The sequence below is a fragment of the Armigeres subalbatus genome, chromosome 2, assembly GCF_024139115.2.
Source record: "Armigeres subalbatus isolate Guangzhou_Male chromosome 2, GZ_Asu_2, whole genome shotgun sequence".
NCBI classification, from domain to species: Eukaryota; Metazoa; Arthropoda; class Insecta; order Diptera; family Culicidae; genus Armigeres; species Armigeres subalbatus.
The window spans coordinates 274,716,602-274,850,918 of record NC_085140.1 but is presented as its reverse complement, the minus strand read 5'-3'; the positions used below and the strand labels follow the sequence as shown (position 1 = coordinate 274,850,918).

Below are 134,317 nucleotides of genomic sequence, written 5' to 3'. Positions count from 1 at the left end.
ATTGTTACGTGACGTTAGTAATGCTCACCAGAAATTCACGTAACTTTTACTAAAAATGTTGGTGAATATGACTGTATATCCACGTAAACAATTTAAGTGAGATTGTGTTAGTGTGATTGCAGCTTCGGCATTTGCGGAAGACCTGCATTGTAAACAAGAATGAATGGTACATAACCTAAACATAATGAGACTTCGCGGGCGGAGGTAAGTGATATTCCAGGTGCATCTAGGCGGATATTTTCCCTGCCTGCATTTCTCCTCTTTGGAAAAAAGCAACGGAGGTTGGATAAAATTTATTAGATTCGTTGAAAAATGATGTGAAAGAAAAGGAAGCTGCATGGAAGTCTAGAGCTACAGTTTTCCGGTCGCGTTAGTATAAAATTTATAGTCTAGGTTCCACTACTTTTTGGTTAATTAACAGCGGCAATATTAGCAGTTTTCGAGCAAGCAACTGGTTTCAAATTATCAGCGATTCTCATTGACACCATTTCTCAACAAATCTGATAGATTTCATTCAACATCCGCCGATAACATTGTTTTTTCTTCAACAGTGTTTCTGCGATAACTCCAAAGCGCAATAACAAAATGACGGCATTCCCTGTATCAATGCATCAACAACGCGAAAAAGAGTTCCCTTTTATGAGCAGTCCCTGTTCATTTTTTGCATTATTTCCCAAATCACTATATTGCAATACATTTCAAAACATATAGTGGTTACCGGCTGTCTTGTAGCTTTCACTAAAATTCCACGTAACCGGTACGTACAAATCACGTCAGGTTCACCTGATCAAACACGTAACTTCTTTCAAGCTTCACGTCATTTGTACTGGAAGATCCAGTCAGAGTCACCGGATAAATCACGTAACTCAAGGAAACTAAATTTTGTTCAGGTTACTTGTCATTCAGGTCATTCTTACGTGAAAAGTAGGGTGGATGAGAACCACATTTGTTTTCAGGTAAATATGACGTGAAGATTTTTCAGAGTGCACCATTTACATCTGGAAGATAAGCAGAACTTACTGTACTCGCTCATTCACACTCACACAGGCACTCAACTCATATGAGTCTTACTTGGGTGTAGGAAGTAAGTCACAGAAGGTTATCACTTCTGACATACCTTGCGAGGCTTAGGTACTTGGGTGCTCACCCTTAACATACCATGTGAGTCTAACTTGGACGCTCACTCTACACTCCTCTGCCATGCCTCGAGGTGTCGATTGTCGATAGCGATAGGTACCAACAGTTCTACCCTCTGACCCTCCTACCTCACGGTGTGTCTATGAAAAAACATTATTTTTCAAAAATCAGTATCTCTGAAACGCCCACCACGTGAAAGCATATGCTCTCCTCTTTCATGTAGTGGGTAAACTAAAATATTCTGTCGGGGGATCTAGAACAATTTTTATTTTTTTCACTATTTTCGGTGCAAATTCCATTGAAATCTCAAATGATAGCCGATTTAACCCCCGATAGAACATTTTAAAAATTCACCTACGTGAAAACCTATATTATGTCTACTGGCACACACCTTGGAAATGTTGAACATCATCCTCGAATGCCGCAATAGCAGTCGTCTATTATGACCCCAAAGAGCTTCAAACTCCGCTTAGATTCAATCGCGACTTAACCAACATGAATCACTGCATGTTGAACCGACTTGCGGTTGTTGACGGTAACCACCTCCGTCTTACGCTGAGCGAGCTCCAGGCCTCTAGCGCTCATCCAATCATCCAGCTGATCGCGTGTGTTGTGGTCAGTTCTACCTCACGAATTGACTCCCCGTAGAACTACAACGTTACGGCAACGACGAAGCCGACGATCTTGACTCCAGGAGGAAACTTTAGTTTCAGAGCCTCGCCGTACATAAGGTTCCATAATACTAGGAAGCAGTAGCAATAGGAACTTTTTTCTGATTGGCATCGGTCTCGTATCATAGTACTCGGTTCTGGAAATAGCTGTTCAAAATCCACTCGCGCTAAGCTAAGCTAAGCCGGTGTAACGAGAGCGCGATGGCATCTCAGCTCAGCTTGTGCTGTTGAATGCATTTTTTACATCCAGTGTCACTAACGCGCAGTGTCGAATACCTCGCCTTTTCCGTTGGATCGCTATCTCAGCAGTATTTACCACTGAGTTGATAGCGTCCAACGTACCCTTGCAAAAACCAAACTGATTGCTTGACATGTTGTTCGTACCCTCTGAGTACGGGGTCAGCCTGTTGAGGATGATCCTCTTCAGCAACTTGCCCGTCGTGCCAATTAGACAAATTGATCTATACGCCTTCCCGACCTTCGGTGACAGAACCAAATTCTCCTTTTTCCATCTATCGGGAAACTATACATAGCTAGCCAGAACATGTTCGGATTCGCTATGATTGCTTCCTTGAGAGCGGTGTTCGAAACTCCATCAGGCCCTGGAGCTTTGTTTGATGCCACCGCGAGTAACTCTTCGTTCATCACCGGAGCCACCGTTTCGGCCGCACCCAAAATGCCGTACGGTGCATTATGCAACGTACACACCAGTCAAGCAGTTTGACGAACATTGACTCCGCCCCAAGAAAACGCTTCGGTTGCTGCTTTGTTTGAACGTATGTGAAGTTGTTCGAACAACCATTTAACAGTTGGCGGCTCGGTTGGGAAAAATTAAAACGGTTTGATTTTGGTTTGAGTTGTCGGGGGCGGAGTCAAGGCTCGCCGAACATGTTTGAGCTTTTGCAGTGAAATTGCACAAACCCCCATATATTTTTTGATGGTTGGTGCTCAAGTTGTCGCTTCGGTCGTTCGTGTGTAATATTGTTGGTCGAATAAATTGATTGTTCGTGCCGCTGTTGGTAAAACTTGATGGATGTTTGAATAAACGAGAGGTGGAGTCAATGTTGGTCAAACTGCTTGACCGTGTGTACGTTCCATTAGGCCAGCGACGTGTGGGAAGGGACGGATAGAGTACCTCAATAATCTTCGTCAACCTATCCGGGGACCGCTCGGGAGGTGAAGAGCCATCTCTGGTCTTGGCAATCCTATGAGCGTTACCCCACAGATTCGCGATGGCTCTTAATGGCCTTGTTGAGGGCCGAATTCGCAGCACGAAACATTTCACGGCTGTTCGCTCTTGCCTCCTCGGTGCGGGCACGTTGCATTCTTCGTCTAGCCTTAAAGCAGGATGATCGAAGATTTGCAATCCCGGCACTCCACCATATACCCAGCGTCTGCCATTTCTCGGCAGGGCTTTCCTCGACATGGTGGCGTCGCACGCGCGTGGTAGGACAGCTACCAGCGCATCCCCGCTTAGAAAACGTGTGTTATAATTAGACAAATAGACAATTCGATGAAAATGTACCTTTAGGTATGTGTGTATGTGTACAAAATTTGTAGACACAGTTTTTAACCCTCTCTTTCCCATGACTTTTTTCAATGATTTCAATAGGAAGGAATCTAAAGGCATAGCTAAAATTAGTGGAAAACGAAAAAAAGTTTTTGATTGTAAATCAATAGTTACTTGATTGTTTTCAATAGTTTCACTATTTTTACTCAAAATTGATTATATTTGCAGTCTAATGAAACCATAAAGCTGTGCCAAATACTGCCTTTTGTTGTTGAAATAATTTGATGAATGTTGGAAGGTGCAAAATTTGATGGAGCTCTACAGCTACCATGGGAAGGAAAGGGTTAAAACTTAGCATTACCCGATTTACTCGCAACAAGTTGCATTCGACGGGGAATGCGGTCTCATTGTTTGTTATTGAACATTGACCCGATTGGACATTGCATTTAAGAATTATTGAAAAATCATTGTTTTCCCAAGGGCTTTAAGGTTTTGTAAAAAAACCCAGATTAATCCACCTAGCGGTGGTGGTGCCTTTCTCGCGCAAAAAAGTAATAAATGTAGCCTTACGCTTACACCTCGATGATGTACAAGAAAGGTTACACCGTTACAGCTACACCGTCTAATGTTATGATAGGAAATTTATACTAGTAGACGACAGATGGCGCTGCCAAAAGTTTTTCGAATTTCCTATGTTTGAATTTTGACTTTCGGACAATTTCATAGTACTATGAAACTGAACGAAGAGCATACTTACGCCTAAATACGTGCAACAAGAGCATCTTCATAGTACGATGAAACTCTTAATGGGAGCAAGCCACGGATAAACTTTAAAAATATTCATAGATGCAAGGCATTTTTATAACACATTATTGTTCTATGTGACTATGTCTCATCATAATTTTAATATTATCTAATTTTTGCACGTAGCAATTATCATGAAATTCAATAGTGATCAACAGCGTTTTAGTCTCTGTCGGATGCAACTTGTTGCAAGAAATTCGGTTAAGAGTTTCTATGTGAAAATTTGGCTAATGTTTTTATGGCATTTTGTGCACACACACACGGACAGACAGACATTTGGGCTTATTCTATGAGTGGAGTGACGTGAGATTGCTCGAATGACGTGAGAAGAGTCGTATAGCCCCATTTGAATAACATGGTCACCTTACGTGAGTATTGCGAAAATCGACTCACCTCACGTCACTCGACTCGTAGAATAAGCCCAATTTGTTCAGTTCATCGAGCTGAGTCGAATGGTATATAACACTATGGGTCTCCGGGACTTCTATCAAAAGTTCGAATTTGGAGTGAAATGATAGCCTTTCGGTACAACTTAGTTGTACGAGAAAGGCAAAAATAGAAAAAAATAATTTTTCAAGGGTGTTGGCAATGCATATTAATTAAGTAATGCAAAAACATGAAAAATTATAGAAAAAATGCGATCTAGAGTCTAGACCCCTAAAGTGGATTTCGACCTTTCTAATGTGATTTTTAAAATGCATTTTATGATGCACGAGAAGGCTGCGAACAACTGCGTGACTTTTAACAGTTCCAAAGGTATTTGGTATTTCTCTGTGGTAACAGCGTCTGTTATAATTATGTTACAGCTAGAGGGATTTTGGTTATAATTTTTGTTATTTTAACAACTAACCCGCCAATTTTATAACAAATTTAGTTACAATATTTTTTGAGAAATAAATAACTCCTCTTGTTATAATTTTGTTTTTCTTAAAAATGTTTCGAGCAACTTTTAAAACTTCTGGAGAAGGGCTTGGCATTTTCTGCAAGGGTGAAAGTGTTACATAACCGTGGGGAAGGATATTATTGTTTATTGATAAAGGCAAAGTACATAAGAGCCATCCCGGCTTATATTTATATAGGTATCGACCTCATAAAATCGAGTCTGCCTTCATGTATTTATTTTTCCCAAAGAGAAGCCGTAGAGTTCGGATCCAAACTGAAACAACAGCCCCTTTTTTCAATTTTAATTTTATTTATTTTTTCATTGTTTTGTCCTTGTTTGTCATCGTCTTCTTTCGCACACATGTGAAGTGTTTTGCTGCTAATGTGTCAGTTTCAAATTTAACCTCCGTATAATCTTGTCTTTCTCTGCTTTGTTTGGTTTCAGAATTTTCTTGCGTTTCTTTCTTTTCTTTTTGGTATCAATGAATATAGTGTCTAGTTGCTATTTTGTTAATATTATGATTTTGTTTCTGCAGTATTAAGTGTTCTTTATTTTCATACTTCCTTTTCATTTGTTTTTATTATTTCTAAGTATGTACAAGAAAATCCTAGTAAATTTCGCGCGTTTCTATATTTTAGTTATCGATAGTATCTCTCTTACAATTAATTCAAATTTTCTTTTTTTAGCGATTTTATATGTTTTTCTGTGATAACATTAATATACTTTTCATTTTCTGCCTGCTCAAATAATAATTATAAATTACTTTTATGCTTGTGGTTTTTATGTACATATTGTCGATTTTTCTTTCTCTTCGCGTGAATACATTCCCAAAGGTTATTTCCGGCGTCTTGCTCGTGTGCATAACAACTTTAACGGTCTTTTTTCGTAGATCATTGTTGCTTTCTACTTTATTATTAAATTAATAGTTAATATCGCTTGTTCCGTTTTTTTTTTCGTACCGAAAAAAAGTTTTTATTTTTTCTTTTTTTTATAGAAAGAGAAGAATTGAAAATGCTTATTCATATTCTAATTTCTTTGCTTTTTGTTATCAAAATTTTTCATTATTAAGTAAAGTTACAAAAGAGTTTTGATCTCCGAGTGTACAAAAATGGTTTTCATCAAGTCATTGAATGAAATAAACGCAAACGAAACCAAATTTACAATTATTTAGCAAACCAACTTAAGAACGTAGAAGAAATTCAGGATTTGTATCCTTACCCTTCGCTGAACTAAGGATCGATAATTTATCTTAGAAGGAAATTGTTAAAAGATGGCAGTGCGCATTTGTGTGTTTCTTTTTACGATTTATCTACTTTTTGTTCACCTCATAGATACGCGCTAGTGTAGCTTTTTTTCCCCGATTTGCATTCGTAAAATATGTGCCACATTCGAAATAGCTTCAAATGCATTCGCTCCGGAGACTCATTTTCTATGTTGTTTGGTTATTTTTCGTGTTGTTGCTGTCTTCTAGCAATGCTAAAAATGTTATGCCTTCCGTCACACAGTGGGCTTGTTCTTTGCGGTTGGTCAAAATTATAGGATTAAAATATGTCTTTTCTTCTGTTTACAATGATTTAGCTACTGGTTTTAATACGGTTGCATTCTACTGTGTACGTGTCTTTGTCTGGTATTTGTTTTCTTGTAATATCCGCAATGGAGTTTCGGTATTTTTGGTATCGGTTGTTTGCTGCTACTCTCAGTGGTGTATTTGCGCTGGTTCAATGACGGTACATTCTGTTTCAAAATCTGGAAATAACTTCCCGACTCCTGAACTTTAGATGATTATTGGTTCGCGATTGTAAATATGTCTAATGCTCTATTAACGGAAAAGCTATGGTACCCTACACGAAGCATTATTCGATACGTTACTGTCGCCTAGAATTCGCTGATGAATGGCATTTGCAATTAATTTTACCTATTTATGACGCATTGTAGATGAGCTATGGACGAGTGTAAATGTTACGTTACTTTGGAGGATTTCAAAACGTTATAAGTGTTGCCTTGAGTTCCACTCTGTTGCATGAAAAAATCAAGCCATTATTCAAGTGGACGACATTGGACGGATTGGAATGAGGATTGGTTGAGACATGAATAATAAAAATTCAATCAACAATAAACGACGGAAAAAGCAAATCCCGTTTTTCAAAGCCACGGAATGGCAATTCTGTAGGAGTACTGCTATCTACGTTCTCCTTGCAAAAGACATTCAACTAAAATAACCGATAACTGTGGGCTTCATGGCCGTGTGGTTAGATAGCGGCATCAGTCGTCTGGGCATATTTGCGTACTGTGGAGTGTGGATTTGATTCACACCCTAGTAAGAAGTAATTTAGCATTAGCATTGTTACGGTGTAATTCGTAGATTGGACACTAGTGATACTCATGTTTTACTTTTGAGATCCTTATCTAGAATGCTATCAGAAATCAAGAAAAGGAGTGGTCCTTGATTCCAGTCTTAAACAAAAATAACAAAAGCATGAGGATTACTACTCCTGGCCACGCCCATCTTCACCGTAACTAGGGAGAGGAAGGAAGTGTTGATGTAGTACTTACTTAACGAGAGGCCACCGACTTAGCGACACTCTCATAAGTACCACGGAGTTGGATAATGAGGAAGGTATTCGTTGGGTCAGGATTTGCCTGTAGCTGGCAATGTAACCGTGGTAGATCTTACACCGTAACACACTACGTAAAGGTTGATTCACACCCTAGTAAGAAGTAGTTTTTGTAAAACAGAAAACTCTGTATTGGTTCAAAACTGTAAATGTCGGGTCTGCGACGTTAGGCATAATGTCATGGGCTGTTCTTTGGGCCTAACGTCCATTATGCCTAACATACTTATGGCTATCGGCTGCAAAATGGTGGGTTGACATCAAGGAAGGAGCGCCCAACAGAGCTCTGGTCCCCAGACGTTTCTATCTCACGCTTCCACGGGTCGTCCGATGACAAAGCTAAGCCAGCTAAGGGTTGTGTACTTAGCTGGTATTGCAGCCAGGGCACTGCTGTCCTTCTGACATCAGCTAAAGTGAGAAGGTACGCCTCGAGCGTCTGTTCACCAGAATGTGCGGCTCAAACAGCGTCTGCCTGCTACCCAGCGGCTAATCAACGAAATGCTGTATCGCGTCAGCTATACCTATGGTGGCAGCCCCACCAGCGCGATGTAGGTAACGCGACCCCGGTAAGGTAGCTTACAGAAACCTCTCAAATATCACGAAAAATGGAGATAGAAGAAAAAGAGAACGTTATTTTCGGCAACCTACCCGGCAACGAAATAAGGACTATGATTGGAAACTCGATACCTAGAATGACGAGTGAGCCTTCTGGCTCGGGAACTGCAGAAGGTTGGAGGGAACGTGGCCGCTTTTCAAGAAGTCCGATGGCCCAGATCCGGAGAACGTGAATTCCGAGCGTTTTATGAATGTCTTGATAATGGAGAGTGCCCAAAGCATGATGTGAAAATTGTTATCATAGACGCTAACGATCAGGTCGGTAGAGAGGACTTTTTCCGTCCCATAATTGGTAGGGAGAGCCTTCACTCCGCTACCAATGACAACGGCCTACGGCTAGTGAATTTCGCTGCTGCCAGAGGGATGGCCATCAGTAGCACCTACTTTGCACGAAAGCACACCTGGAGACACCCAAATGGTGAAACTTGCAACCAGATAGACCATGTTCTGGTAGATGGGCGCCATTTCTCGGATGTGCGGACATTCAGAGGTCCGAACATTGACTCTGATCACTACCTCGATGTCAGTAAAATTCGATCACGGTTGTCAACTGTATCGAACGAAAGATCACAGCGAACGATGCGTTACAATATCCAGCGATTGTCGGCGGAAGGAGTATCGGCTGAGTACCGCCAGAAGCTCATCTATGGGAGTCGATCCAGCAGCACGAGAAGTGGTAGGCACTGCACAGAGGCGACCCAGGACGGGTTGGTTCGTTGTGGAGTGTCAGAGAGTGACAGACGAGAAGATCGTTGCCAGAAGCCGGATGTTGGTGTCGGGTACCCGATCGAATAGAGATCGGTACAAGGAAGCAAGAGCAGCCGAAAAACGAACCCACCGGAGGAAGAAGAAAAAATATGAAGAACAATTGATTAGCGAGGCGCAAGAAAAAATGGAGCAGAACGATATGCGGAGGTTTTATGAGTCTGTCAATGGCGTGCGGAGAAAGACAGCGCCATCTCCCGACATGTGCAACGACCAACAAGGGAATTTGCTTACAGATAAAACTGAAGTGGCTGCCAGATGGAAGCAACACTTCGAGACTTTGTTGAATAGTAGAAGTGACGGTGTATCGGTGCAACAAAATAAATATTAGCGACGATGGACAAGCTGTGGAGTCGCCTACACTAGATGAGGTTAGAAAAGTTATTAAAGAACTGAAAACAATAAGGCTGTGGGAAGAACCAGCTCCCGGCTGAACTTCTCAAACATGGCAGTGAGCAGCTTTATGAAGTTCTGCACCATATTATGTCGAAAATATGGGAAGACGAGGAATTACCTGCTTGCTGGTTGGACGGCCTTATTTGACCTCTCTTTAAGAAAGGGCACAGACTGGAGTGCGCCAATTACCGAGGAATAACCCTCCTTAATTCGGCGTACAAAATTATGTCCCGTATTCTGTTCAACAGATTGAGAACGCTTGAAGAGTCCTTCGTCGGCGAACACCAACGACGGATTTAATGTTTACCCTGAGACAAATCCTTGATAAATTCCGTGAGTACAACTTGCAGACACATCATCTGTTTATTGATTTCAAGGCGGCGTACGATTCAGTGAAACGGAATGAATTATGGCAAATTATGCTTGAACATTGTTTTCCAGCGAAACTGATTCGTATAACTTTGGACGGATCGCAATCAAGTGTAAGGGCTGCGGATGAAATATCGACATCATTTGCTACCTTAGATGGATTGAAGCAGGGTGATGCACTCTCGAATCTACTGTTCGATATAGCGCTCGAGGTAGCGATTAGGTGGTGTGCAAAGAAGCGGTACCATCATCACAAGATCGCATATGCTTCTGGGATTTGCGGACGATATCGATATTATCGGGATTGATCGCCGTGCCGTGGAAGAGGCTTTTGTGCCTTTTAAGAGGGAGACAGCAAGAATTGGACTCAAGATCAAGCAAAACGAAGTACATGGTCGCTGGCAATCAACGTGGGTTCATTAGTGGCGGTGGTAGCGAAATGATGCTGGATGGTGAAAAATTTGAAGTGGTGGAAGAATTTGTGTATCTTGGAACATTAGTAACGTGCGATAATGATTTTACCCGCGAGGTGAAAAGGCGCATTGCAGCTGCAAATAGGACTTATTACGGACTTCGTTAAACCAGCTTGAGTCCCGTAGTCTGCAAACGAAAACAAAACTCGCGCTGTATACTACTCTGATTCTTCCAGTGGCTTTATATGGTCATGCAACATGGACGTTAAAGGAGGCTGATCGGAGAGCTTTCGGAGTGTTTGAGCGTAAGGTGCTGCGGACAATACTCGGCGGTAAACAGGAGAACGGTATCTGGCGGCGTCGCATGAATCACGAATGGTACCAGGTGTATAGACATAGAAGATAATACGACTCGATACAAACGGCAACGCCCTAGGCGACGAATAAAGGATCACGATTGGAAGCTTGGAACATGGAACTGCAAGTCGCTAGGCTACGATGAATTATGTCCCCGCAACTTCGACGTCGTAGCGCTACAGGAAATCTGCTGGACAGGACAGAAAGTGAGGAAAAGCGGGCATCGAGCGGCTACCTTCTACCAAAGCTGTGGCACCACCAACGAGCTGGGAACCGGCTTCATAGTGCTGGGAAAGATGTGCCAACGCGTGATTGGGTGGAAGCCAATCAACGCAAGGATGTGCAAGCTGAGGATAAAAGGCCGATTCTTCAACTATAGCATCATCAACGTGCACATCCCCCACGGGAGACCCGACGACGATAGAGAAGCATTCTATGCACAGCTGGAGCAGACATACGATGGATGCCCACTGCGGGACGTCAAAATTGTCATCGGTGACATGTACGCTCAGGTAGGAAGGGAGAAAATGTATAGACCGGTCATCGGACCATACAGTCTGTATACCGTATCGGACAACGGCCAACGATGCATACACTTTGCAGCCTCCCGCGGAATGGTAGTCCGAAGCACTTTCTTCCTTCGCAAGAATATCCACAAGGCCACATGGAAATCGCCTAATTAAGTAACGGAAAACCAAATCGACCACGTTCTAAACGACGGTAAATTTTTCTCCAACATCACGAACGTACGCACTTACCGCATTGCGAATATTGAATCCGACCACTACCTCGTTGCAGTATGTCTGCGCTTAAAACTCTCGACGGTGTACAACACGCTACACACGGCTACAAGACGGTAGACTAGCCCAAGACTACGCGCAGCAGCTGGAAGTGGCAAGCATCTATTGAAGATGGCTGGAGAGATATTCGATCCGCTATTGGAAGCACCGCAACCGCTGCACTAGGCACGGTGGCCCCGGATCAGAAAAACGACTGGTATGACGGCGAATGTGAGCAGTTAGTTGAGGAGAAGAATGCAGCATGGGCGAGATTGCTGCAACACCGCACGAGGGCGAACGAGGCACGATACAAACGGGCGCGGAACAGACAAAACTCGATTTTCGGAGGAAAAACCGCCAGCAGGAAGATCGAGACCGTGAAGAGACGGAGGAACTGTACCGCGCTAATAACGCACAAAAGTTCTATGAGAAGTTAAACCGTTCACGTAAGTGGCACGTACCACAGCCCGATATGTGTAAGGACATAATCAGAAACCTTCTTACAAACGAGCGTGAGGTGATCCAAAGGTGGCGGCAGCACTACGAAGAGCACCTGAATGGCGATATGGCAGACAACAGTGGCAGTATGGTAATGAACCTAGGAGCATGCGCGCAGGACATGCGACTTCCGGCTCCGAATCTCCAGGAAATCCAGGAGGAGATCGGCCAGCTGAAAAATAAAAAAGCCCCTGGAGTTGATCAACTACCAGGAGAGCTGTTTAAACACGGTGGTGAGGCACTGACTAGAGCAATGCACTGGGTAATTACCAAGGTTTGGGAGTATGAGGTTCTGCCACAGAAGTGGATAGAAGGTGTCGTGTGTCCCATCTACAAAAAGGGCGATAAGCTGGATTGTAGCAACTACCGCGCAATCACATTTCTGAACGTCGCCTACAAGGTACTCTCCTAAATGTTATGCCGTCGACTAACACCAATTGCAAGAGAGTTCGTGGGGCAGTACCAGGCGGGATTTATGGGTGAACTCTCTACCACAGACCAGGTGTTCGCCGTACGTCAGGTATTGCAGAAATGTCGCGAATACAACGTGCCCACACATCATCTATTTATCAACTTCAATGCCGCATATGATACAATGGATCGGAACCAGCTATTGCAGCTAATGCACGAAAACGGATTTCCGGATAAACTGATACGGTTGATCAAGGCGACGATGGATCGGGTGATGTACGTAGTTCGAGTTTCAGGGGCATTCTCGAGTCCCTTCGAAACGCGTAGAGAGTTACGGCAAGGTGATGGTCTCTAATAAAACGCGACGCGAGACAAGACATAACACTTATCGTTTTTACACTCGTTAACTAAGATTTTTTTAAATTACCTTTTAAGTCGACCGGTTTCGGGCGCGATGTTGCCCATCATCAGGACTATGTCCAACTGACTACTTTTCGTACGTTTCTCGTACACGTTCGGTTGCAGTTGTTGTTAGGGAATGTTCTTTTCGGTCAGCCCGAAAAGGTTAGATACGATGGGTGGCTCGTCTTCATTCATCAGCGGTTCCTTGGAATTTGTGATGAACATCGACTCGTTGAGCTGGGAGTTTTTTCTTACTGCTCTCAACAATTTTGAATCCTCCCAGTTTATGTTGTGACCACAGTTTACTGCATGTGCGGCCACGCTCGATTCGTGTATTTTCAGTGTTTCCACAGCACTTTTGTGTTCCCTTAAACGAACCTTAATTTTGCGGCGGGTCTGACCGATGTAGACTGCAGAACAGTCATCACAGGAGATTCGGTAAACTCCTGACTGCTCTTCTGATGGAACCCTATCCTTCAGGTTACACAGTAAATCACGTAAAGTGTTTTCGCTTTTGTGTACTACCTGTAGTCTCTGTCGTCGAAGTGCGGTCTTAATTGGGTTGGTTATTCTGGGATAAAACGGTAGACTTATTCTTCTATTTTTCTCTGTTGCTGGTTCCAGTGTTGTGATTTCCTGGCGGTGCCTTTTTCGTTTGTGTTTTCGGAGAATTGTTTCCACAAACTTCCTGTCGTACCCGTTCATTTCAGCTGCGTTGTAGATTTTATTTTCTTCCTCTTCGAATTCTGGTTTATCCATGGGTACGTTGTACAGTCGATGTGCCATAGAGTGGAACGCTGCTTGTTTCTGAGCACCAAAATGATTGGAGTCAGATGTTATGTACCGATCAGTTGATGTGGGTTTTCGATATATTCCAAACTTTAGTGTGCCATCTTCTGTTTTCATGATCATAAGGTCAAGAAAGGGAAGTTTGCCATCCACCTCTTTTTAAACAGTGAATTTAATTGAGCTGTGTTGGGTGTTCAGAAACTCTAGTGTCTGCTCAAGGTAGCGTTCTTTCACGGGCGCAAAATATCGTCTACATAGCGCCGCCAAACTCTACACGGAAGAAAAAAAGTACCCAAAATTGAGTACTTTTAAACTTACTTTTGAGTTATTTTTTCTCTTCGCTTTCATCCACTCTTTCTTTTGTTGTCAAAAACAAAAGAGCCAAACAATCCAACGACGTCAGTTCAATGTGGGAGGGTGTTTTTGAGTTTTATTACCTGAGGTCGAAATTGAGTGAATTAAACTTAATTTTGGGTCAATAAATTTTCCGTTGGGTACTTTTTTAACATGGGAGTAAAGGCAAACTACTTCGACCCTACTTACTCAATTTTGGCTTCCCGTACGGATGTTCGAGGTTGGGTGAATTAAACTCACTATTGGGTAGTTTATTTCTTCCGTGTAGGAAAACGTTTATCTTTTTGAGCTTCAGCTTCAAAGTCGCTCATGAAAACATCAGCTAATAGAGGCGAAATTTTGCTTCCCATGCTAAGGCCGAATGTTTGCTTATAAAACTTCCCTCTGAAAGTAAAAAAGTTTTGGTCCATACACACCTGAGCCACGGAGATGTATGCCTCGACGTGATTGGGAGGTGCTCGGCTTCGTTCCAGGTGTCTGCGAAGGCTTTGCAGTGCTTCGCCAACTGGTACGCTCGGAAACAATGCTGCAACGTCAAATGATACTAGAATTTCACCTCTTCTGAGCTTAAACCCTTCTAACTGCCGTACTAAGTCTACCGAATTTTTCACACTGCTGCCATGCGATATCGGGTATCTCTTTAATTCATTCACAAGCCAAGCAGCCATGTTCTCGGTTAGTGTGCGAATGTTTGATGAAATAGGCCTCATGCCCACCGGGTTTTTGTGAATTTTCGGTAGACAGTATAGAGACGCCACCTTTGGATTAGGAATAAGGAACCTTTTTTCAAGCTTTTCTTCACCCATTAGGTGTGCTACCTTCTGTCGAGTCTGATTAGCCTTTTCTATCATTTTGCACAGTGGATCTTTCGGTTTTCCGTTTTTGAATTTGTACTCTTCATACGGACCAGTGTTGATCATGGTACGAACGCGACGATCATAGTCATCCCGGTCCATTATTACAACAGCGTTTCCCTTATCCGTACGTGAATATACCACATCCCGACTTTTTAAGAGCCTGATAGTGCACCAGCTGTCGAAATTGGCTTGATTTTTGCTGTTTTGCTTTCCCGCCGTTCGTTGTATGCACTGTTTCACACTGTGCCGAACAGCTGACCTATACGCCTGGTTGTCATATTGAATGGCACTTTCAATATTGTTGACAATGTCGGCAAGAGGGGCACAGCGGGGGGACATGGCAAAGTTTAACCCTTTGTTAAGCACGTCCAACTCTTTTTGGGTGAATTCTGTGGATGAGAGATTCACCACAAAGTTGTTGGTCTCTCGTGTCTGCTTTTCAACATCGCTTTGGAGGGAGTAATACGAAGGGCAGGGATTGACACGAGTGGTACGATTTTCACGAAGTCCGTCCAGTTATTTGGTTTCGTAGACGACATTGATATCATGGCACGTGAGAGGATGGGGGAAGCCTACATCAGACTGAAAGCGAAGATAAACGTATCGGACTACCCAGGTAACCATTAGCACTTTATTTCGCCTTTTCAGCTATATAGGGCTATTATAGGGCCAGTATAAAGTTTGTTAGCTCTGTGGTAGCCTTATGCTTAATGCTTATGGTTACCTGGGTAGTCATCAACACGTTGAAGACGAAGTACATGATAGGAAGAGGCTCAAGAGAGCGGTCAATGTAAGCCACCCACCATGAGTTTCTATCGGTGGTGACGAAATCGAGGTGGTAGAAGAATTCGTGTACTTGGGCTCACTGGTGACCGCCGATAACGATACCAGCAGAGAAATTCGGAGACGCATAGTGGCTGGAAATCGTACATACTTTCGCTCATTAGACCGGTAGTTCTCTACGGACACGAGACCTGGACTATGCTCGTGGAGGACCAACGCGCACTGGGAGTTTTCGAAAGGAAAGTGCTGCGTACATCTATGGTGGGGTACAGATGGCGGACGGTACGTGGAGTAGGCGAATGAACTACGAGTTGCATCAGCTGTTGGGAGAACCATCCATCGGTCACACCGCGAAAATCAGAAGACTGCGGTGGGCCGGGCACGTAGCCAGAATGTCGGACAGTAATCCGGTGAAAATGGTTCTCAACAACGATCCGACGGAAACAAGAAGGCGAGGTGCACAGCGGACAAGGTGGAGGACGATTTGCGTACCCTCCGCAGACTGCCAAGTGCAGCCATGGACCCAGCTGAATTGAGAAGACTTTTATGTATTGCACAGGCCACTCCGGCCTTAGTCTGGTAATAATTAAAAAAAAACAAGTGTATAAAGGGCTGGATATTATGAAGCTTATACAACACGGCAGACTACGGTGGGCTGGTCACGTTGTTCGTATGCCGGAAGAACGTCAAGCGAAGATAATATTTAGTAGAGAACCCGGAAGAGGCCACAGGCTTCGTGGAAGGCCGCGTACACGATGGCTTTTTGCAGTTGAAAAGGACCTGAGGGCGCTCAATGTTCAGGGCGGGGCGACTGGAAGCGATTGGCCCAGGATCAAGTCCAGTGGAGAAGGATACTCCATTTGGCGTAGGTTCATCGAAGAGCTGTAGCCCCTCAAGTATCAAGTAAGTAAGAAATTGATTAAATCTTACTGCGTAAAAAGCGACTCCAGTATTTTGGAATAATTTGTATGAACTAAATATATCGCGGGAAACCTAAATTCTGTAAATAGTAACACATGATAGTTATATATTATGCACATTGAGAAAGATATACAAATAAAAAACAGTAGGTACCTATTTTAACGAAACGTTGTTCAAAGCGTATCAGAGGCCATTTTTGCTTTTTGTAATTTGCTTACAAACCTATAATTTATCCAAATTCCTCATATCCAACGTCGCCAGCGTAGAAATAAATTTCATCCCGCAAGTATTAGTCAATACATGTCTACTCGTTCGGAAAATCTCTAAGCAATATGTTAGGGTTGTAACAATCGGTGTAGCAAAATGTGGACAAACGTTTTTTTGGACCTAGCTTTTCTTTGCTGTTTGCTCTAAGAAAATAACCCTAATCAGAAAAATATTCATCTGTGAAATATCAGTTTCCAAAAATGTACCTAAATGATGACATAAGTCCACTTTTTTTTCCTAATTGCATACGACGGCATCATTACGCATTTTTATTTAATCTTTTGGTTTTTCGAGCTCATTGGAATGTTTATGTGGATTTTATACGCGAGAGATTGTTAACATTTTCGATTTATACAGCTTCTAGCTACGTGAGGAAGAATAACCAATCGCGCTTATGCAGACCCAATATTATAGATGTCGACACTTGATGACACGCGTGAATAAAAAATCCGCTCATGGTTTTGGTGAAGTGCTCAAAGCATCGATAAAGTGTATTTATGGGAAAATCATTCCGGACTGGTGGATTTGTATTGGATGATTTCGTGTTTAGTGATACAAATGGGGCGGAGCGATTTTACAATGCTTTTTGTTTTAGTATACACAAGTCCTAAAAAGTATAAGAGTATAAAGTATAAGAAAATCTGCGTTAAACTAATTGTCTCTGAACCGCTTTTGATAACGAAGCAAACAATTTACCTGGCCTTTAGTGGCTATGATTGAACAATGATTCGGTAATGTTCTTTTTTGCGTAAAAAAATGTATGATTTGATTTTTTCCCTAATGTGAACTGGATAACATGATAAACAATAACTGTCGATCATTCAGACCCAGCAGGATTTTTTTAAACAAATATGCGAATATTTAGCAAATGAGTTTTGCTTTTGTAACAATCAGTAGTAAATTCGAAAATCGATTAATATGACATACCTATTTATTTGTTTAAATAAAGCATTTCCACAGGAAAATTCTGCCAAATCGATCAAGCAAACCACACAAATTATGTCAAATAATTGCACTTGGAGTCTTCAAAACGAGGGGGAAGAAACTCTCGTTGTGGAAGACTTAGATTGCAATATGTTGTATGACTTACACCCGTGGTCAAATCCTGCTGTGATCTCAATGGTTTACGAAGCACTCGAAACAATGAAGAACTCAAGGGATAATTTTCATAATTTCCTATTATGATTGCGTTCTACGTCTTACAAACTAATTAATTGCTCATATCATTTTTGCTTCATTTTTTTAACATCTGATGAAAACAATTTACGTGTGTAACTATGTTTTCATGGCCCACCATCGCACGACATTCTCGCTACTCATGCACACCAACAGTCAAAACTTTCGCTAGTCGAAAATTAACAAGCTTCATTTTTAGTAACTATTGCGTTGGTTCCAATCATCCTCCCACAAAAAATTACTGGTAGTAACAAAATATATCGTCTTTTTTGTTGTCATATTTTTAAACTTGTTTTTGTTTTATTTTTCTTGTAAAAAATACAAACGTTGTTACAATTTTTGATACATTGTAGAAAAAGATGGACGAGAAATGTTTGCTCAGTGTGGTTTCTCCTGTCTGCCCGCACATATCAATATCTTCCAAACTGTTGGATTGCGTGTTGAGATTTGTTAATAATTGTGATTATTTTTGGACTCTAATTTTTAAAGCAATTCTACAATGCACAAATGCACAGTTTTGATCCTAGAATTTAACAAAAAATTCAAACAACATAAGATTAAAGGAATTAATCAAACTAGTAAAAATAAAGAAACCAATGTTACACTTGAACAAATTCGGAACAAAACCATCGTCTCGAAATACTGTCCAATGTTTTTACAACCGTTAAATATGGACACTGGCACCTGACTGATTTTTTTCAAAAAATATTACTCTGAATGAAAAATGGTTTATTTCTCTATACTAACAAGTCTAATGAGCTGTGTATAGAGCGCATATATTGAAAAACAAATGTGTTTATTAAGTCAAAAACTATGGAAAGCATATGTCAGGTTGTTCGAGAAGGTTTACCTTGCGGATGTCCGTAGATAAATTCCGGGAGTAGGTACTACTTGCAGACCCACAGTCTTTCAATTTATATCAAGACAGTTTACAAAGAAAAAAGTGTATCACGAATATCTGAAGATGGTTTTCTGACGATACTGATTAGGTGGATACGTAAAACAGGTTGGAAAGGCAAAAGCAGGATGTGCGCTCTATCAAGACGAAGTATGTGGTTTAGGTCGAACAAGCAGCTATTGGCGTTGAAATAGTGCTTGATGGGGATGCGCATGAGGTTTTTGAAGTATTTGTTTACCTTGGAACGCTTGTGACGTGGTACAATGACGTTCCAAGTAACAATTGCAATGCTTCGAAAACTTATGCTAGTTTTATAGAGGTTTTATAATGGCATACTCTAAAGCTTATGGTTTTATATTGATTTTATACAGTTGTCATTTATTTGGTTAGATCCGCAAGAGTCTAAAGAACCGTGTTTTGACTTCCAATATAAAACCTCAGATCCTAGGTTCTATAATGCTCTTGCGTAACTGACATAAACCAGCAGGTAAGTTATATGTATGTTGGTTTTGGTCAAAATTTATACAAGCTACCATGCTTTGTAGAGTACAGTATAAAACCCACATATAACCTTTACTCTTGAAGTAGGTCTGCATAGGAATATGAACTATTACAATCGATAATATAAATAAATTACCAATCCAGCACAAATTGTTTGACCACTAAAATAATCTTTCTGTTTTGCCGCCCAAAAGAATAAATGATAGACAAATTACTCCAATTCAAGTCGACGAAAAAACTTTCTTAGTTTGGACAGCATTTGTTGAATGGAAGTAGCCATCGGGAAGTAAGTACAGTGCGTATGTTATTCGTCGCGAGTAGAAGAAAAAATATCTATTTGATATTCGGTAGATCATGCACTTGTATTGCACTTCGCTCCGATCGAAACAAGTGCGATCTTTCATAGCTTGCAATAGCCATCGGGAAGTAAGTACAGAGTGCTGCGCGTCAGTTCGTTCGTCCAAAACGCGATCCTCAATAGTTTGCATATGCAACTGGGCATGCATGGTGAGTAGTGTTCATGTTCCGTTCATATACACGTCGAACGATCTGATATCGTTGTGCTCTGTGCGGTCGTGAAGTAGACAAATTGATACGCGTTTGATTGTATTCCTGCTCGGTGTGCAGGTAGTTAGTTTGTTCTGCATTGTGCGGCCGAACCATTGTTAGTTAAAAATATTTTCTAAAAAGAATGCCACGGTCGTATCGCTTATCAGAGTGAATCCAGATCCAACGATGCCTACCGACTAACTGATAACCCTTCTTGTGTTTTTTTGTGGAGACGCAGAGGTAAACACGGTCTTCATAATATGAAGACTTTCATATTATGAAAGTTTTTTTCAAAGGATGCAGTTGCCCAGTAGCACACAAAACAGAATATTACTCCTTCATGCAACTCAGACATTTGCTCAGTTTAAGACAAGAGGAGATATGATTCCTTCATTGAGGAATGCACGTGCCTTGCAACAGACAAAAAAGGATATTACTCCTTTTTTCAATTCAGGCACATGCTTGGTTGAAGGAAAGGGCAGAAACGTTCCCTTTGATTGAGTCAGACATTTACTCAGTTTAAGGCAAGGGAAGATATGCTCCCTTCTTCCAAATGATGTATTTGCCCGGCAACAGTAAAGAGTAGATATGGTTCCTTTTTTAATTCTGGCATTTTTTTTATTTAAGGATACAGAAAAAAAATGATTTAAGGATGTAATACACGCCGGTGTATTTGCTATGCGTACGCCCGCGTGTATTTGGCGTGCACTACTGTATGACTTTTATTTGATTACTAGCAGACCCTACGAACTTTGTTTCGCCTAAAATTGATTTATTCTCTGATTAGATCTCGCGTTATGCAGAAATTTCTGTTTCATTTGTATGGGAGCCCCCCTTTCCAAAAGGGGGAGGGGTCTCGAACCATCTTAAGAATCTTCTCCGGCCCCAGAAACCTCTGCATACAAATTTTCACGCCGATCGGTTCAGTAGTTTCGGAGTCTATAAGGTTCAGACAGACAGAAATTCATTTTTATGTAGGGGAACGATTTGGCACTTCATTCCATAGATCCTATTTCCATCCCATCAAAAACAAAGCAATGAAAAGGAATATGGTTTGTTTCTTATTTTTGTAATTTTTTTCAGCAGTGAGCACGCGTGTTAGCAAAAAGAAGCCACGAGATTGGTGCTGTATTTCTTTGTTTTGCGATGAGATGAATATATGTTCAGTGAGATGGAAAACGGAACAGTTCCCCTATATAAAGAAGAAGAAGATTAAAAATTGTGAAAAATAAATGAGCAGATTTTTTGACAACTGTATAGAACATCTCTGATTCCTTCTTTAAATTTTGCAAAGAAAGATATGATCTCTTTCGAAGCATGGAATAGCCCTGCCAAACGGCCATTATGCCAAACGACTTTTTGCTAAATGGTCATTATGCCAAACGGCATTTTACAATCCACATTAGCCATCGGATTGATGGCTGTTTGGTAGACTTGAAAACTTAAGAGATTGTACGACAATTTGCAGTAGGGGAAAAGTGAGTAAAACCGACACCTTAAGCTACTTTACAGCTCCCCAATCTATACAAGTAATTTGGCCTTTTATGCATCAGTCCATGAGGTCTCACGATATTTATGCATGAAATTCATGTTTAGAGGTAATTTATAAACGATGGTTGAACAAAATTGTATATCTCGCTTAGCAATTGATTAGGGCCTACAATGAAAAGTAAACCTATACAATTTTAACACCCTTTGATAGCATCCTTTAATAGGTACTAATAGTATAAAAATGTTCCGCATCTTCAATTAAATTAGGGGAACAGACGGCTTTGGCAGGTTTTGTTCTATTATTGGCAGGGGGGTTTTTGTCCACCGAATTTTATGAAATTTGGCCACAATATTCTTTGATATGCAAAGAATGTTAAGGCCAAAATTGGGCAAAATCAGTCATAAAAAACCCCCCTGCCAATAATAGAACAAAACCTGCCAAAGCCGTCATTCCCCCTACCTAAAAAAAACTAATTTTTGATTGGGCCAGAATCGCACACAAAAAATTACATAAAACTTACAAGCTAGACAAGACGAATGAAAATTTGGAAAAATATTTAGACATCTGCGATCAATTAAAATTAGCAATTGATGTAGCATTTGAAGAACACAACACGAAAACAGAAAACAGAAATAAAGTCATGTCCAAAGAACTTGTTCAATTACGTAAAATCAAAAGATCAAAATTTAAATCAGACAATTTTCCGTCAACCATGTATTTAGACGAACGCGTCGGTAATTGCTCGGAAGATATATCTGTAATCATTTTGGAGATTTCTTCCAAGAAATATACACCACCTTTTCGGAACAAGATCGCGCCCCGTGCAGCGAAGTGTCCGTAGTGAAGTGTCCTGAACCGCCGGCCACGCCCACTCTCGAACAAAGAATCGACGCTCTAACCCGTCGTCTGGATGAAGCGTTGGCGGGAAATTTCAGAAGTCGTGATTCTAAACGAAATCGTTCGCGCAATCGTCCTTTTCATTCACGACAAAGAACGCCATCGCAATCGAGAGCTTACAATCGGTGGATATGTTGGTTCCACTACCGGCATGGCATTAGAGCTCAAAAGTGTGAGAAGCAAAAAGGTGACAATGCATTTTTTTCGACGGAAAACTACCCGTGTACTCCCGTCCACGAAACAATTAGCTAAGTGTTCTCCCATCATCGTGCCATCGCCAAACCCAACATCCAGTGTTAGTGTGTATCAGTCTTCGAAAATTCAACGAACTCACGTCCACGATCACAATCGCCGAAGTAAAATCTCCGATAATCGGTGCCGACTTTCTTAAACATTACGATTTACTTGTGGACCTTCGACGGAACAAACTCATCGACAACACCACACGCTTGGAAGTCAACAATGTCAACGCTGCAACCGAGCCCCTAATTTCAACGTACGACGTGAACATCCCTTTCGCCGACCTGATGAAAGAGTTCAATGATATCACCGTGCTCAACATGAACCATCTGCCAAGCCAAACTAAAACAGTGCATCAAATTATCACCACTGGACCCCCAGTATTCTGCAAGCCCCGTCGGCTTCCGATCGACAAGCTCAACGAAGCAAAAGCCGAGTTCAGATTCCTCGTAGAACAGGGGATCTGCCAGCCCTCGAAAAGCTGTTGGGAGGGTCTGCTTCATATGGTGCGAAAATCAAACGGCAAGTGGAGACCGTGCGGCGACTGTCGCAATTTGAATGCTATTACCGTCCCCGATCGCTACCCGGTCCCACACATACAAGATTTTTCTAATATCTTGCATGGCAAACACATTTTTTCGTGTATAGACCTTCAGCGTGCGTACCACCAAATCCTCGTCGCACCAGAAGATATTTCCAAAACTGCGATAACCACACCATTCGGCCTGTTCGAATTCAAATACATGACATTCGGACTTCGTAACGCCGGTCAGACCCTACAACGACATCTACACGAGATTCTCGGTGATTTGGATTTCGTCTTCCCCTACGTAGACGATCTTTGCATCGCTTCGGAAACCATGGCTGAGCACGAACAACACTTGAGAATCGTGTTCGAGCGACTACGCAAAAATGGTCTCATTATCAATCCAGGAAAACGTCAAATCGGGCTTCCCGAAGTCGATTTTCTGGGACATCAGATCATTGCCGATGGAATTAAACCAAAACTGGCAAAAGTGGCAGCAATCATGGAATTTCCAAAGCCCACTACTGCACGACAGCTGAAAAGGTTCCTGGGTGCAATCAATTTTTATCGTCGCTTCATACCTCGTGCCGCCGAAGTTCAACAAATACTGCAAGCGATGATAACTGGCAACATCTTCTTCTTCTTCATTGGCATTACATCCCCCACTGGGACATTGCCGCCTCGCAGTTTAGTGTTCAATTAGCACTTCCACAGTTATTATCTGCGAGGTTTCTAAGCCAAGTTACCATTTCTGCATTCGTATATCATGAGGCTAACACGATGATACTTTTATGCCCAAGGAAGTCGAGACAATTTCCAATCCGAAAATTGGCTAGACCGGCACCGGGAATCGAACCCAGCCACCCTCAGCATGGTCTTGCTTTGTAGCCGCGCATCTTACCGCACGGCTAAGGAGGGCCCCGCAACATAAAGAATGATAAAACTCCACTCGTGTGGAATACTATTACAACAAACGCGTTCGAGAAGTGTAAAAAAGATCTCTCCGATGCCGCACTACTCGCTCACCCGTCGGTGGTTGCCTCGCTCGCTCTTGCAGTCGATGCCTCCGGTACTGCTATAGGCGCCATTCTACATCAAATCAACGAAACTGGCCGCCAACCACTCGGATTTTTTTCCCCGAAAGCTCAACGGCAGTCTTCTCAAGGCAAGCACATATGATCGCGAACTATATGGTATGTATGCAGCAATCAAACACTTTCGAGATGTATTGGATGCCCGAGTCTTCTGTATATATACGGACCATAAGCCCCTCGTCTCTGCGTTTCTTCAACGACCCGAGAAAGCAAGCCCAACACAACTGCGAAGACTAGCCTACATAAGCGAGTTCCCAACTGATATTCGACATGTACCCGGATCAGACAACAAGGTTGCAGACATGCTGAGCAGATTGGAATCGATTACATCTACCAACGAAGCCATCGATTTCTCCGCCTTAGCTGAGCAACAGAAGAACGATCCAGAAGCCTATCTAGAAGATCCTCCTGCGAACACTACGTTGAAGTTGAAATCTGTTAGTTCTCCACTTTCAAATAACCCCGTGATGTGCGACACTTCCACCAACGCAATTCGTCCATTCGTACCTGCAGCTTTCCGAAAGCAAATTATCAAAACATTACACAGCGCATCCCATCCCGGTGTGCGCGCGACGACTCGTCTGGTAATCGATCGGTATGTGTGGCCCTCCGTTCGAAGAGATTGTGGAGACTTCGTGAAATATAGCATACCGTGTCAGAAGTCTAAGACACATAAACACAACAAGACACCGATTACCCCGATCGCCATCCCAAGCAGCAGATTTTCGCATGTGCACATGGACATCATCGGGCCGCTACCACCATCAGATGGGAACGCATATTGTCTCACTATGATAGATAAGTTCACCCGGTGGCCCGAAGTGATCCCTATCTCCAATATTACAGCCGCCACAGTCGCCAAAGCATTCGTCGGTGGATGGATATCTCGATTCGGCGTACCCGAGAACGTCACCACCGATTTGGGTAGACAATTCAAGTCGGATCTGTTTCGCACACTTGCGAAAACATTCGGCATCAAACATCTACGAACGACGCCCTACCACCCACAGGCCAATGGGCAGATAGAGCGTACTCATCGTCAGCTCAAAGCGGCAATCAAATGTTATGACACCATCAAGTGGACGGAAACTATTCCTCTCGTCCTGCTTGGTATGCGTACGGCAGTTAAAGAAGACCTCCAATCGTCTGTAGCTGAATTGGTTTACGGAGCAACTCTCCGGCTGCCGGGAGAATTCTTCGTCGAGTCCAAAAGTTCGAAACCATCACACGAATTCATCAGTGATCTGCGGAAAGTAATGGCTCAAATTCGTCCCACACCAACAAGCAACCACGCTAGTCCTTCTAAATTCGTGCAAAAAGACCTAGCTACGTGTACCCACGTCTTCGTGCGAATCGACGCAGTTAAACCACCACTTTGTGTGGGGGCAGCAGGGACAGCAGGGACAGCATGGACCATGTCCAAGGGCTTGACGACCCCTCCCCAGCTGTCTGCGAGTCAGGGAGAACTGCCTAGGGCGTGGTGGGATTTAGCAGTGGGCTCTGCTAAAATCCCTCCCAAAAACCACAAGAGCCCGTAAGCAGACTCTATCAAAGCGACTGTGTGCCTTCAAAAGCACAAGCCCAGGGAGTGCCAATTGGCATGTGGAGTGTCCCTACTTCGGTAGGGTAGCGCGTGAGCTGCTTCGGCAGGGAGTGAGTGATCTGTTTGTGCTGAGGCAGGAGTGTCATAGCGCGTCACCGCTATTGTCACCTCGAAGCGCAGCAGAAGTCTGAGTATGGACTGCACATGCTAAGGTAAGAGTGTCGTAGCGTAGTATCGTTGATTGGTCCCTACATACCGCTATCGACACCTCGAGGCATGGCAGTGGAGTGTTAGAGTGAGTTGTGGAGTGTACCTACTTCGGTAGGGTAGCGCGTGAGCTGCTTCGGCAGGGAGTGAGTGATCTGGTTGTGCTGAGGCAGGAGTGTCATAGCGTGTCGCCGCTATTGTCACCTCGAAGCGCAGCAGAAGTCTGAGTATGGACTGCACATGCTGAGGTAGGAGTCTAGGTATCCCATCGACACCTCGAGGCATTGCAGTGGAGTGTTAGAGTGAGCACCCGAAAAGGGTCACATGGAGCGACTGGTCTTTGGGGAAGCTGCTTCGGCGGCAGGGTAGCAGTGGGTTGTGCCCACACACCTACAGTTGTGCACATGTGGTGCATGGGGAGTGTCCCTGCTTCGGCAGGGTAGCGTGTGGTCTGCTTCGGCAGTGGTGTGATTGATCTGCTCGTGCTGAGGCAGGAGTGTCTTAGCGTAATATCTGTAGGCCCAGGCAGTTACCGCTATTGACACCTCGAGGCATGGCAGCGGAGCGCCCGGGAGAGCATCCAAGTAAGACTCAAATGGAGTGAATGGTGTGCGAGCACCCAAGTCAGTCTCGCGTGGGACGAGTGCCTGTGTGAGCGATAATGAGCGAGTACGCTTAGTACTGCCGTCCCCCAGAAGTAGTACTGCGAGGTAGTTCCTGGGGAAACGATGGTGGAGCCCAAGGAGTTTAGTCGGTATTACCGGTATGGTCGAGTCCGACACTCCAGTACACTTCCGTGTGGTAGTTTGGCAACTACAATGCACGTGTACTGGGTTAGTGTAAATGCATTCTCCCTTGTAAAAAAAAAAAAAAACCGCCACTTTCACACTTGTTCGATGGACCATACCGTGTATTGCGCCGTCGAAAAAAGGTTTTGTAGTGTACCGCAACGGCAAGCCATCACGGATACAAATTTCATTCATTTGCTTCAAAAATATACATGTTTACTTCCAAAATGGTAAAATGTTTGAATCAAACATATTTATTTTTAAAACCAAATTAAATCCCTGTTTGTTTTATACGTACACTAGTGGGCAGCCCCTCGCTCGCTCTTGCAAAAGTAAACAAAAACTCGAGTTCGGATCGGTTCCGATCGGAGGTCAACAGAGGAGCAGGAGCAAGCGTGGAATAATATGTTTTCTTGCTTCTAAATTGATGATAAGGATGTTTTTCAGGTACAGAAAGGTAAGTAAATGAAATATGAACGATTGGAATTGTGAAATCTGGTAGTCAAATGCTACCAGAATATGAAAATTGGTAGAGTTGATAAGAAAATATTATGAATGGCCGAACCAAAACAATAATATCCATGTTTGCTTCAAACATTTAGCTGGTTGAAACAAGTTGAAACGCACATTTGATTCAAAAGAAAGTTTTCGTTCGCATCAAATGCAACAATATGTTTGATCCAAACATATTTATTTTTGATGCCAGAACAAACTGAATTATTGTTTGGATTTACCTAGAATATGTTTGTTTTTAACATAGTTTTTTCTGCGTGCGTCACCTATATCCATCGATCGTCTCAAAGTCGCATTCGTACACTGCAACGAAGATGATAAAACCACACAATCAACCGATATCAGCAGAACTACTCCGACTGTTCCCGATTCCCCAGTGTATGCAATTAGATCGGGCCGTCGTGTTCATATTCCCCGCCAATATTGGAAAGTCTAAGGGGGAAGTACTGTGGTGGACTCGACCATCGGTCTACCACTACTGCAACCAACACTTCGTGTACTCACACTTTATAATGAACAGCATTACACTATACCTATCCACATTATCACAGCACCTATGCACATCCGAAATATTGTAAATATATTTAGTAATTAACTGACCATCAACCAGAGCGAATCTCTACCGTGTCCGAAAGTTACGAGTTATTTCCCTTTGGGTTGGAAATTGATATCTCCTCCCAAAGGACCTATTAATGTTACCAGTGGCGTAGCTAGAAAATTGGTCTTCTGTTTCTGAACATTTTTTTAATTCGAGAATGTTCGAAAAAAAAATTTCTTCTACAAATGTTGTCTCTGGGGGGGGTTTTATGTCCAAAACCACCCCCGTGGCTACGCCACTGAATGTTACAAATCTAACTTGATTTCGTGACGGTTCCCAACTTGGAAATTTTAATTTTACACCCTGTATCCGAGTCTTCCCCTTAGACGTAGTTTACGTCAAAAGTGGTGATATCACGCTGGCGGAAAAACGCCTCTTAGGTGGCAGCTCTTAGGGATTAGGCGAATCAGCATTCTGGTATGGACCGTGCGTGGAGACGCGTAGTACATTGTAGGTTAGTCCCCCCACACTGCTAAATAAGTTTACACATAAAAGACCTTAAAGTATGCTCTTTAGAATATAAACTATTCATAAAGTACGCTCTTTCGTGGGAGAATGGGACTACACACAAAAAGAAATGAATATTAGGTACAATTATTACTATGTTTTATTCACAAATGATTAACTTATATGCATAAAAATATGAAAAATGTGTAAAACTTATGTCCCATTCTCCCGCAAAAGAGCATATTTTTCCACAAAAGAGCATACTTTCAGTTTTGCGTGCAGGGCATTCTGCATCGCTAAAATGTTAGATGTTTCATCAAAATGTGAAATTTTTCGCCTAACCAACTTAATTTTAGGTCTAGTTTTGTTATGGCCATCTCAAACACGATAAATATGAGGGAATACCCAAAAGGCGTTTTGCCTCAGGGGGGCGTTTTGGGGCCTCTTCTCCTACATATTTGAGTGAACAGTAAAAACAATACAACTTTCCTGCTGAAGGAGAAAATCAAAGCCATTTTCGGAAAACCTGTAACTCATTATGCTTGCGGAGCACTTCGGGTGAATAACCATAAATAAACCTTGGTAAATTTTACACTTGCACGGCCATGGCGAGGTCGATTCTCGGTCCGGTCTAGGTCCGGGTTGAGAACTTTCTCGACACCCTGGGCATAGTGTATCCATTTTACTTGCCACACGAGATTCATACTCATGCAATGGCGGGTATAGAAAAGCTTTCAACTAATAACTGAGGAAATGTTAGTACTTTGAAAAACTGGGCAAGTTTCAGTTGAAATGTATAGCCATTGAAAAAGAAAAAGATTATAAGTAATTTGGGCGCCCGCTCCCCCTAATGTCATAGATTCTACCCTGTCTAGACAACATGTATTAATAACAGTGTAAAAATTATATTTTTTTTATCTATTCGTTTTTGGTATTTCTAACCCTTTCTGAATCAGGTCTGCGAAAGTACCCCCAAGAGTAAATGTATCCCAGATTAAGATCCGCTTTAAAAATCTGTTTGATAATATTGAGCAAAATTCTAAGAGCTGGGTTTATATTGCAACCATGAGTTAAAAGGTGGTTCAGCCATATGATTTGGATATTATCTGAAAGATGGAAAATGTTGCTTTCAAGAAAATTTTAAGAAAATCGAGAGAATCGATTATTGCTTCTGACTTTGTAAAAAAACATGTCGACAGAAAATAAAAACAAAATTATTTAAAGCATTGACATATAGGCAGCAGAATGTTTAACAATGTAACTTTTATAGGGATACTTACTAGTGGAATGTCTTCACCTGTCATAAGACGAATTTAATTCCACCCCGTTGTAATCCTTATAGATACGTATTTCAATCTCAACTGTAAGGCCGTCTTCAGTGTCTCGTACTTGACACGACATTAATTTTGATACAATTATTTTGATTTATAAGCCTCAAAAATTAGTTTTAGTACTATGACATGCTTTCAGCTGATATGCCACTGTGAAAAATCAGTGTTTTGGTCATTACTCTGGAACGCATGACTGATTAGGTCCATTTTCAGTAACTTGTAGACTGAATACCCCATTGAATAAAATACTTTGCGAGTTAAAAGAGAACAGAACGTATCTTGTGGTTACAACGGCCGAACCCAGAGAAGAAATCCAGGACACACTCTATACACAACGAAGCATTGAATTTGAATCTGAAAAAGTTCGAAGTAGTTAAACAAAATAAAAATCAATTCAAATAAAATAACAAAGAATTAAATTTGTAATGGCCTACCAGGTTTTTTTTTAATCTAATATATATGCGAGCATTAACCATCTCATTATTTTTCAATTTTTCAACAATACTATTATTAAGCAACAACGGAGTTTTGAAAACAGGGAGGTAATAAATAAAAATAAACCGTCTCATATCAACAAGTTTGTCTTATAAACAAAATTGCAATTGCATATTTATTCAACGTTCATATTCTTAACCAGTGCTATGTTTCCCGTTTAAACTTAAAATCTAATCTAGCATGATTGCATGATTCTAAAACAATGGGTATCACTCGCGGATATAACGCTATACTCTATAAAAGTGGGTTCCGACGATTATCTGCCAACAATTATTTCGCCCCGTCAAAACACTATTTAGAGAGATGGTTGAAAAGTGCACAAACAAAACAAGTAACTATACCGATGATTGGAGAAAACAGAATCGAACCCATGGTCAACGAAGCGAAGAAACTTAAAAAGCGAAAGCAATACTAAATAATAACAACGAGGAACATGGTACATATAATTGTAGGTACAAACGGATCTAGTGCTATTAGGTTATGTGTATGTCCCCCCTTGATGACTGTGTCATTTACCAGCTATGGCGAGCAATCGGTTACTAAAGTGATGAAGAACTTTTATTCGTCTATGGATGATGTGTCGTGAGGGGTTTGGTAGTTTGGTTTCTATTTTATCTACAGTACTATTCATTTTCCGTTTACGTTTGTGCATGTGTGTTCGCATTGGTTCAGCCTATTCGAATTATCCGTAATTTCAGCGGGCCGAAATTAACAGATTTTAGGAAAATAAACGTTTCGAAATATTGTGATAAACATAAATCTGACGTTCCTACATCTAACCTGGTTTGGTATTTCAGCTATTCATTTGTTTTACTAGTTGTCTGTGTGTTACGATTACTGCCTCCAATAAAACCCATAAAAATAAAAACCTAACATTCTCTGTTCCTATTACTTTCGGTAAAAACTATTCCTTCCTCGAAATTTATTCGGCAATTGCATAACCTTTCAAGTAGACACCTTAAATGCTATTATCATTGCGTTTTCATATGAAATTTGTTTAGCGATTTCTATTTTTTTTGTTATATCTAAGTGTCTATTATCTCATATAAATTGTAAATTAAATAATCTTTTTGATGTTTCTTTCGCTTCTTTTCTCGTGTATCTAAGTTACTCGTTAGATTTATGTATTAGTAAGTTTTCTGTCTTACCTAGACTTGCTCCGTATTCGTTTTGCTTCATTATTGATTTATTAAAATCTGCGTCCAATGGTACACCCTTGCATTAATAATTTCTGCTTTCGCCATCACTTTATAATTAACGTAATTAATGTATAGGTAATTATTCTCTCTAACCTTCCTCTTAGAGTTTACCCCGAATAGTGTTATGACCCTTATTAGTATGAAACTTACAGCAGAGCACCGCTCTAACCCACGATTACCGACTATCGCGAGCAGAGCGTGGCCGTCCCTAACTGGAGGTGGACGCAATTGGCGATACCGGCGAGAGTGGACTCCGGGCGGAGTCCCGGGGGCAGCCAGACAGCGTTATCACTAGCTTGCGCGACCCGGCGTGGTCACGGTGTTCGCACAGCCATACACCCTGCCACGTACCGAGCGACAGTTTACCGTCGGTGATCGGGATTGTCAGTGAGCTGCCGAGAAAGCATGCTTTCACATGGGCGGGCTAAAACAGAAGAAGACGATTTGAGGGTTGTGTTCCACGAACGCAAACGCAAATGCTTGGATGTTTATTCGGGTTAGATCACCTACCATGTCATCTGGACCTTCACAGGAATGCCGGTACGGTAGTCCTTCGGGCACAATCTTATTTAACATCATTTCCATGTCGTCCCTATAAAAATAACATTCTGTAAGTTGATAATAATAAAAAATGAAATGCTTATACTATTTTCTATATAAATATATAAATAGAGGCAAAAGCAACGAATTGATAGTTCCGTTGGAAACTGATCTATTTTCACTGACAGGTGATTTTTCTTATTTTTCAAACCGGTTTAGTAAATGCTGGATTAGTTAGTACTTCGCATACCTTCTTTAGCTCCTTACCCAACGACTTCCATCTCTACCTCCTCGTTGTGGCAGCTAGTGTACGAGCAACCGTACACACTTAAATTATTTTGCCGACTGAGCTCGGCGTACACAATTTTGTCGTGTTTTCTATTTAACAGACTGAGACCGCCTGAGGAGTCCTTCGTCGACGAATATCAGGCAGGTTTTCGTAAGGGCCGACAAACCATGAATCAGATATTTGGCCTGTGGATGATCCTTGATAAATTTTGGGATTGCAACTTGCAGACTCAGCGTACGATTCAGCAAAAAATTAAATGATCTGTGGCAGATAATGAGATTAGGTATTCGAATTACAGACAAAATGTCAACCTCGTTTGTGACCTTAGATGGAATGAAGCAGGGCGATACACTTTCGAATTTATTGTTCAACATTGCACTCGAGGGCCCATCGAGACATTTTGGGCAGTAATGAAGCGGAAGCTTAAGAAAAGTGGAAAAACAGCTCGGGACGCGACTCAGATGACCAAAATGTGGAACAAATATGCCACGGAAGTTGACTCCGGAGGAGTGCAACTTTTGATGAGAGGAATGAAGAAGGTGCGAATTTTCACTAGAAACAAGAAGAAATGATTTGTATCAATATTTTTTCCTGTACAGTGAATTACCCTTGTTTTGATGTATTAACCTTATTTGTACGTCAAAAGGCCCCTTTCAAAAGGCTCGGAAGCCTGCTTTCAATAGGCTTAAAGGCATCCTTCCAAACGACTCGGAAGCCTCCTTTCAGGAGGCTCGGAAGCCTAATTTCAAGAGGCTCGGAAGCCTCCTTTCAAGAGGTTTGGAAACCTCCTTTCAAGAGCTTTGGAAGCCTTCTTTCAAGAGGCTCAGGCCTCCCTTTCAAGAGGCCTCAAGCCTCCTTTCAAGAGGCTCAGAAGCCTCCTTTCAAGAGGCTCGGAAGCCTTCTTTCAAGAGGCTCGAAGCCTCCTTTCAAGAGGCCCAGCCTCCTTCAAGAGGCTCGGAAGCCTCCTTTCAAGAGGCTCAGGCCTCCTTTCAAGAGGCTCCAGAAGCCTCCTTTCAAGAGGCTCAGAAGCCTCCTTTCAAGAGGCTCAGAAGCCTCCTTTCAAGAGGCCTGGAAGCCTCCTTTCAAGAGGCCTGGAAGCCTCCTTTCAAGAGGCTCAGAAGCCTCCTTTCAAGAGGCCTCAAGCCTCCTTCAAGAGGCTCAAGCCTCCTTTCAAGAGGCCTGGAAGCCTCCTTTCAAGAGGCTCAAGCCTCCTTTCAAGAGGCTCAGGCCTCCTTTCAAGAGGCCTGGAAGCCTCCTTTCAAGAGGCCTGGAAGCCTCCTTTCAAGAGGCCTCAGCCTCCTTTCAAGAGGCTCAGGCCTCCTTCAAGAGGCTCAGAGCCTCCTTTCAAGAGGCTCAGAGGCCTCCTTTCAAGAGGCTCAGGCCTCCTTTCAAGAGGCTCAGAAGCCTCCTTTCAAGAGGCTCAGAGCCTCCTTTCAAGAGGCTCAGAAGCCTCCTTTCAAGAGGCTCAGGAAGCCTCCTTTCAAGAGGCTCAGAGCCTCCTTCAAGAGGCTCAGAAGCCTCCTTTCAAGAGGCTCAGAAGCCTCCTTTCAAGAGGCTCTGGAAGCCTCCTTTCAAGAGGCCCAGCCTCCTTTCAAGAGGCCTGGAAGCCTCCTTTCAAGAGGCCTCAGAGCCTCCTTTCAAGAGGCTCAGAAGCCTCCTTTCAAGAGGCTCAGAAGCCTCCTTTCAAGAGGCTCAAGCCTCCTTCAAGAGGCCTCGAGCCTCCTTTCAAGAGGCTCAGGAAGCCTCCTTTCAAGAGGCCTCAGAAGCCTCCTTTCAAGAGGCTCAGAAGCCTCCTTTCAAGAGGCTCAGGCCTCCTTTCAAGAGGCTCAGAAGCCTCCTTTCAAGAGGCCTGGAAGCCTCCTTTCAAGAGGCTCAGGCCTCCTTTCAAGAGGCTCAGAAGCCTCCTTTCAAGAGGCTCAGCCTCCTTTCAAGAGGCTCCAGCCTCCTTTCAAGAGGCCTCAGGCCTCCTTTCAAGAGGCTCCAGGCCTCCTTTCAAGAGGCTCAGGCCTCCTTTCAAGAGGCTCAGGCCTCCTTTCAAGAGGCTCCAGGCCTCCTTTCAAGAGGCTCAGAAGCCTCCTTTCAAGAGGCTCAGAAGCCTCCTTCAAGAGGCCTCAGAGCCTCCTTTCAAGAGGCTCAGAAGCCTCCTTCAAGAGGCTCAGAAGCCTCCTTTCAAGAGGCCTCAAGCCTCCTTTCAAGAGGCTCAGAAGCCTCCTTTCAAGAGGCCTCGGAAGCCTCCTTTCAAGAGGCCTCAGAAGCCTCCTTTCAAGAGGCCTCAGAGCCTCCTTTCAAGAGGCCTCAAGCCTCCTTTCAAGAGGCTCAGAAGCCTCCTTTCAAGAGGCTCAGAAGCCTCCTTTCAAGAGGCTCAGGAAGCCTCCTTTCAAGAGGCTCAAGCCTCCTTTCAAGAGGCTCAGAAGCCTCCTTTCAAGAGGCTCAAGCCTCCTTTCAAGAGGCCTCGTAAGCCTCCTTTCAAGCAGCTCGTAAGCCTCCTTTCAAGAGGCTCGTAAGCATCCTTCCAAGAGGCCTGGAAGCCTCCTTTCAAGAGGCCTCAGAAGCCTCCTTTCAAGAGGCTCAGAGCCTCCTTTCAAGAGGCTCTGGAAGCCTCCTTTCAAGAGGCTCGGAAGCCTCCTTTCAAGAGGCCTGGAAGCCTCCTTTCAAGAGGCTCAGAAGCCTCCTTTCAAGAGGCTCAGAAGCCTCCTTTCAAGAGGCTCGAAGCCTCCTTTCAAGAGGCTCAGAAGCCTCCTTTCAAGAGGCTCAAGCCTCCTTTCAAGAGGCTCAGGCCTCCTTTCAAGAGGCTCGGAAGCCTCCTTCAAGAGGCTCAGCCTCCTTTCAAGAGGCTCAGAAGCCTCCTTTCAAGAGGCTCAGAAGCCTCCTTTCAAGAGGCTCAAGCCTCCTTTCAAGAGGCTCAGAGCCTCCTTTCAAGAGGCCTCAAGCCTCCTTTCAAGAGGCCTCAGAGCCTCCTTTTAAGAGGCCTCAGAAGCCTCCTTTCAAGAGGCCTCAGAAGCCTCCTTTCAAGAGGCTCAGAAGCCTCCTTTCAAGAGACTCAGGCCTCCTTTCAAGAGGCTCAGAAGCCTCCTTTCAAGAGGCTCAGAAGCCTCCTTTCAAGAGGCTCAGAAGCCTCCTTCAAGAGGCCTCAGGCCTCCTTTCAAGAGGCTCAGGAAGCTTCCTTTCAAGAGGCTCAGAAGCCTCCTTTCAAGAGGCTCAGAAGCCTCCTTTCAAGAGGCCTCAGGCCTCCTTTCAAGAGGCTCAGAAGCCTCCTTCAAGAGGCCTCAGAAGCCTCCTTTCAAGAGGCCTCAAGCCTCCTTTCAAGAGGCTCAGAAGCCTCCTTTCAAGAGGCTCAGAAGCCTCCTTTCAAGAGGCCTCAGAAGCCTCCTTTCCAGCGGACTGTAAGCCTCCTTTCCAGCGGCTCGTAAGCCTCCTTTCAAGAGGCCTCAAGCCTCCTTTCAAGAGGCTCAGAAGCCTCCTTTCAAGAGGCTCAAGCCTCCTTTCAAGAGGCTCAGAAGCCTCCTTTCAAGAGGCTCGGAAGCCTCCTTTCAAGAGCCTCACCTCTTTACAAGAGGCTCGGAAGCCTCCTTTCAAGAGGCTCGGAAGCCTCCTTTCAAGAGGCTCGGAAGCCTCCTTTCAAGAGGCTCGGAAGCCTCCTTTCAAGAGGCTCGGAAGCCTCATTTGATGATGCTCGGAAGTCTATTTAAGAGGCTCGGAAGCCTCCTTTCAAGATGCTCGGAAGCCTTCTTTCTAGAGACTCGGAAACCTATTTCCAAGCCTCCTTTCAATAGGCCTCCTTCCAAATAACTCGGAAGCCTCCTTTCAAGAGGCTCGGAAGCCTCCTTTCAAGAGGCTCCGAAGCCTCATTTGATGATACTCGGAAGTCTATTTAAGAGGTTCGGAAGCCTCCTTTCAAGATGCTCGGAAACCTCCTTTCAAGAGGCTCGGAAGCCTTCTTTCGAGATGCTCGGAAGCCTCTTTTCAAGAGGCTCAGAATCCTTCTTTCAAGAGACTTGAAAGCCTACTTTTATTGCTCTTTTCTAGGAAGCTTGAAGATTCTTTTCAAAATGGTCGGAAGCCTCCTTTCAATAGGCTTAGAGGCCTCCTTCCAAATAACTCGGAAGCCTGCTTTTAAGAGGCTCGGAAGCCTTCTTTAGAGAGGCTCGGAAGCCTCCTTTTAAGAGGCTCGGAAGGCTTGAAAACCTAGTTTCATAGACTCGGAAGCATCCGTTCAAGATACTCGGAAGCCTTTCAAAATGTTCAAAGTCTTGTAGGAAACTTGAGGTATAAACTTAATTTGATTTGGAAACTTTCATGGAATAACAAAAATTTCAGAAAACTTTTAGGATAGGCACCATGCGAAAAATGGAGAGCCATATATCCCGTTAGTTAACAGGTCCGTTTTTCATATATCGTGTGAGCTACCCATATTTTTATTAACGGCGATAAAAATAGGGGGTCCTCAAAGAATGCAAAAGTTCGAAGGAGTACCTCTCAAGAAAAAGGTTAAGAAACGCTGTTTTAGACACATGTGCTTTGGAGTGTGGGTTCTATTGCCGCCCTGGTAAGGAGAAAGCTCTTCGTACAGCGAAGCATTCTCCGCTGGTCCACTGGGTGTTGTGTCATGTCTCTTGTCTCATGTTAAGATGTTAAGTGTTCAGTCTGTACGACCTCTGGTCGAAAACGATGATCCTGTCTCTTTTTTCTATGGAAAGATTTTCTACTTCTTCTTTTCTGCAATTTCTACTTTTAAAAATGCTAATCAGACAGCGAATCCATCTGAATTAACTTTTGCAAGGCGAAATGGTGTCGGAAATGAACATAGATTTCGTGAATGACAGTGACCGTAACGTAATCGTGTGTGGATCATGCGTCGTCGGGAAACAGAGTTCTCATTGTCAGCTTGTCGGGAATGCTATGTTTCGTCACGTTTACGGACGACTGGAGCCACTTCGTATTGATGCAGTCCAAGGACCAGGCAAAATTCGAACAGATGATTTTCCGGCTGCGGTATAAAAGTATAAAAATAAGCGATTCCTCAAATTCTACGAGAGTAAAGGGATTCAAGTCGAATCGTACCACACTCCTCAGCAAAATGGAAAAATGAAAACCCCAGAAAAAAAGTTTACGTTATTAGTGTACTTCTCTCTCTAGAGAGTAAGAGGTCGAGGGTTCGAGTCCCTCCAAGACACGTGGATTCTTTTTCGCAAATTTCATATCAATTTGTCCATTTCGAAACATGTGCTGTGCATATGCACAGTCAAGATATTTAATAAAAATCACTATTTAAAAAAAAATCGAAACCTCGACTCCCGCGCGGTGAGGCAGTTTCTGGACATGACGATCGAGCAAGCTGAAACTCAGTAAAGTGGATGAAAAGCTGAGGACCAAGAAGCTGTATCGAGAGCTTGTCAGCTATTTTATATACGCGTCGCTTACTACAAGACCGGACCTCTCGGCAGCTACAGTCAAATATTTCAGCCAATTCGTCGCCAGGACAGATCTCGCCCAATGGAGAGTGCATTATTTCCATTTAAGAGATAGTGATTAGTCCCAAATCAATATCGATAGAAAGCGATGCTACTCTCATATAATAGTCCAGGCTTGTACCACCTACAAATTTGTGCGAATTTCTCAATGCTGATGCTGATGCTAATGATAATCAGGACTTCAAGGATTATTGTCGAATCAAACACGTTGATATGGAGTTTCACATCAAACGTTACCTTATACAATGTAGATCAATCGCTATCCGATATGTGAGGTCATCGGATCAACATGAGGTCAACATGATGAAGGGCTTGTCAGTGACCGCCTTTAGAGATATCTGCGCCAAATTGGGATTAGAACATACTGTTATCAAGGACTCTAAATGTCGCTCAAGACAGACGATTATGAAGCTGTAGTCAACCAGGTATACCAGGAAATAGATAGGTTAATCGAGGCCAAGTTACTATGCACTGAGGATAACCTTATAAATAAGGCCTTAATATACATATCTTTCAAGATACTATTGAATGTTGCAGTGAATCATTGTTTTCCAGATGTTTAGACATTTTTTTTATAATATACTTACCGCACGTCCGGATCCCAGCTTTCATTCAACGCTAAACTGGCCGATGTGTGTAGAACTGCAAATAGAAAAAAGTTAGAGAATAGTTAAAACCAAAATATCAGTAAGTAGATCAACAATTGCACGAATTTATATTTATATAAACCGGCGGTTTTCAACCTTTTTGGTAAGTGTTTGGAAAAACATTCTTTTGCAGCGAGACGAGCCAGCCTTGGGCTGAAAGTCTCCCTAATAAAGATTTGTTTGTATCTTTATTAAGGAGACTTTCAGCCCTACCTAAGCTGAAAAAATTCTTTTGCATATAAACAATAAATAATGATCCATAAAAAATGAAAAACGATCCATAAATAACATCAGATTGTTTCATAAAACGCTACCAAAACTCCATAAATTAGCTAAAATTTTGCAATTAATTGGAAAATATGTACAGTTAATGGTGCCCTCCTTAGCCGTGCGGTAAGACGCGCGGCTACAAAGCAAGACCATGCTGAGGGTGGCTGGGTTCGGCTCCCGGTGCCGGTCTAGACAATTTTCGGATTGGAAATTGTCTCGACTTCCCTGGGCATAAAAGTATCATCGTGCTAGTCTGCAAAAATGGTAACCTGGCTTAGAAACCTCGCAGTTAATAACTGTGGAAGTGCTTAATGAACACTAAGCCGCCAGGCGGCTCTGTCCCAGTGTGGGGATGTAATGCCAATAAGAAGAAAAAGAAGATGTACCGTTAAACATGATCAAGAAAAACAATATCATTCCTGCTAATTTCCCATGAACCTATGACAAACGATCCATAACTCTTTGGAAAAAGATCCATAAAAAACTATATTTTGATCCATAAAACTTCATATTTGCGCATTTTTTATCGTGATTATGATCCATAGTTTTGGTCATTTGATCTATAATTGTGTTTATATGATCCATAATTTTGGTGAAATGATCCATGAATTTGATCAAAATCTATGGATCATGATTTTTGAAAAAATGTGGCTCAATAATTAATATAGAATTATTGGCCTTCTTTCCAAGCGTTGTGGGTCATATTAGCAAAATCATGGATCATTCAAACAAAACTATGGATCATATAACTGAAATTATGGATCATCATCACGATAAAAAATTGCGCAAATTTATATTTTTATGGATCAAAATATATAGTTTTTTATGGATCATTTTCCAAATATTTATGGATCATTTGTCATACATTCATGGAAAAATAGCAGGAATGATATGTTTTTTTGATCATGTTTAGCGTTACATATTTTTCAATTAATTGCTAAGATTTAGCTTAGTTATGGATCTTAAAATTATTCTTTATGGATACTCCTGAAATATTTTACGGATTTATGGTAGCGTTTTATGGAACATTCAAATGTTATTTACGGATCGTTTTTCATTTGTTTATGGATCGTTCTTGTGCAGTTAACGGTATTAAGTAAGGGCTTCCATTATCCCTTTCACCAAACGGAGAAAGGTACAACTGAAACCCTTTTCTTGAATCAAACACAATTAGTTTATTCAAGTGAAGTAAAATATCTAGGTGTCATACTCGACGCAAAAGCTTAATTGGAACTCTCATCTCCAATCAGTTGTGCAGAAAGGTCTCAATACACTTTGGGTTTGTTCAAAAACCCTTGGTAAAAGATGGGGCCTAAAACCAAGTATGATCATGTGGATATATAAAACCATTGTCCGTCCCAGGACAACTTACGCTTCCCTTGTCTGGTGGCCTAAAACTAATGAGGCTGCTGCAAGGGCTAAGCTCAACAAAATCCAACGCACCGCTTGCATAGCCATCACTGGTGCAGTTCGTAGTACACCCACTTTGGCCCTAGACGCAATGCTTCACCTGCCCCGGTTAGATCAATTCATAAAGCTGGAAGCGGAAAAAGTGCTCTAAGGTTAAAGAGAACAAAACACTGCTGTCGGGAGACCTTACGGGTCACCTCAGCATATTAAATGAATTTGCCATAAATCCCGCAATAGGAATTTGTAGTGACTGGATGGAAACGGTAGTCAATTATGACTTACCTTACGATGTGTTCATTCCTTCCCGCCAGGAGTGGGAAGGAGGTGGACCCAGCGTTCCAACAGGCTCTATAAATTTCTTCACAGATGGTTCGAAAATGAATAATCTGACAGGATCCGGAATCTATGGCCTACAACAAAAATTTCTGTCCACTTAGGACAGTGGCCCACAGTATTTCAGGCGGAAATATATGCAATATTAGAATGCGTGTTATTATGCCTGAGGAGAATGTATAGATTTGCAAAAATATGTATTTTCTCTGACAGCCAAGCGGCACTTAAGTCGCTTAATAACTACACTTGTAACTCAAAGCTAGTGTGGGAATGCATTCTGGCTTTGAAAAACTTATCCATACGCAATCGAGTCTACCTATATTGGATCCCAGGACATACGGGTCTAGAGGGAAACGAGATTGCTGATGAGCTAGCCAGGAATGGATCTAATGAAAGGTTCATTGGCCCTGAGCCCTTCTGCGGGATCTCAGACTGCTCTGTAAAAATGGAACTGAACAAATATATGGTCAGTCAAATCACATCAAACTGGAATGCACTTCCCCATACGAGCCAATCCAAAAGGCTCGTAACGATTAACCCCAAAAAAACCAACAACTATTAGGGTCTCAACAAAAGGGATCTCAACATCTACACCGGTCTAATAACTGGACACTGCCCCTGCAGATACCATCTACAAAAGATCGGAGCAATCCAAACCTCAAATTGCCGCTTCTGTGACGAGGAGAGAGAAACATCAGAACACATCCTCTGCTATTGCAGTGCACTCACCCAACGTAGGCTTTTTAGGGCCTGCTGACATATGGATCTTATCCCCCAAGGACGTGGTTGGCTTCATAAAGCTAGTCTCGCCAGAATGGGGGAGTCACATACTGTAACTCAGGATCTCTATTCATCAATAATAGATGGTCTTGAGATCAGTCGATACCAAGGTATCTCAGTGAAAACATGTTACTGAGATAACTTGCGTATTTCACAGCAAAAGGGTATATCACAATAGTCCTAAAATCTGGACGCAGTGATCTTCACCCGACAAACGAGGAAAAAAAAAAAGGGCTGCCGTGATGATCATTTCTACTCAATCATCAATATATTATGATACCCCCTGATTATGTGCACCAGGAGGGTGAAACGCCAGTCATTCACAATGGTACTCTACCCAACATCGTTTTTAGTACTTCGGTTTTTGGTAACCCATTTCTGGGTGGTATACCCTAATTTAGCTGCTCATGTTGGGTGATAGGCTCGTACGGAGTTAGTGATAATTATCGGCAATTAACTTTTCCTGACGAAAACTATTAATTGAGATTTTTCAAGCCTTCGAATCAACCGGTGGTCAACATGATGAATAGCTACCGATTTTATTTCAGCTACCAGTGCAATTCTCAACTATTGAATCAATAGTTTTAAGTTGCATCGGCATTAGTATAAAAGCATTCATAAATTGAATAGTAGTGGTACAGGCCGGACTCGATTATCCGGAGTGTTGAAAAAAATTTCACTCCGGATAATCGAGCCATTTTTTGTTGTTGCTGAAAATTTAACTTTTGCTCAAATAATTTAATCAAATATCCCGTTGGTCCGTTCATCGATTCTGACTACCGTTAGAGGTCAGAGCCGATCCGAAAATCGTCGGCGGCAACGTTTGTCTTAATTTTGGTCGGCGATGATTAGGCGATTTTTTATTACGTTCAAAACGTAAATTTTTTTTTCAGGATATTTTAAGACATTAACGGGAGAATCCTTTTAATTTCCCCAGAAAAATCTAATGAGCTGTCCCAGGAGATTCTCCAAGTTTTTCGAATTTTCAACAGGAATTGCACGAAAGTTTTCACGGGAATTTCTTTGAAATTTTCAAGGGAAATTGTTTAGGAGTTTGCCTATGCAGGGGCATGCATGCTTAGGATTTAACAGAATCTCCTTGTGATCTTTTTCAGTTTCACAAAAACTGTTTCCAACAGAATTTCAATTGGATTTTTTTTCGGAATTTCTTTGAATTTCTAGGTGAAATTCCTTATATTGTCTATTAGTACTTCTTCGGAAATTCTACGAGAAAATTTTCAAAAGACGAAGGGTCGTTTGGTTGAAAGTTATTTGACCGAATACCACATGACCGAATAATACGTTAAGCCGCAAGCTATTTAGCCGAATTCTATTTGTCCGATACGGTTATTATATGGAAAATGGTCATTTGGTCAGTCATTTGGCTGAAAAAGCCTTATGCCCTAACAGGTCGTTTGGTCGAATAAACCTTGTCATCGAAAATTCCATTTGATTGAAACGGTAGTTTAGCAGGAAGGGCAATTTGGCCGAAAATGTTATTTGGCTGATCGGATTATACGGCGTAAAACGTCGACCCGTTCAGCCAAACGCCATTTTTGAACCAATGAGCTGTCGGAGCAAATGTCTCTTTCGGCCAAATTATCAGTTCGGTCGTATGATCTTCACCCGTACGTCGCAAACCGTTTTCGACCTTATGTCACCTCGTCCGGCCAAGCCGCATTTTCGGTCAAACGAATTTTTTTTTCGGCAGCTCGGGCAAACAACATCATATTTCGGCAAAATGGCCCTTTTCTAGACCATCTGGGCCTTTTGGCTAAATGACCTATTCCTATAATGACCTGTTCGGCCGAACGACATTATCGGCCATATGTCTTTTTCGACCAAATGATTTTATGCCAGTCGAGTTTCGGATTAATGACATATTCGGCCAAACAACAAACGAAAAAAAAAATTGATTTCAACGTGAAATTCTGTGGATTTCAAAAGGAAATCCTTGGAAATTTACGCAGGTAATTCTTCGAGATTCCCAAGGGAATTTTGTCCACGTCAGATCTTTCATCCTGAACAGACTTTCTTCATCACTCTGCATGTTTTTTTCTATCTTGGTTTTTTTGAACCTTTATCTCTAGAACTGGTTTTGCTTTCCGATGATCGCCTTACACTGTGTAAGTGTAAGGCGATCATCGGAGAAGCCCGAGTAAAGACAGTAAACCCGGTTCTACCTAGGATTAAAGGACTACCAAAAATCGATAAACCCGGCAAGAAGATGCGAGTTTTATCAGTGGGTTCCCCTACCCAAAACATAGCCAAATGGTTAGTGAAAGAGTTCCAAAGTATGCCGAAACCATCCCCAGCAGGTCAGTCATCAACACTCAGGAAGTCGCCCAGAAGCTGTTTGAATCAGGACGTATCGAAGAAAAGGACATAATCGTATCATTCGACGTAGCGGCATTGTTTCCAAGCGTTCATGTGAAAGACGCTCTGAATCTTCTAGAGGATTGGCTGCTAACACAAAGAACGGAAACAACATGGCGAGGAAAGGTGAAGATGTACCTAAATCTGGCAAAAGCTATGCATGACGGAGAACTACTTCACATTTCGTGCCAACCACTACAAACCGACGAAAGGAGCATCGATGGGAAATCCGCTATCACTGTTTTTGTGCGAACTGTTCATGGCGAATCTGGAGAACAACCTACAAGAACAAGGAATACTACCCAAGAAGTGGTGGAGATACGTCGACGACATTTTCAGCACCATCAACCGAAAGGATGTACCCAGGATTTTGGAAGCGATAAACAACGTGCATAAAGACATCAAATTTACTTTCGAAGAGGAAAAAGAAGGTAAACTACCTTTCTTGGATCTATTAGTCATCAGGGAAGCAAAAACAGCATTGAGCCTCGAAATCTACAGGAAGCCCAACGAACACCATGAGAGTCATCCCATATACATCGAACCATTCGTACCAACATAAAATGGCAGCATTTCATCACATGATCCACAGGATGCAGACGATACCCCTGAGCGAAGAAGGAAAAACGAAGGAACTACAATACATCTTGGAAACAGCGAAGATCAACGGATACCAGGAGAGGACTATACGAGCGATCATCAACAAGAAGGAAAGGATCCTACGACGAAATGGACATACAACGCTGACACCGATAGAGGAGCCGCTGAAAAGAGTTTCGGTCCCATATGATAAACACATCACCAACCAGCTACGCCCTCGACTAAGGAAATTCGGCATCGATCTAGTATTCTCCAGTAGAAGCAACCAACTCAAGTCTCTATTGGGTTCAACGAAGGATAAAGTAGAAATGTTGAATAAGGCAGGCGTTTATAAGATAAGTTGTTCCCAATGTGAAAAAATCTATGTAGGCCAAACAAAAAGATCATTAGATATAAGGTTCAAGGAACATATGGCGAAAGTGAGTAAGGCGAAAAGAGAAAACGATAAGGGATTACATTACGAATTAAAATCTAAGGTAGCAAAGCATGTGTATAAGGAAAATCACCCAATTACGGCATCAAATATTAAAATCTTAAGAAATGTCTCTTCCCAATGGAAACTTGATGTAACTGAGAGTTTGGAACCACCGACAGGTACAAACAGCGCTGTTGAATAAGGATCAGGGAAATGGCAGCTCTTGGTTTCAAGTTTCTACCTAAACAATAAAGTAATTTACTGTATAGGTAAATAAAGTAGGCAAATAGGATTAGATTAGGTACCTAGCGTAGTATAAATAGTGTAAGTTGCGATTGTTTTCTTCAAGTCGAGTCAAGTACAAGATACTGAAGACGACCACACAGTTGTGGTCGAAATACGTATCTGCAAAGATAACGAAAATTAACTGGTGGAATTAAATGGACAGTACTTAATTCGTCTTAGACGGTTTAATACATTCCACTAAACGAGCTTAATATATTTTTCTGAATTCTTTATAATTTACTCGGGAAACTTCTGGAATTTGCATTGTTAGTAGCGTCAGTCGTCTAAGCGTATTTGCAAGCCATGGAGTGTGAGTTTGATTCCCGCCCTAATAAGGAGAAAACATTTCGTGAAGCGGAAAACGCTCCACTTGTTCACTAGGTGCTGTGTGAATGTCCTGTCCGTTGTCTAATGCTAAGTGTTAAGTATTCAGTCTGTGCGATCTCTGGTCAAAGATGGTGATCCTGTCTTTCTTTGTTTTAAATTCTACAATAAGATCTTCCTAATTTTTAAGGAAATTTACTCAGAATTTCTACGGTAGTGTTTTCGAGATTTCGAAGGATGTTCTTCAGAATTTTCATTAAAACTTCTTAGTTTTTACGAAAAGCTTTTTAGATTTTTGAACGAAAAAATGTAAGGAATTTTCAAGAAAAATAGCCTTTTCACAAGAAATCCTCTGAAGTTTCAACGGGATTGCCATAAACTGTCGGCGGCGACGGCGCACACCTCTAACCACCGTGTGGTCCTCCTGGAAATCTGGAAGATCCCAAAAAATTAAAACTTCTAAATTTTATCGTTAAGCACCTAGATTTTTCTGATGCATTTGTTGTTGTATTATGAGTATGCACTTGATGTTGTGGCTTATACATGTTGTGGCCTTCCGAAAATTCCGGAACATCCGTGAAATAAAACAAAAAATAATTAATTCCATTGCATAGCACCATTTGACATTCTTACAACGGAATTTATTTCATTTGATTTATTCAAACTGAGGCCTCTGTAGCACATAAAATTCGACGACATTCAGCTCGGTCAGTATTTGCACGTCGCCAACTTTGTAGTCCACGGAGGGACCTCAAATCGAACCACCTTGCTCTCTGCGCACCTCGCCTTCTTGTCCCCTGCGGATCCCTAACAGGAACCATTTTCACCATGACATTGTGTATGGATCACCTTGGCCACCGAGTGATTCTTTAGAAAATCAAAATATTCATTCCATAATTATGAACACAAGGATTTTTTGTTGTTACTAAGCGTACACCAGTTCCAGTGTTTGAATCTATACATGGACCGCCGTTGGCAAAATAACCATCTTTTCATATAAATATTGAGGCTGTTCACAAATTACGAAACGCTGGAAGGAGAGGCAGTCGGTCAGACCGTGCGTTACGACTCATACAAACCAAGAGAAAGGCACTATCATTACTATGTGTCTTGCAAATATTGGATACGTTACGGATACACACTGATAATACATATTTCTATTTTTGTAAGATGGGTAAAAATATTACTCCGGATAATCGAGCCTCCGGGTAATCGAGTCCGGCCTGTACTTATATTTCTTATGATATCCCAATCCAGAATGCTATAAGGAATCGAGGAGAAACGTAAAATTACGAACACTACCCCCAGCCACTTCGATATTAACCGTAACTAGGGAGTGGTAAAAATATTGCTGTATTTCAGTGATCCATAGTATTTTGGGCATTATCTTAAAGCTCTTATTGATCTAATAAGGCCACAACTTCATATCTTTAGTTGGTGGATGTATTTCCAAGCTTTATTTTATTTTATGAAGAGTAATTGAATGAAAAAGAAGAGGGTTGTTCAAACATACGACCGCAAATTGAACGTAGAATTACGTATAGTGCGATAGTGGATACAAAATTTGATCATCAACATTTTATGCATGTTCAAGCCGGATGGCTAATAGCCGAAATGAAGGCAATTTACTGTTAAATTGCAATTTCAACATTGGCTGGCGAAATTGATTTTTTCAATAGTTATATGCATTAAATCAATTGTTTACAATAGTGGTACAGAATCTTAGAGAGCTTACTGATAGATTCATACTAAAATCTTCGGAATCCGGCTGAGTTATTTTCTCGTACTTTCTGACCTGTTTTCGTGACGGTCCCAAATTTGAAACTTTGGAATGACCCCCCTTACCCCTCTTACCGAAGGACGTAATTCTACGTCAAAAAAATGTCCATAGCTCTGGAGATCACTGATGTAATTGATGTAGTGAATTGAATGTTGGCGTTATACATACTGAATGAGGGTCCCTTTCTCAGCTATACACACCGAAGTACTACGGTTACTAGCGGTAGGTCCACTGATATTTCACTCTATGGATATTGAATATTGTCAATACCGTAAAGAAGCGCAGAAGGAGCATATGTACTTGAAACTTAAAAAAATCAGTAAATAGGAAGCATTTTAAATTTATTCGAACAAAAACACAAGAAAGTTTGTATTTAAAAACAACAATGAAAAAGGTAAAAGGTTTCTTTCGATTTTACAAATGTGTTAATTCATAGAGCAAGATGAGTTTTATGTTAATATCCTACCCACAAAGCATGCGCTACATTACCCGACACCCTTAGCGCAGCAAGTGTGAAAATAAGTACAGATCAATCTACAACCAGTGTGATGTGAATTTTATTACCCCACTGATAAGTCTTGTGTTTAGTTTTCATTTTACATGTGCTTTAGTGATGTGATGATGCAAGGGGAGGAGTTCCTCACACAGCCGCGCCGTATGGCGCACAACGGTGATCATTGATGGCCAGTAAACTAATTGAAGCACATGTTAACCATGCCAGCAGTACAATACTCGTAAACGCAGTTATGTTCATTAGCTACTCCACCAACTGATTGTGGCCGGACAGAGCTTAGCGAACGCCTCAGAAAAGGCAAAAGATTGGCAATGAAATTAAATGAGATTCGAGACATTAGCATATTTTACTTGTTCCTACAAATGGCATTGAAAGGTTGTGATTTCGCTCTAAAAAGTTGTTTCGAATGTTTCGAGGATTAGGTTTGACATGTCTAATAATTTGTCTTGTACAACTTGTTCAATTTGCTTACAGTGCTTCAATATCAAAATCAGAGTAAAGTTTCAAAAGCTGATTTTTCCTAATCTGAGGTAACTTTTTTTTTTGTTTCTTTATTAAGGAGACTTTCAGCCCGAGGCTGGCTCGTCTCCGGATCTGAGGTAACTTTTATTTTGAAGATATGCGGTTACATTTCATTAATCGAAATGTTAATGCATACCTTATGTTATTTAAAGCATGTTGAATAGACGATATAAATTATGCAACCTATTGCAAAGCATAGTGGTATCATATGAAAAAAATCCAAGCATAACAAACTGTTATATCATTACAAAAATACTATTCGTTAAGTGAATGAGTCAGTTTTTTTGTGGGATTGTTTTTTTCTTTTGCATCTCGAATGCATCTCTTATTATTCTTATGAAACCAAACTGTATGATAATTCCCGAATGATATAAAGTGTTGATATCCAAGTGTTGCTTTGACATGCTATTGGCTTGAGATTGAGCAAATTAAAGGCAGTAAAATAGGAGTAAAAAGCACCATTTGACCATAAGCAATATTCATTAGCATGAGAAATACAGGATGATAATCCTGCATTAATTTATAAAAACCGGTTGGCTTCTCGCAGAGCAACCTTGATCATACCCATCTGGACTTGTTTCACATTCGATGCCGAATGTTTTGTTAGGGAAATTAATAATCGATACAATTATAACCAATATATTACATAATTTTGATAGTTTGTTAGATGATGAAAATTAGTTCTAATCCTATCCGAATAATCCTAACACCAAATTGATTGAACCTGAGCATATCTGAAAAAAAGCAAACAGAATAAATTAGAGTTTTTATCGCACTGTGATCCCAGGACACTGTATTGTTTACAGTTACAATAGACCTCTTGATAATTGCTAAAGATTATGGCATGGTGTTTGTGATATGTTGAATAATTCAAAAATAGAATTAAGATAAGGTTTACTACTCCTGAACTTTTATATGCAAGCACCTATGTTTATCCAATCGAAAACCAAGCAATGAAAAGGAATTTGATTTCGGGACCGATTTGAGTATAATTTATTTTGTAAACAAATATTGTTTTAAGAATTTCGTAGAATGCAGGCGATTTTCTCCAAGACTAATTCCCTTATCGAATAGAGAAAAGGTTATATTCCATCGGATACATTCCATCATTAGTCGTCTGAGTACACGCGACCGTACGTGTAGAGCAATCACACTCATCAAATGCTTTAGCCAAGCAAGCCTTTGGCACAGCAGAATGTGATTAATTCGCACTCTATACAAATCCGCCCAGCCCGTTGTTGTTAAAAAATGTGCACTCGCTTGACTGTGGATATACAACAGTAAAGCACATGTGAAGATTGGACAAATCAAGCATCCGAAAGATATTCAATTTGCAAAAAAGAACTAACCGCGGTGGAGGTTGGTACTCGGATTCTGATGGCTTTTCCGCAAACGTGATCTTTAAGTGGTCTTGTTGTGTGGGGGTTATCACGCCTATCTAGAGAGTATGTGGTTTAGGGTTCGAGTCCCTCCAAGACACGTGGATTCTTTTTCACAAATTTCATATCAATTTGTCCATTTCAAAACATGTGTTGTGCATATGCACAGCCAAGATGTTTAACAAAAAAATGGTTTTCGTACGGCCGAGCTGCCGAATAATATGCAATTAATTGCTTTATTTCTTGTTGATATGTTCAGGGGGATGGAAATTGGTACAGTTTCCATACTTACGTCTGTTTGTTTTAAAATTAAATATGATAAAGTTAAAATAAGATGAATCCACCTTGCGGAGATGATGCCTTTCTCGTTCGTTCAAAATAGTTGAGAAACATAATAAAAGTCTCAAATAACACTATTAGGTGGATAGGTCTTATTGTTCATACGCTGCCAAACGCACCTTGTTGTAAGCAAATCGGAAGATAATAAGTACCAAAAAAGTAATATTTGCTATACAGGTTTTGAAATTAGAATTTTGATTATAACTTTTTTTGATCCCATGGTTTGATCCCATTGGTTTGAAACAATCGGTCAATGACGAGATTGGTGCTATATTTCTTATAAGAAAATTATTTTGAGCTTTTTAGTGGAATGTTTTCACCTGTCATAAGACGAGTTTAAACAATCCCATTAAGTGGTGGAATTCAATGGGATTGTTTAAACTCGTCTTATGACAAGCTATATTTCTTTTTGAGTGACATTTTTTGTGCGATTTTTACGAAAAAAAAAAACAGATTGATCCACCTAGCGGTGATGATGCTCATCATTAAATGTATTGCGAAAAGTTCGAAAGTTCGAAACAGCAATTAATGGGGATAGATCCCATTATTTCCATCATATTTGTTTGCATGATTTTATTTCCCAAATAAATCAATTAATCGCTTGGCGCTGAAAAATTTATCTACAGTGCAATTTTTGATTATTATATTTGACAGACAAAATAAAGGGGTAGAGAGGGTGGTGTACTGGTTCTGGTGATGCATTTTAACTTGTTTTATACAGCTGTGCGAAAAAAATATGATCCCCCACACAAAATAAACGAGAACAATGCGTTTTATCATCATCGGTGGGGACTGCATATCTGGTTTTGTTTTTTCGCACTTGTATACAGTATCGGCTTGTTTTCATGGCTTGTAATGATTCAGCATATTATATTATCGTTTTATATTGTACAAACTATTAGCATCATTATTATCTCACCTCACCTTCTGGAAAACCAAGAATGTTTGAACGAAAAGAGACAAGAAAAGAACATAGCGTTGCATGTAAAAGAAACTTTTAAACAAACAAAATCTAATTCAAATATTATTTTGGTCCTTCAGAAAATTTGAGTTAATTCATTTGATGGTAATTTGAACTACGGACAAACTAGCTCATAACCATATGCACGGTTGCGCATTATGGAACGTACACACGATCAAGCAGTTTGACCAACATTGACTCCACCTCTCGTTTATTCAAACATCAATCAAGTTTTACCAACAGCGGCACGAACAATCAATTTATTCGACCAACAATATCACACACGAACGACCGAAGCGCCAACTTGAGCACCAACCATAAAAAATATATGTTTTTTTTTTTTTAACTTTAAATTCATTTATTTTAATCTTTTTGTTTTTCACAGTTATTTTTACATTGAAAGTGTTTAGCCTTCTGGCCCTTCATCTTAGGTTATGAGTATTTCTTTTTTTTAAATTTAATTTTTATATAATGAAACTTATTTTATATTTTTTACAGTTTAGCCTTTTGGAGGCATCGATTTGTTTGTGAAATTTGATAACCTAACCACTATGTACACTAATATTTACAATAAAAAATTGATAACCTAGATTGGAACTAGCACCCTAAACGCTTGTTGGTGAACGGTTGATCGACCGCGTCGGAAACCAAACTGTTCCTCGAGCAAGATGTTGAGATTACCGGCAGACTTGAGTAGCTGGCAGTGATGCGCTTTTTCTTCAATAGCTTGGATAACCCTAAGAGAAGGCTGATGGGACGTTAACTTTTGGAATATGAAGGATCCTTCCCAGGCTTCCGGATGGGGATGACTTTTGCTGACTTCCAGGACGATGGGAAGTAGCTGAGCCGGAGACACTGATTAAAGATCCGCGAGAGGTGCTCAAAGAACGGGGCACTCATGTGTTTGAGCTCGAGAAGCTGTCGAAGCCTGGGCCTTCATGTTCTTCGATGATTTGATATAGGCCGTCAATTCGCCAGCTGAGATCTTCAACTCCTCCGAGAAATCATTGGGAATCAAATGGATGTTGTTAGCATGTTCGTTGACGGCAGCTTCGTGTGGACTTACGATGTTCGATGTTCTGCCCAAAATTGTGTGAACTGACAAAGTGATGACCTATTTCAGTGACCTTCTCTGCAGGAGTTATCAAGCGATCCTTGGAGCCATTATTGTCTAGTGGGATCAAAGGTGGAATGGGCCGAGGCTTAGATTTTAGAATTTTGATCATTTTTCAGAAAGGCTTAGCATAATCTGGGAGAGTGCGGATCTTATTCGAGAAGTCGTTATTTTTGAGATCCACCATTCTGGCCTTGATAATGTTTGTGATTCGATTGCAGCGTGCCTTAAGCTCAGGCAGTCCTGTACGCTGGAACTGACTGCTAGTGACATTCCGCAATCGAATCAAATCTTTGGTGAGTGTATCGATGTTTAAGGAGTTGCTTACCTGCCGAGCCTTCGGGACATGCTGCTCCCGGGCCACCGAGATTGCCTCTTCGATGGCGCACAGCTGGCGGTCGATACTTTCTGGCGTCTCCGGACGCACCTCGTAATCGACGAAGTTGTCGACGCACTGCCAGTTCACTCGATGATAGTTTCGCCTTGTTAGCTCGTGCCGATTTACTGAAGTTCCAACTTCCGCCACCACCAGATAGTGGTCCGAGCTAAGTTCTTGGAAGACGACCGGCTGGGAGACGTGATCGTGATGTGATGTTCGTGATGTAGATGTCGAGCATAGCATGGGCCCCGGACTGTGTTAACCGGTTAGGGATGTCAGGGATCAGGATGGTGTGTTGGCCCTCTAGTTCGTCGTTGGACCAGACGACTCCGTTCCGGTTGGAGATGGTGTTTCCCCACGATTGGTGCTTTGCGTTCAGGTCTCCGGCGATGATGAACTGCCACTGTCGCCGAGTGAGCTTGACTATATCCCTTCGTAGCTCAGCCGACAGCCGACTTTGATTCGTGTGGGATAGTAAGCCACGATGAGGGTGACGACTCGGCCAGTAGTGGCGACTCCCACTCCAACGGTTTCGATGAGCTTGGGCTTGAAGTCCGGCAGCACGCGGCAGGCGATGGTGTTTCGCAAGGCGATTCCCACTCCTACTCCTCTGGAGCTTGTTCGATCGAACCTCACCAGCCTAAAACCTGGAATTGCACTTAATTCGGGCTTCAGGTGGGTTTCAGTAATTAAAGCAGCGTCAATCTCCCTTTCCTGAAGGAAATAGCTGAGCTCGATGATTTTGCTCTTGTTGGCAAGCGTTCCAATTGACCAGACCCACAGCAGCCATTTTCAATGACGAACATGCCCAGGGTGAAGATCTGGTCAAAGCGAGTTTTGCAACCGAGTAGTCGCCTTGCCAGTTGGGTGAAAATCGGAACTAGCTGCTCCCATGTGTAGAGCGGTGGGTCGCCCTCGGCCGGAAGGAATTCATTATCCTGACGGCGGAATCCATGGGGAAGAAGCGGGGGCCATTCGCTGGTGGATGGGGCGTATGGTGTTGGAGCTTGAACTGATGCGGCCGCCAGCCGTTTGTGTGGCTGCAAAGGTGGAAAAATTGGTATCACTCGTTGAGGAGCCGGGATGGTCGGAAAGTTCACCTCGTTGAGAGCAGGAACTCGCTTCTTTTTCGGCAGGGACCTGGTGGAGGCCTTCTTTCTGATTTCCAAAATCGCCGCCCGCTTTGGACAGTCCTTGGTTGTAACCCGATGTTTGTCGCAGCAGTTGGCACATTTGGGATCAGCCACCTATATCTTGTCGCACTCTCCGGTCGGATGGAGTTCGCCTCATTTGTCGCAGCGCGGCTTCATGCGGCAATTTCTGGTGCCGTGCCCGAAGTTGAAGCAGTTAGTGCACTGCGTGACGTCGCGGTGCACTGGCTGACATCGCTCCCAGTCAACGGCGGTGTAATTTCTAACTCCGACCAGCTTCAGGTCCTTCCACGTGGTGGAGCCGTATCCCAGATGGAGCAGGTAAAGCTGGTCGCGATATCTCCTCGTCTTGTCTTGACGAGCGATCTTGTGCACGGCCACCGGTTTCAGTCCGCAAATTTCGAGCTCATCTTTTAGCTCCTCTTCCTTCATGTCGTGGAGTCCTCGCAGCAAAGCCGTTAGCGGCTTCGTGGTCATGAGTGTAGTGCTCATACTTGTGGACCTCGAGGAACTCCACGACGGATTGATGATGGTCCTTATTTGCCGACATTACTTTCACGCCATCGCTGCAGAGCCGAAAAGTACATTTCAGCCCTTTAGCGATCAGCTGGCGAATTTTTGGGCGCAAATCCGGTGGATCGCCCTTGACAAACACGGGCACTTCTCCTTCCGCTCCGGTTGCACCTGCGGCAGCTGCGATTGCTGCTTCTTCCTCTTTTTCGGCGGATTGCCGGCGTCATCAAGTGGCAACGGAGAGAACACGTTGCTCTACAAAAGCTGCTTGGAGGGGTTACCCGCGCCTCCAAGAGCAGTGCGCTTAGGCACTTTTCCAGCGACCGAATCGGCCACCGAGTCTCCCATGACGGGCCCGGGAGAAAATAACGCCAACGCGACAAGCGAAAACGTAAACAGCGAAAGAACGAAAAAAAAAACACTTGGGAAAAATGCGCGAGCAAAAAAAACACGTCCGTACGTGTTGCTGTCTCGAACTGGATTGATATATGGGGGTTTGTGCAACTTCACTACAAATGCTCAAACATGTTCGGCGAACCTTGACTCTTTTTTTTCCAACCGAGCCGCCAAATGTCAAATGGTTGTTCGAACAACTTCACACACATTCAAACAAAGCAGCAACCGAAGCGTTTTCTTGGGGGCGGAGTCAATGTTCGTCAAACTGCTTGACTGGTGTGTACGCTGCATTATGCATATAGGGACTATGGGACCCAATATAGGTACACCCGATTCTGTTTTTACACGGATTTTATAAAATTTTTGCAAAGTTACTCCAATTTGCATAAAACTTTTTTTACACGGATTTTCAAATTTTGAACTGAAAACTTTTTTTACACGGAACGCATCCACCGTGTAAAAAAAGAATCGGGTGTATTTCCAATGAGTCTACTAGTTTATTGTTATTTGGCTAAAATCCATTTAGCCGAAAGAGTCGACTGACGAACGCTATTTGGCCTAAAAGTTGAAATTTGTTCCTTTCATGCGAAGTGAGTAGTGACTATGAAAAAGTGAAGTAAGATGTTCCATTTAATTCCACCACTTAGTTGAATCTTTGACAGACACGTATTTCAACCTCAATAGTCCTCAACGTCGAGTCAAGTCAGTCGAGTCAAGTACGAGACACTGAAGACGGCCTTACTGTCGAGATCGATATACGCACCTGTCAAAGGTACAATCAAGTGGCGGAATTAAATGGAATTGTACAAACTCGTCTTATGACAAATAAAGACATTCCACTAAAAGCTCAACATAATTTTCTATTAAAAACCCAAATTTATCCACCAGTGGTGATTATGCCTTTCTCGATTCAATGTGTTGAATTCGAATTAGTATGGTAAATGCAACGTAAATTGCCTACATTTTGGCGGTTAAAAGCTTTGATGCGATTATATCACGCTACTTAACAATTACTCAACTATGAGAGTAATGGATTGCGTCACGGCTAAATTGATTAATGACTTAAAGTGTGCATGTAAACAGCGTATTTGTTAAAAGAAAAATAGAAATATTATTCAAACCGAATGAGTTATTAACAAACAAAAACAATAGTGTCCAACTAGGAAAGTTTCTCCGTCGAATGAAACTACTTAGTTGCACTCCGATCGGTCAAGTATTTCTATATGAAAGGTGTTTAACAAAAAAAAATCCCAGGGCTACACACATCCACACACACACACACACACACACACACACACACACACAGACGGACATTTACTCAGTTTTTCGAGCTGAGTCGATTGGTATATAACACTATGGGTCTCCGAGCCTTCTATCAAAATTTGGCTTTTAGTGTGAAATTATAGCCTTCTGGTACAACTTTGTTGTACGAGAAAGGCAAAACATTATTTTCAGATAATTTCCATTGTTATCCTTTTACTCATATTTATACCACCCAGTTTTATTTCTGCTGCTTGGCAAAATCTGCACAGCCGTTTACTCAGTAAAATAAGAAATACAGTCGTTAGCTGATTTTCAGCAAATTATATGCTAAATTTCAGTAACGAAACGTAACTCCGACTGTAAATTCAACAAAATTATCTTTGATGTCAGCTCGGCTGGGTGAATCTTGGTGGAAGTTTCAAATGTTACTGATATGCCTGCAAAAATATCAAGCGTGAAGAAAAACATAATTTTAAGTAATAATAGCGATTCTTTAAGCCAATACGTTTATATTGCGATTGAATAAATCTACATTATTTCTGATTCGCAGTCGATCATATATCAAGTGGATTGGAGCAGCACAATAATACACCCCTGGAATAATTATAACACCATAGCTGATTTTCGTACCAAATAGACGAACTATTCCGATTTCCATCTCACTAAACATATATTCATCTCATAGCAAACAAAGAAATAGAGCACCAATATCGTAGGTTATTTTTGCTAAAATGCTGAAAAAAATCACAGTAATAAGAAACGAATCAAATTCCTTTTCATTGCTTTATTTTAATGGGATGAACATGGAAGCTATGAGATGAAGTGCCAAACAGTTTCCCTAGTCGTTGAGGATCAACATCTCTAACGATTTTTATTTATTTATCATCAGACTAAGGCCGGAGTGGCCTGTGCTGCACATAAAAGACTTCTCCATTCAGCTCGGTTCATGGCTGCACTTCGCCAACCACGCAGTCTGCGGAGGGTCCGCAAGTCGTCCTCCACCTGATCGATCCACCTTGCCCGCTGTGCACCTCGCCTTCTTGTTCCCATCGGATCGTTGTCGAGAACCATTTTCACCGGATTACTGTCCGACATTATGGCTACGTGCCCGGCCCACCGCAGTCTTCCGATTTTCGCGGTGTGAACGATGGATGGTTCTCCCAACAGCTGATGCAACTCGTGGTTCATTCGCCTCCTCCACGTACCGTCCGCCATCTGCAACCCACAACATCTCTAACGATAGGGATGATATTTAGGACACAATTTGCATCCCGGCACAAAATGGCCTTAATTTTCTATTCAAGATTTTCATTTGTATGCATGTCACTAAAAATGAAACGACTCGGAAACAATTATAATGCCACCACTTTTATGTGGGTCTCCAGTAGCCTTGCAAGCAAAGGCGTTGGATTACCAATCCGGAGATGACGAGTTCGATTCTCGGTTCGGTCTAGTATACGAATTTTCAACTCTAACATGAAATCTATGCTGTTATATGCTAGCGAAACATGGTGTGTATCAGTGGAGAACACTCAACGGCTGCACTGCCGCGATTCGCATAAGAGTCCCATGTCGATTTTTGACGATTTTGATTTTCTTTCAGAAATAAGCTTAAAATGAACTCATCTTTAAGAAAAACTAATAAAATAATAGGCTTTGTTCTAGAAATTTGAAAATCAAAACCCACTTGTGTTGTCCCATCTTGCTATTTATTCGCATAACAGTCACATTCCAGATTTTGATACACTCTCACACAAAACATCAATGTAATTATGGTCCATTTAATAGTTCCATAGCAATGTATACAGACAAAGCATATTATGCCAAATTTTCAGATAGATTGCTGATTTTATCGATTTATTAGATTTTTTTTTAATTTCTCCATGTAGAACGAGTTTGAAAAATTAAACGGCATGTTTCTCAAGTTGAAGAAAACTGACATGGGACGCTTATGCGAATAGGGGCAGTGCAGGTGTTCATTAACAGATGCTTGCGGTATATAATTCGAGCCTGGTGGCCTCACAACTGGATTTCAAACGACGAGCTCCATCGTCGTTGTCACCAGAGGCCGATAGCAACAGAAATTCGGGATCGGAAGTGGGTCTGGGTCGGCCACAATTCACGTAGGGGCGGAAACGAAATCTGTGCATTAGACTGGAACCCAGCGGGACATTGCGGCAGAGGCAGACCCAGAAGCCTCAATAAAGAAATAAAAGAAGTCGACCGAAATCTTACCTGGCAACAGGTTAAAGCGATAGCCGGGCAACGCTCAGGATGGAGATCTTTCAAGTCGGCCCTTTGCACCACCGGAGGTGTACAGGATCCATAAGTAAGTAAGTCTAGGATGTTTTCAGGTTGGAAACTTTCTCGACACCCTGGCATAGTGTATCCATTGTACTTGCCACACAAGATACATAAGGAAAACTGGGGAGACTTGATCCTATTATCTGATTTCCGATGTATAACAGCCAAAAATAATTAAACATACGCGATTTCCGCACAGACTCTCTAAGAAATATACACACTTAGAATCGATTTTGCTGTTCGGTAAAAAAATTGACGAAAAACTTCGGTAAACATAAAATATCACCGATTTTTCGGTAAAGATGATTAGTTTTACCGTAATTTTGTAAAACTTTACCGAACGATCCGTGAAGCTTAAAATAATTTAACGTATTCGGTAGAAAAAATACAATTCGTACGGTAAAAATAAACAATTACTGAATACGGTAAGCACATTACCGTACAAAATGTAAAATGACGGCTGAATTACCGAAATACGGTAAACTGAAATCAACTGTCAAACTGTCCGCCAAGTTCTGAATAAATAAAAAAGTTGTTGTGAAACGACCTCTCCGTGGAAACAAGGGGATTAGTCGGTCCGGCTAGCAACAATAAACGCCATAAAACATGATTCTGGTGGGCATACTTTATTTCCCGCTTCTCACATATTTTCTTCTCCTATTATCCCTCTCTACCCTACTCTTCACCTATCTGTACTTTAACACATCTTCTCTTCTTCACTGCCTTCGGCTTGCTTCCCGTGAGTACTCACGGTTACTGCTCTGGTCCACGCATGCTCGAACGTATCACTCGCCAGACGTCGAAAGCGCTTAATCCCATCGTCGCCCACTTCGTTCCTCACTGTCCGGACGATTGATTCCGCTCTCTCCCCTTCTCGCTGCGGGCGGAAGCAAAGCTAGACAGTCCTCGTCGCCAATACGGAGTCTTTGCCGTTGCTCCTATTTCGAGAGCCGAGAGCTGCTTGTGGTCGGAATCTTTTCACGAAGTGATTCTTCCCAATCTTCTCAGAGCAGTGCATTCACCGAGCGATCTTCGTCCTGTGCCAGTGTGGCCTGAATCTGTAATTATGTAAAAGAGCCCTGACATCGCCAGAGTTATTTCTCCGCCACTGTATTGAACGTACAAATGAGCTTACTTCGTTTAGAAGGCTCTCCTTTTGCTCCAGGAGCGATATGATGGACTTCCAGTAGTTATGCGATGCGCAGGTAGTTGGCTCGCGGTTAAGGTTTTTCTACCCCTTACCCTCTCGTCGGTGATTGTGGTGTGCTACTCTCCAGGCAACGTATTCGTTTGTCTTTTGTTTTCGGCCGGTTCCAGGCACCTCCGAGCGACGGCGTGATCTGCGTGATCGGTGTGTTGGGTCGTGTTAAGCGTTTTCATTGCTAAGGTCAAACAACTAACCTGAATATCTCGCTGTCGTTTTGCTCGTGCTATCGAACCATTCGTGTTCAACGAAGTATCTTGCCCTCTTCTCTATTCCTGTGCCGGGTATTTTCCTGTTAGAGATTGCAATCTGGTTAATTTGCGCATTTTCTTGCTGGACTGAACTAACCTTCAAATTTCGTTGCACTTCGTGTGTACTTCGCCAGGAGACTGACCGTACTTATCCGGAGTTTTTTTTTCAGGAAATCAAGGCCGATATGGAAATTTCCGGCACTCTTGAATTGCGGAATGAAGCAACCACTTCTATTTCTGTGCGATTCAACACCACATGCACACGATGGACCGACGATCGAGGAGTAGCACCTTTTGCACGATGTACACACTCAGTTTTTATTTCTGCAGCTCGGCAAAAATCCGCACAGCCGTGCGCCAGTAAAATAAATAACTGATATTCCGGCAAAAACAGCGTTTATTAGCTGATTTTCGGCAAATTATTTACTGATTATCAGCAATTTTGACAGAAATCTCGGCAAAAAACATGTTTGCTGGGGCACGGCTGTGCGATTCTCGGTAAAAGTTCAACATTTTGCTGAGATCCCGGTAAAAAAAATTAAGTGTGTATATGTCAACGTTTCATCGTTCTTTTTGAGCTTTGTTGTTGAGTTGACCTGTCATAAGACGAGTTTGAACAATCCCATTGAATTCCACCACTTAATTGTATCCTGACAGATACGTATTTCGACCTCAACAGTAAGGCCGTCTTCAGTGTCTTGTACTTGACTCGACTTGAAGAAAATGATCGCAGCTTACACTATTTATACTATGCGTAGGTATAATAATTTATCTAGGTACTTATCTTACTACGGTGCTTATTTCTACTCGCTTGATGCGCTTAATGCTTAGGTATAAACTTGAAGAGCCAGGAGCTACCATTTCCTTGATCTTTATTCAACAACCGCGTTTGTACCTGTCGGTAGATTTCCAAGCTCTCAGCAACATCAAGTTTCCACGGAGAAGAGACATTTCTTAAAATTTTAATGTTTGATGTCGTAATTGAATGATTTTCCTGATATACATGTTCAGCTACCTTAGACCTAAACTCATAATTTAATCCCTTATCAGTTTCCCTCTTAGCCTTACTTACTTCTGCAATATGTTCTTTGAACCTTACATCTAACGATCTTTTTGTTTGACCTACATATACTTTATCACACTGTGAACAATTAATTTGATAAACCCCGGCCTTATTTAACATTTCTACTCTATCCTTTGTGGAGCCCAACAGTGTCTTCAGTTGATTGCTTCTGCTGGAGAATACTAAATCGATGCCGAATTTCCTCAGTCGATCGACTGCGATCATTTTCTGCGTGTAAGCTGCGATCATTTTCTTCAAGTCGAGTCAAGTACAAGACACTGAAGACGGCCTTACTGTTGAGGTCGAAATACGTATCTGTCAGGATACAATTAAGTGGTGGAATTCAATGGGATTGTTCAAACTCGTCTTATGACAGGTGAAAACATTCCACTAAAAAGCTCAAAATAATTTTCTTATCATGTTGAGTTGAGTTGACAGCTCTGCTCGGCTCGTGGTTTCAAAACAATTATTCGTTTGTTTTTATTTTCAAGCGAACTGTGCCCTGCAGCATTTGATTACACTAAAGTTTGCACACTCAGAAAAAAAAATCTTGACTAACAGTGCTAATGTAACAAAGTGTAGTTCTTGTGATCGGCAGTGAAAAAGTGTTGTCTCGTGGCCTTGACCGCCAGAAGTGGATTTGAAAATAATTGCGAAGTAAGTAAATTGACATTAATCATATTGAATAAATATTTGAAGTACGTTTTTTTCCGTATTCCTGTGAACAGATTGAAGACGATTTCCCAAAATCACCCGCAGCCGGTACTCATCATTCGTGGTCGTTTTAAACGAGCTTAATGGATTGCGTCTAGTATTGCGAGATCCTTAATATATTCCCGGCGTTATTCTTTCAATGCTACCCCAGTTCCATCGGAAAAACATTTTTTCTATTGTTTGATCCTATTCTGGGTATAAAATGGACGAAAGTTTTGCGCTGCTGCCTCAATGCTTTTGCTATTTTTTATATACTGTAATTGTAATATCAATAAAAATTTTCGAACATGAAAAATAAAATAAAAACATTTGGTATTGTTTCCTCATACAAATTGCATTCCGAAAACAGTGATTATAAACGTTGAAAACAAGAAAAAAATACCGGCGTGATTCGTAACCTACGAACCTGCGATTCAGAAATTACCGAACAGTACGGTAATTTTTGACAGTTCATCAAAATATTCATGAACCGAACGTACAGTAATTGTTTTACATACATACATACGTTTACGTTTTACATACGTTTTACATACAAATAACAATCATTAATTGAAAATTTAGACCATTTTAGGCTGGGTTGCAAAATATGTACTCAATCTAATCGTTAGAAATCGAGATTTTGATCCACAAACATGACCATTTTGTATGAAAATCAGCGATGGTGTTATAATTATTCCCTGGAGTGTAAACAATATTACGACGCGACGTAATAATGTTCATCGGGAATTTTGTGCAAATGAAATTTTACTGAATGGTAAAGAATACTGCTAATAACTATTAGGAATGGATTCTGCAATAATCTCAATTTGCCCGCTAACTTCGATATCCGTGAAATACGTGACCTTTCTATTCAATATTCTAAAAGTGGTTCTATACGACAACCTCATTTCAGCTTACAATCCATAAATTCAAGCATAGTGGAGGAGAACTGTCTGGCAGCCGTACGATAGATTCTTACCAATGATGCAATTTATGCCGCGCCATGGGCTGCGGATTGCCCACCATATAATGTATCAGATGTAGCGAGTTCTCGGTGCCCCAAGCCCCAAGAGACGCCAAACGGAGATGCTTCGAATATACTACACCCAGTGTGCGCCATTTTTCCGTTTCCTCATCATTCCGAATTCACGTGAATTTCAGCACAGCACCTATAAGTATGAGCGTTGATTTTTCGCTATCCCAGTCGGTTTAGTTCCGTATACAACTTGGAACGTGTCCCACTCGATGAGTGCTTCTCCAGCCAGCAAGCTGAGCAACAACGAATGTGCATCGTCGGAATTTACGATGTTTGTCGATGAATATAATGGATCCGATGTCGTAGTTTCCCGTGGATGTCAACATGCTGACGGGAAAATGAGACGCTCCAGGTATGCTTTTAATTTCCCGTGTTAGTTTTTCATCGAAAAATGCTCAGCTCAGTAATAGGTACGAAACGAAGCAGGAAGATTTGCCAAAAAGAAATTTTATTGTAACAAATTGTGTAATCCTCATTTCATTCTGAGGATTACAAAATTCTTCTTCTTATTATTATTGGCATAACATTCCCCACTGGGACATTGCCGCCTCGCTACATAGTGTTCATTCAGCACTTCCTTTTGTCCTGAACGCGTTCGCGCACGCAAACGCGTGAGTGTGTCATCGGCCTAACACGATGATGATACTTTTATTCCCAGGGAAGTCGAGACATTTTCCAAACCGAAAATTTATTTGTCTGCTTTTTGTACATCTGAAGTCTTTATCTCTTCATGCGCCTCATTTCCTTTGTCCGAATTATTTGTATTATCACATATAAGAACTGGATGTCGAATTGAGGTTTTAACAACAAATAGTAACTCCCTTTCAAGCTTCACAATGGCCGGGCACTATTATAAACGCTATCAAGATTCCTTCCTAATTGGAAAATTGATATTTATTATCGTGTTTAAATTCACTATGACAAAGTGGACAACAAATTTTACCCCTCATGTTAGATCACGGCATATTGCCCGCCGTCACGGAGTAAACGATTATAGAAAAATGTACTCGCGTAAGCGATCCAACTTACTTTCCACAACGTCATTCATTGCATAGCTAACTGCATGATGCAAAGCTATATAAATTTGACCGTCGGACGACCGTCGGTTTATAGAAAGAGAGAAAGAGTTCATACATTCCGCAATATCGCCTCTGTACCACTGTGCTGCAAGAAACAACTTTGATTATCTCGTAGCCAAGCAGCTTTGGCGTGTCACATGCTGGAAGCACGAAACCCATTTGCGGTATGGAAATACACGCGATAATCTTTTTTCATGTTGAGGTTTTCTTCTTTATTCACAAGGAAATCACGAAAACTTACATTGATGTGACGTTGTTCAATAATTTTGAGTTAGTTTGCTACATTTTGAACCTCTGGAATTGAATGATGCCGTCTTATCGCAGCGAAAAATATAAACAATTCTGACATCCGTATTGATATGTATTGGAGCGTAAGGATGCTTCATTTATTAAAGTTTAGAACCATTTGTAATGTAAAAAATAATAATTGATAAAGGCGAACTGATTTTTTTTCCAATTATATAAAGAAAAAAAAAATTAGTTATTGAATTACCGTTGATTCATTTTATGAAAGCTTTAAATAGAAGAATAAATTGTTTCTTTGATAATTTTGTGTTTTAGATGCTTCGCGTGATTCTTTCTTAAACCTTTGCACTGCGAGAAAACCTCGTGTAAAAGGGACCTGAAAATAGCATCGCAAGATCAAAATAAATTTATTCATACGTCATTGTAGGGAAGAGCAGAACAACAAACAAATTATAACAAATTTTGTTATTCATTTATCATTTGGAACTTCAGCATATAAATAAAAACTGATTTTGATATTTTCCTTTTTGCAAATATTTTGCTATTGGTTATATTGCAAAATATTGCATATAAATAAAAATATATAAATCTCGGGTACTTATTCAAAAGGACGTATGTGATTTTGTAAACAAAGATTCAAACGTCGATTTGTTCAATCTGATAGCACTCCCACGCAAACAATCACCACAGACAGGAAATGGAAGCCTTCGGCTACCTGGTGGTGGTGTTGCATTGCGTGGGAGTGCCATCAGATTGGACAAACCGACGTTTGAATCTTTGTTTACAAAATCACAAACGTCTTTTTGAATAAGTACCCGAGAAATATTGCGTTATATCTCGATAATACGCACGCTATACTTGTTCAACGCATATGATACAATCGATCGGGACCAGCTATGGCAGCTAATGCACGAACACGGATTTCCGGTTAAACTGACACGGTTGATCAAAGCGACGATGGATCGGGTGATGTGCGTAGTTCGAGTTTCAGGGGCATTCTCGAGTCTCTTCGAAACCCGCAGAGGGTTACGGCAAGGTGATGGTCTTTCGTGTCTACTATTCAACATTGCTTTGGAAGGGGTAAGCAGGGACTATGTCCAAGGGCTTGACGATCCCTCCCCAGGCCATCTGCGAGTTGTGGGGCTTGCCTAGGATGTGGTGGGGTTTGACAGTGGGCCCTGTTAAACCTCTATAAAAAGCTGCATGTATCCGCAAGTAGGCCCCACCAAAGTGCCGCTCAAAGCGCACAAGCCCAAGTCCTGGTGTTAGGTGGGACGCTAAACAGTCCTGACACGACGGCCCTCCGACGAGACAGGAGGTTTGCGCAGGCCCAATAAGCCGCCTGGAAAACCAATCATTATGAACAATATAAGAGATAATGCGACTCGATATAATCGGCAAAGACCTAGGCGACGAATACAGGATCACGATTGGAAGCTTGGAACATGGAATTGCAAGTCGCTAGGTTTCGCAGGTTGCGACAGGATGATCTACGATGAATTACATCACCGCAACTTCGACGTCGTGGCGCTGCAGGAGATTTGCTGGACAGGACAGAAAGTGTGGAAAAGCGGGCATCGAGCGGCTACCTTCTACCAAAGCTGTGGCACCACCAACGAGCTGGGAACCGGCTTCATAGTGCTGGGTAAGATGCGCCAACGCGTGATTGGGTGGCAGCCAATCAACGCAAGGATGTGCAAGCTGAGGATTAAAGGCCGTTTCTTCAACTATAGAATCATCAACGTGCACTGCCCACACGAAGGGAGACCCGACGGCGAGAAAGAAGCGCACAGCTGGAGCAGATATACGATGGATGCCCACTGCGGGACGTCAAAATCGTCATCGGTGGCATGAACGCACAGGTAGGAGGGGAGGAAATGTATAGACCGGTCATCGGACCGGATAGTCTGCACACCGTATCGAATGACAACGGTCAACGATGCATAAACTTCGCAGCCTCCCGCGGAATGGTAGTCCGAAGCACCTTCTTTCCCCGCAAAAATATCCACAAGGCCACATGGAGATCACCTAACCAAGAAACGGAAAACCAAATCGACCACGTTCTAATCGACGGTAAATTCTTCTCCGACATCACGAACGTCCGCACTTACCGCAGTGCGAATATTGAATCCGACCACTACCTCGTTGCAGTATGCCTGCGCTCAAAACTCTCGACGGTGTACAACACGCGTCGTAGTCGGACGCCGCGGCTTAACATTGGGCGGCTACAAGACGGTAGACTAGCCCAAGAATACGCGCAGCAGCTGGAAGTGGCACTCCCAACGGAAGAGCAGCTAGGCGCAGCGTCTCTTGAAGATGGCTGGAGAGATATTCAATCCGCCATTGGTAGCACCGCAACCGCTGCACTTGGCACGGTGGCCCCGGATCCGATAAACGACTGGTATGACGGCGAATGTGAGCAGTTAGTGGAAGAGAAGAATGCAGCATGGGCGAGATTGCTGCAACACCGCACGAGGGCGAACGAGGCACGATATAAACAGGCGCGGAACAGACAAAACTCGATTTTCCGGAGGAAAAAGCGCCAGCAGGAAAAGCGAGACCGTGAAGAGACGGAGCAACTGTACCGCGCTAATAACACACGAAAGTTCTATGAGAAGTTAAACCGTTCACGTAAGGGCCACGTGCCACAGCCTGATATGTGTAAGGACATAAACGGGAACCTTCTTACGAACGAGCGTGAGGTGATCCAAAGGTGGCGGCAACACTACGAAGAACACCTGAATGGCGATGTGGCAGACGAAGATGGCGGTATAGTGATGGACCTGGGAGAACGCACGCAGGACATAATTCTACCGGCTCCGGATCTCCAGGAAATCCAGGAGGAGATTGGCCGGGTGAAGAACAACAAAGCCCCTGGGGTTGACCAACTACCAGGAGAGCTGTTTAAACACGGTGGTGAGGCACTGGCTAGAGCGCTGCACTGGGTCTTTACCAAGATTTGGGAGGAGGAAGTTTTGTCGCAGGAGTGGATGGAAGGTGTCGTGTGTCCCATCAAAAAAAAGGCGATAAGCTGGATTGTAGCAACTACCGCGCAATCACATTGCTGAACGCCGCCTACAAGGTACTCTCCCAAATTTTATGTCGTCGACTAGCACCAACTGCTAGGGAGATCGTGGGGCAGTACCAGGCGGGACCACCACGGACCATTCGCCATTCGCCAAGTACTGCAGAAATGCCGCGAATACAACGTGCCCACACATCATCTATTTATCGACTTCAAAGCCGCATATGATACAATCGATCGGGACCAGCTATGGCAGCTAATGCACGAACACGGTTTTCCGGATAAACTGACACGGTTGATCAAAGCGACGATGGATCGGGTGATGTGCGTAGTTCGAGTTTCAGGGGCATTCTCGAGTCCCTTCGAAACTCGCAGAGGGTTACGGCAAGGTGATGGTCTTTCGTGTCTGCTATTCAACATCGCGTTGGAAGGGGTAATACGAAGAGCAGGGATTAACACGAGTGGTACAATTTTCAATAAGTCCGTCCAGCTATTTGGCTTCGCCGACGACATAGATATTATGGCACGTAACTTAGAGAAGATGGAGGAAGCCTACATCAGACTGAAGAGGGAAGCTAAGCGGATCGGACTAGTCATCAACACGTCGAAGACGAAGTACATGATAGGAAGAGGTTCAAGAGAAGACAATGTGAGCCACCCACCGCGAGTTTGCATCGGTGGTGACGAAATCGAGGTGGTAGAAGAATTTGTGTACTTGGGCTCACTGGTGACTGCCGAAAATGACACCAGCAGAGAAATTCGGAGACGCATAATGGCTGGAAATCGTACGTACTTTGGACTCCGCAAGACGCTCCGAACTGACAATCTACAAAACGCTAATTAGACCGGTAGTCCTCTACGGACACGAGACCTGGACGATGCTCGTGGAGGACCAACGCGCACTTGGAGTTTTCGAAACGAAAGTGCTGCATACCATCTATGGTGATGTGCAGATGGCGGACGGTACGTGGAGGAGGCGAATGCACCACGAGTTGCATCAACTGTTAGGAGAACCATCCATCGTTCACACTGCGAAAATCGGACGACTGCGATGGGCCGAGCACGTAGCCAGAATGTCGGACAGTAACCCGGTGAAAATGGTTCTCGACAACGATCCGACAGGCACAAGAAGGCGAGGTGCGCAGCGGGCAAGGTGGATCGATCAGGTGGAAGATGACTTGCGGACCCTCCGTAGACTGCGTGGTTGGCGACGTGTAGCCATGAACCGAGCCGAATGGAGAAGACTCTTATATACCGCACAGGCCACTTCGGCCTTAGTCTGAATAAATAAATAATAAATTGGAAGGGGTAATACGAAGAGCAGGGATTAACACGAGTGGTACAATTTTTAATAAGCCCGTCCAGCTATTTGGCTTCGCCGACGACATAGATATTATGGCACGTAACTTTGAGAAGATGGAGGAAGCCTACATCAGACTGAAGAGGGAAGTTAAGCGGATCGGACTAGCCATCAACACGTCGAAGACGAAGTAAAGTACATGATAGGAAGAGGTTCAAGAGAAGACAATGTAAGCCACCCACCTCGAGTTTGCATCGGTGGTGACGAAATCGAGGTGGTAGAAGAATTTGTGTACTTGGGCTCACTGGTGACAACCGAAAATGATACCAGCAGAGAAATTCGGAGACGCATAGTAGCTGGAAATCGTACGTACTTTGGACTCCGCAAGACGCTCCGATCGAATAGAGTTCGCCGCCGTACCAAACTGACAATCTACAAAACGCTCATTGGACCGGTAGTCCTCTACGGACACGAGACCTGGACCTGCTCGTGGAGGACCAACGCGCACTTGGAGTTTTCGGAAGGAAAGTGCTGCGTACCATCTATGATGGGGTGCAGATGGCGTACGGTACGTGGAGGAGGTGAATGAACCACGAGTTGCATCAGCTGTTGGGAGAACCATCCATCGTTCACACCGCGAAAATCGGACGACTGCGGTGGGCCGCGTACGTAGCCAGAAAGTCGGACAATAACCTGGTGAAAATGGTTCTCGACAACGATCCGACGGGCACAAGAAGGCGAGGTGCGCAGCGGGCAAGGTTGATCGATCTGGTGGAAGATGACTTGCGAACCCTCCGAAGACTGCGTGGTTGGCGACGTGTAGCCATGGACCGAGCCGAATAGAGAAGACTTATATATACCGCACAGGCCACTTCGGCCTTAGTCTGAATAAATAAATAATAATACTTGTTCAACGCGTTTGATACTCGAGTAGAGGCGAAACACAAGCTAATAATTAACAACAAATTTTGCAGTGATATCAAGTTTTGTTATTTTTTATGCTATTTTAATAACTTAACATAATATCCCAACCATACATTTTTATATGATAGCAAAATTTGTTAGTTATATGTTATTGTAAAAACGAGTAGGAAAACTAATAATGAACAGATTTTGCAATCATAACATAATTTGTTATTCATTTATTATTTGGAACTTAATTAGCATATACATACGTAATTTGTGAAAGGCCATTCAGAAGAAATGAGTTTCACGGGGAAATTCTAACAAATTGCTACCTGAAAGTGGGCGTTTTTTTCGTTCATTCTAATTGTTTTCAAATGTTAATGCATTCTAGACATTTCAGAGCATTTGCATGATTTTTCCAATTTTGGTGCATGCTCAGTACAAACAGCAAAGAATCGAATATGTCGCATATACTGGTTCATCTCAGTTTCAAGCTGGAGCGACTGAGCGAGTTATAGTAAAATAAACATTGTCCACAATAAAAATCAATCATACGTTGTGGAATTTGTGTACGAAATTATCAATTGTGAGGCAGAAGATAGTCTAGGGAACGCTCTGATTGTCGTTGGCCGATGTCTGCTGCTTATGCCACCGCTTTTTTTTGTTGCTTTCTACAATGAATGGCATAAAAAGATCTACCATTCTTATGCTTGCATACTACAAAACAAAGTTTGCTTCATTATGCGATGTTTAAGAATAAAAATCCATAGAAACTATGTGAGAAGTTTTCGATCAAATCACGCTTCCACAGTCTGTTCCACCTATATCCCCGTACACTTTCTATTATTCAATAAATTAACAGAGAAATTTTCAGTCCTCATTTCCGCACTCCGATGACTTCTATCCGCTATATACATTCCATTCTGGAAATAAAATATTTTTCATTTGATGATTATGCGGCTTCTGTCTCTGCTATTTCAATATGTTTTGTTCTGGATATAGTTATTGATTCTGTTTTGCATTGCCAAAGCATGTCGCAAAATAGCGATATGTGATATGTGGTGAAGTATTTAATACTGCATCGAAGAAATAATTAATAATGCTGCCCCAAGTCAGCATGAATACAGATTTTGGGTGGGTATTTGAAAATAATTTATCTTTCGTTTAATAGAACTATGGAAGACTAGAAAAGATTTCCTCGCTTATCCTGATTTGGTTATACACCACAAAACATTATCATGATCTGCGACCAAAGTAACATATGAAGCTATATCCATTTAGAATCCGGAATAATAAAATCATCTGTATCTGGTTAACGGATTGACGTACAAATAAGGTAAATCAAAAAAAGGATAATTCACTGTACTTTAAGAAAAAAATATTGATACAAATCATTTCTTCTTGTTTCTAGTGAAAATTCTCACCTTCTTCTTTATTTCTCTCATCAAAAGCTGCCAGCCCCCGGGATCAACTTCCTTGGCACATTTGTTCCACATTTTGGTCATCTGAATCGCGTCCCGAGCTGTTTTTCCACTTTTCTTTCGGAATAACATCTTATTATCTTAGTCGATAAGTAGATTAGGTTTTACGTGTAAGTTACCCTTCTAAATATATAGTGAAGAGCTGAAATTTCCAACAATATTTTTTAAATAATAGGGCTGTACCACAAGCAAAATGTTAAAGTCCGAATGAATAACACTCCAGAAAAGGAATTGAAAACCTCTGTAAAAGAATAACATTTTAAAAATAAGTTAAAATATGCATGTTATTTGTAACGCTTAGTGTGAATGTTTAACATATTTCACACTTGTTTCACTTATTAGCATGAACGTCCAATAATTACATCCTGGCACACGACAATGTATGGAGCAGGGTCCTAATTTGTGACCGATTCGAGCTGAAGGAGGAAACCTCAAAAACAATGTAGTGAACGCAAAGTGAAGGGAAAGTATAGCACAAATGCATGCAACATCAAGGTTGCATGTTTAAATAAATTAATAGGCATTTAAACCGTTCGCCGGGTTGACATGGGGAGTCACTTTTATATGTTCTGTGTTAAATTTATCATGGTAGGAACTCGACTTTCAGTTCCAGATTAGCCAGCCATGCTTTAAAACCGACCAGACAAAAGAAGGTCGGAAGTTACCTGTCTTCTCATTGCCACCATATCGGATTTTCTGTTGTCGTTCGTCATTGCGGTTCTGGGTCGGCCGATGCACAGCCAAGCTATTAAGGAGAATGGCGACACGCTATGTTGATTTCCGTTGGGTGACAATTGTTTGATATGTTTTAATTTGTATCGCTTGGACTATTTATATACTTTATACGAAAATATATTTTCAATGCGAAGGGTCTGATGAAAAAAGATCATGTAATACTTGCAATCGTTTAATAAACCACGGCTTCGGATATTTTCTTATTATCGAAAATTTCACAAAATATCCTGTTGTTTCTCTACATAGATGCTCAGTTTAAGATTATTGTTCTATTTTATTGTACTTTGGGACAAACGTTAGTTGCGAGTTGAGATTATCGATTATATTTACAACAGCGGTCCAACGAGTTGTCATTAGCAATATATTCGATTTACTTTCGCTGATCAACATCAATAAAAAATTCTCCTTGATATCATTAGATAAAAATAATGCCGATGAGGAAAAAATATTAAACCCATTTTTACAAAAGAAAATTAATTTAATGCTAACGGATAGAATCGTAAATTGTCATGTCAAGATAGCAATTGTGTGGATCAGATTTAATTCATTCTTCACATCAATCTGACCGCAAAAAAAATCTATTCTGTAGCTGCTAATAAATTATCTTCCATGTTCAAAACGCCGAGCACTTTATTTAATATCGTCCACTCGAAATCTGCCTACCCCGTTTTAGCTACCAGTGCGAGAAAACTAATTGTTATCCAATGAGCGATGTTGATTCAATTATGGCATATAACCGCTAAGCGATAGGAAGCATTAGAGAATTAGAGAAATAGTCGCCGGCAGTAGTGTAGTACGGCACAATCTGACCGTCAGTGCCACACATCCAACAATAATCCGAGCACTAATGAAGATACTCCGCGGCAAGTCCAGTGTGACCCGTTCCATGCCGGTACCCATCTCGGAACTAACAAACAGCCGAGTCGAGAATGATAACATCTGAAGCTGGGGTTAAGGACGACAGTAGAATCATCTGATGGCGGGGTGTAGCTTTCTGGTTCGAGTATGCCAACTGTATGAATTTTTAGTACTAGATCGGCAGAGTGACACGAACCGATTATCCACGATGGTAATAAAAATGACAAAATTTAAACTATCTGGAACTATGTATAGCACTGTGGACGTACGCATCATGCTAGGGGAGGTGTACGAGTAATCCAGTATTGTTCTAAACAAATCACGTACAAAACATACTACCATGAATAGATCTTATTTCCAGATGATGGAGTCTTTTTTGATTGGAGCCCTGAATGATATAGTAGACAATCCGATAACAAGTTTGTTTATCTAACAAAAATTAAAACTTTTCATTGGCTTAAACGTTTTCCAATATTTAAGGTCTGTCTCATTTGGAGAATTCAAACATTTCAATAATTATCGAATAACCCTGCTCGCAGATCAAAATTACTTTTGACAAATATCGAATCATTTTTTGTCGATGTCCTATTGGGATTGCTGGATAGCATTAGCCATTCTTATGACAGGGTGATTTTTTAATTTTCGAACTGTCATTTTTTATGTTTAATTCTCCAAATGAGACAGATCCTTATGGGCTAAACACAATTGATACGTTTGCGTGCGTTTTGACACTTTCTCCATGGGAAAACGCACGCAAACGTACCCATTGTGTTTGGCCCATTAGAGTAGCAGAGATTGACGATCCTTCTCATGCCACGGGCTTGCCTGGGATGTGGTGGGCATTAACGAGGCTGGACTAATAACAAAGAGTCGCAGTGTCAAAATAGATACAGAGCGTTCTGTCAAATCGGTTGGTCCAATCGAGCACAAGGTAAGAGGTAGGGAGTATTGCGCCACTGGTTTAATGCAGGCAATTTAGTGGGTTTCATTAATCTTCCATCAAAAGCTGCATGTACCTGCAAGCCAATATGGTACCATATTGCCTGCAAGCAAGTCCCACAAAGGCACTATAAGGTTACTCCTAACGGAATCCAATTTTCAAAGTGCTCGCGTTTTCGGGGGCACATTACTCTAAACAAAAGCAACGCACAATTGTAATTTTTATTATTTTACGCATGCTGCGACGCAACAAAAGCTAAATCAACAAAAATGACAGTTGTGCGCCGCCTCCGTATCGAGTGGTGTGCCCCCGAAAACGCGAGCACTTTTAAACTTGGATTCCGTGAAGAGTGTCCATTTAGAGTGGCCCAGCCTTGTACGGGAAGAAAAAAAAAGTTGTCGAATTCTACAGGGCACTACAGGATTGTTCCTTTGGATAAGACAATCAATCTTTGAAAATTCCAGCTCAATCGCTTGTTGCATAAGCTGGCGCATTTGATTTGAAGTTTGTATGGTGGTTCCAGCAAAATGCATAGGAAAATACACCTCCGTCACTATTTTGTTCATGAAATTTGTTCGGTATGCCCGATAGAGCTCAGAATTGCAACAAAGGCAGTCAGATTGGACAAACCGATGTTTGAATCTTTGTTTACAAAATCACATACGTCCTTTTGAATTAGTTAGACTCTTATACATAAAACCCGCCCTGAGTTGGGTTTCTTGCCGGGCAAATAAACCTCAACAGACGGTCCTCTTCGGAGGTGGCGCTTAAGCCGGCAGCGCTGGAATGAGTTTTTGACAAACTACTAAATGATCGAACGCAAATTACTAAATGGTCGATAGCATCCTTGGTTTTCTCGGGACTTGAAAGCTATTCTTACTGTACATGCTTCGGAGTTTCAGGAGTTAATTCAAGACCAATAGCGATGCCGGCCACGACCTCGCCGTCAATTAAATTAGGACAATGGAAGGAAAATTAGATCGACACTCATTGCTACAAGAGACCGAGGAATCCTCTACATCTACATGAGCGCACTGGAAAGGGATAGTATGTTAGTTGGGAAGGAAATATATTGGAAATCGGCTTGGTAAGCGACTAATTATTTCTTTTGAACGACGCCATATTCATGATGATACAAAAATGGAAAAGCAACGCATGTCTTACGTATTTTCCTGAAGACTGATTCGATATCTTAACTACTTCGCGAGGATAAAAAACACGCACTGCACAACGCTTGCTCGATGGCTACTCTCTTACTGGAGAAACACGACTGGACAAGAAACAAATTTTCATTTCTGATTAATTTACTCACCCGCGCAAAGCAGAACAAAATTACGGTGACGGGCCGATCGTTTTGCTTTCCGCACAAAGCAAAACTAAATTTCGACGACCGGCCGATTCGCTTACTGGAGAAACACGACTGGACAAGAAACAAATTTTTACTTTCTGATAAATTTATTGTACTTCCAGATGAAAACCGAAGTGAGCTATCGCGACAATCGAGTTTTCTCTGATTTCCTGATGACGCAACTGCATCGCGACTAGGCCGCATCTATACCACCACCTTGCACCATCTAGCGCACTAGTCGCGACGCAGTTGCGACATAAGGAAGTGAGATAAAACTCGATTGTCGCGAGAGCTCACTTCGATTTTCAACTGGAAGCACAATACTCACCTGCACAAAGCAAAACTAAATTTCGACGACCGGTAGATCCGCTTACTGGAGAATCACGACTGGACAAGAAACAAATTTACACTTTCTGATTAATTTACTCACCCGCGAAAGGCAGAACCTATAGGACCGAACTGATAATTTAACCGAAAAATCAGCTTGCCCTAGCAGGTCCAACCAACTTTTTCGACCAAAGGACCAGTCTGGCCGAGCGACATTTTCGACCGTCCATTTCGACCAAACGTTTTACCAAAAGTTATTCCGCGAAAAGTCATTTGCTCTAATGCCACTTGACAAAAAAAACACTTTGAGTCGAAAGTTATTTAGCTGAATTGAACGTTTGGTCGAAACGATTGAATATTAGGTCGAAAATGTCATTTGAACGAAAGCGACGAACGGCGAAAGGAACATACGGGCGAAAGCGACAAATGGCAGCATCAACGGTCAACTGGTAATTTTGTTAAAAAAAAACAGATTAATCCACCTAGCGGTGATGATGCCTTTCTCGTGCCGTAAAATGTATTGAAAAAATCACATAAGAAAGGTCAAAAAAGCACTTTAGGAAAATAGATCACATTTTTTTCACCATTTTGCATGTTTTTGCATTAATTACTATGCATCGCCACCATTTTAAGAAAAAAAATGTTTTTTTCTATTTTGATTTTTTTTTCAAATGAAAAAACAATGATTTTCCAATAATTCCGAATTCTCGATTCGTCGAGCTCAGTCGATCACTATGTCGAACACTATGGGTCTCCGGGCCTTCTATCGAAAGTTCATTCTTGGAGTAATCCTATAGCCTTTCGGTAAAACTTTGTTGTACGAGAAAGGCAAAAATCATTTGCCCTAACAGGTCACCAGTAGCCTTGCAAGCAAAGGCATCCCTGGACATAGTGAACCCATTGTAATTGCCGCACAAGTTACATACTCATGCAAATGCAATGGTGGTTATAGAAAGCTTTCAATTGATAACTGAGGAAATGCCAATGGAATACTAAGCTGAAAAGCAGACCAAGTTCAAGTTGGAACGTTTTTTTTTGTTGAAAATTTCGTTTGGCCGAAATGGTCGATTTGGCGGAAATGGCCATTTGGCTGAAAATATCATTTTTCCGAATGAGTCATACAGCCGAAAATGGCATATGCGACCGTGTGATGATAGTGCCGTTCTTATGCACGCCAGATGATCATATCACGCCCTCGAGGGCAATGTTGAACAATAAATTCTAAAGTGCAGTCTGCAAGTTTTACTCCCGGAATTCATCGAGGATCATCCGCAGGCTAAACATCTGGTCCGTCGTTGATCGGCCCTCACGAAAAACTGCCTGGTATTCGGCGTCGAAGAACTCCCCAAGCGGTGTCAGTCGAAGGACTCCTTAAGCGAGCTAAGAATATGCGACAGTATTTTGTACGCCGAGTTCAGAAGGGTGATCCTTCTGTAATTGGCACACTCTATTCTGTGTCCTTTCTTATAGATTGGGCATTAGAGTAGTAAGGTCAGTCATTGCGGAATAAAAGTATACAGAAAACCGTATATTCAAGTCCATGGATCTTGTAGTTAATAATTGTTCATCTGTACTGTACATATTATTCACTATTTTAAAGAAATAAAGAATTTTTGGCGACCATTTCTATTTGTCTGAATTTTTTGTGGAAACCCAAGAACCAGCTGATGAAACCCACTAAATAATAGTCACAACAGCCATAGCTGGTACTTCTTCCCTATTAGTATGGAATACAGTCTGTCGTACCCAACTGGAGGCGTCTGTAGGCCGCCGTGAGGAATCCGCTCCACTATTATTGCTGTTTGTTGGCGATGCATATGGGAAAATTTCACATTTATAGCAATGTCGTTGCCAATATACACCAAGCCGGGAGGAGACAGACTGGAGTGCATCATACTCTGACTTTTTTGGCATTTGTTGGCGTATGGCTCCGTATCGAACTGAACCGGATCGGTGATGATGGGTCCGTCGTCTACGACGAGGTTGGCAAGCGGGTTGGATGAAAAGCAATAATATGAACGACCAAGTCGATATTATCAAAATGAACACTTGCACTGGTATTGGCAGGTCGAGCTGGTCGTGACTGCACAAATTTCAACACGTTAGCTCAGAGTACTCGGTCTGTGGCCATTGGACTGAACAGGCATTAAGCCGAACAGCCTCAGGCTGAAAGACCAACATGCAGATTATTTTTCTTAACTGGTGTCATATCCTCCTCGTATTTATATTCTTTGAGTACAGTTATTCATGTCTCCATTGATGCATTTGCAAATGAAGTAACTAGCATGACATAATATATGAATGAATCTGTTAATGAACTGAAGGGAAAAAAAAAATAGTGAAATAATTCAATAATTTGGTAAACGATGAAAGAAATTCGTTTCGTAGCTCTGATTTGCAATTTTTGAAAAATATGTTGAGTGAACAATGTTTCCTCACAAATATGTTTAAAGTGCTTTATATTGTCTTATGAATACAAAAAATTAGAATATGTTCTCTCAACATTCGTGAAAAAAAAATCTATGTATGAAAATACATTCAAAACAAATAGAGCCTAACTTTTTTTTTTCAAATATCATATTTAAAGTGCATACAGCTAATGTGCTCAATGAAGTAGTGCAACTGTTTTCTTGTAGTTCGTCATAGCTTTGATGGTTATATAAATTTATGATTATTTTCCTCAAATAAAAAATAAAGAGCATGACTAGCTTGAGCTTATATGTTTATTAATTACAATTCGAACAGTAACATTTTACACATCGCGTACAAACATCCATCCTACTCGAACAAGGCCAAAGCATACCTACCTACTAACAAAATAAACAAAATCAGTGCTCTAATAAGCTGGAACATTATCGGGAGGAAAACAGGCATCAGTGCACGATGTTCATACGATTATTACAGCTGTTAGAGCATATAGTTTAGGCTTTCTCGTATGTTGCGATGAACGTAGCCGCCGCTTCTGTCTGAGGCATCGATACCAGCAGCAACAACAACAATATAAATATTGCCAATACTTGAAATCAGTTACACAACTCCGCTAGGGCTACGACTAGGCACCGAGTACAATCGTTTTGTTACACGTCAAAATATCAATTCCGGCATTCGTTCTCCTGGTGGCCCACATTTTCAATTCATAAATAAACTATACACCGTCGGCTGCCTGTCTTGGTATCACTCATTCCGCTTACCTATTGTGTATGGGTAGACATGTTTGTGCACTAGTAGCCACTACTAGTACTAGGCTGGAGCTTCCAAACAGGAAACAGCCCCTCTGAGTGGATAACAACGAAGCGGCACCGACACCAAGTAAGTACACAATCATTCCATTTCACGACCGTTGGTTGGTTGTAATAAAAAGGCTGGCTACTGCAACTGTCTCCATGTTGTCATGATAGGAGAGCACTAGAAAGATGTGCCCATTCTTTTCTCGATATGTCATAAACATCCAGGCGAAATACAGACTGTTGCCGCCGCCGTCGGCGACAATTTTTGTGTGAAAGAACCTACTTTCTGTGGTCCAGATATATTTGTGGGTTCACCATTGCGGTAATAATATGTTTCGATGCGATTGTACATTTAGATCAGTGGTCTGAATAAGCATGTGATGGCACTAAGGGCGTGCGAAACTGGCATAACTGTTTCAAATGGGATTCCGAGTTATGGATATGCATTTTAAAATCTGTGAATCGCTGTAGACTTGAATAATGTTTACGACTAATTGTAAATATTTTTTGAAGCATCTCTTTATGCAGTTCCACTCAGAAAATTGGTATTTCTCAGAATAGCGAAACGTTTTGCCTTCTTCTTGCAAAAAAGATGTACCGAAAGGCTATATGATCACTCCAAAAACGAACTTTTGATAAGAGCCCCGGAGACCCATAGTGTTATAAACCAATCGACTCAGTTCGACGAACTGAGGTGATGTCTGTATGTGTGTATGTGTACAAATTTTGTAGACACACTTTTTGGAACTTAGCAATATCAGAATTACTACAAGTTCCATTCAACGGGGAATCTTTCCCATTGTTTGCTATTGAAAATTAGCCAGCTCGGACTATGAGATCAGAAGTTTTGGCCAAAATACTATTTTTTATGCCCAAAAAACGCTTAAAATAGCTCATTTAATATTTTTCAAGTATTTTTTGCTAGAGAAAGGGATTAACACCGCTAGTTGGATTAATCAGGGTTTTTTATATTTCATTTTACAAATCTCATCAAATAACTTTTAACGCGGGATCGCGAGTTCTGCCTTCGCCTCACATTTTTAAGACGGATCAGTAGCTAAAGATCGTCGTCAATAATAATGATTTAATTTCACATTAGGAATTGCAATACCTCTGGATTCGACAATTAAATTTGTCAATGATACGAGAGCATTACCCATATCACTTTTGGTATTGGTAACTTCAAAATTCCAATCGATGTACGTTTTATATAAATCCAAATCTATTTATATAAATCCAAAAAAGTAGAGCTGATTGGATTATTAATGGCTTCTTGTGAGATTTCAAACGTCACAGGAAGGTGATCAGAGTCAAAGTCAGCATGAGTTTCCAATTGGCCACCCAGCTGACTTGAATCTGTTGCAACTAAATCAATTGTCGAAGGATTTCGACTGGAAGAAAAACAAGTTGATCCATTGGGATATTGGATAGTATAATATCCCGCAGAACAATCTTTAAATAAAATTTTACCATTGAAATTGGTTTGAGCAACTTGCTGGAAAGGCAAGTAGACAGCAATAAAAAAGAATTGTCCAAAATTTGTTTCAACAGAAACTCCCAAGATTTCAATACCTTTGGTTTCAAATGAAGTATATAATTTATGTTTGATATGTCTATTAAAGACAATGCACTATGGTCCAGGATACAGATTTACGCGGAAAGATGCATTTTACGCCAAAACTAGATTTTTTTGAAAAAACTGTTGTTCTACAAAATTGTTCGAAATAGGGTGGCCCATCATATAAAAAAAAATTAGAATTTTTTTTTATTTCTCAGAATATTGACATGTTTTGTTCTACAAAGTTGTAGCGTAGCTTATTCCAATCAATTTTGCTTAAAACACTTTTTCTGTAGCTCTTAAGTTGGCTGATTTAGAGCAATTTTACCTAATTGGACTAGGGTGTACCTAAAAAAAACAGTATTTTTGATCCACTTTTTTTGTTTTAGATTTCTAGAAAAAGACGTCTTCAGGTGACTTTTAGAGCTCAAAAAATGCAACTTTTGATGGGTAAATATGCTCAATATCTTTTTCCGATCAAAAGTTATAATCGTTTTTCTGTCAAAATTACATTTTTTCATAAGTTGATATCTCCGGTTAGGGCAGACCAAAAACATACACGGCATTTGAAAGAGAAATTAATATTCTTTATTATGTCAAAAAATTGGGGATATGCTATTTTTTTATCTCAAGTTTTATCAATTTTACTAAAATCATGTTTTTTCATATAAATTAATATAACTCGACAACGGAAGAAGATACAGACGATATTCTTATAGCAAAACACGCGTTTTGAGCCCCAAAGCCCCAAAAGTCTTCAGAAGATGACATTTGTGAGAAACGAAAAATAAAAAATCTACAGCTTAAACACTTTTTATAAATTTTATCATTATCATCGTATTGCAAGATTTACGAGAAAAGATGCATTTTCGGTCTGAAGCATACTTTTAGAAAACAAAATTTGTTCTACAAAGTTGTTCTGAATACTTGGGCGCTTATTATAGAGTTACCGAAAAATAGGGTGGGCCATTTTATAAAAATGTGAATTTTTTTTTTGTGCGGAATATTGACATAAAATGTTTTACAAAGTTGTAGCGCAGCTTTTTCCAATCAACTTTGCTGTATAAACTTTTTATGTAGCTCTTAAGCTCACTTTTTAGAGTAATTTTACTTACCAGGATTAGGGTGTCCCTCAAAAAAGAATATTTATGATCTGCTCATTTCATTTTTTATTTTTCACGGATGTTACCTTTTGAAGACTTTTGGGGCTTTTTAAAACGCGTGTTTTGCTATAGGAATATCGTCTGTATCTTCTTCCGTTGTCGAGTTATATTAATTTATTTGTAAAAACATGATTTTAATAAAATTGATAAAAATTGATAAAAAAATAACATATCCCCAATTTTTTGACATAATAAGGAATATTAATTTCTCTTTCAAATGCCGTGTGAATACATTTTTTTTGGTCTGCCCTAAACGGAGATATCAACTTATGAAAAAAAAATGTAATTTTGACAGAAAAACGATTATAACTTATGATCGGAAAAAGATATTGAGCATATTTACCCATCAAAAGTTGCATTTTTTTGAGCTCTAAGTCACCTGAAGACGACTTTTTCTAGAAATCTAAAACAAAAAAAGTAGATCAAAAATACTGTTTTTTTGAGGTACACCCTAATCTAATTAGGTAAAATTGCTCTAAATCAGCCAACTTAAGAGCTACAGAAAAAGTTTTTTCGGAAAAATTGATTGGAATAAGCTGCGCTACAACTTTGTAGAACAAAACATGTCAATATTCTGAGAAATAAAAAAAATCTAATTTTTTTATATGATGGGCCACCCTATTTTTTGGTAAAACCATAATGATGGCCTTACTATTTCGAACAATTTTGTAGAACAACAGTTTTTTTTTCTAAAAAATATAGTTTTGGCGTAAAATTCATCTTTCCGCGTAAATCTGTATCCTGGACCATAGTGCAATGGCGACCCCACCACAGGCGATGCCAAGATTATCATTTCTGTAAATAAAATAATTTGAATAGCTTTTGATGAAGACGTTAAATAAGCTTCAGTTATTTTTGTAATGAGGCAATGTGCACATTACCCAAGCAGCACGCGCAACATCTTTCAAATAGGTGTATGTTCCTAATAAATTGCATTGAAGACACTGGCAATACATCGAGTCACATTAAAGCCACTTCCCAGTTTCAGAAAATCGCAATGTTTCATTTCCGTTTAAGTGGCGTCGCAATATTCTACCCATCTGACTTCTTGGGTGGTTTAAAATTCTATGAGTTTCATATCAGAAACTAAACAGATAAGTTGCAGAATTAATAACACTTCGGTTCATTGCTGTTACGACAATGTTTCTGATATGTTGCAAAACACTTTGAGCTCAGCTGAGCAGTATTTTTTTTAAGTCCTCTGCATGTTCCGTATAAGGTACAATGAAGTTACAAATGACTTTGTTGTTTATGTAGTGCACTTGTAGCAGAATCTCCAAATAGAATTGTTGGTGTGATGGTTATAGTAGAAGGTTGGAAATCTCAAGGTCCATGGTTCGATTCCCGGTTGGTTTTTGTGTTTTTATTTTCATTGTAGCCGCAAGATGTTGCAAATAGGCTCCACCTCTTGCGCTTTTTGTGTCACAAAGGAGTTCCAAATACGACGCGTTGTGCATAAATCAGACCTTTTAGTAAGTCACACCACAGTTGTTGTTACTCACTGAGAAACAAAAGGTGTTGCTTGGGTATGAACTGTTAGGAAGTTTAATAATTGATCTTTATTACACTTTAAAGAGTGAACATTCCAATTTAAAATTTAAAAAAAAAAATTGGATCCACAATTTGTGATAGCCCCCACAATTGGCACATTTAAATTTATTGGAATCTTCTCTCACAGGACAGGCGTCCTTGGCGTAAGAGGTGGCTGGGTTCAATTCCAGGTCCGGTCCATGAAATTTTCTCGACTTCCATGGGCATGAAAGTATCATCGTGTTAGCCTCATGATATACGAATGCAAAAAAGCAAAAACTTAGCTCAGAAACCTCGCAGTTAACAAATGTGGAAGTGCTGAATGAATACTAAGCTGCGAGGCGGCAATGTCCCAGTGTGGGATGGGATCCCAGTAATGCCAAGAAGAAGAAGAAGTGTAACGACAACAAGCAATTGATATAATATAAGAACAATAGAGTTTAATGTTCAGCAAATAAATTCATTCTATTTTTATAATATGTCTTGTGAACCTTTTCTATTTCTTAGACAATATTTCAAAATGTTTTGAATTACAATAAAAATATAAACTGAAATGTGATTCCAAACAATGGGGATATATTTACATAAATCTATATGTTTGATACTTATCTGAATTTAGTATTTTGAATAATTCACGTACCTGAAAAAGGAGAAAAAAAAATTAAATTAGACATTATTTTAAAAAAAAATTTTGAGCATCAGTTCCGTTCGATGGAAAATAAATATTTTAAATAACATGAGCGATTCACACAAATTTGTAGGTGGTACAAGTCCTGACCAAGGTATGAGTGCAGTTTCACTTCTATCCGGTAACACAGACCTTGATTTGATACTAACACATTACATATCTCTTAGATTGAGATTAGATTAGAAAGGATTATTAGTTGTACCCTTACATAAAAAAGATGCAGAGATTTCTACAACCTCTCACAAGTGCCACGGAGGATTTTTAGATTTCTATGGAAGAACAATATAAAACGTTTTATTAATAGAACGTGAAACTCGTTATTACCCATCCGCCGTCATTACCCTCCGGGGCTTCTTAAAAAAAAAAAACATTTCGTTTATTCATAAGGCTCAGTCGTTTTTAACACTTTACGGAGCCATTGAGCAGTATACAAAAATTACGTTTTATCGACATAAAATTCAATATTATCTAAACTAATATTCAGAGCATTTGTTATCCTAATTTTATTTTCAGCAATTATTTCTTGCCGTTCCTTTTCATCTTCGATCCACGCTGATGGAATTCTACACTTTTCCTTCCTGTTCGAATGAGTTGAATTCGAAACGACTGGAGAGCTTTCGTTTGTTGGTAAGCTGGGGAATTCGTTTTTTTCCTGAGAGTTGCTTACGGCAAGTGTTTGTTGTCGCTTTGGTTCTTTTTTCCTACTTTTGGTAGTTATTTTTTCAACGGTCTGTTGGTTAGCTCCGGAATCCGCTTCTTCAATGCCGGCGACGATTGCAAATCCTTTCTTGGCATCTTCATGAGGATTATTTTCAAGCAGTGTTGGGAAATGTACATTAAAACACTCTGATTATGCAAATATTTACATTTTATCCAGTCAAAATTCATGCACCTAACAAGCCGAAACTGTTTACCAAAAAAATGTACGCGACATCGTGACATTTTTTTTGCCGATGAGGAAAACTGTTTGTTTGTTGCTACGTTAGAGTCGTGCCGGTGAGCATTTGCATGAGATTTTTTGTTTCGGCTCGTGCGCAGCGCAAACACAACAGAATCGAGTTTAATTACATGTGGCGCAAAGCCTAGAAGGTGTGCTATCCGTAGATAATTATTTATTCGTTCTTACCTCTAAAATGAGCAAGGAGTAATGAAATGAATATTTCCCACTAAAAACGGTTATACGTTGTGAAATTATTGTACGAAAACATTAATTGTGGAGAGAGAAAATTGAAAAAAACCATGAGCTGACTATCATCTGCTTGGCGTGGCTGCAACCATGGCCTGACAAGAATTGTGTCAGATGAATGGGAGCTTACTCATGGAGTCTTTTCACCCAGCTTGATGTGTTACATATCAGCCGATGTGTCCACCTACCTTTCGAGGAGGTATCTCACTCGCGCTGCCCTCTGAAAACCGACGTTACCCTAATGTATTCGCGGGATCCTCTGGTACCACGTTGCTCAAAACACTTCTCGTCTTCCTGGATGATTATCACGCTATCACGCAGGATGCATCGTGTGATACTGTGCGGTAGACAGATATCACTCTGATACATATAAAGCGGTACGTGCTCTCTAGCTTCCGCAAGTAACTGATTACCCCCAGCGCACATGCCCAGAACGGGCCGCCGTAACTAAAGATAGATACGGCAACGCCTGCCAGTAGCCTATGTCTACTGGAGCACACCTTGGAGCTGTCGGACATCATCCTCCTTCTTGTAAGCCGTGCCGCTCAATTGTGTCACACGTTTCTTCACCAAGATCAGTTCTCCGGTATTGGTGCGTTTAACGCTTCGCACGTCCTGTCCTAGAACTAAAAGTCTTCGGTCGCCCGCATCGACTTCAGTGATTCAGCGTATTTTTCCTTGTCGGTTTTAACCAACAAGGCCTCACCTCTGAGCTCTGGCCTTAGGCTGATGCCATACTGGGAGAGAAGAGAAGCGATTAGAAGAGTTGAGAGGGAAGCGAAGCGTCCGCGTGAAAGCTACCTCAATGAGCGATGTATGGAAATCGCTTATACCTGTCATAGTGGGAGCGATGAGAAGAGGCGAGAAGCGGTAGCCAAAGAGGTGAAGCAGTTCGTAGAGTGCTTTGCCGCGCGAGATCGCAAAGGATCACTTCTATATGTTTGTTGATTTGAGTTTACCCTCGTTCGCAGTTGTGTAAAATGGCTGTGGGTGAAAAGTATTGCGGGAGAGGAAAGCAACATTGTTTATTTTGTTAATTTGGTTATTGAAAACATTAAAATATGTATGGTTTTAGCTACATGTATGGAGCCATCAGATTTGCAGTAGCGGTAGTAGCAGATTTCATAGTAGCGGTACTATGGTAGCGGTATATTCTGGTGCAGTCCATACATTTAGAAACACTTTGAAACAAAAAGCACGTATTTTGATGTTACCACAGACAAATGGATGTGAACTTGTTATTTCAATATCGTTCTCGTATTTAGGATTAGTTTTAAGGCTTCGGTCCGATTCGCGAATTAAATTAAATTAAACTCAAAAGTGACAGTTCGGAAATTATGAAATCCCCCGCTCATAAGAATGGCTGGTGCTACCCAGCAAGACCAACAAAACATCTATCAAAAATGATTCAATATCTGTCAAATCTTGCTCTGTGAGCAGGGTTATTTGGAAATTTTTGAACTGTCACTTTTAAATTTAATTCGATTTTGATTCACGAATCGGACCAAAGCCTAAATGATAGATTTTTCACGCATCTGTAATGCGCGTTTGTAACGAAAGAAATTATTGTGCTCAATCGCTTTGATATTTGATTTTACACTGGAGTCGGTTTTTACGCGGGAGATACGTACCGTGTACCTTGATAAGCCCGTTAAATTGCGTAAATCTAGATAACCGCAGAAAAAACAACTTCAACGAAAAACGAGTTTGCGCAATTTTTGCTTATGTCCGCATATTAAAACTTCGGGAACAATCCGATAGATAAGGAAATTGTTGTCCCAATTTTTTGCCGGCCATTGGTGGGAAATGGTTTCCCTTTTTTCTGCGGATTTTTGGGATTTGCGTTTGTTTACGCCGTTTTTCAAAAAGGTTGCCGAGACAAAACGATTTTTGTGGAAGTTGTTTTCATGATGTACGTATCTCCCGAGTACAAATCAACTTCAGTGTATAGAAATGTTGTAAGAGGAACATCCATAAATTACGTAACGCTTGAAGGGGGAGGGGTGTTGTCGGCGAAGTGTGACGATCCATACAAATTTTCAGATATTTCATACAAAACGTGTGACGTAGGGTGGGGGGGGGGGGTTAAAATTTCCCGTTACGTAATTAATGGATCTTCCATAGGAGCAAACGTAAAATAAGAATAAAACATGGCCCAAAAATTTGTTACCATAGCTACGCCCTACGTCTGTTCGTATGTGGTGATAATCTATCGCTCACATCATTAAATCGGTTTTCTATTGCGACATTCTATAAATCTCCCCAACACTCTTCTCTTTGTGCTTGGAGAAGCAAAATATTCATCATCTGAGGAAATCCATTTTTTCACACTTGTATTTGTTGCGAGATCAACACTCTGAAAAACGCTTTCAGTATGTCATGGCTCGCTTTGATCGCCGCTTCACTTGGCTTTGCTTATCTCCAACCTCTTCGCTTCGCTTCTCTTCGCTCCCAGTATGTCATCAGCCTTAAGCTACTTAGCGGGACGAGATGCGTTTGAATTCCGCTGCACCCTTCTAACCAGCTGTCAGTGATTTTCGATTCGTTGTGCCGGCTGATACTCTCCTGAGGCCCGGCGACTGGCGTCTTATTGGTACCTTTCCCCTTGGAATAGCCTGGATGTAAATCAATGACCTCTTGCTTATGAGGCACAAGCGATAGGCACTAGATCATCATACCCATTTATGTTTGGAAAAAACATCTCACTAGCATTTATTACATTTTCTTACACGAAAAATTAACAATCCGGCAGCACTGGTCTAATCTCAATATTGTAACATCCCGAGTGATACTCCAGAAATACGATTCAAATGACACACATGCTTTCGTATTTCTCTTTCTTGCGCTTCATTCATATGGAAAACCACACAGCCATAGTGCGAATTGTCGCGAGGAAGCATACAGAAATAACCGCGAAAAAAGACGAATATCGTGGCATCCTTCTGGCGGTGAATACTCTTTCAGGGATATTATTGAGGCTTGATGAGAACAGAGAGCGCAATGCAATGCACACATTCATCATGTCTCTTCTATGTCCGGCGATAATCAGGTTGCTAAAAGGATTGCTACTATACCAAACTGACAGCCGCATCGCACCATCGATAGAACACTCTCGGGAGGTCACACTCCCGCTCGCCGTACGAACATCCTTCTGCGAGAATGCAATCTCCGCGTACACACGACAGTTATTAGGATCAACATCAATACGGCAGCAAAATACGAAGAGATCTTCGAATCTCTCAACATTCTGCACCGTGTGTAACGCATATCCTTACTCTCATCAGGTGTTCTCGCTCTTTGTAGTATGGGAATCAGAATTCTAAATGCTATTTGAAATAATAAAGCTTCTCATAAAAATATACATATGAGAAAGTCTTGTACAATTAACCAAACTTTATTAAACATGTGATACAAGTTTCAAAGTTTTTTTTAAACAAAATGTGTATGATGATGACAATAACAAAACGCTTCGCTTTCTTCAAGTAAGACGAATACTGCATTTCTCATCAACTCAAACAACCAAAAGTGCGAGTTGAGGGCGTTCAACACATGTGGTTGAAAATTTTGGAGCACAAGTTTCGTTCACACAAAGATGTTTGCTCTGGCATCTCTCCCGCTCCACGACGACGCACTTGTGTATGTTTCATTGAAAAGAAAAATTCTCCTCCCGCAACAAAAGGACCAACCAGCCAGCCACCAGTCAACCAGTACTGTTGCGGGCGGAAAGCCGGCGTTCATGTTCTTGTTTTCCATTTTTCCTTCGTTCGGTTCTGACACGAACCTTGCCACCCCTCCCGAATAGCCCCAACTTCGCGTCACCTGTTTCGCTCTACTCTCAGGCCCGACCTTTGGAATGCTACTGCTGGAAATGGTTAGCATGTTCTTCCATGCTTGGGGTCGTATCAATCACCGTAATTACAATAGTCGGTCATGGCCACTCCGGTTCTTCAATCTCTCGTCAGCCGTTGACGTGCGTGAGAAAACATTGGAAAAAGTAGGTTTGTTGGATCATCGTCGTCGTCGTGGAATCATGTGTGTTGGGAACGTCTCACAATGCCCGGCGGCAGACAGTGGAGTTTCGAGTACTGTTCATTGTGTAAATTTTAGTGGCGTCCTGATCGTTGTGTTTGCAACAGATATAAAGGAATATGCGGGGAAACGAACGGAGGATCTGAATCTATGCTCGAGTACGGGGAGGGTGGAACCAATTATGTTATGTTGAATGCACGGTACATGGATCGGCGAACGAACAACAGCAAGAATTCAAGTGTATGGTTTTACAGGAGTTTAGCTGAATGCATTCGGATTACGTAAGGGATAAACGAAATGCACTGAATAGTGTTTCCACAGCTACCATAGTGGCAACATTATTGATTTCTGGCTATTAGGAAGATTGCTATTCGTGAATATGATATTATCGAATTAAATTCATAAATTGGCTACGGCTACCTTAGAGTGGCCAACTAAACTTTGTGTGAATTATTAATTCTTATCAACATCCATATTCTTACTATATACATTATGTTCGAAAACGCCTTCTGTGTAAATAAACACAAATAAAAACTAAATTAATGATTTCGTGTGTGTTACTTCTACGCCAGTGAAGATATATCAGCTTCCACACTGATATTCTTCCCTCCCCCTTCATACGGGAGCTTGGCAGAAGGAAGGTCGTGTGATATGTGCCATCACAAATATTGCCCTCCGCTCGCTTTCAAATCGACTTCTATAAAAACATTCTTCATGCCTGCCGTATCCTAACGGAACTATCAATTCTATACTTTCGCCTCTAATGCTATCATGAACATGTACGTCCAAGTTTGGAAGATGATATTAGCATTTCCATATCATTACAAATAAAAAACTGGAATTGAACCCAACCCCCTTAAGCATGGTTTTGCTTTGTAGCGGCGCATATTTCCACTATGCTTACGATGGCCCCAGTTGTACGCAGTACAAAAAAGCAAATGTTCTTAGTTTTAGCATGGTAACTGTGTTAGATACAATATTGGTATGTATTCTTTACAAAAAGACCTGATAGACTACTTCTACCGTAATATGAAAAAGTGAAGTATACGCCAAATTAAAACATGCATGTTTTCCATTTTTCTGTCAAAGAGTTCGATGAGTACTACTCGTTAATACATTTTTCGGCAAATGGAGAATACATTTTTCAGATTACGGCAGACCAAGTATAGAACAGGACAGTTTGAGTACAGAAACTAGTCTGTCATGTAGTCCAAATGCCAGTCCAATTGAGAGGTTGTTCGCACTCTATCTTCATCATTACTTATGTCAGTTATTAACTTAACCCTTAATGTTTTTTGGCCGCATAGCTCATCTTAGGTTGACACTACACTGCTAAGGCGTCCTCTGTAACTTCTGATTTCTCCGTGAAGCAGGATGTTCTTGAAATACCAGACGCCCAAAATGATGAAAATACTTTACCAACTCTAGTGTATCATACTGTTAAGCATAGAATGTATCTACAACTATTTTTTATAAGAAATTACTATGAAACTGATTTGACCAAGTTCATATATCCAAAAATTTAATATGGATAGATGTGTGGACCCTCCTTAGCCGTGCGGTGAGACGCGCGGCTACAAAGCAAGACCATGCTGAGGGTGGCTGGGTTCGATTCCCGGTGCCGGTCTAGACCATTTTCGGATTGGAAATTGTCTCGACTTCCCTGGGCATAAAAGTATCATCGTATTAGCCTCATGATATACGAATGCAAAAGTGGTAACTTGGCTTAGAAACCTCGCAGTTAATAACTGTGGAAGTGCTTAATGAGCACTAAGCTGCGAGGCGGCTCTGTCCCATTGTGGGGGTGTAATGCCAATAAGAAGAAGAAGAAGATATTGAAGAAGAAGTGCGAATATTGAATCCGACCACTACCTCGTTGCAGTATGCCTGCGCTCAAAACTCTCAACGGTGTACAGCACGCGTCGAAGTCGGACGCCGCGGATAAACATTGGCCGGCTACAAGACGGTATACTAGCCCAAGACTACGCGCAGCAGCTGGTGACACTCCCAACGGAAGAGCAGGTAGACGCAGCGTCTCTTGAAGATGGCTGGAGAGATATTCGATCCGCCATTGGTAGCACCGCAACCGCTGCACTTGGCATGATGGCCCGGATCAGAGAAACGACTGGTATGACGGCGAATGTAAGCAGTTAGTGGAAGAGAAGAATGCAGCATGGGCGAGATTGCTACAACACCGCACGAGGGCGAACGAGGCACGATATAAACAGGCGCGGAACAGACAAAACTCGATTTTCCGGAGGAAAAAGCGCCAGCAGGAAGATCGAGACCGTGAAGAAACGGAGCAACTGTACCGCGCTAATAACACACGAAAGTTCTATGAGAAGTTAAACCGTTCACGTAAGGGCCACGTGCCACAGCCTGATATGTGTAAGGACATAAACGGGAACCTTCTTACGAACGAGCGTGAGGTGATCCAAAGGTGGCGGCAGCACTACGAAGAGCACCTGAATGGCGATGTGGCAGACGAAGATGGCGGTATGGTGATGGACCTGGGAGAACGCGCGCAGGACACAATTCTACCGGCTCCGGATCTCCAGGAAATCCAGGAGGAGATTGGCCGGCTGAAGAACAACAAAGCCCCTGGGGTTGACCAACTACCAGGAGAGCTATTTAAACACGGTGGTGAGGCACTGACTAGAGCGTTGCACTGGGTCATTACCAAGATTTGGGAGGAGGAAGTTTTGCCGCAGGAGTGGATGGAAGGTGTCGTGTGTCCCATCTACAAAAAGGGCGATAAGCTGGATTGTACCAACTACCGCGCAATCACATTGCTGAACGCCGCCTACAAGGTACTCTCCCAAATTTTATGCCGTCGACTAGCACCAACTGCAAGGGAGTTCGTGGGGCAGTACCAGGCGGGTTTTATGGGCGAACGCTCCACCACGGACCAGGTGTTCGCCATTCGCCAAGTACTGCAGAAATGCCGCGAAAACAACGTGCCCACACATCATCTATTCATCGACTTCAAAGCCGCATATGATACAATCGATCGGGACCAGCTATGGCAGCTAATGCACGAACACGGTTTTCCGGATAAACTGACACGGTTGATCAAAGCGACGATGGATCGGGTGATGTGCGTAGTTCGAGTTTCAGGGGCATTCTCGAGTCCCTTCGAAACCCGCAAAGGGCACGTAGCTTTGAGAAGATGCAGGAAGCCTACATCAGACTGAAGAGGGAAGCCAAGTGGATCGGACTAGTCATCAACACGTCGAAGACGAAGTACATGATAGGAAGAGGTTCAAGAGAAGACAATGTGAGCCACCCACCGCGAGTTTGCATCGGTGGTGACGAAATCGAGGTGGTAGAAGAATTTGTGTACTTGGGCTCACTGGTGACTGCCGAAAATGACACCAGCAGAGAAATTCGGAGACGCATAGTGGCTGGAAATCGTACGTACTTTGGACTCCGCAAGACGCTCCGATCGAATAGAGTTCGCCGCCGTACCAAACTGACAATCTACAAAACGCTAATTAGACCGGTAGTCCTCTACGGACACGAGACCTGGACGATGCTCGTGGAGGACCAACGCGCACTTGGAGTTTTCGAAAGGAAAGTGCTGCGTACCATCTATGGTGGGGTGCAGATAGCGGACGGTACGTGGAGAAGGCGAATGAACCACGAATTGCATCAGCTGTTGAGAGAACCATCCATCGTTCACACCGCGAAAATCGGACGACTGCGATGGGCCGGGCACGTAGCCAGAATGTCGGACAGTAACCCGGTGAAAATGGTTCTCGACAACGATCCGACGGGCACAAGAAGGCGAGGTGCGCAGCGGGCAAGGTGGATCGATCAGGTGGAAGATGACTTGCGACGTGTAGCCATGGACCGAGCCGAATGGAGAAGACTCTTATATACCGCACAGGCCACTTCGGCCTTAGTCTGATTAAATAAATAAATAATAAGAAGAAGAAGATATGTTTTAACCTATCCTTGTTAGCCAGATCATACAATTATAACAAAACATAAAATTTGAAAATTTGATCAGATTCTGCAGGGTTTTATCATTTCCCATGCAAGGTTTGGTTCAGAGCGAGATGGAGGTCCGAACTCATTGACAGACAAAAGAAAAAAAAGGTCTGGTACATATGTCTGGTACATATGCCAATGATTCTCAAATGACTGTCGATCCGCAATGTATTTGTTTGCCTTCAAAGCGTAGACCAACTAGAAGATTGAATAATAGCGGCCAAAAGATATGACAGAGCATTTGCGCAATTGTTTTATCATTTGATTGATGCGGTTGCAGTCATGCTGCAATCAGTTGTGCAATGCAATTGTTATTGCAAAAAAAAAAAATGCATCTAGGGGTTGCTTTAGGGAGTAATAAAATTCCAAGTCGTCGGTATACGAATATATGATAGCTTTTATCATTTGAGAACAAAATTGACGTCATTCATATACAAACACCGGCAAAGACGGTCATTTCACCATCCGGTTTTCACTGCATCTATAAGCACCTTTTGACGTTAAAAGAAACGGACCGGAATGCTTTCGTGGTTTCCGAGCGAAAAGTGCTGCGTACAGTACTCGGAGGGAAACTAGACAATGGTGTGTGGTTCAGACGCATGAATCACGAGTAATGAAGTGTACAAAGAAGGAAATATTTTGAATCGTATAAAATACGGCAGACTTCAGTGGGCTTATCACTTAGTACGAATGTCGAAAAAAAACGAAAGGGTACTAAATGCACGAAGAGTCTCCTTTCCAAAGAAGTAACGATAGGTAGTTGCGGGAGGACCTAGGTTGAAGCCCAAGGTGCTTCGTTAGTGGGTATCTCCTGTCAGGACAAGTCCCACACTCCAGTGTCTAAAAGGTAACCTTCTAAAAACCACAGGTACAGGGGTCAGTGCCTGAAGGCAACTGAGCCCTTTGGTATAAAGTCACTCCCAATGTTTTGAATGGAAATTTATGTTTCCAAGCATGCTGCTCACTTTTTTCCTTAGATCAAGGCTTTCAACTATTTTTAAACTATTATTGATCTTTGTTGAATTTGAATTTGGCTGTGCGAGAGCCACATCACCGAATTAACTATATATTCTTACCTTTATAAGTAGAAATATTGATACATCAGATGTAAAATGTGACAATCGAGTGTTTTTCAGCTTCACCAACTCAAAAGCTAGGTCGATACCCCGAAGATCGCTTTATTGACTATACAAAACATCAAGATCTGAGCTCAAGAAAAGTTTGGAGTACATGTCCTTGGAATACTGTGACAAATTCGTAATGGAGAAGAGATATTTAATTGACCTAGGGTTTGAGACCCAAACCCAGGGTTTGAGAGATAAATAAATATAAAATTTCCATAAAAAATGCAAAATTTTCATACGAATCTTCACAACTTAAAAAGGCTTGTGCTCAGTCAATTTGCAATTAAAATGCAAGCGATTTCAATTGTAATTAAGGGGAATTAGGGGATTAGTTCCAGGAAGTAGATGGGTAAAATGCTCAGGATGCCCTTCCTATTTTAGAGGAGTGAGTTTTGAAGTGTTGCATAAATCATTTTTTGAGCAAATTTTCAGTATTTTGAAATTGAAAAAGCGTCATAACAGGTGTTTTAGTATAAGTAATTAATGGCCAATGTCAAAGGTTGACAACAATAGCTAAATATACAAAAAACTGGCCTCCGGGTGACCAATAAACAAGTTCCGGAATCCCGGAATATTCGGTAAAAAAAGGCCAATATAAAACTACAGAACAAATCAGGCTTCCGACACCTCAAACTTCTCAGAATCTCATGAGTAATCAAGCAAACTGCTTAGTTTCTTGGAAGGGTAAAACTGGTACGGTCAGTTTTAGCCCAACAAGAAACTAAGACGTTTTCTAGATTACTCGTGAGATTCTGAGAGGATTGAAGTGTCGGAAGCCTAATTTGTTATGTAGTTTTATGTTGGCCTTTTGTATCGGAAATTCCGGGTTTCTGAAACCTGTTCCGTGGCCATCGTATGTCCAGTTTTACCTTACCAAAAAACTATGGCGTTTTCTAAGTTACTTGTGAGATTCTGAAAAGTTTGATGTGCGATATATTCCGTGATTCTATGTTGGCCTTTTATACCGAAACCTGTTCGGTAATCATCCGGAGGCCAATTTGTATCTATTTGGCTATTATTGTCAACCATTCACATTGCCCATTAATTGCTCATACTAAAACACCTGCTATGATGCTAAAAAATCAAAATACTGAATATTTGCTCAAAAACTGACTCATGCCACACTTTAATACTTTCCCTCTTGAAGAGGGAGGATCACCCTGAGCATTTTCCTGGAACTACTGGAACATTTTCCTGGAATTTATTTCCTGGAACTACTATTTCCCTTGAACACAGTTGAAACCGCTTGCATTTTAGTTGAAAATTGATCGAGAACGAGCTGTTTTAAGTTGTCAAGATTCGTCACAGCAGTTTGAGGGTTAAAAGCAAAAATTGCAATTATACAAGAAGAATTTTCCATATAGAAATCAAAATCTTCCACGAAAAAAAAATACAAAATTTCCGTCAATCAATCAATATTTACAATGTTGTGAAAACTCATACGTGAATATGTACGTTATGTGGAAGATATTGATTTGGACTCGAACCCATGACCCTACGCTAGTCTGGTGCTTTAACCAACTAAGATACGAAGGACCTCAGTCGGCCTTCGCAACCTAGCGGCTACTGAACGTATACAAAAAGTTGGTGAATTTAACGGGGAAATGTAAAACAATCATTAGAATACAATTTTGGGTCAGCTGTTGAGAAAAACAAAACAAACGCACAGACATTGATCTAGAGTGCGGTGCTGCAAATAAGTTCATTGTGACATTTGCAACACCCGGGCAAAGCTGGGTATTTTCTGCTAGTTAATCAGAAAAATAATGTTCGTTGGTCAGATGGGCCGTAAAAAATAATTTGGTATATCGCACAAAACTTATGTTAGAAAAAATATTCACAAAAATGAACACAAAGCACAAGCTTGCCAAGAAAGTATTAAGGGAGCATCCATAAATTACGTAGCGCTTATAGGGGGAGGGGGGTTGACCGAAGTGTGACAATCCAGGGCTGGTAGCGATGAATGCCGTTCAAAATAGTGACTTTAGTGACCAACGATGACGAAAAAGTGACCAAATAGTGACATTCAATTGCAGAAAAAGTGACTAAATAGTGACTTTTGTAGAAAGTTTTGAACCGGTATAGAGCTACAAGTTGCATTAGCATTGTTAGGCATAATTCGTAGATTGAAAACTAGTGTTTTATTTATTATATTCGTTGGATTAGCCAGAAACTAGCAATGTGACCATGATACCTCATATTAAGTAACACACCACGAGAAGGAAACTACCCGGTGTTAAGGGAACTGGTAGTGAGTAACAAGTTGCGTCTCGATTATAATTATTTACAACAACTTTTGTTGTTAAATATGACCTCAAAGTTTTCTTTTTAACAGCCAAAGAATGATAGAAAATGATCTAATTAATACCTAGACGGTGAACAATTTGGACTCAGAAAGCTTATAAATTTTTGGTAGGACCATTTGTTTGAAAAAATATAAAGTAATTAAAATAATGAAATACGATATTACCTGTTATTAAACTATGGTTCAATAACAAATTGAAATGAAGTTTTTAAAATTTTGAGCTCGTCGTGACATTCTGAGGAAAATTTTGAAAATCCAATAAAACGATAGTCTCTTATTACATAGATCCAATCCAGAAATACTAATAAACTTGAATTTCTAAATGGCAGACTTAAGTATTATAGTTATTTTAAAATGGGTGGCCAAATAATTTCGAGTTAATTTTTTTTTTTTAATCTAAACAACCATTTAACAATTATAATGTACTTTCTGTCATCGACGCCCCTATCGTTCATTATTTTCCCTGACGATGAGAAACATCAAACACCATTGCATTGTCATGTGATGAAACTGAGGCTGTTCTCTATCTTTGTCACCGAAGGGTATTAACGCTCACCAACATACGTGGTTCTGGTTCCAATACTCCTCAATGCTGTACTGTTTACTTTTAGGTTAGCCAAATTTCATTCGTGAAGAAAAAGATCATAGTTGACATGAATCGAAAATAACCTCACGATTTTCACAACACACTTGGAACTTCTTTGGTGCATATTTCCCAAATTTAATATATTGCTATCAGATTCACATTTGATTTGGTTGATAATAATAGGTACAAATGATTTTTATTTTGAACTTTTTTACAACAGGCAATGCAAAAATAGTGACTTTATTGACCGTTCTCCGAAAAATAGTGACTTGAGTGACTTTCGGATGCAAATAGTGACTTTTTAGTGACTAGACTCAAAATAGTGACCAAGTCACTAAAAAATGACTCGCTACCATGCCTGCAATCCATACAAAAATTTTGAATGATTCATACAAAAAGTGTGGCAGGGGGGGGGGGGCTAAAAATTGCCTAAAAATTTCCTAATATGAATATCGGTGGTTGCAAACCTAGTGAAAAAATAATTTATAAAAATAAATTCAAGATGGTGACCAAATTCAGTATGGCTGCCTCCTTCTTCATGATTGCAAATTGAGACCACATTATTCCTCTTTCCAACGATATGTTGACCTCTAAGATTGGTTAAGAAATGTTGGAGTTATGACAGTTTTAGCGAGTCGAGAATTGACGAAAATCAAGGGGTCTATAAAAGTGATTCCGTGTATAACTAACGAGGGGTCCATCTGTTAGAGTCAGTGGCGTAGCCAGAAAATTGGTCTGGGGGGGGGGTTCTGTTTCTGAACATTTTTTTTTAAGAAAAAAAAATTTCTTTTAAAAATTTTAATTTTGGGGGGGATTTATGTCCAAAACCACCCCCGTGGCTACGCCACTGGTTAGAGTAATTCAATTCGAACCCCTTATTTCCTCGCCGAAATTTTTCGTTAAACATAAATTTAGGCATTTTTATTACCTCGTGCAAACAATTGCCCGGTCCCAGCGAGAATTACTAAAAACACCTTTCATAGATACTTAAGAACAGAGGTTGTTAATATTCCTTCAAATTATCTAGATTTAAAAATGGCTCAAGCAATATCTTCCCATTTGAATTTCCATATGTACGATAATTGTCTACTCTAAAACGCCACCCAAGTTTGGTAGGACTCCTAAATTGTCAAAAAAATTCATTACCGAGGCTTCTGAAAAAAGAAATCAAATATTCTAAAGATATTATTTCTATTTGGGAGAATATTGGAAACTTAATATAGTCTCATTTATCAATGATTATTATTTAACAAAGTGACAAATTTACAAAAAGTATTATCGCAAAGTAGTCGTCATAAAACAATTAGATTCAATTGCTTTATACTACACTCAATTGAATGGATGCGCTGCCAATACGTAGTAATACTTTGATTACAATCAAGCAAATCGAGTCGTCCTCCACTGCAAAGTGCATGTAATATTGATACAACAAAACTGCCAAAACCACCATTACAATTACCGGTTCAAAACAGCAATCTGACTCGATCGGGACTGTCCCCAATCCTCATCAATCTAACATGCAAATGGTCTTCCACTAATTTGCATCGCATTTCGTGGCAGCGTGCTGCACCCTTCGAACCCAGCCAGCCAGGACAGGCTGGCAAATTGATGCACACCGGAGAGACAGGTTGACGGAAGTGGAGCACTGTGCTGCTGACTATGGCCTCAACTGAAACCTTCTCGGTTGGGTCGGTCGGTAGCTCGTCGTCGTTGTCGCCGGTATACTCGTGGTGATCATTTGCTGCATTGATACCTCGCAGTGAACTCAAAATAATGCTGAGAAGTACATCCATTTGGAAGAACACCTGGCACTGGCCGTGACGAAGTGGGTAGAGTGCGGCTTGAGTTACCGAACATGGCCTGTTATCATTTATTTGAAGCTTTAAAATCGATCCATGCAGATGGTAAAGGACTTCAATATAAATTTTCCGATACGAATAATTGTCATAAATTAAAAATCAATGCGTTTTTATTGTCATAAGCTAATAGCGTTTGAAATATAGAAAAAATATATAGAAATTATAGAAGGATATCTGAACCCAACCGCGTAGAATCATTTGATAGACAAGTACAAGGGGCCCTCCTTAGCCGTACGGTAAGACGCGCGGCTACAAAGCAAGACCATGCTGAGGGTGGCTGGGTTCGATTCCCGGTGTCGGTCTAGGCAATTTTCGGATTGGAAATTATTTCGACTTCCCTGGGCATAAAAGTATCATCGTGTTAGCCTCATGATATACGAATGCAAAAAATGGTAAACTGGCTTAGAAACCTCGCAGTTAATAACTGTGGAAGTGCTTAATGAACACTAAGCTGCGAGGCGGCTCTGTCCCAGTGTGGGGATGTAATGCCAATAAGAAGAAGAAGAAGAAGACAAGTACAAGTAAAAAATTAATCCGAAAAGCATACAAATTTAAAATTACAAAACCGTTGAAAAAATAATAGGCACCCTACTGTACGGAGGTCCTACAAAAGGCTTCCCAGTTTCAATTGGAGGTGCACACTGCACACACACTTGACTTCTTCCGTTGGGGGTTAGCTGCTACTTTGCTTTGTGGCACCACTGTAACGGTAGCGCACAGTAAAAGTATAAAATGTAAAACAAGCTAAAGTCCCGCAAACGTCGGTCGTGCCCTAGCCGTGTCATGCGGGTAGTTTGGCTGCTCGGTCGAGTGGAAGCGGAAAAAAATGTACGTTACTGTGCGGTGTGCAGCAACAGCAGCAGAATAAGCTCCTTCATTGGATGTGAAAAATGGGCCAAACTAAAGGTAAGTTAGCTTTTTCCTGTGAGCATTGACTTTCCGCACCTCCGTCCCGTGAACCGCCACAAGCCGGCACCGTTGATCCTTTTTCTAGCGTCGCCGTCGTCCTGGCCCTAGCGGATGTGCATGCGGTTGATGGCCTTCATTTAGACACGAGCGAACTTGCTTGTCCCATGTGCTCTGCGGTGTAGCAGCACTTCTGCCCCGTTGTCTCTCTTTACGACTATGACGACGACGACGTCGGCTTGGAGTAGGTTCTGCAGGTCCGTGTGCATGCCGTGCGGTACTTAGACCTACTGCATGTACCGACACATCCACACACACACTGTTGACTGTCGTTAGTCAACTGTTAGGCTACGTAGGGCTTTTGCAATGATATTAAAATACATAAATCAAGCTTTTAAATTATTTCACTGGTACATGATTACGAATCGGGCACATTCAGTGTGTTTACGCCAAAATAGAAGAAGGGATATCTTTAAAACTTCATTAGGATCACCCTCATTGAAATTTTTATACGTTTTTGCCTTTCGCGTATACTCAGTATACGTAAAGGGTTTAGGATCACTCCAAAACCGAACTTTTGATAGAAGGCTCGCAAGCCCATAGTGTTATATCAATCGATTCAGCTCGATGAAATGAGGTGATATCTCTGTGTGTGTGTATGTGGCTTTGTTCGATTGCCGTTCTTTATAGACAATTTTCGGGTTGAAAATTTTCTAGACTTCCCTGTCGAGTAGGTATTATCGTTACATGATATACATACTGAAACATACGAATGTAAAAATGGTAACTTAACTGAGAATTAACTGTGAACCTGCTGAATGGACACTATATGAACTGCAAGGCGGCAATGCCCCAGTAGGGGGCTCTGTTCTCAATTTACTGGTTTCTCCTTGAAAAATATGTTTTCTTTAAAAAAAAACTGCCGATGAATGCATTTTTTTTAAGAAAACATATTTTCCAAGGATAAACCAATAAATTGATTACACAATTTCCCAAAAATAACAAGTTCATTCTAACATCAAAAAGAAACCCAGTAGTTTTGCACCTCAAATTTGTTCCGGTTGATTTTAAACAACAAAAAATACACCGCAAGGCACATCAACAAGCCGCAGAGAGAAAAGAGACAACAAGGGATTCAAATTGGCGAGAAAAAAAGCCTAAAGGTCCCATTTGCTTTGCTTTCCGGAACAGCCGTCATAGCGGTAACGATGGCCACCTATCAATATTGCTTCCAATTCACAGTATTTATATAACCGAACTCAAAGTTCATTTTATTGCTGTTTCTCACTCGGTTCTTGTACTCTTGCTCATAATTTAGATTTATGTCTGCAGATTTTTTTTTATTCATAGTGTGTGATGCGTCGGACCCGGACTGGCGTAGTAGGGTTTTTTGGTTTTGGTGTCTTCCTTGCCTGGTGTTACCCATTTTGGAATCCCGTTCTGCCTGCTATGAAGAGAATGGCCAAGGAAAAAGTATTCCATACGAAATGAGCCAAAATGCAACCTTTCGACGAGCGAAGTTGGAATGGTAAAAAATTGGGGAACGGTCGGAATGAGGAACTAATTTCATATTGAACATTTTCACGATGAAATATGCTAAACTTTTGATCAACCCCTGAACACTTCAATGAAACGTGAACCAATGAACGTAAACTACTTCTGGTAATCTCTTTTGCCGAGAAGCAGGTGCAAACCTACTCAGGCATATGTTCACCAAAAACGTGTAGCCTTCACAGCGTCTATTCTGGCATCCAGAGGTGGACTAATAAATGCTCGTTCAGAAAGATATTGAGGCAAACAACCGCAGCAATTACAGCAGGGAATTTGAACAGGCTGCTCCGACCCTCTATGACCTAGTCGCGATAGTGAAGTAAGAATGGAAACCCTTGCTGAAGTCCAGTAAGTGGGCTGAACGGAGGATTCGTCTCCTTACTGAGAAACTAGAGCTGACAGTGAACCAGACTACGGAGCTTCCACAATCGACGGCTGTCACAAGAATAACTCTTAAATTAGGCCGATTATACCTCTCCACATCCACGATTGTCTTGGGAAAGGGTATTACGCTACTCTGGTGTCGCTGAAAGATTTTATCTATTTCTCGGTCTGCTACAATTTTCACAGATTATTAAAAACTTCTCGATTTTCTTCGATTTTTTGTGATTTTTTTCGTGGGGTCAATTCAATGTTCTAATCACGGTTTGCAGAAATCGATCTCTATAGATAACGAACAACGATAAAAGAGAGGCAAAAACCACTTCGAATCATAACAAACCAGTCCAGGGTTAATCTGTTTTCGTTGTTTATCCTGTGCTCCTGAGATTGAGGGAGCATTACGAAGATTACGAACCCTGGTGATGTATATTACTTTTAGGCCAATATTTGAAAAGGATGATTCAAATAAAATTTTCAAATAATCGAGGATGAACAACACTCTCAAGCGTTCACATATCCAAATTATCAATTGATGAAAACTCGCTAGAGAGTAAGAATGGTTCAATAATTGTATCTCGATTCGAACATTGGTAAATGCTATTTATTGTACCACGAAAATCCCGAAATTCGAGTGAAAAAAATCGCATAAAGGGCGATTCGTGTATATGAAGCGTTGACTCCTGCTTGATCGAATGGTAAAAGAAAATTGAAAATCTATCGAGACACGGTTGAGATATTAACGATCAAAGTCCTTGACGTTTTTCGATTTTCTTACAATCGCAAAATCGTACCCCAATATAGAAAAGACAGACGTAGTTCTACCCACTTTCCTTCCTATCAAACTGGCGTGCAAAACGAAACCACGACTAATTAATTTATTAATTTAAAAATATTTCGCGCGATTGTTCTGCGTGCTGTTCAAACCACGTTTAATCGCGCACTAGAGAATTTACTTTCCGCCGCACAAGCAGAATACAATATTTTGGATGATCACGCGTTTGTTCTGTGATCTGTTCATTACAACATCGATGGAGGGTAGTGCAGCGGGTCGTGACCAGGGAATCAATATTCGAACAACGCCTAACAATATACCCTTTGTCGTTCACAGAGTTTGTTACCGACAAACGCACCTCGCAACAAGCCTTTGTCAGAACCCAAACACAGTATGACAAGAATCATTTGGCTTGCATGTTCTGATATTTCCGAGAATACGATGCTAATTTTGTAATCATAGTTAGATTTTCGAATATTTCCATAAAAGCAGAAACTATGATCGGACTATAGGTCTTAGTGGTGATGATTTATCTGATGTCCTAACACTATGCCAACCGGCAACCGCAAACCGGTGCACAGTGGCGGACCCCCATACAAATGCCGGAGAAAACCTAATATGTTGCTCGAATCTTTCACCAAAGAGTAATTTTGGGACGCTAAATTCATTTTGAGGTTAGAATTGCTATCCAACATATACTATGCTACTCGAGTACTTCTGGAGGTGCAAGACTTAAGGTCTAAAGCATTAACAGCATCCTCATTTTAACATTGAAGCAGTCAATTTCCAGCTTTGGTGCAACTAGGAGCAAATCACCATACTTACCACCGGAAAGTAGACCAAAAATAGGTTTCAATATATGATCCCAGATCGTTCCGAATCGTTCCCGAAAAAACTTTAGTCAAATTTTTTTTTCCCATACAAATTTGTTCGGGAGATGCTTTACAGCATTAACTTCGACAAGCCACCAAAAATTAAATTTACAAGCTTCAATCATCAAATTTTGGAATCAGTTAGTTAAATATATGTGTGAAATTTAAAAAAAATACAAGTTTCGCGAAACGAACGAAAAAAATTGAGGTTTTATCCGGGTTTCCGCCATTGTGCGGTGCACTGGTGGACGAGCACGATAGCTGATCTTCGCAGAAACTTTCTTAGAGCTAAAAGAAGGTTGCGACGTGCTAGAACCGAAGCGAACTGGCTAGAAAGACGACGGGTGTTCCAAGCAGCGAGCAGAGCTCTGAACTACGAAATCAAATGTAGTAAGAGAGCCTGCTTTGAAGAGCTGTGTGTAGGCTGTGTAGGATGGCCAATAATACTCCCCGGGGGATGCATACAGGATAGTGATGGCTAGGACCAACATCAAACCACCTGAGAAATCCCCGGAGATGTTAGCCAGGTTCGTTGAGGGTTTGTTCCCGCAGCATGACTCATCGGACTGGCCCGCCACACCGTACGAGTCAATGAACGTGGTACCGCTAGTGACTAACGATGAGCTTATCGCCGTTGCAAGAAAACTTAAGCTAAACAAGGCACCAGGACAATCCCGGACAATTTCATTGAGAGGATGTGGTTATATTGGTTATATGGAATGCGGTGAACACAGCGTCTCAACAGATTATGTCGAAACTACAGCGCTAGTGGCGTCTTGAACAAAACCAGCAGCTGCAGTAGAGAATACTGTGATGCAGTGAACACCATGCTCACCCCAACAACAAAAAAGGCCCGGTTGGGCCGCGGGGACCTCCGTAAAGAAATATGGTGATCATTGCGGTTCACGTGTGGCGTTTGTTGTCGAGGTGCTTGTCTCCTACGAAAATTTATAATACAGACCGATAGGTTACTATCATAGGTTGCAATCGACGGGTGGTGAGGTTACCACCCTTGAAGTCGATATTGCGTTATAACGTCGAGTGCGTTAGCATAGGCGTGAACGTTCTCAATAGTCCTCCCCTGATATATTGCTTAATTGCAGGCTGGGGAATACGGACTAGCGAAAGGGTTTTGGTTTTAATGGGTCGGGTGATCCCATCCCCACACTACCTGAGTTAACCTCCTCAGGTGTCTGTTTGCAGATTTCCGTTTACCCTTGCTCAAGGAGAAAAATGTATGAAGATACAGGCATACCTCGATAGTACGTACCCTCGATAGTGCGTACCCTCGATAGTACGTACCCTCGATTGTACGTACATTTTACCTCGATAGTACGTACACAAAAAAAAGTTTTTTTTTCGTTCTATTTTCTGTACGATTTTAGTTAAAATTTTGATACGTTTTGATCATGGCCAGGGAATCAATTATTTTGGAATGCGCCTGCGAAACAAGCGACAAAAGAGAACCAACGACAAAGCTTTGTTTTTATTGGAGATAATAATGACAAAGATCCGAAAATTTTTGTCAGCAACAAAAAAGAAGACAATCTTGTTGCTAACTTTTCATCCCGTTATTTTGCATTATTTCTAGTGAAAATGTCGGTTTTATGATATCATAGTTTCTGCTTTTATGGAAATATTCGAGAATCGAACAATGATTACTAAATTAGCAGCGTATTTTCGGAAATATCAGAGCAGGCAAGGCAAATGATTCTTGTCATATTGTGTTCGGGTTCTGATAAAGATTTGTCGCTAGGTGCGTTTGTCAGTAACAAACTTTGTTGATGACAAAGAGTATATTGTTAGGCGTTGCTCGAATATTGTTTCCCTGATCATGGCACATGCGTGGGGTCCTTTATATGCTACGTAATCATTTTAGATCTGATTTAAACACCATCGTGAACTAATATTAGTTATCGTTATTTAACGAATTTAGTTGCAGTACTTTAAAGAAGCAGCGTTTCATAAATGTTTGACAGTCTCACGTAGCACACATCATTCTATTATTTTAAACAATTCAAGGAACATCTGCAACAGCTGATTACATTCTCTAAAAATATTATCATAATTGTTTGGGTATGGATGTATAGATGATTTTCTTAGAAAGCTATCCACTTAATTGAACGATTATTATGTTTATGAATTATTTTATCTATCAAGGAAGTTAGTTCCAGTTCTAGAACCCTTCCCACTGTATTAATTCACCTTATAGACCAGAGAACATTTCCCCGAGGAGCAAATAAAATTCATCATGGGAATAGTGTTTCTCAAAAATGAATTTGCGGCGAGATGTTTAATTGTTTAATTTAGTTCACAGTAAGTTTAGTTCCAATCTATTCACTTGTTGGTGGCAATATTTTTCTTGAGAAACAAGTTAGCAGCGTTACTAAAATGAAGATATTTTTTGGTTGAATAGTTATTTTTATTTTGTTTTGTTTTTCAGTTATTTATTTGATATAATAATTCAGTTATTTCCCAGGAGTTTCGTAAAAAAATCATCCCTGGATTCCACTAAAAATTCAATCAGGAGTTCCTTCTAAGATTCCTCTAAGACGTCTCACTGGATTCCCAGAAGAAGTTTATCCTGGAACCGCAGTTTCTCCCAAGGGTTCTTCCATACAATTCCATACAGGATTTCACTTGGTATTCAATCAAGACCTGTGCGCTGATTGAAATTATATTGGCGTGCCAGATCATTTTCAGCCAGAGCCAGTGGCGATAGAGTGGCGGCGTCATACCGCTGGTGATTTGCGGCGACGTGAATAAATTTCGTGCATTTATGTTTCTCCAGGATTTCCTTCGGAAGTATCTCCAAGAATTTCTCCGCAAGTTCCCCCCGAAATCTCTCCAGAAGCTCCTTCAGGAATTTATTCGCAAGTTCCTCCAGGAATCCCCCCGCAAGTTCCCCAAGGAACTCCTCTGCAAGTTCATTCAGGTCTTCCTCCACAATTTCCTCCAGGCCTTCCTCCGCAAGTTCCTATAAGTATTCCTCCAAAAGTTCCTCCAGGAATCTCTCAGAAAGATCCTTCAGAAATTTATCGGTAAGTTCCTCCAGGAATTTCTTTGAAAGTTCCCCGGAAGTTCCTTCAGAAGTTTCTCCGGAAGTTATTGCAGAAGTTCCTCCATGAATTCCTCCGGAAGGTCCTCCAGAAATTTCTCCGGAAGTTTCTCCAAGAATTCAACTACGACGCATAGGAATTACTTCAGAAATTTCTCCGTGAATCCTTTCAAAAATCTTTCAAAATTCCATCTTAAATTGTTGCCTTAGAAATTTCCACGTCTCCTTTCTCAGAACTTTCACCAGAAAATCATTCAGAAATTTCCATGTAAATTCCTCCTGGCATTCGCTCTGAAGTTACTCCAGAAATTCCACCAAGATCACTTATTAATTACTTCGATGTCTGCCAGAAAATCCTTATGAATTTCTTCATAAACTCACGTAGAAGCCCTTGAAAGACTCACGCCCTGGGAATTCCTCCAAAAATTGCTACAAGAACTGTCCCGAAAAATTGTTCATAATTTTTTTTTTCCGGAATTCTGTCTCAAGGAATTTTGAGAAATCCGTCTGGCTTTCAGAAAAAATCTGGCAATTTCTCCTACCTCCCAAAATTCCCCTTGAAATTCCTCTGGAAATTATTGAAGTAATTCTCCCGCAAAAAAACACCCGGAATTCTCAAAATTTCTGCGGGTACCTCCTCTAAAATGTCTACAAACATCATCTAAAAAATCCTTCTTGATTTTCCGAGAATTTTTACCAGGAGTAAGCAGCAATAACCTTGGAAATTCTTCTAGAAACTCTCCCAAATTTTCTTTCAGAAACTCCTCCATGAAGTCTGCCAACAATATCATCAAGAATTTCCCCGGAAATTACTTCAAGAATTTCTCTAGAAATCCCTTTTCCCCAGAAAATTTCTTCATTAATTCCCCGGGAATTCGTTTCGGAATCCACACAGAAATTTCTCAAGCTATTCTGTATGGAATTCCTTCAAGAATTACTCCGGGAAGTTTCTTTTTAGGAAGAATTTTAGAAGGAATTCTTGTGGGAGTATTCGAAGGAGTTCCCAACGGATTTCCTGCTGGATTTCCTATTGTAAGTGCTGGAGGAGAGGAGGAATTTCAGAGGAATTCCTAGAAAAGTTTCGGAAACAAATCTAGGAGAAATTCTAAAAAAAGAAGTTTTATTTAAATGAAGTTCATAAGGAATTTTCAGAGAAAAATATTTTTAAATTTCCAAACAAATTTCAAATATAGTTATGCAATAATTTCAGACTTTTAGTAGAGTTTTTAGATCGCCATCCAATAATTTAGTTTTTTGACCCCCCTTCACCCTTTGAAAGATTTTTTCATACAAATGATTTTTTATTTATATGGTGCCTAAGAAAATGGACCCCCCCATAAGTGCTAACGTTATATGTATACGGCCCCTTATACTCATCTCAGTGTTAATACTCATATAATTACGAATCATAATGAAGGTTCCTCCAAACCAACGCGATTCGTCAGCTGCTATTGTTGGCAGTTTGGTGCTTTGGTAAGACATTCCAAATTCATTCATTCCCATAAAATCTATAGGGGAAATCCATAAAGTGCGTTAAGTAAAAATTAAGCAATCTATCCAACAACCCCAATCGTAGTTTTTTGTCTTAACATGTATAATCATGTACGATGTGTAACATATATTTAAAACATTACTCCTGCAAATGTCACGTAATTTATGGATGTTCTAAAGCATTAAAAACAGTACATATTTTCATACTCACATGTACAAAGACGATGATTTAGCTCCATACTATATGTAGGCACCATTTCAAAAAAAATATGGGTCCTGTTGGTTCATTGTGTACTATACTAAATACAAATATGCTTAGAGCACAGAGCCTTCTATCGAAATTTTGACTTCCGGATGGTTTTATGAACATTCTGCTATTCCTAAATAAACAAAAAGGCAAAAAAAAATTTTGATCGAATTTTTTTTTTGCTTCGATAGTACGTACACTAAAATTACGCAGGTGTACGTACTATCGAGGTATGCCTGTATATACACTTTGAGCTAAGTTTCAAATTGTTCCGAGCATTTATTTTGCAGATGAATATGAATAATCCATTTTCCAGCAACTGTTCTAGAGTAATGTTTTATAGCAGTTGAGTTTCAAAAGATCAGTTCTATTTAGTGTAAACCACGAATGATACACGAGATTCAAAGGTTTTGCAATTGTTTTGGCTTATGAATGCGTTATTTCATCTATGGATCAATCCACTTGCAATTACAGAGCCTTCCTTAGAATACATTTCAGTTCATTGGAAATTGTCCAAACATAAATAGAACGTTGTGGAGGAAACCAACAACAAGGAATATTGATGTCAATAAGACCTTTTCCTGAATGTGCAACACTACAATAACTTTTGACCTGAATGCAGGGAATAAGTGCAGCCATGGCAACTTTTAGAAAAAGAAAATCATCGAAAGCATACAGTCATTGAACGATAACTTCCCACATGGCAATACATCCATTACGTGAGGTCAACTGTGGAAGCGATTACCGGTCATTGCCTATGAGTTACAACGGCATATGACACCCCGTGTGCGGACGCATGAGTTATATACAACACAATGGATGGAATTATAGACTGAGTGGTGATAGACCCCTTTGCCAGTACCTCTTGGCACGTTAGAAACATACGTGTTGTTATACATTCCGCCGCAGTCCGGCACGAGTGCGAACACCAACGGCATCGACTAAATACGAGGACGACGGTTGGCGACGTGTAAAACATGCTCGATGATCGCGCGAGTTCTCATTTCATGCTAAGGGCTCTTCCGCTTTTTCTCCTATCTCTTGGTAGCTATGTGTATTGGTCCTAGCCTGCTAGCCCATGAGCAGCTCACGCGAACTAGGTCCTTCCTTCCTATGTCCGTGCCGTGGAAAGCTCGCTCCGTGGCGGGGGAGCAAGAAAGAAAATACGACACCGAACAGGGCACACGACAGTTTATTATTTCTTCTATTTCTGTGGTTGCTTTTATGTGAGAATTATTTAAATTCAGAGACAAACGATGATTAGCACGGAATTACACATGCACGAGGGCGAAGATGGATAGTGCACCGTGTGGACTGGAAGATAGATGCTAATTGGAACGAATGACAGGCGTTGTTTGTCGTGGGACAGTGTTTTCGTTTGGTTGTCCTGGGCAGACCATTATGTAGCAGTATCGAAGGGAAAATTACAGTCGAACGTTCTGTGGGCTATATTTTATTCATGATTTTGCTGGCAAACATTATTAGAAAACGATAAAATGTACGAAGTTAGCACTATAACTAACCGTGCAATGGAAAATAAAACATATCTTAGACATTAACTTTACAACTTATTTAACGAACAATAAAATACCCCATAAGATAAAAAGAATTCATTTATGATCAATTTCGTTATTGTTGTAAACAAACATATTGATTTTTGATGGCTATCCAATGTAAAGTCGAACTTTCTTTGGGCAATATTTTATTCATGATTTTGCTGGCAAATATTATTAGAAAACGATAAAATGTACGAAGTTAGCACTATAACTAACCGTGCAATGGAAAATAAAACATATCTTAGACATTAACTTTACAACTTATTTAACGAACAATAAAATACCTCATAAGATAAAACGAATTCAGTTATGATCGATTTCGTTATTGTTGTAAACAACCATATACATTTTTGATGAATGTTCAATGTAAAAGTGAACTGTGACCTACGGCAAACTTAGCCATTATCCGCGCTTATGTGTTCGTAACTAACTGTTGTATTAGTTCGAGCACATTCGGACCATGAATGATAGTTATCCAAAGAGACGACAATTTTGTTTTCAATGCGTTGTTTTGGTGTAATCAGGCGTATATAAAGCTATCAGTACACTCTTCGCCGTAATCTATCTTCTATCTATATACATAAAAATGAATTTCTGTCTGTCTGAACCTTATAGACTCGGAAACTACTGAACCGATCGGCGTGAAAATTTGTATGCAGAAATTTTTGGGGCCAGGAAAGGTTCTTAAGATGGTTCGAGGCCCCTCCCCGCTTTGGAACGGAGGGCTTCCATACAAATGGAACACTAATTTGTGCATAACTTGAGAATAAATCAATTCTAGGCGAAACGAAGTTCGTCGGGTCTGCTAGTGACAAATATTTGTCAAGTCTGCCTGATATCTAACCAGTTTGATAGATGTCTGGATGAACTTGACAAATATTTGTCATTAAGACAAAGCGAAAACTTGTCGTAGCTTTGGTTTTGGAAAGTCTACTTACAATACACATCATCTTATTTGCCAATAGTCAGCGAGACATAGTCCCACTTACTCGTGGTAACGCGATGTTAAAAGTTTAACTTAATTGTAGAACGGACAGAATGAAGATCAGGGTTTCAGCTGCTCATCCGGGTCTTACCATCATATGACGTCGCGGCGTGCTCTAGTTGTCCGTTCTGGACTTTCGTTGAAAGGGTATAGTTTAACTAGGTCTAACTAATCATAATAACAGTTGGGATATACGAAGGCTCGAGAACATTATCAAATAGAAATATTTCTAGCATGCTGAGAGCGAAATCTAGCTCGAGCTTAAGATTGATTGACCGCCCGTAGTTGCTACTCCATTATGACCAGATCAGCCGTTCTTTCACAGGGAACCAACAATGTACAAGTACTGATGATTATCATTTTGTTAGTCGTACTGGCGCGGCGCCTGCCACATCAGAATGAGTGAATGTTGGGAAGGGAAAGGAAATGACGATGCAATCACTCTCGCCTACTGCAAGCCGAATATAACTCTGCACTTGCCACGGCTTCATGCTGAACTTATTGGACTTTTTGGGTTAGATTTGAGAGGCAGAGGTTTGTATTGAAATAATTGAATGCAAGAGCTTTTCATTTCCAATTCTAACAGTTAGTTGACTCAACTCTAACTAACTCGTCTAATGGCAAGAAATATTGTGGAATAGCAAGAAAACATCTCTTAAACTGAGATTAAAACGAGTACACACTGCGGAAAACATACTCAGACGACGTCTTAAACATTGCAAGTTAAGTGGAATTGAGCTAACTGCTACCTGTTACTGCAGGAAAATTACCTAGGAGAGGTGAAATTCCATCTGAACATTGAAAAAAATCTTAATAATGACGAGAACAAGAGTGCCAAAGAAGCAGTTGAGTTGTGGCATCGAAAGTCATTTTAGAGTTTCTCATGGAAAGGAAACCATTTAAACCCATAGGAACCATTCCATACGAATATGTGGTAACAAAGGTTTACGGAACACAAGCAACATTACTCACAAAACGTTCCCGGTAATATTTACGAAGATATAAAAAATGTATCCGAGCAGGAGCGACGGCCTAGTTAACAGATTTTGGTATGAACTTGGTTGCAGGTAAAATAGCAAAAAATAATATCAAAAATTGACACATGCAAAATCACGTATTTTGTTACTGAAGTATTTAGCTTTGCAAACTTTTGTATTATTTGTTTGGTATTCTACCTCTTATGCACACCAAGTTTATAACAATGTAAGGTATCGATAATGGAATTAGATATTATTTAGTTATTTTTACCTGCTCGGGTATGATCAAACAAAAGTAAATGTTGTAACTAACATTCCTATCTCGCCATCATCAGTTGCAAAGACGTGGCCTCAGGGCCATACCTAAGAATCCCAATCTATTACCTATCCAAAAACGGGCGGAGCGTTTGCTTCTCTCTCAACAATGATCTTGATAGTATCTACCCCGGGCAGAAGCCATGAACAGAATAAAAAAACATGATATGGACTTGATTGATATAAGAGATACAAAAACAGGCAACAATATCAAAAATATGCACCGAAATATAATTTAAATATCAATATATGCTATGGATAAGAACAAACATGGCAAATGATATTGATCACTTCTCACAAATAGCATAACTTGATCTCCTCATCAGGGTTTGCAGAAATCGCCCTCAATAGACAACGAACGACGATAAAAGAGAGGGAAAAACTGTTCCGAATCATAACAAGCCATGATAACAAAATTATCAAACAAAATTATCATACAAGTGCGAAAAAACAGAATCGGATAGGCATCCCGCACAGAAAAATGGTGATTCTTGCTTTGTTTTCGCTCCTTTCGTGTTGGTTACTGCACAGCTGTGTAGAACAAGTTGAAATGCATCATCAGAGCCAGTGCTCCCCGCTAGGAGCTTTCTAAAAGAAATTTATCGTGGGGTATAATATCCCGAATCAGTTCGCTATCATGACAGCTTGCGGAAAAATTTCTCGCGGTATGCTACATATCGTATATGTATACAGAGATGATAAGTGAGAGACTTGCTCTTTCTCTTTAGGATTCAATCCCTGCTCCTCATGATATTTTAATGCAAAATATTTATATTGTCATCTGATCTTTTATCTCTTATATCAATCATGTTCATATCTCATTTAGCTATCTGATCAACATTTGATATTATTGAGCTTTTTTCGCCTACTTGGGACGATATTGTGCAAGTTTGGCCATTTTAATTCTTATGCTAATTCGGATTGAATTCGCATATGATACTGATTTGAATTAGTTTTAGATGTTGGGTGGACTTGCACTGCATTTAGATTTTGGATTTTTTATTGGATTTTGATTTGGTTTGGATTTGGAATGGATTTGAATTAAATTTGGTTTGAATCAGGATTGAATGATTGGTATTGGTACTGAGGGTCGTGGGTTCGAGTCCCAACGAAGGAAAGTAGTTACCTCCAATACATTTTTCAAATCATCTTCCACATAGTGTACATATTCACATCTGAGTTTTCAGAACATTGTAAATTAATGTCCAAGTCGGGTGGTCTAATACCCGGAAAATAGGCAATTAGCTTTGATTGAATTGATTTTGATTTTATTTGGAGTGCATTTGGATTCAATTTGAATTTGAAAAATATTTGGATTGAATTAAGACATATGGATTGGATTTGGACTGTATTCGAAGTTGATTTTGGACTGAATTTGGTTTGGACTTGCAATGGATTTGAATTTAATTTGGATTGGATTTGAACTGAATTTAGATTGGATTTGAATCGCATTCGATTTGTATTGAATTTTCACTGAATTTTGATTGAACTTTGATTGGCTGTTGACTGAATTTGGGTTGGATTTAAATTGAACTTGGAATAGATTTAAATTTGCATTAGATTTGAACTGCATCTGGATTGAACATAAATAAAAAACGATTTTGGATTGGATTGAGTTCGCATTTGATTTGGATTAGATTCGGAGTGGATTTAAATATGAAATGGATCTGGACTCCATTTGGATTGCATTTGGAATGAATTTGAATTAAATTCGAGTTCAATTTAGGGTTGAATTGATTTTGACTAAATTTTAATTCGATTTAAAACGAATTTGAGTTGGATTTGGAGTGGATTCGATTTAAATTTGGATTGGAATAGAATTAAATTTGGATTGGGTTTTGTATTAGATTTGGATTGAATTTAAATGGAATTTGTATTGGCTTCACATTGGTTGCTTCGAATTGGTTTTGGATTGCACTAAGATTTGAGGATTTGAGTTGAATTTGGGGGTCTCCAGTTAGCCTTGCGAGCAAAAACGTAGGATTGCCAATCCGGAGATGGCGAGTTCGATTCTCGGTCCAGCCTAGGATGTTTTCGGGTGGGAAACATTCTCGGCACCCTGGGCATAGTGTATCCATTATACTTGCCACACAAGATACATACTCATGCAATGGTGGGCATAGAAAAGCTTTCAATTAATAACTGAGGAAATGCTAAACGAACACTAATTTGAAAAGCAAGCAAAATTCCAGTTAGAATGTAGAGCCATCGAAGAACAAGAAGAAGAAGTTGAATTTGTAATTAGACTGCATTTAGATTGAGATTGGATTTTATTTGAATTTGTATTGGATTTTGATTGAAATGGATTGAATTTTGGATTGGATTCGAATCATGTTCGGATTTAATTAGGATTGAATTTTGATATGATTTGCAATGGATTTGAATTTGTCTTGGATTGTATTTGAATCATATTCGGATTTGATTTGGATTGGAATAGGATTGAATTCGAATTGAATTTAAATTGATTTTGGATTGGAATTATGTTTGATTTTTCCAAAGAATGAATTGCAATCGTTATTTGTTTTGTATTTTAACTTTGTGTTTTGACTATTGCATCAGAGGACATATTTGTTCGATTGGAGAGACATATCTCTAATCTAACAATATTTGAAACGATCAACTGTTTCCGGAGCTACAGGTTTCCTTTGTTTGATTTACTCGTTCATGCCGAAGTGATAATTCTTCGAGGATGAATGCTAGAGCAACAGGACTTTGATTAACAGATATCAGATACAAGGAATATTGTATTTGGTTTAGGATTGAATTTGCAATTGATTTAAATTTGAATTGGTTTTGGATTTTGAGGTGGATTTGGACTGGATTTGGATTGAATTGGTGGTGGCGGGAACATCATCATCATCATCATTTTATTTAGATATGTATTGAATTTTAATTTGGTTTGGATTTGAATTGAATTTTAATTGCTTTGAATCTGAATTGGATTTGAATTGAATGATTAAATTTTGATTCGCATTTGGTTTGGAGTGGATTTGTATTGGATTGAATTTAAATTGGATTTGAATTAGATTTTGAATGGATCTGGATTGTGATTGAATTAGGATTAGAATTAGATTTGGGTTGGATTGCATTTATGTTGGATTTGGATTGCATATGGACTGCATTTTGATTGAATTTGTAATGAATTAGCAGTTGATGTGGATTGGATTCGGACTGCATTTGGATTGTATTTGTAATGAATTCGGATTTGAATAAATTTGGATTGAATACGCATTCGATTTATATATGGATTGTATTGAATTTGTATTGAATTTCGATTTGATTTGGATTTGAAAAAGATTAGGATTTGATTGGGACTGGATGTGAATTAAATAAAGATTGAATTTGGACTGTATTCGTAGTTAATTCTAATTGAGTTGAGTTGAGATTTGAATTGAATTTGGATTGGGTTTTGATTTGAGTCGCATTTGACATGAAATGAATTTTGATTGAACTTTAATTTGATTAATATTGGATTTGGAGTTGATTTGAATTTACATTGAATTGGACTGCATTTGGATTTAATTTTAACTAAAATTGAATTTGGATTGAGTTTGCATTTGATTTAGAGTGAATTTGAATACTTAATGGATTTGGGCTGTCTTTGGATTGTATTTGAATTGCATTCGGAATGAATTTGGATTTTAATTTGAATCAAATCCGAGTCTGCTTCGGAATTCAATCCAAATTAAAATCAAATGAGAATTCAATCCAAATTCAATTCAATCCAAATCCAAACAAATTCCAATCATATTCAAATCTGAATCTGATTCAAATTCAATCTGATTTGGAATTGGATTGATTTTTTATTGAATTAAGATTAATTTTACATTTTATTTTAATTGGATTTTTAATGGATTCGGATTAAATTTGAATCAGATTCAGATTTAAATACGATTGGAGTTTGTTTGGATTTGAACTGTACTTGGATTGAATTGGATTTTGATTGATTCGCATTTGATTTGAATTTTGATTGAGTTTTAGTTTGATTTGCATTGGATTTGGAGTGAATTTGGATTGAAATGTATTCAATTCGGATTGGATTTGAAGCAGATTCGGATTTGATTTGAATTATATGAAGACTGTATTTACGAGACGAGCCAGCCTTGGGCTGAAAGTCTCTTTAATAAAGGTAAAAAAGACTGTATTTGGATTGTATTCGCAGTTATTTGAATTAGAATTGGATTTAACTTAAATTGGGATTAGATTGGATTTATCTGGGATATGGAGTAGAGTTGAATTTGGATCGGATTTGGACTGCATTTTGAGTGAATTTGGATGAAAATTTGATTTGGATTGAATTTGATTTGGATGGGATTTGAATGAGTTTTTGGAGTGAATTTGAATTCGAATTGACTAATATAGGTCTATTTAGATTTTATTTGGATTTAATTTTGATTTCAATTGAATTTGGAATGAATTCGAATTTGATTTGGATTGGGTTTTTATTGGATTGAATTCGCAGTTATTTAAGATTGTATTTGAAATTGAATTGGATTGGATTTGAGTTGGATTTGGATTGGATTCGGTTTAAGTTGGATTGGAATTGGATTGGATTTGGTTTAAATTCGGGATTGGACCTAATTTGGTTTGGATTTCCCCAAAGAATGAATTGCAATAGTAGTTTGTTAGATTTTAACTTTGTGTTTTAACTATTGCTAAAGAATACAAATGTGTTGTTCGATTGGAGTGACAGGTCTTCAAGATAACGATTTGCCAATACTATAATTTCAAAGTCTGTTTCCGGAGCGACAGGTTTCCTTGGTTTGATTTAATTGTAGAGTTGGATTTGCAAATCGTTATTACACTTCGCTTCACATAAATTTTCCCAAAGCAAAAACCGACGTTATTCCCGGGTAATATCAGAATCTTTTTTGAAAATTCAGACAAATCTACTTTGGAGATTTGGAAATTCCAATGAAAAGGCAGGAAAATTCGTATTCAAAATTCAGGCTATTTTATCAAGAAAATTCAGGATAACATTTTTAAATTAACTTTATTATGACGTTACGTGTGCTATGAAACATGCTAATTTTGGAAACACCAAATGAATTCTTAGATATATACATACATATAACTTTATTGATTAGATATATAAATACATATAACTTGAGGAGCCCTCCTTAGCCGTGCGGTAAGGCGCGCGACTACAAAGCAAGACCATGCTGAGGGTGGCTGGGTTCGATTCCCGGTGCCGGTCTAGGCAATTTTCGGATTGGAAATTGTCTCAACTTCCCTGGGCATAAAAATATCATCGTGTTTGCCTCATGATATACGAATGCACAAATGGTAACTTGGCTTAGAAACCTCGCAGTTAATAACTGTGGAAGTGCTTAATGAACACTAAGCTGCGAGGCGGCTCTGTCCCAGTGTGGGGATGTAATGCCAATAAGAAGAAGAACTTTATTGAAAAATTGCGATCAAATTCAAAATGCTTGACCCAATTTAGGAGAATCCTACAAGACAGCATCGCATCTTTGCAATAAAAATTCCATAAGACTGCAAAGTCCCAGATGACCTTTAACATTCCGGTTCGACTGTAACGGCTTGATTCCTTTTTATTTCCTCGCGTTTTGTTTTTCGATGGACTTCTATTGTTCTCTATTCTGTCAAGGGGTCACAATTCCCTCGGTTCGTTCGTCGTACCATAAGCGAGGCATAATAAAACATTAATCCTCGCTCTACTACCCGGGCAGCAAAAAAACTGTGTGCCTTTGAACATGTGTTTGTGTGCGTGCGTGTGTGTGTCGGTTTTGTGTCCTCGAGAGTATCATTTGCGTGCCGTTCGAATTCGGTTGTCTGTCGGTGACGCAATGCCATTGAACAAATCGGGATTATCAGAATCAATTGGAGAGATTCATGCCAGGCGGGCTGAAGTTTATGGCTTATCAAATTGGGTTATATGAAGTAGGAAGCTATACTTGATGTGGCACGCGATTCTATTCGATTGAAATTATAGTAAACACGGCGACACGAAGATAGTATAGTTTTGGGATTACCCTAACCTAATCAGCGGTGAAGTTTCTACTCTTTGTTAGTGAAGGTATAACGAGGAAAAGCGATAGAATCACAATTATTAGTACTTAACATTGACCGCAAATTGCATTCGAAGGACCGGTATCAACATAATGTATTGGCAAAAATACAGAAAAATGTTTTTTATTGTAGAAAAAGTAGTAATAAAAATAAATAAATGTATTAATGAAAATAATAAAACCCATTTTCACAGTGAAACTTGTTTTTTTTTAATTCCAATTATTTTTCTAATTTGTATTTTAAGGGTGACTTAAAACTATTTCACTACTCTGCGATCGAGGCAGGTGGATTCAAATAATTTGTATCAACAATTGGGTTTATACTTCTAGTGGCGTGAGATGTGTCGATTCTTATTATTCTCACGCGAATCAAACATGTACATCTTGCATTCGACAATTTCCACCTAATAAAAATAAATCTCACTTTATCTCAAATATTGGAACTATCGATATACAGGATGTTTCTGCTCTTATGTCTAAAAGTATCGAAGAAATTATTTAGAGCTTTCTGGTTGAATGTCTTCACTTGTCATAGGACTAGTTTATCGTGTTTGATGACAAAAATAAGCACGAAACTGCTGTAACTGTGTACAAATCTTGAAACATTACAATGAATTGTATTGGAATCACTCATCGCATGATCACCTTTGGCATCAGTATTCATTCAATTTGCAGCCAAACATTGTAAAAGTATGGTACACATTCGCACACACGTGGCACACGTTTCCAACTCTATCGGGACTGCCAACCCAGCTAAATAGCTAGACTAAGTAATTAAACCATATTTTAGAGCCGCCAATCCTCGCCGGTGCCCGCGATGATGGTGTGCTACGGTTTTTCATTATCATCGTTTTATCATAATTACTTTAAATGCACGTATCTTCAAGCATACACCACAGCCCATCCTCGACATCATCACCACCGTCGTCATTTGTAACACGCGTTTGGCGATGCGATTTTTGCCATTTGCTTTGACGTGCACAGCCCAACAACACAACAACTCGGAAAAGTGGTGTGTAAGTGCCGCAAACGGTGTGATGGAGAGTTGATAAATCTCCCATCCATAGCAAACTTGGAGTACCGGCGCGGCGCGTGTCTGGGGACCAATAACTGGGTGCAGTTATACTCGATGGATGGTGTTGATATCGACTCGGCCTGATCAACGCTCGGCAGCACGAGGGGGGACGTGGGACAATCGAAATCTGTGCGACAACATTTGTTCACAATTTAAAACTTGTAACTCATATTATTCATTAATGAAGACCAGCACTAAACATTCGTAGAGCAGAATATCAGAAGGAGAAATGCTTTTGTCTTGGACGCGTTTATGCATGCAGACATGTCAGTATGCCGATGGCCTCACCTTGTGAAATACTCTAATCAGAACTTAGCAAACAAGCTTTGAATTTTTTACTACTGTGGGCAATCGAAATGTCAAAAGGGATAAGGCTCTGTGGACTGCTGGTGGTTCTAATAATTGAATAGCGTTCGCAACGGATGTATCTATTGTGGTGGTACAGGGATCTTCTTACCACAATAGATACAAGAACCTTTTCCTTTCGAATGCTGTGTGCCACATCTGCTTCAACTCTTCCACCAAGTCGTGATACTTCATAACAGTTGACTGAGGTGTATTTTTCTTTTTTTTTTTTTGCTGAACTCCCATTAAAGCTTCAAATTAAATGTGCCAGCTTATGCAACAAGCAATTAAGCTGAAACTTTCATAGATTGATTTTCTCGCCCAAAATGGTCACGGTTTAACGCTATGTTTGTGGAGCTGATGCGACATTCCACGGATTCGGATGCTGTGAATGCATCTGCAAAACAACAAACAACTTCCAAAAAGCATGGAGCATAGTGGAGGAACCTTTTGGTAACATGCGATTGGAGTCGCATATCCTGCAAATCCTAAACCTGAAGTCATGGAAAGATCTCCGCAACATCGTCGATGGATGTAGTAGTCCCGTAGAAAATCTGGTCAAGCCCTTCACAAAAACTTTGGAGTTGCTCGTGGTGACGGCGCAAGCGCGTGTCTTGGATGATAAAACTTGTGAGCTGCGTTTGGCTTCCATCGATCAGATCGACTATCCCGTATGCGAAATATGAATCAACAAAAGAATTCCTTAAGCAGTGTTGCGATATCCTAGAAATGTTTGAGAAGAGTGCTCCTGTTTCATCGAACTCCAAATCATCAAATCAGAAAAAGCCAGTGTCCAAGTTAGTGCCTCCAAAGAACCTTGCATGCAGCATGTGTAACCAACGTGTGGGCAACACCAGAATGATAAATGATCCGTATTCCTGGAGATGACTGTGGATCAATCAAATTGAAAAGTCCATCGTAGCGCAGGGTGCTCCATTTATAAATCGTGTTCGATATGTTAAAAAAACCACACGTTGATGCAGGTCAAACATCATGATGTAAACCAAGCTGTTGTAGTGGTTGGTGAACTCGATAGTTTGTCGGGCTCAAGCAGCAGCATTACAGCGAGTAAACAAACAAGTGATCAAGCTGGCGGCAAATAAAGGTCAGATGCCACGGCATACAAAAAACTTTCTTGTTTGTTGTTCAGCATTGTGCTAGAAGGTGTCATGCCGAGAGCCGGGGTACGATTTTCAACAGATCTAAGTCGGTCGAAGGTCGGCCGAACATTTGCAAAGATGGCAGAACTGTACACCCGCCTGAAACGTGAAGCAACAAAAGTTGGACTGGTGGTGAATGCATCGAAGACAAAGTACATGCTTGTGGGCGGAATCGATCGCGACAGGGACCGCCTGGGAAGCAATCAATGTTACGATAGGCGGGGATACCTTCGAGGTGGTCGAGGAATTCGTCTACCTTGGATCCTTGCTAACGACTGATAACAATGTTAGTCGTGAAATACGAAGGCGCATCATTTGTGGAAGTCGGGCCGGGCCTACTACGGGCTTCAGAAGAAACTGCGGTCAAAAAAGATTTCACACCGCACCAAATGTATCATATACAAAACGGTGATAAGACCGGTAGTCCTCTACGCACATGAGAAATGGACAATGCTCGAGGAGGACTTGCAAGCACTCGGAGTATTCAAAAGACGGATGCTTAGAACCATCTTTGACGATGTGCAAGAAGACGGTGTGTGGCGGCGAAGAATGAACCACGAGCTCGTCCAGCTCTATGGCTATCTCAGTATCCAGAAGGTGGCTAAAGCCGGAAGTATGAAAAACAAAACTAACCACCAATGCCAAATTAATTTAATGCTGATTTATCTTGCTGGTAGGTGTGTCAACAATTCTCATTTTTATAGGAAACTTTTTTATTAATTCACCCGTACAATCATATTTCCAATTATCATGTATTGCCCATATGGTGGAAACAACGTAACTGAAGCTCGATTAATCTTGCTTTTTAATCACACAGCTCAAATAACAATTATGCCAATCGGAATACAAACCGACACATCAACTGATACCATCGTAAAGTATATCATTATGAAAAATCTTACTACCTCCAATATTGGGGCTACCTCCACTAAGAGTACGGTTACCCTATTGAAATATTTTTCTAAGTCTCCGAGAAAGGAAATAAAATTAGCTTTCTAATCGTCTACTAGCATGGCATGGAACACAATTTCGATGGGTTATGGCCACATCATACGAGGAACAGGATGAAGATAACGCAATGTGTGCCAACATAGGCTTGACTGACGGATTGGAAGAACAAAAGCTACAGTTCTTCAACTAGGAAAAAATTTGGGAGCCAGCCATGATCACCACCGAAGAACAGCGTTTCGATGAACATTATCAACTATTATCAATTATTTCGTCAGGAGGAAACTGGACAAATAATGTCTTAGTTACCATTCCGTGGTACTGTAAACCAATTTGGAGAAATCCAGATTCTTCGCAATGGAACGATTCCTGTTTCTGTAGACAAGATTGGCGCGAAACCCTGCATAGCATAGAATTGTTACGGTGTACTTCGTAGATTGGATACTAGTGTTACTCATGTTTATTTTGAAATCCCTATCCCGATTGCTATCGAAAATCCAGGTGGGTTTAGTCTTGATTTCAATCTAAAACAAAAGCATGAGGATTACTTCTCATGGCCATGCCCTTGGGAAGAAAAGGAAGTGTTGATGTGGTCATTGGCATGTGGTTGATTGGCGCCCGACTCAGCGACACTCTCATAAGAAGTGCCACGGATTTGGATATTGTTTGTATCTGATAAAGTAATCAGATTTGACCTTTTAGTAGATTTTACCCCAACACATCAAATAGAGGTCTGTAATCTCTTCCCAGCGTTACGGGTCAAAACACAACAATTTGGTAACGAAGGAAAAACTCTAAAATTTTACATTTTCAATTGCTTCCTCTCATTTTATTCGATCTTTTCCATTCTTTAATTTCTCATTTTTATTGCCATGACCGGACAACCATTAAACATTGTTATTATTATTTATTTCTGATTGGTATGTAAGATTCGCGCAAGGCTTGCCAAGCTTCACAGGTTCTAGGCGTGAGCGAATCATGCGAATGAATATACAGCGAATGTCGAGCGCTTATAAGCTCGACGAACGAATCGAAGGACACCCAACTGTAGAAAATGTGATTGTGCATTGTGGCAACAAGTCCACGAGGCGGTCAATACAATAGCCGCACAAGGCAACCAATGGAAAGGCTGGTTTGATGTGAAGTGCCAAAGAGCGACAGATAAGAAAAAAACAGGCCAGGAAACATGCTCCTGGAGGAGACACGCCAAAATAGAGAACGATATAAAGAACTAAGGGCAACTGAGAAAAAAAATCCACCGACGCATAAAAAAGGGGGTTTGACGAAAAATAAAAAATCACTGGGAAGGACGGAATCCTGGCCGAGCTTCTAAAAGTTAGGAGTAATCGGCTAAACGAAAAAAATCACCAAGTGATTGAAAAGATTTGAGAGGGAGAAGAAATTCCTTCGAGCTGGCTTGATGTCTTATCTACAAGAAAGTGTACAGATTAATTGTTCTAATTATCGAGCTATAACACTCCTCAATACCACCTACAAGGTTATCTCCCGAATTCTGTTTAGTAGACTGCGTCTGTTTACGGAGAACTTTGACAGCGAATATCGAAGCGTTTTTCGAGGAGGACGATCAACAACGAACCACATGTTTACTCTCGGGAGTACAACTTACGGACTCATTATCTGTTTGTGGATTTTAAGACAGAATACAACTCAGTGAAACGGAACAAACTGTGGCATATAATGGTAGAGCATGGCTTTCTGGAAAAGCTTATTAGGTTGATTCGTGCGACGCTTATCTGCTATTCAATATAGCTCTGAAAGGTGCAATTCGAAGAGCTGGTGTGCTAAAAAACACAACCATCATCAACAAGTCTTACATGTGCCTTGGTTTTGCGAATGACATCGACATCATTGGTGTAGATCGCAGAGCAGTGGAAGAGGCTTTCATGCCTTTTAAACGGGAGACTGAAAGAATAGGATTGGTCATAAACTCTATCAAATCTATGTACCTGGGTGCTGGTAGAGAACGTGGCAGTTCAAACGATGTTAGTCCCTAGGTGAAAAAAGATGGGAAGCGAATTGAGGTTGTCCACGAATTTATATATCTTGGAACACTCCTTGCATAAGATAATGATGACGTTAGGCGCGAAGTGGAAAGACGTGTTGCGGCTGCAAATAGGACTTTCTACGGTTTGTGAGTCTCGCAGACACGTACAAAATTAGCTCTGAACGTTGATTCGTCCAGTTACTTTGTACGTTCATGAAGCATGGACGTTGAAAGGTGCATACTATCGAATTCTCGGAGTGTGTGAGCGGAAAATACTGCGCTTAATACTTGGCAGCGTGGTGGAAAATGGTGAATGGCGCAGGCGCATGAATCACGCCAAGTGCCAAGTGTGCAAAAATGTAGACATCGACAGGCTGATAAAATACGGTATATTACAGTGGGCTGGACATGTAGTGCGTATGCCGAAAGAGACCAGCAAAAGTAATGTTTAGCAAAGAAACTGGAAGGGGACGTCGGCTCCGGAATAGACCCCGCACCCGCTGGTTGTGTAGAAGATGTGCGTGCGGCGATTGGCGGCCCAAGTACGAGCGATCTGGAATTTGTGATTACATTCGGACTTGCTCCGGACAACACGGAGTGTACGACCATCACAGGAATAGGTAGGCATTCATTTCCGATACTTTACCAGTCCTCTGACATTCATGTCAAACCATTAAAGGTGATTATCAGCAATCACATAGGAGTGGTAGTAATAGTACGTACTTTAGTTAGTGCAGATTTAGACTCATCCAAGCCATACGACTTTGCCTCTGTTTAACCGTGCAACATGCGATACGAGATTTAAGTTAGGTGCATAAGCGTATAAGTAGTAAACTGTAGTAGCGAGACTGTAAATTGCAGGTAATGATTGCCTGATTCCGTGCTACCGTGTCAAAAACGGATGTCTGACGTCTATGTAGCTGTACATCGACCGCGCGTCGGAACAAACTTTCTTTTAAATCGATAGTAATCATCCGACGAACAGCTTGCTCGTGTTTACATCAAATGATTTGCTTGAAATAAACATATTCATTAGTCGGTCATGTAATCAATCGACCAACGTTTATTTTCATTGCCCAATTATCTGATGCCGAGAACAAAATGAGGCACTCACTACAAGCATCTTCACTCTTCAGCTGAAATCGGAAACAGCCAAGGACTTCTTCTTACGCAATGGGTTGTCCCATTCAATAAAACTTGGAGAAAATAAAAAAGAAGCCTCCGAAGCTTCTTGCTTCAAAGGACAAAAACTGGTATTAGTGTATTATAATAATGACGTTTCCCATATCGGTCACATTCATTTCGACTCGCAGCGGAATGTCCTGCCGAGAGCTCTCTGCAACCCTCAGTGACCGGTCGCACATTCCACCCACCACTCAACTGCGTTCGTGCAGCAGCAGCAGAGGAGTGCCTGCAATTGACAGATAAGTGCTATCAATGAAATTTTCCAAGAGAGAGCATTTCGTCGTCATCGTTGCCGAATGAGAAAGCACCCGAACAGGGCACGACCGGACGGACTGCGTAACGTAGCTCACTAATACGCCCTCGCTCCAGTTTTCTGAACACGAGTAAGAATATGAAGGAACGATACTTCTTTGATACTCAATGTTTTGACCCTAATCATTCTCATGCAGTAGTAATGTGCATGGAATATTAGTTGTCGGAAATGATAACGTTACATAACAAATATTTTCATTTTATTGTCAGAAAAGGGTAATCTTAATCGTCTTTAGGAGAACACTGTATATCAAAAGAAGTACTCAACAATCAGCCATATATGGAGTACATCCACGAACACTATTGCAAACAAATGCGGAGATGTTTTGAGATGAGATTGCAGATGCATCAGAGAGGATGCGGCGCCGTGTTGCCGGTATGCAACGGTATTCAGGCAGAAATCCCATCTGTTTGCTCTACGTAATCTGAAAAGAATGAAATTGCTTCAAATCACCTACTTGACTGAATATTTAGTTCCCGATACTCTGTCATTATCAGGGCATTCAAGAGCCCTACATACAAGGTAAAATGCCAAAAAAATAGCATATACAATTATTCACAATTATAATAATAAATTCTTAAATTTATTTATGGCATTCCTCCGAAGCTTTATGTTTTTGTATTCATATACACGGTTATTGTTTGAAGCATTACCTTGCCTGCCATGGTATGAACTGCTTATATCCTGTGTTGCAAGCAGTTTTCCACTCGAAAAAAAGTGACAGGCGAATTTGATAGCATTACAAAATTCACTCTACTAGCCATCTTTGTACTGGTTCAGGAATGTCAGTAGCGAAATAATTTCTTGATCATAATTTGTCCTATCGAATTGAACAAACTTTTCTCGACGAGATTTTTTGCCTGAAGTTGGCATATCTCGTGACCAGCGCTAGCGATAAAAGTGTTTGCTTGGTGTTCAACAGCTGTGTAAATATTATAACCGAGCTTCAGCTAACAAAATAGTTGGTTGCATATAGAAAAAAGTTCAACTGTAATGTTCGACATTTATCAGCTCTGCAGTAGCATTGGCATTGTTACGGTTGAATTCGTAGATTGGACACTATGATACTTATATTTTTCCTTATCTATAATGCTATCAGGAATCCAGAAGGGGAAGGATCCTTGATTCCAATAACATCATAACTAAGAAGAAGAAGGAATTGTTATTGTGGTACTAACTGAAGATAGGCCAACGACTTATACCCAACGGCGATACCCTTATAAGTACCACGAAGCTAGAAATTGAGGAATGAAGTCGTTGGGTTAGGATTTGCCTTAAGCTGGCAATGTGATCATGTTAATCAGACTCCGAAAAACACCCAGCGTTACGATCGAGGTTAGCTATGGCAGTGAATGAACATGCGGATTTCGAGACAAACTGATACGATTTGTCTCGACAATGTAGTAAATGCAACGGCACGGCATCACTAGTCGATCCTGTCCTAGTTACAGAGCTCAAAATGATATTCAAAGGATTAAAGTGGACTGCAGTTACACTTGTCCGGAGTCCTCTAGCAGGAAAAAGGGTTAAAGTTAACGGGTTCTACGTCGATGTCACGCAAGAGGATTGGGTCCCCCCCACCCCTCAGGTCTACAGACACAACCAATACCGGCAACATGCGCTTTGCTTCAGGAGATAGGATCTATGCGGTTGAGCCACGATTCACTCCAAACCGATTCTATTTCTACCACCGTTAAAACATCCAAGTTACTGTCTAGCGTTGCTGGTTGGTTTTAGTTGTCTTTTAGAGTCTGTAACACTCCTAAACGAAGTCTCACTGATACCATGATCCAAAAACAGTGTATAGTCAACAAGAAGAGTGGTCAAACCTGAACCACATTTTCAACAACACCTGAGCCGTCGCCCGGGTAGTACGGGTGCCTTAGGACCGGACGTTATAACCCAACCAGAGGCTTTGGACCGACTCCGGTGTCTGAGGGTGGTATTGGATGAATAAAGCATCTACGGTGCCTTGGGTAATCGGGGCGTCGGTAGACCGGACGTCATGAACCCACCGAAATGATCGGGTCGATCCCGGCACTCAGTAAACGAATATTCTCCAAGAAACACCCCTTGGCGCGTAAGGAAAGGAGGGAGAAGAAGCCCCCCTCCCCTGCAAGAAAATAGTCAAACGCAAAGCATCAAACCACTGGTACTCCGGAGAATTCCGTGAGAGGAAAGCGTTTCCTGTCTGGCGTTTCCGAAACGCTTAGTTTTTTACCTACGGCGAGAGATTCAAGCCATCAAGGAGCAACGATTCAACTAAGCAGAACAACTTGTTCTAACCCATCTATAGTTAGAACTCCATAGGCTGTTAGATCGTTCTGCGTACTTGTCGAAAAAGAACGAAAAAACGCTTACCAATTTATTTATTTATCGATCGCATAGAGCAGAACAAAATGTTTCGGATGTTCACTAGGGCAGTTCAAATTTCAAAAATGTTCGACTCCCAAACTCCCAGGTGTCTATTAGCATCATTTTGATAATATAGTAGGGCCCTCCTTAGCCGTGCGGTAAGGCGCACGGCTACAAAGCAAGACCATGCTGAAGGTGGCTGGGTTCGATTCCTGGTCTGGTTGGAAATTGTCTCGATTTACCTGGACATAAAAGAATCATCGTGTTAGCCTCATGATATACGAGTGCAAAAATGGTAACTTGGGTTAGAAACCTGGCAGTTAGTAACTGTGGAAGTGCTAAATGAACACTAAACCACGAGGCGGTTAAGTCCCAGTGGGGAATGTAATGCCAATAAGAAGAAGAAGAAGAAGTAGTCCTCACAAAATTTCAGGCAATTTGGTGGCCATTTACGGGTGGCGCGAAGTCAATTCATGTTAATATGGGAATTTGTATGGGAAAAACTTAAAATTTATTCAAATCCCCATACAACTCTTAAATCGTGATGAATTCAAATAAACATCCCCAACCTCCTTTTTTGAAATCTATATAAATGAGACCTTCGGATAACACATTAGTTATGAGTGGATTGAACGGTTCTATTGACAGTGTGAATATGAGATAAATGGCTAAAACGGTGTAATTTGGCTCAACGAAGCAGTGGAAATATAAATCAAAATTAATGAGTTACCCACTGGTTGAGCTCAAATAGTTATTAATTGAAAGCTTTTCTCTGCCTGCCAATGCATGAATATGTTATGTAAGTTGGGTTTTTGGATTAGGACTTAGCCTTATGCAACACAAATCGTTTCCGGAGAGCAGTACGGCAAAAACACTTTAAACCCGATCAAGAACACCATTAGGATATTCTTGTAGGATTGGAATCCTTTTATGGATCAACGATTACAGGGCTGTTACAAACTAGTCGAATTCCAATCCGCGAAATCCGCGACTGGCAAATTGAAATCCGCGACTGTAGAAACAAATCCGCGACAAACAAAAATATGGTTTCTTACTTCAAAACACGTTTTATAAATGCGGAATTTCAATATTTTTGCTTCTAATCTATTGGCATATTCGTCGATAGAAAAGAAAATGAAAGAGCATTCGCTAATTTATGTAATACCCAAAACTGCATAGTTAACTCTTCAACTATATCACGAGCCACAGAAAAGTGCAGTGTGCTGTGTTGAACTACCTATGCCCGAAAGAAATTCATTTTTTAATGTTTCCGGGAAACTCTCCATTCTAATCGATGTTGTATAGATACATTTAGTTATAAGTTGGTTGGGCAGATGACAGTCTGTTGTCATAGGTAAATACCAGTTAGATCAAGGGTTATATTTGAATTATACTTTTTAGTACGCTAGTTTTTTTTCTAATATCTACCATCGTTAAACAAGGGCATGGACGCACCAATAATCCGTCCGGCTATTTATTGATCAGTCATTGGATTTTGCACTTCCACTAATCCGCCAGTTAGGAAATAAGACAATTTCTTCAAAAGCAAGCGACATAGCTCTGCAGAGGCCCGAACAAAGCTTGACAAATCTGATTTAAAAGCATTCAGGCGAAATGATACCAGAGGCGGACAGGAACGGTTCTAAGACCTACGAATTTACAAAAACTTGGATAATGTTCACGATTTGAAAAATGATGTCATTACCACTACGTATGAGATAATGGATGGGGATTGCTAATTTTATATAACACGGCAGCTTCGACACTCACGAATAAACTCTCAATGGATATAAGATCAGCGATGAATTTTGAAGCACCGGTAATGGAACAAAAACACATTGAACTGAAAAAACTAGCCTACATAAAGTTATTGGAATACATAATAAAACAAAGGACGAATATCGAATGGTTTGAATGATGCCTGCAATAGTGGGAGTCATTAAGCATGGTACAAAACTTGATGCAACTGATGGTCGAGAAATGAAAAAAAAACCTATAACTATCGTTCCACCGACGATATTCGGATTTCTGAATATCGCCCAAACCATTGACATGCGATCTGATCCTTGCTCAACAAAAAGTACGAACAAGGTCGAACAATCCACAAGGACTTTCTGTTTGACAGCTGATATTGCCGAGGATGACCAAAGCGTGGCATTCCCAACCTAGACCTTAATCCTTCAGCAGCAAGAGACACTCGAGGATGCAGATGAACCAGGTTCCCACCACCCTAGGATAAGGAGTCATGCAAAGCGGCAGGAACTTCAGGATTCTAGTCCTCAGGGAGAAGCTGGAACCGTTAGAACCCTATCATGCCATTTTTTTTGTCTATTTTATTAGTGTTTTTGTGTTTGTCTCTATCAAATTTTATCCTTACAATAATTTTAATGTGACAATTTTAATTCAAAATAACTGGCGAAGCCCTTGGTTGGCTCACAAGGCGGCCCTTCTAGTCCGGCCTTCCTCTTAATTTGAATTGCTATTATATGTACCTTGCTATTGGCGGGACCCAAGGTTGGCTCGCGAAAGGAATCCTTCTGATTCCTTTCCTCATTGGTGTTGAACCGAATATTATAAATCAAAAACACATAAATAAAGACAGCTTCGATCAGCTATCAGTTCCGTCCCGTCAGTTGCATGTGTGAGTATTAATGCGTTTGATCCAACTTTATCGTCGACCTTGTGTGCAGCGCAAGTAATCATGATTGTAATTCCGAAATTAGTGGCACAAAAGTTCTAGGCAATAAAATAAATAATTCTCGGCATTTCAGTAATCTATAAATGCAATTCGACTGACTTTCTATTAGTCCACTTAAACCAACATCCATACGACCATTGAAAGGTTATTCGAATACCATGTGTTTGGATCTTTGACGGATTGCTTATTCTGCAAACGCCCAAATAATCGACATGTTGAATTTATCCTAAAATTAAATTGGGAAAATCGCGATTTTCGCGAGAGTGTAGTTATAAATTCGCGATTTTCGCGACAATGTTTGAAGGAACCGCGATTCTCGCGACTGAAAGGGTAAATCCGCGACAAATCCGCGAAAAACGCGAAAATCGCGAAATCCGCGACTGTTGTAACAGCCCTGCGATTACTCAGCCTTGTCCAATGGCCTATTTCATTCGACCAGTTTTGTTTTACATAGTAAACATTTTTTAATGAATTTCAATGCCTAAGTTTTTCTTTATCATCTGTTAAACAAACTGCAAAAATCGAACTTCCCAAAAATAAAAGAGAAGAAAAAAGAATATGGATGATGTGCGAAGTTAGATCTTACGAAGGAAGAGGATTGGTACGACTAGTCCGTCCAGCTACTAGACTTTGTCGTTGATATTGATATTTATGGCACGTAATTTTGAGAAGAGGGAGGAAGCTTACATCCGACTGAGAACACGAAACTGTTACTGAGCTTATGTATCAGTGATCACCGAAAACGATTTCTTCGGAAAATTTGAGATACGCGTAGTGACAGGAAATAGTATTTACTTACTTTGGATTCGCAAGACACTTCGATCGAATAGAGTCCGCCGTCATACCAAATTAACCATCTACAATCTACAACTACGTTGACCAGACCGGTAGTTCACTACGGGCAAGGCCTGGGCAATGCTAGTGGAAGACCAAAGCAAGTTTTCGAAAGAAAAACTGCTATGACCTATTTATGGAAGGGTGCAGATTGATTACGGTAAGACGTAAGTGGAGAAGACGAATGAACCAGGAGCGAAAGCTTTTTGGGAGTTCCCGGATCCACTTGCACAGTCATCCCAGTAAACCTGGCCTGGACTATTCACCTTGCTATTCAAGGTAAGTATACTTTTTATCGTCAAAATTCGTCACCTGATGCCGATTCAAATTTCAGCATTGTCGATGTACTCTCAAGCTCTGCTAGTTGGTCGCCTAAAATTGACCTAAACTATCGACTCGCACACAGCTAACCGCAACGTCCAGCTCCGGCTATTGAGTCGGACCGACCTGTAACGTTTGGCAAATGTGATCCACTATTGTTTTCAACTGAAGATGTCCTTAATTCCAGATATGTAAACATCACGTGACATCTCTGATTGAAAATGAGAAATTGCAGTACTGGTGGTCGACTCCAGCGCACTTCCCAGCCAGATTATGAAGTATTTCGTAGCGATCAAAACCAAAACAACAAAGGAAATCTACTGATGACGGTGTTTTGATTGCTGTACTTTTTAGAATTATTGCTAATTCAGTTCCAATCGATTTTTTAGGAACAAATCTGAACTCGAACAAATCTGGGTATAAATCGAGTGGGGCTCGGAATATATCCCTCCTGATTGCGCACAGCAGCGCAACAACGAAGGTGCAGGAGTTGTCTCAACTACTGATGACGGTGTTTTGATTGCTGTACTTTCTAAAATTATTGCTAATTTAGTTCAAATCGATTTTTTAGGAACAAATCTGAACTCGAACAAATCTGGGTATACATCAAGCGAGGCTCGGTATATATGCCTCCTGATCGCCCACAGCAGCGCAACAACGAAGGTGCCAGTATTTAGTTGTCGCAAGTAGCGACTCGCAACGCCGTACCATCAGCATCAGTGGTAGTCGTCAAGGTGATTGCTGTTAAGAATTCAACCTTAACGGTGACGTCGGTAGTGGAATGCCATCATTATCATCAGAGCCAGTGGTTGCTGTCAAGAATTCAACTTCAGCGATGGCGTCTGCTGTAGTTAGCGGTCTGCAAGCAACAGCCCTCGAGTGAAGTTTTTAGAAAATTACAAATACGTGTGATTTGAAGTAAATCGATCTTTTTCAGGGCTAAACATTCTACACAAGAGACTCAATGTGCCAATATCATCCGGTAATCACAATCATCGACGACGAAACTGTGGCGTCTGTTATTTGACGATATAGTTACGATCGAATTGTGCAATTGTGCTTTGCACTTTGAACAAATATTTTCAAGGATCTGAAAACAATTTGAACAATTTTGAACTATTTGAAGCATCGAAAACCATTTTATTTTTGTATTTTTGTTTGCAGTCTCGAGCAAAATTTAGCGGTTCTATATCATTGGTACTAATGTATTAAAATTTGAGAATTATTTTAAAATTACTGTTTCTTTGTACAATCCATAATTTTGGTGAATTTTAATTTTTATCAAGTTGTCTACTGTTTTATGGTTACATATACACCCAGATTTTTTACGCGGTTGGAATTCGTTAATTTCTCGGTTAACTAACGGTAAACGTTAATTAACGGTTAAAAATTACGAGTGATGTTGAGTAAATCGATTTTATTATCCTGCTGGGTCACCTAGTTGAACAATATTTTTAAAACACTTTAATCAATTGTTTGTTGACATTTATTATAAAGTTTCGCCAGGAACACTTTCAATGTTTCTTTTCATTAGGAATTAACATTACATTTCAGAAGCTCTAAGAATTCCATCGAAAATTTCTCAATCGTTTGTTTTTCGTCTCTCCAAAAATGTCTGATTTATAAAATCATTAAGAAATATTCGGCAAGCTCAGAACAATAAAAATAATGTAGGGACTGTAGTTTTCCTAGATATTGGAGCTAGTTACGCTTGGTTATTAGAGAAAGTCATTGAAAACTTAGCCTTAATTCTACGTGCAGGTGTTCTTATACAGTAACGAAAGAACATCTTGTACCCGCTGGTTGAGTGAATACCAATCCGGAACATACTTTTTTCCTTTTTGCACATGCATTCTATTGATTGTAATTTTTTTCTATCTTTTTTATAGATATTAGGAGCCCTAGGCTAGTTTATCTCTGACTTATTCTGCCGGTGGAAGCATAATTGTCCCATGTTTGCTGGGATTACCTATACACATGGGACAATTATGCGTCCACCGGCAGTATTGTTTATCATCATCAACCAATTAAATATCCAATCATCAGTAGAATCAGGAAAGCCTTCTGATATACTGAACATATGGCCATTTTTACCTAGGGATCGTATAAGGGATTTTTACAAGGGATGAGTTTTAGACAGGGATTGTTATTCACAATCATTTTCCCTCATCATGAGTGCCGCGAAAAGTTTATTCACTCGTTTTGTCACTTCTATCATCCTTTTCGTGTCATCACCAATTGTAAAAGGATCAACCTCCTATATGGAGTCGATGTGGTGCTATGGCTAGAGTGACCGCATCCTAACGCCATTTTTGATGATGATCTAGGTTCGAATCTTGTTCCGGTTATAAAATTTCATAATTAATTCCCGAAAATTTTCACGAAAAATGTGTGAAGCATAAAAATGATGAATCGAAAAAAAAGAATTTCATCGTGTAGGCACAATTGTCATTTATCTTCCAGGTTCGTTCTAGAGAAAAGACGTGTGAGTAAAAGATAGTTTTTTTCCCAATAAGTTACGAATAAAAAATCTTCTTCGCCCCAAAAATCCCTTGATTTCGTCTCATAGAAACGAAAAGTACGAATCCTGGTTTTACAACAAATCCATATTTCAATCCACCCCGGTTGAAGCATTCAATGCATATGATGATATGTCGACGATCAAACAGATACTTGTATCATACATTTTCTGAGCGATAAATTACACCCGGTAACGAGTTGCGTATTAGGATAGCAGAATTCTTAAAAGCTAACATTCCATGTGATGTGGCCATAAAGTTAAGTGATCTCTTATGAACAGTCTGGGGGTGACGTACTTTTTCCTAGAAATTTCACCACATCCCTAAATTTTATAGCACCTAACACTATGTGGAACAACATTATCTTTTCAATGCGTTGCTGGAAGTGGAATTATTTAGTGGAACTGTTTTGCTGATTAATATTGAAAAGGGATAACAGTTATGTATATTTCCACTTTCCAACCCTTTAATTTTATCTATATTCCTAAAACAGCAAACAATTGTGGAACGATTTCCAAAAGGAAAACAAAATCGATATAAAAAAACGACAAGGAACTTTTATGCGAATATGAGCAGTATATAGAGAAGCAAGAAAATAGCAATCGTAATTAAACTTACTTTGAACGTGGCACAATCCGACCGAAAACTGCCCCAGCTCGGGCATCTGTCGCAGGATCTCCTCGGTCACCAGATGGACACCCCGGTGCTGCGGTCGCAGATTGATTTTCCGTTGGAACCAAGCAGAGCCAATCTGTATGCCGCGGTGATTGGACGAAGCCATGTTGTGACTCTTCTCATACGAGTCTGGCGGATGTGGATGGTGCTGATGACTGGTGGCCGAACCTCCGCCGCCGCCTCCGCTTTCACGCTCTCGTTCAATGGCGCCCGCCGTGCCCCCCGCTGTGCGACCCCCGACCGACACCGACAGCAGTAGCGAGGAGGAAGAGTCGTCAGTGACCGAAGAAGGGGGACTTCTCCGTCGAGACGATTGGTGGTAATCCGTTTTGCTGCTTCGCCGGCTAGCACTGGCACTACCACCCCCGCCTCCGCCGCTGCTGCACCCTCCGACGTTACTATTGGTCGACGTCGGTACCTGACTGCGGGAACGGCGACGTCCTCCTCCCCCTCCTCCTGCGGCGGCTGACGATACGACTGCGGACTCTTTTGCAGATGCTGCAGATGGTCCTGCTGCTGAACCTGCCCCTCCTGCTCCTGCTGTCGGTGGTACCTTGCTGCTGCTGTTGGTCGACGTCGTGACGAACTGTTTCTGCACCGATTCACTCAAATTTTGTGCTATTACTCAAATCACCAGATCGGGAACTGTGTTTGTTTATTCTTCTTATAATCACCTGGTTTAACACCTTTTTATTTATTTCTATCAATCTTTTCTACGGCTACGAGAAGGCAAATTTACACACTTGATTCAAGTGATTCACACTCGTTCAGCAAATACACTTATTTCCTTGACGGTACGGAGATTCCTCTGCAAATTTGCTTTGACGACAGCACTGACACTGCACTTTTGGAGCACCCCAGTTGAAAACTCTTAGAGCAACATGGACAATCCCGTTTTCGATTCTTCTTTGGAATGCCCCACTTCTTTCTTTCAATCGATCGTATTGCTTGCTTCGTGTTATGACGATTTACACAAAAACGAACATAATCAGGACTTTCGAAAGGATGGAAAATTTCTTATACACAGCCTCAAATCAACATGATAGAATCAAATACAAAGTTCTTCTGAGTACTTTCTGACTCAACACTGATTGTATGTGGTTGTACGATAGGCTTTTAACTAATCGAAGAAAAATCGAAAATATTTTTTTCTGATTACCATTCACTTGAACTTAACTTTTCCTCAGAATTTTCCTTGTGTGTTGCTCTTTTCTAGTGTTTTTCGCTTTCTTCAATGAAAATCTGAGGCGATTTTTATTATCCACTCTGCATGCTGCTGTCAGGACACCGACGAAAATTCGAAACCACACTCACACACTCTATTTCTCTTCGTGGTGCTGGCATCAGCAGCTCAGTTCGGTAATGTTTTTCTGGTGAATCCTTCCGCACCGAACGAGCATCAGGAATAACGCAATCTGACGTGACGTGAGGAAAACACCGCGGCACAAGCTTTATTCCTACTCTCTACTTCTGTCTCTTTTCTCTTTGTTCTCTCGCTCGCACACACTGACGATGTCTCTGATGTGTGTAGCAGCTCACACTTTTCCAGCTCAGTAAGC

General features: G+C 40.8%; 2 protein-coding genes and 1 long non-coding RNA gene across 3 annotated transcripts; all 3 read right to left on the bottom strand.

The window, feature by feature from the left end:
* Positions 1–12,751: 12,751 nt before the first annotated feature.
* On the bottom strand, positions 12,752–13,408 carry LOC134209742 (uncharacterized). Its single transcript, XM_062685756.1, has one exon. The coding sequence runs from the start codon at positions 13,406–13,408 to the stop codon at positions 12,752–12,754; it is 657 nt and encodes a 218-aa protein (XP_062541740.1).
* A 16,555-nt stretch (positions 13,409–29,963) lies between these two features.
* LOC134212271 (UPF0047 protein YjbQ) lies at positions 29,964–133,752 on the bottom strand. The gene is made up of 4 exons (XM_062689978.1): positions 132,702–133,752; positions 37,975–38,029; positions 31,598–31,679; positions 29,964–31,511 (listed from the first exon to the last, which is right to left on the bottom strand). The coding sequence occupies exons 1-4, from the start codon at positions 132,862–132,864 to the stop codon at positions 31,296–31,298; spliced, it is 516 nt and encodes a 171-aa protein (XP_062545962.1). The 5' UTR covers positions 132,865–133,752; the 3' UTR covers positions 29,964–31,295.
* On the bottom strand, positions 58,068–59,197 carry LOC134212272 (uncharacterized). Its single transcript, XR_009979234.1, has 4 exons — positions 58,995–59,197; positions 58,844–58,938; positions 58,578–58,782; positions 58,068–58,521 (listed from the first exon to the last, which is right to left on the bottom strand). It is a non-coding gene; the product is annotated as an uncharacterized LOC134212272 (long non-coding RNA).
* Positions 133,753–134,317: the final 565 nt, after the last annotated feature.

Coding starts and splice junctions, on each gene's coding strand:
- LOC134212271 (XM_062689978.1), bottom strand. CDS start 132,864: ATGGCTTCGTCCAATCACCGCGGCATACAGATTGGCTCTGCTTGGTTC. Junction 38,030..132,701: donor CGGATTGTGCCACGTTCAAA/GTAAGTTTAATT, acceptor TTCTATTTGCAG/TTCTACACACATCGGCCAGT. Junction 31,512..31,597: donor GTGAAGGTCCAGATGACATG/GTAGGTGATCTA, acceptor CTTCTGTTTTAG/CCCGCCCATGTGAAAGCATG.
- LOC134209742 (XM_062685756.1), bottom strand. CDS start 13,408: ATGGCACATCGACTGTACAACGTACCCATGGATAAACCAGAATTCGAA.